Genomic DNA, 132,416 nt, shown 5'->3' with positions numbered 1-132,416 from the left:
GCCCTGGTGGTCTCTCTTCCAACTCTATGATTCTATGATTCTAAATGAAATAAAGACCTGTTTCCCTTATTAACAGTCCCCATCTCTTATATAGTCCATGTTTAAATCTTGACAGTCTCTCCCATGTGGGGCAGCACATTTGCATTTTATAAATGAAACCCAGGAACCATACCTGAATATAAGTAGGGTTGGAATCCCGCACTGAATGTGACATGAAGTTTATTTGAGGAATGTATAAAGGACAGTCAAGTATGCCCCTAACACAAATTGTATCTGCAACTCGTGAAGGGGGCTTGTAAGAGCATTGTAGCTAGGACTGGTAGGGCGGCCAGTTCTAGTTTGGGAAATATCTGGAAATTTGGGGAGTGGAGCAACACACCTTTGTGTCATGATATATAAAAAAGAGTAAAAGTTCATTAGAAGGTCATCTTCTAGGTTAGCAGAAGGTTTGCCCAAACCCAGAGGAAGGAGACAGTCAGTCTAGGGGCAAAAGTAGCAAAGATTAACCTTTAACATGATTGGTTAGTTCAACTGTAATTCTAGACCAATGAGAGGCTGTTGCGTGGGCGGGGAAAAGCATCCCTGATGTATGCAACGTATATCCCAGGGGTAGGGAACCTGCGGCTATTCAGATGTTCAGGAACTACAATTCCCATCAGCCCCTTTCAGCATGGCCAATTGGCTGCATGCTGAGAAAGAAGACTGATGTAATTCCTGGAAAAACATCTAATGTTCCTGGCTATATCCTGAGATAGAGACTGAGTTAAGTTCTGTGTGTGTTGAACTTTGTTCTTGTGAGAGTTCTGTATAGTTTTATAGTCTTGTATAGAATAGACTTGTGTAATCTTGCAACTGCTAAAATAAAACCTTCCTATGGAAAGAACATCTTGTGCGGAGAGTATTCTTTTCCAAGTGTGACAGAAGGTTGCAGTGAGTGCAAGAAGACCAAAGACCTTCTCATCTTACCAGAGTGACTCCACTTTAAACTCTCCTGATACTTTGGAGGTGGTTAGCCAATGCCTGCCTTTGCATCACGACCCTGGTGTTCCTTAGAGATCTCCCATCCAAAAGCTAACCAGGGCTGACCCTGCTTACCTTCTGAGATCTGACAAGATCAGACTAGCCTGGGTTAACCAGGTCAGAACAGTGGTGCAGATTTGATGTGTTTAAAAATGGGTTCTGATATAAATCCCCAGTGTAGACAGTTCAAAACGCCAACTTTCTCCAAGCGACCAGTAGAGGGCATTCATATCTTTTTCAAGACCATCAGCATCTACTTGGTGGAATTGTTTCTAGAACGACCAGCAAGGAAATGTATGCTGTGTAACCCAGTGATGGTGAACCTTTTTGAGACCCAAATTGCAACCCAAAACCCACTTATTTATCGCCAAGTGCCAACACGGCAATTTAACCTGAATACTGAGGTTTAAGTTCAGAAAAACTGGTTGGCTCCGAGGCGTGTGTTACTCAGGAGTAAGCTTGGTGGTAGTCGGTGGCTTTGCTTTGAAGCCACCGTGCAACTCTTTCAACGGGTGAATCACGACCCCAGGAGGGTTTACTCAGAAGCAAGCCCCATTGCCAGCAACCGAGCTTACTCCCAGGGAAAGGATCGCGCTTTAGTTCTTCACATGAAAATCAGTGGGGGTTTAACAGCACTTAACAGGGCTACCTACACTGCTTCCCCAAAATTAGGTCTTAGGTTTAATGCTAATAATCGAGCCCAGCGGCCCAGGCCAGCCTAGATGTGTGTGTGGGGGGGGGGGGCATTCTGTTTGCACGTGCCCACAGAGAGGGCTCTGAGTGCCACCTCTGGCACCCGTGCCAGAGGTTCACCACCACTGGTGTAACCCAAAAGCATGCACGGTTGTGCTGTCAAGTTGCAGCTGACTCATGGCGACCCCAAGGTTTTCAAGGGAAGTGTCAAGCAGAAATGGTTTGCCATTTTGTGTTCTCTGCATAGCAACCCTGGAATTCCTTGGAGGCCCCCCATTTAACCCTGCCAGCCCTTCTTAGCTTCTAAGGTTTGACTAAATGGGCTTCTCCTAGAACGTACAGACTAGGGCAAAAGCTCACACAACACATTTCAAAAACACCTGTGTTCAGCTGGGTCAACCTGACTTCAATATTATTTCTTACTGCACATTTGCCATGATTACACGGCTTGTTTGAGATACAAAACAGGGATTTCCAGTGCAGAAGTAATGCTTGGTTTAGTTCAAACGGATGTCTTAGCCTCCATCTTCTGTTGACTCAAGTCACATGATCCCGAGAAAGGGGCAAACATTTCCGATCAGGAAAATGGCACGGAGGGGAGGCCGAAGCCCCTCCACCCAGAGGTGGGATCCAACCAGTTCTCACCTCTTCTCTAGAAGTGGTTACTCATTTTTTCTGAGTGCCGAGAAGGGGTTACTAAAGCAATCTCCCTGCCCAATAGGAACTGGAGGTGTGTGTGTGCGGCGCCGCCACTGTTTGAATCCCACCACCATCAGAACCTGTTATTATTAAAATTTTTGGATCCCACCACTGCCTCCACCCCTCCGGCAGCTCCCATGAGCCTCTGCAAACAACAGCCACGTTAGCAGTGTGTCCTCCAAAGGTACGTGTGACATGTATTGTTTAGATATACCGTTTAAAAAAGACTCAACTCGCCTGCCCTTCCAAGGGAACGCTGCCCCTGGAATTTGTCACCACCTGGGGATGTGGGGAGCATGCAGCAATACAAATCTCCAAGAGGGACATAACCTTACTGTGAATTTTCGCTCTTGCTCTGCTACAGCTGTTTAATTTTTTAATTTTTGTTTCTGCATTGGGGAAACAGCTTTGACTAAAACAATGGGTTACCATTTCTCACAATACTAGAACCAGGGGGCATACATTGAAAATGCTGGGGGGAAGAATTAGGATTAATAAAAGGAAACATTTCTTCACGCAACGTGTGGTTGGTGTTTGGAATATGCTGCCACAAGAAGTGGTGATGGCCACTAACCTGGATAGCTTTAAAAAGGGCTTGGACAGATTTATGGAGGAGAAGTCGATCTATGGCTACCAATCTTGATCCTCCTTGATCTGAGATTGCAAATGCCTTAGCAGACCAGGTGCTCAGCAGCAGCAGCAGCAGCAGAAGGCCATTGCTTTCACCTCCTGCCTGTGAGCTCCCAAAGGCACCTGGTAGGCCACTGCAAGTAGCAGAGTGCTGGACTAGATGGACTCTGGTCTGATCCAGCAGGCTCGTTCTTATGTTCTTACCATTCTTCAATACATTGAATAAAGTTTGGTAGAGCCACTGAGAACCCAGATAAAGATTACGGCACACTTGATTGGCCATCTGAGCCCTCTGTGCTACTCCAAGGCTCCTGCATTACGGTTTAATTGCTGTTTAGAGGTTCGTAGAAGAGGAGTAATGGAACATTCTGAGCGAGATTCTTTTCGCTGTCTTGCAGCAGATGCAAACGGAGACTTCGGCCTTATTTATCAAGGAACGCTCGCCTGTCTGGCAAAGTCTCCAGAGAAAGATTAAAACTGTCAGCTTTCTGAAAAGCTGAGAAAGGATAAAATGTAGAAGAGGGTGCCATTTCTGGGAGCAGATAGGAAACCTTCCAGACACTCGATGAGAAAAAGCAGTGCATTTATGCATCCATTTATCTATACCTCTCCGTTCTATGCAGTGGGGATCCAAAGCAACTTACACTGTTCTCTCCTTCATTCTTATCCACACAGCAGCCCTGTGAGGTAGGCTAGGCTGAGAGTATGGCAGAGTGGGAATTTAAAATCAGGATCTTCCAGATCCTGATCTGACACTGCTAAATCACACCGGCTGTCGTGCAAAAAATGGCTGCAGCTCAGCTTAAAAAACCTTGTCAAGGACATTTTCTGTCCCTCTTTTCTTGATATTAAATTTTCATTTGTTTCCCATTTAAAGTGCAAAATCCATAGACAGTTCACCCAATTGGAGCGTTTGTTTTAGGGACCTGAAGTGACTCCTATTCAAAAGAAGAACTATCCCCCCTTTTTTCAAATGGCCTTACAAGGAGACTCAAATGGCCTTACAATCTCCTTTCCCTCCCACCCCGCACAACAAGCACCCTGTGGGGCTGAAAGAGCTCTGAAGAACTGTGACTAGCCCAAAGTCACCCAGCTGGCATGTGTTGGTGCACAAGCTAATTTGGTTCACCAGATAAGTCTCCACAGCTCAAGTAGCAGAGTGGGGGATCAAACCCGGTTCTCCAGATGAGAGTGCACCTGCTCTTAACCACTACACTATGCTGGCAGTAATTCTCAATATGGTACCTACCAATGGATTTCCCAACGGGGTGTGTGGAATGCTAGTAAAGCCTGATCTTGTCAGATCCCAGAAGCTAGGCAGGGTTAGTATTGGAATGGGAGGCCACTAAGGGAGACTTTCAGCAGAGGAAGGCCATGGTAGACCACCTCCACTTAATCGCTTTCCTTGAAATCCCCACCAGAGGGTGCTATAAGTCAGCCACCATGAGTTTCAGCAGACAAGAATCACTTTGGTGGACCAATGGTCTAATTTAGTATAAGGCAGGTTTGTACTGAACGCTGTATTTTAATGGGATTTTTTAGAATTTATGGCTAATTGAGCCTATTATTTATAATTTGTATTTTGGTTATGTGTTTTTTGTTTTTTTGTCATATTCCATGATGTGAACCACCCAGAGCCCTCTGGGGGAGGGGCGGTATATAAAACTGATGATAGATAGATAGATAGACAGACAGACAGACAGACAGACAGACAGACAGACAGACAGACAGACAGACAGACAGACAGACAGACAGACGGATGGATGGATGGATGGATGGATGGATGGATGGATGGATGGATGGATGGATGGATGGATGGATGGATGGATGGATGGATGGATGCTTGGATGGATGCTTGGATGGATGCTTGGATGGATGGATGGATGGATGGATGGATGGATGGATGGATGGATGGATGCTTGGATGGATGGATGGATGGATGGATGGATGGATGGATGGATGGATGGATGGATGGATGGATTTTAAACAATGAAACCAACCAGATCAGCAGAGCTTAGAAGAGCGCCTCAACACAGATTGTGGTGCATGTGGTGTAGCTAGCATAGGTTAAGAGCAGGTGGACTCTAAACTGGGAATCCGAGTTTGATTTCCCACTACCCCGCACGAGTGGCAGCCTCTTATCTGGTCAACCGGGTTTGTTTCCCTGCTCCTACACATGAAGCCTGTGCGCGACCTTGGGCCAATCACAGTTCTCTCTGAACACTCTCAGCCCCACTTGCTGGGAGGGGAAGGAAAGAAGTTGTAAGCCGCTTTGAGACTCGTGGTAGAAAGAAGTGGAGTATAAAACCAGCTCTTTTTCTATTCATCTTCTGTTCAATGCGTCTGGGTCTGAAATGCACACAGACAGCTGCATGGGCCTCGCTTGCTAGAGTAGGGAAGGGGGAGCGTTTCTTGAGTCCTCAAAGTGCCTCCTTTGCACTTTGCAGTCTGGGAAATTTCAGAGCATCTTAGCAATAACTGGACCGGTGGCTTTTGCAAGCGCACTTTGTGGTTTTCATGTCCTGGACGTCTGTTCGCTACAAGTCAACACGGAACCAGATTCTGTAAACATGTGCAGGGTTTGAGACCAAGGTGGCCCCTGAAGAGCTACTTTAGACTGCGAGCAGAAATAACAAGAGGGAAACGTGGGTCTTTTCAACATTCTTTATTTTTCTTTATGTACATAAAAAATCCTGGCTCGTGACTAACTGAAAACAATCATGTGAAAGCTCTCTGTTCCCCTTGCTGAAGGTCGTTTGCAAATTCTGAAATCGGAAACTGTGCAAAGGGATAACATCTCGGAGCAGATGCAGAAACTCCCATGAAAAAGGTCTAGTGGATAGAGTTGCCAGCCTCTAGGTGGGGTCCGGAGATCTCCCGGAATTACAACTGATCTCCAAACAGAGATTAGTTCCCCTGGAGAAAAACGGGTGCTTTAGAGGGTGAACTCTACAACATTCTACCATCTGAGGTTTCTCCCTTCCCCAAACCCCGACCTCCCTTGTGTCTATCCCCAGATCTCAAGGAATTTCATAGGCTGGAGCTGGCAACCCTTCAGGTGGGTTGGTTTTTCTTTGGCGTTCAAAGTCAATGGCCTACAGGGCTAACCAGAAAATGTTATTTGACTGACATTCAACGTTGTAGTAAAGACACTGCAAGATACATTTATCAGGACAGGTAGACTCCCGTGTTTAAAAAGGAAACAATACACGTAAATGTTGACGTCCTGGTTATTTCGTTTTTTAGAGCAGTCATCCAAAGAGGAAGGGAAGAGAAAAGGAGCAACTCTAAGTGGGTCTGCCCAGGAGTAAGACTAATTTTATTGAAAGGAACTTACTCCCAATTAAGCGCTCTCAGGACTGCAGCCAAAATCTCACGTCTCATGTCCCGGGAAGCCCGACTATGCACCTTTGCTAAAACCATCAGAGAGAAGGCATGAATTGTTATATTATCTATGTTTTTTTTTCCAAAGGCAATGCACAATCACACTGTACACCTTTCATATTTAACTGCAAAATGCTTGCACACGTTCCCTTTTCTCAGGTGCCACCTGAAACGTTTTGAATGTTCGGAAGGAAAGGTCTAAATTTAATATGGTGAGTCCTTGCCACGCAGCAGAAAAATTCAGACAATTAACTATCGGGCCACACTGAAATAGGACATTAGAGGTCCATGGCCAATTCAGAAGGCAGGCCCCCACACTCAAAGGTGCTTTGACTCACAGGAAGAAAACACAGGCACATCACGTTGGACACAAGCCAGCCATACCTCAGCACTTTTGATTTACCTGGGAGAGGTTTAGGTGTAGTACTGGCGTAGGAGGTTAAGAGCTCGTGTATCTAATCTGGAGGAACCGGGTTTGATTCCCAGCTCTGCCGCCTGAGCTGTGGAGGATTATCTGGGGAATTCAGATTAGCCTGTGCACTCCCACACATGCCAGCTGGGTGACAGCAGGCTGAGATTACAGCTCTACGAGACTCTCTGAAGCCCCACCTACCTCACAGGGTGTTTGTTGTGAGGGGGGAAGGGCAAGGAGATTGTAAGCCCCTTTGAGTCTCCTGCAGGAGAGAAAGGGGGGATATAAATCCAAACTCCTCCTCCTCCTCTTCCTAAATGGCTCTACTCAGACGCAAGTTGGGTTACCCCCTGCAAAGTATTCTTAGGTTTCTCCCTGGAAGTGATGTCATTCCATCATTGACGGTGCCTCCGTGTTCTCATTCCCCCAGACTCTTGCTGGTTTCCAGGTCATCTGCGTGGGGATATCTGCATCTTCCCAGCGCACCCACATTACTGCCATTTTCCCTGCCCCATGGATGCAATTTCTTCCCTTTTGTTGTAATCAGCAGTGGACGTATCATTACAGCAACACAATGTTACAGTGATCTATTCTATTTACAAGTTCCTCTGAATTCCCAGGTTGGTTTTCGTAATATATATATATATATATGATGCTCTCTTTTTCTTTTTTAATGGAGATATGCCTTTACTCTTATATCACCACAAGAAAAGGGGCTACAGTCTGGCTTTAAAAAAAATATAAAAGCTGGAAATGCAGAGGAACTAGAAAATAGATGGTTATACCATTATGTTGCTAAAAACCTTCTGTCAATTGCCAATTCAAAACAAAAAGCCCACTTGAGGGGAACTGTAAGGGACGCCTGGGGCGGGCAAAAGCAGGGGAAACTGCCATGGGGAAGCCCCATTGCTACTGTGCTGTATTGGCAGCTGCAGCAGCAATAGGGAAACCACACGAGCACAGTCATGTTTGGTGTAGTGGGCCAGGATCTGGGAGACGCAGGTTCCAATCCCTACTCTGCCACGAAAGCTCCCTAGATGACCTTGTCACATACTCTCAGGCAGAGGTGGGATCCAGCAGGTTCTCACAGGTTCCCAAGAGTAGGTTACTAATTATTTGTGTGTGCCGAGAGGGGGTGACTAATTGGTGATTTTGCCACATGATTTTTGCCTTAGTTACGCCCCTCCTCTCAGCAGTAGCACACAGAACTTGAAGCAGTCTAGCAGGAGGTGCACCGGCATGCGTGGCAGCCTGCGCCTGCGTGCATTCGTTTCCCGCCCAAGGACCAGCGCAGCGGCTGCGTCCTTGCCACAGCCCCGCCCAGGAATGCCCGGCCACGGCCCCATCGTGCCCCGCTCAGCCCCATTGGCGCTATGCCACAGTTTGAATCCATGGGAACCTGTTACTAAAATTTTTGGATCCCACCACTGCTCTCAGGCTATCCTACCTCATAGGATTGTTGTAAATGGAGGAGAGGAGGACAATGTAAGCCACTTTGGGTGTTCATTGGAGAGAAAAGTGGGATGTAAATGGAGTAAAAATGAATAGATAAATGTCGGTGTGGAAAACACTCTTTTCAAACCTTTTTGGGCTGCGTTTTGCCTGGTGGGTCATAAGTGGTAAAGACTCACTAGATGACCAAGAAAGGAGTAAATAGAGGGAGGCGGCAGATATTCATCTTTCCGCAGGCGGAGATTCACCTGGCAAGTATCAGTTAAAATTACACATGCGCACACAGGGGGGAAAAATTTCAAAATGCAATATGTGTTGTAGATTAATAAATACATAAATATATTGTTCATTTCATTTGTTGCGTGACAAAGGATATAAATGCATACAATACTCAAGCTGTGCGCAGCCAAAGGAAATCATAACCTTGTTGAACCAAACCAAGATAGTTTCCATCAAACCCTGTGTTTGGCTCAAGAAAGTGCTGAGTTTGGTTTTGTGTCGAGGTATATCGATTGTCAGAAACTCCCCTCTTTCTGGTTCTTTAATGTTGCCCTTTCTGGATATTGGTCCAAACACTTGAAAGTGTTGCATGTTTGAATGCTCCTCCGTCTGGATAATTCCTTGCCTGCAGAAAGCAAGCGTATCAGGAGACTGCACTCCGATGCCACACTTCTCTGTAGTTAAGTAAAAATGTGCCCCAACCCAAACCCTGTTTGTTCCAAGCACGTGTGTCCCCTACTTCTCTCCCATCTCATGACATAATCATAGTTAAAAACCCACTCGGGTTATTCTCAAGGTACTAAGGCTTTGTGGCTCAACCCAAGTTAACTTTCAAGGTTAGGATTCCAGTTCATAGGAGGAAAACCAACCCTGCTTACCTTGAAAGTTAACTGCAGATGCAGCCATGTAACCCATTGTCTGCATGAGTACAGGCAGAGAATGACGTAAGATTGCCACCAACAAATCCCAGGAAGTTTTGGGGCTAGTGCCTAGGGAGGGTAGAGTTTTAGCAGAAAGGATGGCATAAACTACATGACACTCTGGGAATCTCCCCAATCTCTATGGTAAACAACATTGAGACTTGGGAAATTTCTAGAGTGCCTGTAAATTACTTCCAGGTATAATATATATATGAGGTCACTTCCAGGTGATGCTCTAGGAATCACTCCAAACTCAACCGTCCTTACCATAATGATTGGTAGATTTTTTTTCCTCAAATCATTGAGGGTGGGGAATTGACAGCAGGGTTTTCAGTCAGCGAGCTAAGGAATGAAGCTTAGGCCCCTTCCGCACACGCAAAATAATGCGTTTTCAAACCACTTTCACAACTGTTTTCAAGTGGATTTTGCTATTCCGCACAGCTTCAAAGAGAACTGAAAGCAGTTTGAAAGTGCATTATTCTGCATGTGCGGAATGAGCCTTAGTCTCCTTCTTTGGATGTTTTTAAAGAGAGGCTGGAAGGCCGTCTGTCAGGAGTGCTTTGACTGTGTGTTCCTGCATGGCAGGGGGTTGGACTGGATGGCCCTTGGGGTCTCTTCCAACTCTATGATTCTATTATTCTATGCAAGTACATGAGCCGAACAAGAAGCCAGATTCGTGCACATTTTTACTGAACCCTGTTAAGTGTGTTTCAGAGGGCAGCCATGCTAGTTTGCCACCCAACAGCTAGATTCAAGTCCAATAAAGTTGACTTTCAAACGCATAGATTCCCAGAATCTTGTTGGACCTCTAAGGTGCTACTGAACTTGGAGCTGGTTAAGTGTGTCACTGGAATGCGGCCAGGGAGAAAGTTTCTGTACTGTGTCTCACAGAAAGATAAAAGTATGATCACTAGTGGTGCGGAGAAAACTTGTGCTTCCTCAGTAGAAAATACTCCCAAAGGACTATGAGCGGGCAGGCGAGCAAGCGGTGAGTTGTGGGGGAAGACAGGCAGAGAATGACGGTGTGGTGTTTGAGCCATGCGGAGAGGGAAAACAGGAAGACTGTTACAAGGCCTTTCAGGCCTGGCTTTGTGTTTGGAGGGGGGAAAATGGGGAGGCTCTTGCCAGGATTGGTGAGAGAGCTGTCCGGCCAGCCCAGCTTGCTGTTTGTGGGCCTGACAGACAGAGGGTACTATGATCCAATGGGAGCATCCCACAAGGAAGGAGATTCAAGAAGTGGCAGCGGATGAATTCCAAAATCTCCTATCTTTTGGTGAGACACAGTCAGCTTAACCTTCTCCCCAACAAGCTAATTTTACTTTATGTAAGGAGCATTTAATCATGTGGCCCTTTGTCTTCTTTCGTCAGATAGAACCGAGCTACATTTATTGTTTCAGATTTATGAAGCAAAATGCAACAGTCAAATATAACACAAGGCTGACAGCTAAACTTTTAGCCAAAGCCTAAGGCTGCTGGTGCTAGAAGCAACGGTCACAAGTGTTCAGTAGCATACATGTTTATGGTTTCTCTTCCCTTGCATATCTTCTTATCTTTCTCACAATATTTATGGTTCGTTTTTGTTACCAAAGGATTGAAATAGTCATTTTGGATGAACAAATACTGGTAGTAAAGGGCCCTTTCCGCACAAACCTTTAAAAACATATTGAGGCAGGAAATAAATTATTTCTTCCGTAGAGTTCTGCACTCTTGGATATCCCAAATGTTTTATTTGCCACATCAAAATGTTTTAAACGAATCCCCTTTTAAAACAATCCTGCGGTTGAAAAGTTTCGAAAACGTCTTCAGTTGCTGTGCAAACTATTGACTAGGGGCGTTTTCCCACCTACCTCGCCTCTGCTTTGCTGCGCGCTTCTCTCAGCGCGCGTCCTTCCATCAAAAGGTGCAGTTGCAAAGAGCGCCTGGAAAGACACGCGCTGAGGGGGCGCGACAGCAGCAGCGTCGGGGCGGCTGCGTTGTCGCCGCCCCTGTAGTGGGGAGGCGCGGGGGACCCCACGCTACTTGCGCGGAGCAAAAGTTAAGTGGGAAAACGCCCTAGGTTTCCCATGCTTCTTTGCTTCCCTGAACTTCCTTCTCGGTGCCATTTTCTGAGCTGACTCCATTCCCCTTCGTCTGTTTATCTGCAGCATTTCTGTTTATTTCTTAATTGGGGGGGCGGGCAATCATTGAAACATCAAGTATATGAGGAGTAGAGAATAATAGCATGAGGTTTTGAAGAACTGAAACATTGATTCAACACAGAACTGGGGAAAAAAGGGAAAATCAAATAATGGCAGCCTTGAATTGTTTCAAGGGGGTGTGTTTGGACATACATCATTGTAAAGGCAGGGGGACTGAAAACGTTTTAGAGACATTTTAGGCTTTTTAGGTTTCTAAACCTAAACCTAAACCTTTTTAGGTTTCTAAACCTAAACCTTAGGCTTTGTGCGGAAAGGGCCAGTGTCTGTCCTACAGAACCCATAGTCAAAAAGCAAGCAAGCTCACATCTTTTATGACAGGCGCTCTTTCTGCTCAAAATGTAGTATGTTTATCAGAAGAGTTCTGTCTAACTCCTAAGATCACATACTTCATTTTGAACAACAGTGATAACCAGAGTTGCCAGCCTCCAGGCGGGGCCTGGAGATCTCCCGGAATTACAGCTGTTCTCCCGAATACAGAGATCAGTTCCCCTGAAGGAAATGTTCCTTTGGAGGACAGAGTCTATGGCATTTTACTCCCCTGAGGTCCCTCCCATACCCCAAACCTTCTCCTCCCGAGACGTCACTCAATTTCCCAAGAATTTTCCAACCCGGAGTTGGCAGCTCGAGTGATAAAAGATATGGTCTCAGTTGCAAAGTCTTTGAAAAGTGAAGCAAGATCATTTTGTGCACGGCAAAAAACAAAAAAAGTCATGCAAATGAACAAACCGGTGCCAAAACGAAAATGCTTTATCTAGAAAAGCACAGACTATTTACACACTTTCCAGGAATGACTTTGTTTAAAAACTTCAGGCAGATTAAATAGACGTAAATAACAGTTCTTCGATATGTAAATCAGACTCAATCAACAAATTAATAAGGTGCTCGGAAACGTGAGTGAAAGTAGAGCCCGTGGCAAGATCAGTTTGCGCGGGTATTTATTTATTTGTGTTTCGTGGAACTTGCCTTTACTTCCCCAGGGCACGTCAAAGAAAACCAACCACAAGCAAGAAGAAATTTAGCTTGATCTTGGCCACTCCCTAGGAAGTGAAATGAGTGGATTTTCTAATAAAAAAGAGTCTATAACCATTTGCAGGACTGGTATCCGTCTACCCTGAAGTGGGGCAGGAGCCAGGGCCCAAGGGCTCTGCTGAGGGCCATTGCCGCTGAACTCCATGCCATCCGTCCGCACGACCTTCCCCATCTGTTTGCTTCAAGCGCTCTGCCACCCATGCTCCCAGCTGCTCGGCGTCATTGGGGAAAACATGTGGTACACAGTGCGGATGCTGCCGGCAGCCATGGCAAAAGCATTCCCAGCTGCATGCACCAGCCGGTGTTGTTGGGGAAAGAGGGTGCAGACCAGAGGTGGGATCCAGCAGGTTCTCACAGGTACCTGAGAGTAGGTTACTAATTATTTGTGTGTGCCGAGAGGGGGTTACTAATTGGTGATTTTGCCCCGTCATTTTTGCCTTAGTTACGCCCCTCCTTCGCTCCTCAGCAGTAGCGCGAAGAACTTGAGGCAGTCTAGCAGGAGGTGCACCTGTGTGCGTGGCAGCCTGCGCCTGTGTGCATTCGTTTCCCGCCCAAGGACCGGCGCAGCGGCTGCGTCCTTGCCACAGCCCCGCCCAGGAATGCCCCACCCCTGGAATGCCCAGCCACGCCCAGGTCGTGCCCCTCCCAGCCCCATTGGCGCTACACCACAGTTTGAATCCCACCATCATGGGAACCTGTTACTAAAATTTTTGGATCTCACCACTGGTGCAGACAACCGAACATGGGCACTTGAAGGCTTATGAGTGGGAGAAGATGGGGGGCAGACAGGTGTAAGGAGGAAAGGTATGAAGAGGCATCCCATAGTGGAAGGACAGGGCCCCTGGGTACTGTCTGCCCAGGGCCTCTCAAAAACTGGAACCAGTCCTACCCCTTGGAATCAAATCAGAAGCAAGACTGGGGAATTTTAAGAAGCTCCCAAGCAAGCAAAGTGGAGCAATCCCTGTGATTTGGGCTTGCAGTGATATCGGCTGTGGACTCACCTAATATCACCCCAGTTGACCAAGTTGAGCAGGCCCTGCAGAACTACCAGTCCTCAACTTGCTCCCAGCTGTCACAGGACTTTCAGGGTAGTGGCTAAGGTTGCCAATCTTCAGGTGGCGCCTGGAGGTCTCTCCAGACTACAGAAGTCACTTCATCTGGAGAAGGTGCTTTGGAAGGTGGACTCTGTAAGTAATCATACTCTACTGAGGTCCTTTCCCTTCCCAAACTCTACCTTCAGATGCGTAGCTGCAACGCGACAGTGGGGCGCCCCACCCCGGGCATGCGCCATTGGGGTCACTGGGGGGGGGGGTGGTGGAAAACTTTGCAAGTTGAAAATTAATTGAACGGACAATTTACGAAAGATGAACTAGATTTCAAATTCCACTCCAGAACTAAACTAAAAAAGCTGCTTTGGGGATTAAAATAGAACTAGGCAAGTTAACTTGTGGCATGGTTCTGAAAAAAAATTACCCAACATTTTGTATGCTCTCCCTGAAAATCAGATTCTGACATTTGAATTTCGGGGGTCAGACTTCTGTGAGATTAAAATATCAAAGTAGATCCAGTCATTATCGGGAGCTACCTGGTGGAACCATGTCACTCCGGTTCTAGACCACATTTCATCATGGTGTCTGAATGCAACCACTTTTACTAAGGTTCCTATCCCCCGCCCTTTGTGGCAGAAGACCTCCAGTTAATTCCATCCCTTGCTCACCTGATCATCAGGTGGAAACTGGCATCAAACTAGGGAGGGGAAGGGGACATCCCAAGGAGAAAAATTAAGAAAAAAAAATAAGGCATTGCCTGGTTACAGGAAATTCTGATCACAGAGTTCCCAACAATTCCTCGAGTTACCCTTATCACTTCTAGGTAGTTCTATGAATTGCCAAGAATTCGATGGTAAGAACTTCCTGTAAGCAGACAAGGTCTTTTTAAAAAAATTTAACGTTCCTCCTGGTCTCTCAGTGGTTGCCGGATACTCCTGGCAGTCCTAACTTTCTTCTTATGACATTTGTTGGAACTGGGATGTGTGTTTATAAATCCCCTGGTACCAATGAATTTTCAGCTTGCAAAGATTGGGGCAGAGAACTGATGAAGTATGAGGGTAATAGTCAAGTACTACGAGCTAGAGGTTTTCAGCTGGACTCACAGCTAAGATGGGCCTTTCTCAGTCTTTAATCTGCCCTACCTGAGGTGATACTACTGTCCTGCTTTTCAAGGGAGGTGGACGCAAGCGAGCGAAGCGAAGCGAAGCGAGCGAACCCGAATCCAATCAATCGAACGTAATCCAATCAATCAACTTAACTTAACTAACTAACGAACTAACGAAGCGAGCGAGCGAGCGAAGCGAGCGAGCGAGCAGTGACGAGCGAAGCGAGCAATCTGAAGCGGTAAACGAACGAACTGCTTTGGAAAATGTTTACGGATTTCACTAAAAAGAAGAGCGCCAGGTTATCTTAAAGGGGGATTCCTCAAACTCAATTTAACTCATTTCTGTCCGTGTAAAGATATTAGTCTACAGTGTGTCCTGTCAATGAAGATTAAAACGTGCCCCAGAAGGTACAAGGCAAGATTGTTAAGGCAGCAAAAACCCTGCTAAAATTTGATTCTAGTCTTTTGATTCCTTTTACTCCCTTGGGAGTAAAAAAAAGGGTTCTTGGTCTGTGCTCGCCCTTAACATAAAGGCATCACAATGTATCTGATATAAAGATGATGCATTTCCTGTGTGATCAAACCTTGATCGCTATGCGGCATTAGGTTAATGATGTGTCACCGGAACAGTTCCTAAGGAGCTGAGCCTTGAGGACCCCAGCTCCTCTACCACCTCTCTTTATGATACACCTCTGTCTGTACAATATCATTAGGGTGTTCCGCTATACAAGCACCATTTATATCTTTCAGCTTGTTGTCCGGCAGATCCTCTGGCTTCGTGCAAAGTTTTAACGCCCTGGAAATGAAGACGTCCAAGTCAAACTGAGGGTCACTCTCGCTGTTGACCTCCTTGGGTTCTTTGAGGAGGTGCTGAGGAGAAGACGGCAGGCTCCGTTCTTGAATCTCTGGGAGGGAGTCGGGGCGTTCGAGTCCGGTCTGGGTGCTCGTCACCCATTGCGCAATTTCCAGGAAAAGGTTGGACGGTTCCTCTTCCAGAGCTAATTCCGTTGCGGGTGCGATGGAGGCTCTTTTCCAATGGGACAAGTCCAAGATCAGCTTGGGCTCGGAGTAATGGTGGAGTTTATTGTCTCTCCACAGGAGTTTGTCTAAGTAGGAAGGAGACCCCACTTTGTAATCACACGATCGCCCATAATCCCCCTCGAACGCCCGGTCCATCGAGGAATGCGACTGCTCCAGGAACCTTTCCGAGCTGCTTTGGGAATATTTGCGCGGGTCCACTTGGGCTTCCTCGGCAATGGGTTCCGATCCTGCTCGGGGGTCTCGCTGCACCTCATCCCCATTCGGACACTTCTCGTGCCGCCATTCCAAATCCGAGGACAAGCTCACCTGATACCTACGTGCCCCAAATGTTAAGAGAAACAATGAAGAAAAAATGAAAAAAAAAATTCAGATCTTAAGTGACCTATTCCCACAACCAGATAGACCAGTGATTCCCAAAGTGGGCGCCACCGCCCCCTGGTGGGTGCCGCAGCGATCCAGGGGGGGGCGGTGATGGCCACAGGTGCATTTGGGGGGCGATGAATAACTGTAAGGGGGCGGTGAAAGCATAAAAGAAAGAAGAGAAGATTTAGAAAAACTGATTTCTGTATTCTGCTCGTAGCGCTTAATTTTTCTTTGAACAACGTAGTTCATAAATAGTTCATAAATAGCTTCATAATTTCAAAGTTCAATGTTTCTAATTTACACCTTTCTTTACTATATTTTACGAAAAAGGTAGAAACATTAATACATACATCTTTCTGTTTAATTGCTATTAAAAATTTTAAAAAATTAATTTCCAGGGGGCGCTAAGTAATATTTTTTTCTGGAAAGGGGGCGGTAGGCCAAATAAGTTTGGGAACCACTGAGATAGACCAAGGGTCTGCAACCTGTGGCTCTCCAGATGTTTATGGACTACAATTCCCATCAGCCCCTGCTCCCAAAATGGGGTGGAGCACTTATTCAATGACAACGGTAATTATTCTCTGAGACCTTGACTTAAAACAAGGTGGGAGGGAGAAGTAGACATCAGGGTAAACAGAGAGAGCAACTGATGGGATAATCCTCCAACATTCAAGGAGGCCTAAAGTTTTAATGATCTGAAAGGACAGAAGTGCTAAAGTTTAAAATCTGGTCAATATAATTCAGGGACAATAAAAAGAAAAAAAATAGTGTTGCACTTATCTGTAACTACTGTTCATCTACTGCAGGGGTCTGCAACCTGCAGCTCTCCAGATGTTTATAGGCTACAAATCCCAATTGGCCATGCTGGCAGAGGCTGATGGGAATTGTAGTCCATAAACATCTGGAGAGCCACAGGTTGCAGACCCATGAGATAGACAAATAATGACAACAGATCTGTGCAAGGTGAAGTTTATAGCCCCATTTTAATTTAGAGAGTTGGACTTCCTGATATCTTAAAGCTTTCTTATTTATTAAACACCTCTAATCCAACTATACGTGAAAACATAGCTAGTTTCTTGCAAGCAGCGATAGAGCTTTGTCATGGGGTCATGTAGGACTTTTTATGACAGTTCCCATATTTTTAAGTGATCCCAGGATGGATTTGACGGTTTCATTTCCTTTTTTCTCTTTTAATAATATTGTATTTTGGAGTTTTATCATTTAGCTTCAAACTATGTAACTATTTTTTTAAAATCTGTGTGCTGCTAATACTTATGTGATGCCAATAAAGGCTATGGATTGGGAACGCACAACAGATCTGGATCAAAACTACCAAGGCTGCCATTCCACAAGTGGAGCTCTACTTTAACAAGTTGATTTTTTCCCACTGCTCCCGAAGACATAATATAGATTATGCCATCAGGATAGAATTGCATCATTTTTCTTTCTTTCTTTATTTGTATATCACATTTATAAACCGCCCATCCCCGAAGGGCTCTGGGCGGTGTACACAATATTGCATACGATTGGCCAAAAACAATACACAGAATAAATAAATTAAAACAGGTTAAAACAATTTACAGAATCCATAAAACAAGCAGCATCAGTACAATCTATATAACAGTAAGATTATAAAAGTATGGCGCCCGGACCCAAGGCCAAATGGGGGGTAGCAGTGTAGGTTAGATGTTATATTGGGTATGCCAATGATGGAATGGCACGCACCACAGGGGTATCCCAGAGGGGGAATCCGCGGCCGGCCTCACCAAAAGCCCGGTGGAACAAAACCATTTTACAGGCCCTGCGGAATTCTCCAAGGTCCTGCAGGGCCCGCGCATCTGATGGAAGGGTGTTCCACCAGGTAGGGGCCAGGGCCGTAAAAGCCGTGGCCCGGGTAGAGGCCAGCCGCATCATGGAGGGGCCAGGGACCACCAGTAAATTGGCCTCTGCTGACCACATAACCTGCTTTATATGGTTTACTATTGAGCCTAATTCTGGCTTTGCAGCTCTTGGAGAAGGTCAGAGAGCTGTCATGACCACTTATTCGGTGTGCCCTTCATCTTCTGAGAACTGTTATAGAATTGCGAGCACACTGAGCTGTTATAACGCCCAAAAATGTGCCTGGGGTCCCCCCCCCCAATGAAACATGATGTTCTCGGAAATTAAAACTGTCACACATTTGACATTTTCTGCTCCTACTGAAGTGAGACCACATGCAGTAGATACAATACCTGTCCCAATTGGACATCTGACTTTGGCTGGCTTCCATTAGCAAAATATCATCGATCTCGTCCTCGATCCGGAAAGGGTGCTGGGACACAGGTTCATCCTCGGGACAGTAATACGGACTCATGTAAGGATGCTGGAGGCCCATCTCTGCAGTCAGCCGGTCCATGGGATTGAATGTCAATATCTTCTCCAGAAAATCAATGGCTGCGAGTGGCAGACAAATAATCGGGTCAGCGAGACATGAGCAAGAGCCGTCCGTGTTCCCAGAAGGAAGGACGACACGTTCAATGACATCAGACGTCTGCATCCAGACGACTTAACCTTTAAGCTCTATCTCTATTTAATTATGCAGTATAATAGTCCTCGATTGAACAGCACAAGTCCAATTACGTTTAATGGGAGAGGCATGCCTGATTTGGAATGACAGCAGGCGCGGTAGATGTTAGTTCTCTTCAAAATTAATACAAATAGAATGGGAGAGACAGGAAAGCAAAGACACGTGGGAGGGGCCATGACAAAATATTAGAGCATCTGTTTTGCAGGCAGAAGGTTCAGTTCCCAGTATCTCCAGTTAAAATGACCATGTAGAATATGACGAGAAAGACCTCTACCTGAGACTGCCAGTGAGTAAGAACATAAGAATGTAAGAAGGCCATTGCTTTCACATCCTGCAGGTGAGCTCCCAAAGGCACCTGAAGGCAATTGCTTTCACATCCTGCAGGTGAGCTCCCAAAGGCACCTGGTGGGCCACTGCGAGTAGCAGAACTGGACTAGATGGACTCTGGTCTGATCCAGCTGGCTTGTTCTTATGTTCTTATGTTCTCAAGAAAGAGCCTGCTGGATCAGACCAGAGTCCACCTAGTCCAGCACTCTGCTACTCACAGTGGCCTACCAGATACCTTTGGGAGCTCACATGCAGGATGTGAAAGCAATGGCCTTCTGCTGCTGCTGCTGCTTCCGAGCACCTGGTCTGCTAAGGCATTTGCAATCTCAGATCAGGAAATTGATCTCTTACTTGACAATACTTACCTGATGGACTGATGATTCGATTCAGTATAAGGTAACTTCCTGGAATGTTGATACAGAGGCCATCTTCTGGCCCTTCTCCTCCATTTCTCAAAGGTGAGGAATTGAAGGCAAAGGTGGGGGCTTGCCCATCATAGACAGGTAAATGGCAAGTGGGGCTACCACTGAAAAGGCCACCTCCCCAATCGCCACTGAAGAAGCCAACCCCAGGACCGTACCGGACACAAAACTCCCCATACCTTTGCTGTCAGGAAGCAGCTTCCGTAAAGGCTTTTTCACTTCCCAGGTGCTGTTGACAAACGTGGGCATCACTTTGAGCAGCTCCTCCTTGTCTTCTTCGCGGAAAACTGGAATGGTCTCCAAAATGAGCTGCATTTGTTCCAGCTCGTGGCTTCCTAAACAAGGGAAGGCAATACTGCTCACAGGGACCTCGACCTTGCAAGCCCTCATTCCCACATGCACGCTCATCCCTCGTTGACTGCACAATCATGGAAGGACCAGCAAAAGTTCAAACATCACCTAGAGAGATGTTCTAATATCGTTGAATGGAAGCGGTGCACCAGTCAGCAGCACACATGGAAGAAAGAGAGACTTGCAAAGAAGCAGAGGTTGTTACCATCAAGGTGACAATCTAAAACACCCTGATGTTCACCATGATGACTGCCACGTCAACATCTCATTTTTACATCAAAAGGAACTATTATAAATTGGACTTAATCTCAGGACACAACCGTATCACCTCAATCCCAAGTGTTTTTCAGTGGAATTGGTCTACTGTGCCCCTTTACAGATGTTGCAGATAATACTGTCACACGTGTCAGAAACCTACCAAACTCGCGGCCCTCCAGATGTTCATGAACTACAATTCCCATCAGCCCTTGCCAGTATAGCCAATGCTCATGTTGGGAAGGACTGATGGGAATTGTAGTTCATGAACATCTGGAGGGTCGCGAGTTTGACATCCCTGCAAGTCTAGATATGTGCTGTCGCCATTTTGTGAGAATAGAGAAATGCATCTTTTCTAGCTTCCATGTGTGAAAACACATGCTCTCAAAAATCTGTGTCCAGGCGCACCTCATGCTGGAAAAATATAGGCATTTCTCTGTTCACATAAAAAATGGCAGACACACATATCGGCAGATTCGAGAGTAGTATGCCGTCCCACAGCACGACGTAGAAGGGGCAAATTTGAAATGACTGCAAAGAGCGTCTCTCTATTTGCATATAAGTAGTATGCATGATCTTCCCTGCTGCAGTGGCGTAGGAGGTTAAGAGCTCGTGTCTCTAATCTGGAGGAACCGGGTTTGATTCCCAGCTCTGCCGCCTGAGCTGTGGAGGCCTATCTGGGGAATTCAGATTAGCCTGTGCACTGTGGAGGCTATCGCTGGGGGAGTCAGCTATGTGCACCTTTCTGGGCCTAGGTCACAGCTCTTCTGAGCTCTCTCAGTGACTATGCAGCTAGTCGACAGCTCTTCTGAGCTCTCTCAGCCCCACCTACCTCACAGGGTGTTTGTTGTGAGGAGGGAAGGGCAAGGAGATTGTAAGCCCCTTTGAGTCTCCTACAGGAGAGAAAGGGGGGATATAAATCCAAACACCTCCACCTCCACCTCCACCTCCACCTCCACCTCCTCCTCCTCCTCCTCCTCCTCCTCCTCCTCCTCCTCCTCCTCTTCTTCTTCTTCTTCTTCTTCTTCCCCATTCTGTTCTTACAGAAACTCTGTCGCATAGGTTGAGAGGCAGTGACCAGTCCAAGGTAACCTAGTAAGATTCATAGCAGATTCGAGATTTGAAACCCAGTTTCCCAGAATGTCAGATTATTCTGACCACAACATCACACTGATCCACCTCTGGAACCTGTTACACAAGGTTCCGAAAAAAAGACTGGACCCAGTCTCAAAAGGTTCAGAAAGGGGGAGAAATCTTCTGTGGTGGCATGTCTTTACCCAAAAATACAAATAAAAGTTTGCAGCAATTGCGTTGGCACTCAAAACTGGCTCAGGACTCAGAAATAGACTTTTTAATGGTTATCGGAATCAGAAAGAGGCTTTTTACTGGCTAACAGATACCTAAGGGACAAGGGTAGCGATGGAATTTCCATACACCTGCACGGATAGAAATGGGGCTTGCAAGACCGTTTCCCCACAGTGCCCGCCCCGATTCAGAACTGGTCTCGACTAGAAAGCGCATCTAAGTTTCCAGCATAAAATCATGTAATGTACAAATCATGCATCGGGCTGGTTTACTTATTTCCAAGGGCCACTGGCTAGAGATAGAGAGGTTAGATAGAGGGAGACTGTAACTACCACACCGGGGCTGTTTGTTGCTGGAATCTCATTAATGCTGCCTTAAATAATTAACAAACTCAGATCTGCTTTCGTGATTATTTTAGCAGCTAAAATTACCCGCTTCTAATAGCTACCCAGGAATTAGCTAGAAGTTTCCTGTCTTGGAGCAGGCTGACCTCTCCAAAACACTGAGGTGTAAAATCTAAAAAGCAACAAAGGTTTTGCAAGACTTGATTCTCAGAGGGCTTGGTATCCCTATTCAAAGACAACTTATTTTATTTTACTTTACCCTGCCTTCTGCGGACCAAAACTGGACACTGTGTGATGCCTGTGCAGTGACATTTACAGCCACAAACTGGATAAAACAATTCTGCAGGAAATAAAAATTAAGAACGGAGATGTGGCAGGTGATCGTGCGACCCTTAAGCACAACTGAACTCAAAATGGCGGCTACGGGAAGTAGACATGCTGAGAACTACTTGCAGACTATTGTTGAAGGCTTTCGTGGCCGGATTCAACTGATCGTTGTGGGGTTTCCAGGCTGTGTAGCTGTGGTCTGGTAGATCTTGTTCCTAACGTTTCGCCTGCATCTGCGGCTGCCATCATCAGAGGTGTGTCACAGAGAGAGCTCTACCAGACCAAGGCCACACAGCCCGGAAAACCCACAACAACCAGTGAGAGCAGCAGTGGCGTAGGAGGTTAAGACCTCGTGTATCTAATCTGGAGGAACCGGGTTTGATTCCCAGCTCTGCCGCCTGAGCTGTGGAGGCTGATCTGGGGAATTCAGATTAGCCGGTGCACTCCCACACACGCCAGCTGGGTGACCTTGAGCTAGTCACAGCTTCTCGGAGCTCTCTCAGCCCCACCTACCTCACAGGGTGTTTGTTGTGAGGGGGGAAGGGCAAGGAGATTGTAAGCCCCTTTGAGTCTCCTACAGGAGTGAAAGGGGGGATATAAATCCAAACTCTTCTTCTTCTTCTTCTTTTTCTGCTGTGGGGCAGAATTAATAGCTTACAGACATTAGGGGACAGGAGAAGGGGGGGCAATAGGACTGTCAGGGGAACTAAGTGGGAAATGTAGGAATTGTAACTGGGCAAGGTTGTGACCATTCCAATTTGCACCGAGGCCTTGTGGTAAACCGCAATTCCTAAAGAACCAGCAGGGCATACTGGAAAGAGTGTTAAATTAGGAGTTGGAGAAACCTGCGTTGAAAACCCTTCTTGGTAATGAGAGCAATAAGCAGGATAGGCCAGCTACTGCTGTTAGCATTACCTGCATTACTAGGTGGTTGTTGTAAGGATAAAAGGAAGCCCGTAAGGGCTCACTTGATTGACTGCTTCTCTGTACACGCTTCTTGCATGCAGAAAACTAGCAGGTCATAGAGATGGTTTGGTCAGAGTCCTTCTCCCTGACTTGCTTAGATTTGCCAACTTCAGGTGGGAAAACTGGAGTTTTTAGGGGTGGGACCTGGGGAGGGAAGGAACCTCAGCAGGGCATAATGCCATACGGGGTCTGCAACCTGCGGTTCTCCAGATGTTCATGGACTACAATTTCCATCAGCCCCTGTCAGCAATGCCAATTGGCCATGCTGGTGTAACCCCCATGCTCAGAATGGGTTGACCCAGAAAGGGGTGGAGACCCAAAGCAGGAGGAGGCTGCAGAGCTCATGTAGTTTGGAGGAGACAAGGCTACCAGACTCGGACCTTGATTTGTATAAGCCCTTAACACCTTGTTAAGGTAACTGCAATGTTGTTGGGAACTAGTGGGAAGGTAGTTGTTTATTTTTGCTATGTTGTAAATGTTGGAGTTTATTGTTTCAGGGTTTTTTGTGGTTGAAATGGGTGAGAGTTTTCCTGGAAACCTTCATCATGTTGAATCCTGTTCACCAAGCCCTTGGGAGCCTTCAGGAGCCAACCCACTTGCAGGAAGAAATGGACTTGGCAATATCAGTAAACTGTAAATATAAGGACTTGAAATGAAACCAGAACAGGACCTTGAAGTGTGATGTGAAATGTTGATGTTTAATGTTATATATTAAGAAAGTAAACCATTTTGTTTTTAAAATTTGTTGTTGCAAACTCATTCCAAGTTCTGCCCCACAGAACCCACAGATAGAGGTTACACTGGCAGAGGCTGATGGGATTTGTAGTCCATGAACATCTGGAGAGCCGCAGGTTGCAGACCCCACTAGTTGAAACTCTGGCAACTCCAGATCTGCTGGTTTCCTATGTGGCAGAAAGGTTTATGTTTTTGTGTTTTGGTGGGGTATGGAAGAGTCTTCTATCCATTCAAGTGGAAGGGATGTGTATTGTCGAAGGCTTTCATGGCCGGAATCACTGGGGTGCTGTGTGGTTTCCGGGCTGTATGGCCATGTCCTAGCAACATTCTCTCCTGACGTTTTGCCTGCATCTGTGGCTGGCATCTTCAGAGGATGCCAGCCACAGATGCAGGTGAAACGTCAGGAGAGAATGCTACTAGAACACGGCCATACAGCCCGGAAACCACACAGCACCCCTGGAAGGGATTTACCACCAAGCGTGAACTACATCTTGAGTTCAAATAAAGGAGAAAACATTCAGATCCCAAGAAGAAAGCCACGCCTCTATCCAATTGCTGTTCATGTGAACAGCTGGATTCGAACTCAGGAGCACCTTAAAGGCCCACAATAGTTTCAGGGGATGAGTTCTGGAGAGTCAAAGGTATCTGATGGAGGAAGCGTTAACTCTTGAAAGTTCACGCTCCAAAAATCATGTTGGTGTCTAAGGTGCTGCTGAACTCAAATTTAGCTATTCTCCCCCATCCATTTGATTAAAAACCCCATTCCTTTCAGAAGAACGCTCAATAATTTTCCAAGCCGGCCGTTGCTTTCAACATGCAAAGTCAACGTATCTCCTTCATCCTCCACCCCCTCCAGCATTCTTTCTCTTGTTCACAGCAAGGAGCCAGTGTTGCGTCCGAAGAATCACTTGACCGGGAAATAAAGTGCATTCTCTCCCCCCAGCCCCCAGATTCCCATAACTTACATGGGTGGAGAAACACATCCTCGGCATGACCAAAAAGCATCTCGGTATTTATCTTAAAACATTTGTTCTCAAGTGTCCTAGTTGGGGGTCGATGGGAGAGGTGTTGAAGAATGTGCGGACATGCTGGGTCTCACTCCCCAGGGCCCAAACAAACCTTCCCACCCAAAGTTGAATCAGCTGTGTGTTTTTCCTCCTCTTTTATTCCTTATCTTACTGAGTCTCACAACGACCCCTCCCCTCTCCCACAAACAGCATTAAGATGGCCCATGGCTCATGCTCATGACAGCCTAAGAGCAGGTGGATTCTAATCTGGAGAACCGGGTTTGATTCCCCACTCCTCAACCTTCGGAGCTCTCTCAGCCCCACCTATCTCACAAGCTGTCTGTTGTGGGGAGAGGAAGGGAAAGGAGCTTGTGAGCCACCTTGAGTCTCCTTAGAGGAGGGAAAGGTGGGGTATAATAAATCCAAACTCCTCCTCTTCTTCTTTACATGTAGAATGTCCCAATTTCAGTCTCTGGCAACTCCAGTTACAAGATTTCAGATAAAGGGTTTCTTCAGCTAAAATCACTGAAATGTAGATTGAGGGGTAGGTGCAGTGGTGGGATCCAAAAATTTTAGTAACAGGTTCCCATGGTGGTGAGATTCAAACTGTGGCGTAGCGCCAATGGGGCTGGGCGGGGCACAATGGGGGCGTAGCCAGGCATTCCGGGAGCATGGCATTCCTGGGCGGGGCTGTGGCAAGGACGCAGCCACTGCACCGGTCCTTGGGCGGGAAACGAATGCATGCAGGCGCAGACTGCCACACACGCCGGTGCACCTCCTGCTAGACTGCTTCAAGTTCTGCGTGCTACTGCTGAGCGGAGGGACGTAACTAAGGCAAAAATCACGTGGCAAAATCACCAATTACTAACCCCCTCTCGGCACACACAAATAATTAGTAACCTACTCTCGGGAACCTGTGAGAACCTGCTGGATTCCCACCTCTGGGTAGGTGGGACACAACAACACTCTCTCTCTCTCTCTCTCCCTCCCACTCCCCCTCTCCCCCTCTCTCTCTCTCTCTCTGGTCAACCTGGGTGTCTCCTTCCCTACAACCCAGGGGAGATAAATAAATTATAAATTCTATCACCAGTGATGTTATGTCATTTTACAGCAGCCAAACTCTTCTGCCTCAGGCATTATGATAAACCACAGTGTACACAAACCGCAGTTAATTGTAACAACTGAATGCAGTCGCTACAAACAGAGGCTTGGACAGTGGGAACCAAATCAAGATTTCAAGCTAGGGTTTGTTGGAGGCAGTTTGAACTACCGGTAATTGTGAAATATTGTTTCACAAATTACAATTTGTCAAGTAGTTTTGCCTCCCCCCTCTGTGGCTCCCTAGTAACCAATGGTTAGAATACAAGGAAGAGGTCCTCCCTCCTAAAAGGAGCAGAGGATGGAGGCAACAGACAAACCAGGGCTGATCCAGAACACCAGGATTTGTTGCTTACATCTGGGCTAACCAGAGTTTGTTGAACAAAGCACAGTTTAAGCCAGGAGATGCCACAGTTGCCACTTTTGTGATGCCCGCCAAATGTTTTTAGAAAGTGGGTAGGGCCAAGTGGGGCTTTTGCCCAGCACGGCACAGATTTTAAAAAATATTGCATTGTCAGGAGCTGCCACCACAACAGAGGGATCTTTATGATATGACTGAAGGTAAGCTGTGGCAGCCATTTTGTGGCTGGTTCTCTCTCCAGTGGCTGCCATTTTGAGGCAGCCATTTTGTAGCTGTGCTCACCACACAGTGTCGGATCCTAGTTTCATACATTAACAGCTCTTTTTGCAAAAGAGCTTCAGTTCTTGTTTCACACTTTGTAGTTTGCCAGATTTTGCTTTTTTTAATTTAAAGAAGGTTGTAATTTTGTAATTTGTTTTGAAAATGAGCTTTTAAGAAGCAGGGTCCTTTCATTAATGGTTTCAGTACTGATTAGGACATTGCTCAGGCAGGTGTCATGATGATGCATTTCATCTGTAAGGTGCAAAGAAGGTGCAGGTGGTATTATGGTACGGTTAGGGTTAGGGTTAGGTGTTGGAAGGGCATAATTTGCAAGCTTGCCTTGGGCTTCTTTTTCTGCAGCTATGCCCCTGGGGCTTTGCCATAACAAATATCTTAGTCTTAAAGATACCACAAGTCATTTTTTTGGCTGCAGCAAATTAACACAGCTACCCTCCTGGCATCTGTTCTCATTCTGCAAGTCTTTCAGAGACCGTGTTGCTGGTACCGCTGACGGTTCTGGGCTCCAATTCATTTCCTTGTCTTTCTTCCTCTTTATTGTAATTTTCCTGGGCTGCTAATTTCATCACCCATTGGCTTTAATGCCCTGCTTTTCACTGATTGCCTTCTGATGAAAACCGTGACTAACAAGCCTGATAAATAAAGCAAAGGGGAAACAGTTTCTTTGCACAGTCCATAATTAACTAATGGAACACACTGCTACAGTAATCCAGTAATGGCCGGTAATACAGTAAGATGCAGGCCTGGCTAGACTTTCGTGTTTTGCTTTTTCTTTTAAAGATTGGTCAGTGTTATGAAGGTTAGTCCCAATCAGGGCTATTAGCTAGGAATCGGAATCCACAGAGGTAGCATTCCTTTGGTGGTGGAAAGTGTCACAGGCGACTTATGGTGACCCTGTAGGATTTTCAAGGAAAGAGAGGATCAGAGGTTAGACCTCAGCAGGAATATTGTGTACAGTTCTTAGTTCTTATTTCAAACTTCTTGACAGTAAGGGCTGTTGGAAAGTGGAATGCCCCGCCTTGGAGAGTGGCGGAGTCTCCTTCTTTGGAGGTTTTTAAAGAGAGGCTGGGTGGCCATTTGTCAGGAGTGCTTTGAATGTGAGTTCCTGCATTGAAGGAGGTTGGACTTGATGGCCCTTGGGGGTCCCTTCCAACTCTATGATTCTAGGTGGTTTGCCACTGTGTATCTACCTGGACTTCCTTGGTGGTCTCCTATCCAAGTCCTAAGCAGGGCTGACCCTGCTTAGCTTTCAAGATCGGACAAGATCAAGCTAAGCTAGGCTACCCAGAAAGAAATGTCAAAGGATTTTGAGATGCCATTTCATTTTGTGCCAGGAGGGGCGCCACCTTCAGCTTTGGGCATGAGGGTGGCCTGCTCTGGGTTAGGAAATTAGAGATTTTGAATATTCACCTCTATGCTGGAAGTACGGTAAGGAGATAGGCTCATTTTTCCATACTTGGTGGTCGTGCCAAAAAATACAAAAATTTTGGAGAAAGATACGTAAGAAAACACAGCAAATATTGAAATGAAAATTTGAAATGTTACCAGAAGTTTATCTACTGGGGTTATATAATGATAAAAAACTATTTTGTCATTCAAAATTACTAACTTCTATAGCTTCAATGGCCCGCATTGAAATAGCCACATATTGGAAGACACCACAATTACCTTCTCCAGGACTGGTATGTCAAACTATGGACTTATACGGACCTAGATTTACTGACTGGGAAATTGCAACTCAAGGATACATATAAAGACTGGGCATTACTGAAGGAATTCTTTGGGACTTCTTTTCAAGTATACTAAAGGACTGGAACATGGTTGTATTTTCCGAACTTTTGTAAACTGACTCTTTTTTAAATCTTACCTGTTCTGTTAAAGGAGTGGAAACAATGCAATGAGTTAAATTAATATAAGAAATCAGGCTAGTATGTGACATTCGATTTTGATTTTTGAGATGTGTAATAACGATTGGTTGAAGTTCAAGCTGATTGATGTAGGTAGAGTTAACAGATTAAGACAATTCCCAAGTAGGGGAAAGTATTAAGTAAATCTTTCAACTGCTTTTTTAAAAAAATGCTATTATTCTTTCGTTTGTGTATGATATGGAAAATTTAATAAACATTATTTTTAAAAAAGGAAATTAGAGATTTTGGAAGAGGGCCCTGGGGAAGAAGGGGTTGGGAGGGGAGCTCAGCCTCTGTCGCCAACATCCAAGAGAGGCGTGGATTTCATTTCCCTTGGAGCAAATGGCTGCTCTGGAGAGTGAACTTTATGGTATTATACCCTGCTGAGGCCTTTTCCCCAACCCCTCCTTCTCCTGAATCCCCTCCCCCAAACCTCCAGGAATTTCCCAATCTGGAGTTGGTAACCCTCGGTTGGACACAATACTCCCCACACGCTCAACCCCGCCCCCCTTCCCCCAGCAGCTTGGCTTGGGAAAGAATTGATCCCCAGGCTGGAAAAAGTGACCGCTGCTCTCCCCAGCAAATCAAATCTTCTTGGGCAAAACCAATTTCAGAAGGTCGAGAGTTGGAATCCATTTTTAATGAAGCTTTTTTATTTATTTAGAGAAAGTCTCTGCTCAGCTGCTGACAAGGGTGTTAAAATCCCGCTGTCCTGCAAAACAAATAACGGGCCATCGTGAGAGAAGAGAAGAAAGGGAATAGGGTTGGGTCAGGTCCAAAAAGGAGGGATGTTTATTTGTTAAGCAGCATCAGGGAGTCTGCTCCGTTCCTGAATAAATATTTCTAATAGTTGGGGCGGGGCTCTGCCCACTTCGGCCAGCACGTGAGTGGCTCTCTCACATTTGCCGAAGATTTTTGTTTTAGGTTGTGGAAAACAAGCTGCACAGATAAGAGGGCCAGGAGCCGTTTCGTGGCTTTTTCTCCAAGGAGGATATCCACAAACATTTCTCCCCTGCTCCAGTCAAGCTGATCACATTCTGCATCCTGCCTCTCTTCTTTGCGCTGTTCCTCCCACCTTCTGACTGGGATATAAGGGCTCAGGGATCTCCATTCTGTCTTGTATCTGATGAAGGAAGTTTGGAGCTCCTGACCCTAAAAATGTCTGGCTGTCCTCCAGAGCCGTAGCGGGGGGGGAACTGAGCCTGGGGCACGCATGCGCCCTGTGCAACGCCCCCACCCACCCCAGAACACCCCCGGAACGCCCCTGCACCGGTGCGCACCCGGTGTGTCACGCCCAGAGGTGGGATCCAGCAGGTTCTCACAGGTTCCCAAGAGTAGGTTACTAATTATTTGTGTGTGCCGAGAGGGGGTTACTAATTGGTGATTTTGCCACGTGACTTTTGCTTTAGTTACGCCTCTCCTCTCAGCAGTAGCGTGCAGAACTTGAAGCAGTCTAGCAGGAGGTGCACCGGCGTGCGTGGCAGCCTGCGCCTGCATGCATTCATTTCCCGCCCAGGACTGGCGCAGCGGCTGCGTCCTTGCCACAGCCCCGCCCAGGAATGCCCCGCCCAAGGAATGCCTCCATTGTGCCCCGCCCAGCCCCATTGGCACTACGCCACCGTTTGAATCCCACCACTATGGGAACAGGTTACTAAAATTTTTGTATCCCACCACTGGTCACCCCCCCCCCCCCCCCGGTCCCTTTGTTGCTACGTCACTGTTGTCTTCAATCGGAACCAGAGTTTCTCCATCTCTGCTCCTGGCATGGTGGAACTCTCTGGCCCCTTCCGCACATGCAGAATAATGAACTCTCAATCCACTTTCAATCCACTTTGCAACTGTGCGGAATAGCAAAATCCACTTGCAAGTAATTGTGAAAGCGGATTGAAAGTGCATGATTCTGCATGTGCGGAAGGGGCCTCCGTTGGCTGAGTCCTGAGCCCTGTGGGATTTAGCCCAGTTCTGCAGGGTCACAAAATTGGGCTAGTCTGGGCCAGCCAGGTCAGGCAACCAACACAGAGAGGTAGTTTGCCATTGACTACCTCTGTGTAGCAACTCTTGTCTTTTCTGGTGGTTTCCCATCCAAGTACTAATGAGGGTCAACCCTGCTTAGCTTCCAAGATCTGATGAAGCTGGGCTATCCTGGACCACGAAGGTCAGGGGAGCCCCCTGGTTGTATAGCTGATTAAAAACATAAATATTTTCAATTGAATCAGACAGCACGACTAAACATTGGTGCTACCAGAAATGATTAGAATATTTGTTGTTTTGGACATTATCTAGGGATCTAAGAAAGCAAGAATTTTTATACCTTTAACTAGTGGGCCTGGCCTGTGAAGTGGAAAAGAAAGAAAAGGGGAAGCGAATGGTTCAAACATGTGTCATTGCACAATGCTTGCAAGGGCGGGGAGGGGCAAGGGACCCCTCGTTCCCCTCCCTCTCTCCCATTCCCTTGCATGGCACCCCAGCCCATCCCTCCCTAACGTTCCCCTTCCTCTGCTAGGGTGGGTGGGCCTGTCCCTTTCACTCCCTTCCCTTGCAGGCGAATTACCAAGCTGAAAACACACTGGGAGGCATGAGCTACGTTGTGTTCAAATTTCAGAGCGTTTGGTCCAGCAAACCCCTGGACCCTCCCTCACCTTCCCCTTCCTCCGCTAGGGTGGGTGGGCCAAGTCCAGATGGCGGGGCCCATGCCTTTCACTGCAGATAGCAGCGGTTTTCAAGGAAGTCATGGGTGTTTCCCTTGTATCAGAGGGTGTTGCTTTAACAGCCAGCAGATGGCGCTGTTGAGGAACAGAACGGTGGTTCCAACTGTCACAGGTGTGGCATGTACACAATAACTGGCACAGTTGTGACATGTACACAACAGGAGGTGTGGAAACAGTATGGAAACCTGGCCGCACGCAAATGCGACGTCGTGTGAAAATTTCAAAGCAATCGGTCCAGTAGTTTGGGAGATTACCTGTCAGCAGAAAAGCGCACTGATAGATTTTTATATATATAGATATAGAATGGTTGGCTCTCCCTGTGAAAAACGCAGAGCCAGGACTAGACAAAACTGAGTTTTAGGAAGAATGTTTTCCCCCCATTACCTTTCCATGTCTGAGATCATTACCAAAACCAGAGGGACCAGACACTTAAAAACATTAAAAATATTTGTATGCACGATATTCAGGGTTTCTAGTATTGCCTGCAGGCAGTGGCTTATCTGCCAGAGGGACATGGGGGGGTCAGTTGACTCTGGGCATCACCTATTAGATCATGTGGTGGGTGCCCGGCAGGCCCGCGGCAGGCTCCTGGCCTGGCCCCATCACCACTGGCTAAGGTAAGGAGGGCAGGGGGAGGGGGCGGGCGCCCTGAGCAGGTGCTGCCCCGGGCACCATTTTCCCCCGGTATGCCTCTGCCTGCAGGTATATTTAGATTGTGCACACGGACCCCCTGGACCAAACTTCACAAAACCTGGGTGGTATCAATAAGAGACTCTCCTGATGATACCTGCCAGGTTTGGTGAAGTTTGGTTCAGGGGGTCCAAAGTTATGGACCCTCAAAGTTGTAGCCCCCATCTTCCATTAGCTCCCATTGGAAACAATGGAGGATGGGGGCACCCCCTTTGGGAGTCCATAACTTTGGACCCCCTGAACCAAACCTCACCAAACCTGGGTAATATCATCAGGAGATTCCCCCAAACAATCCCTGAAAGTTTGGTGCTGATAGCCTAAACAGTGTGCCCTCTGCAGGCCAAAAACCGAAAAACACTAAAAATGTTTTAAAAACCCACAAACGGGTGGGCGGAGCTCCGGACATGAATGGGGGGTTTGAACCCGAGAATCCCCCCCTTACCTACATCCTTGTGCACACCCCCTTCTACTGTCATAAACAACTGCAAGCACAATAAAAAAAACCCTTCCACCATTGTTTAAATGTCCGTCATGGGGGAGAGGCTTACCAGCAAAGAGCATTTTTCCTGTTAGCATCTCTGCCAGAATGCACCCAGCTGCCCACATGTCAATGGCTTTGGTGTAGTTGTTAGGCGAGAGGAGCAAACGAGGAGATCGATACCATTTCGTCACCAAGCCTTCCGACAGGTAACCCTGAAAGAATAAAACAGATGTCTCAGTTATGCCCAGATCTGCATAAGGATCTATGGAAACGATAGACTGTTTTCACTGGTATATAGACAATGTTGCTGTATTAGTCTGCTGCTAAAGAATTAGCTCACTAGCTCAAATCACGATATGGAATACGGCTCCCGCCCCATCTCTGCTTCTGGTCTGCTGTCCTTGCAGAACTGCCCGTTCAAAACGCTGAAATGAGAATACAAAGTCAAGAGTTTCCTATTCTATACAACTCCTCTCCATCCAGTCTCCTCTCAGATTTCAAGGCTTCCTGCAATCTCCTTTCAGCTCCATTGAAGGGCTTCCCATGATGCCTGTAAGTTGCCACCTCCATGTTGGAGATTTTGGAGGCAGAGCCTGAGGTAGATGAAGTTTGGGGAAGGTGGATGAAGCCTGAGGTGGATGAAGTTTGGGAAAGGGAGAAACTTCAATGGGGCATAGAGTCCACCTTCTACAAAGGCCATTTTCTCCAGGAGAAATTATCTCAGGCCCTCTCCGCACACACAAGGCGACTCAGGTTCGACTCGTGTCCGCGGAAATCCGTTACCTGAGCTCGACTCCTCCGTTCTCCGCACAGCAGCTGACTCGTGTCTCCGGAGCCAAGTTCAGAGGGCGGGACCACTTCCCTGCGCTGCGTCCCGATTGGTTGCTGAGTTACCTGAGGTCAACTCTGCTGCTACTGGGTTTTTTTAAGGCGCACTTCTTGCCGCCGCCACGAGTCTCCCATTCTGCACATGGGCGAAATACTGCACTGTGATTGGCCAGCTGGCAGAGTCAAGGTGAGGGAGATTCCGCACTCCGCCGGCTTCGGCTTGAGTGCAACCCAAGTTCGCCAGTCGACTTGACTTCCCAGTCGAGCTTGAAAATTTAACGGCGAGAGGGGGGTGAGTCGAGTCAGATACGAGTCCGATGCTACTGCTGTGCGGAGTACCTGGGTCGGACCCAAGTTGATCTAAGGTCGAATCCTACAGTGCAGAAGGGCCCTCAGTTACCTGGAGCTCAATTCATTACAATTTGAGCCTCACCCAGAGGCCTAGGATATTGTAATGTATCAGCATCGTATTCATGTGGATATCATCATCATCATCACATTTTGTTTAATATAATAGCTACCAGTTCTTTAGCTGGTTGTTGTTGGCCTTTCATTACAACTCGAGCCTCTCTCAGAGGCTTAGGCAGTTGTAATGTATCGGCGTAGTATTCGTGCAGATCTCAGCAGAGCTACCTTCTGTATCTGAAAGATATTAATTTTGTCAATTTGAAGATATTTCAAGCGCAGCCCTAGTGTTTTTGGAATGGCGCCCAGGGTGCCGATTACCACTGGGACGACCTCAGCTGGTTTGTGCCATAGTCGGTGAATTTTGATTTTCAAATTGTGGTATCTAGTAACCTTCTCATGTTCTTTTTCAATGACCCTGCCGTCACCAGGAACCGATATGTCAACGTTGGTCACTTTCTTGTCCTCGATCACTGTGATGTCTGGTGTATTACCTGCCAACACTTTGTTGTTGTTGTTGTTATTTAACTTTGTTTAATCTGACAGTCACCAATTCTTTAGCCGGTTGTTGGGCTTTCATTACTAGGCTGACCAGCCGTCCCACTTTTGGTGGGACCGTCACGCCTTTAGACAATTTGTCCCGCGTCTCGCGGGTTCTTCAAATTGTCCCGATTTTTGGGAGGCTGCTGCACTGCCTTCTGGGGCGCAAGGCAGTGCGGCAGCCTCCCATGCGCCCGGCCGCAGGAGCGCATGGCCTTCTGGGGCTTGCCGTTTGCCGCTCTGTCACAGGGCGGCTGAACCGTAAGCCCCAGAAGTCTGCATGCCCTCTGGCGTCAGCTTCCCGGCCCTGATCACAAAGGTGACCATCTGGTCACCTTATTCAGTACCCACCCAGAGGCCTAGGAAGTTGTAAAGTATGGGCATAGTATTCGTGCTAATATGTCAGATTTAGAAGGGCAGCCTTTTGAATCTGACAGATACTGTTGTGTTGTTGTTGTTACTTTCAATTTATTTTGATGTCGTTCCTGTCAACTACTGCTAAAAGCTAACTTCTGTTCCTTGTTGTAAGTCTGCATCAGTCCAACAAGAAGCCTGATGTATAACTGGTTTAATGTCTAGGGTGGTCAGTTCTGGGATTGGGAAATACCTGGAGATTTTGGGGTGGAACCTGAGAAGAATGGGGTTTGGGGAGCCTGTTCCTTGCTCCAGCCCCAAGTCCCATCCCTGATCCTTAATTGGCCCAGTGGGTTTCTGGGCTAAATGGGGCCGCGGGTCTGGTGGATCGATCTGGTTCCTAACGTTTCGCCTGCATCTGTGGCTGGCATCTTCAGAGATGTATCACAGAGGGAAGTCTGTTACACACTGTAAGGAACAAGATCCACCCGACCACGGCCACACAGCCCGGAAAACCCACCAGAACCAGTTGAAATCCGGCCGTGAAAGCCTTCAACAATACACATTGTTCCTTAATTGTTTTCATCAAATCTACTTCAAGACAATAATCCCCTCATAATAGGCCAAGCGAATTGTGGGTGACACCCTGAGTTTAATCAATGCCCCAACTCAAAGCAAAAGGAAACAACTTGTTTGCCTCCCATCTGATAGAGATCCACAACTTACAAGCTTGGTTGCTCAGTACTTCTCACAGATTTTAAAAAAGAAAAAACGTAATGATTAAACCTTAAAAAAATTGAAGTGAAGATCTGTACGCATTATAACAGAATCACTAATCTTGCCTTTTTAAAACTTCAATTTTAATCACAGCTATTACCATTTCAACCCATAAATCTTTCTGACTACACGTATATTCTAATTCTATGCCAATGAAGGTATTTTGTACTAGTCATTGCCCTTGTTGAGTACTAGAAGACTAAGCCATCCCCAGAGCCTCAATTATAAAAAGTATTTTTAAAAGTTTGTAGGGTATAATATTTCTCTAGTTTCTAGATCTGAGGATAGGTTTTTGTCACAATTGCCTACTTCTTTGGGCCTCTTCCAGTTTCTCTTCCTCAGCAAAGCCTTAGAAAGTTGCTCCTGTCTCTAGTCTTTGTAAAGTTCTGATTCTTGCCTAACTGACAACTTTCCCTGCAGTTACAAAAACGGAATGTCGGACATTCAACAGCATTGTTTCCTGAGCTTTTAACACCATGTAACACTTCCAGGTTCAAAAACAGAGACCAGAAGAACGTAAGCGGGTAACTTCAAACAGTTTTTTAAGCCAGCGAGCAACTCTAACAGGTTCATGGCAGGGCTCTAACTACGAACTGTCTACTTTAAACAACAAGTGTCCTTAGGGAAGCCTTTCAAATTCAATTCTTATTTCTATTAATATAGAGGAATACATGGAAATTATAAGTTTTATCACAACACATGGGCATTCCGTGACATCACATCATCTCAGCCAATCAGCATTTGTGCCTCTGTTGCCACAAATGTAATACAAAACAGACCTAATATAATTATGCAGTATCTTTACAGAATGTTGTAGTATTCGAAGTGTTTCATGTGCGTGATCCTTACAACATCCTTGTCAGCCAGGCCAATACTATTACTTCTGTATTGTAGACCGCTGAATCTGCAGCAAACTGGCTTTAACAAAGCAGCTGAGGACGGTTGTTCCTCAACCTCTGCTTCCCTATTTCAGTTTTACCTCCCTCCATTCCTTTTTACCTCCTTCCTTCCTTTTTTCTTTACCTCTCCCACACAAGTGAGGAATGGAAGCTGGTTGCTTAGCAACCTCTCAAATGGCTGCCGAGATCTCACCACATACTCTTGTGAGATCTCAGTAGCGTTCTTGATAAGGTGTAGGAACTGCTCCTATGGTCTTGAGGGGCTTTAAGTCCCTCATTTTTTTAAAAAAAAAAGTAATCTGATCTTTTCTGTAAACCTGGATTTCCCTACAAGATTGTACTTAAACCTCCCTGTCTGTCCCTGGCCCTGTTATATGGCTTTTTCATTCACACACTAAAGCCACAATCATAATTAGATACATAGATGGGAGTAAGCAGACCTTGCAATATTATGAGCATGGACAATTTTGAGCTTTCAATGTTACAACCAGAACTTTGAATTATACCCAGAAGCAATCACTCTATTGCAATTTTTTTAAAGCCCTCGCAAAACAGTCTGGCAGTTTAACAGAGGAACAATGCAAATAAAATGGTGGCTGGTGGAGGAAAATGCACCAGAAACCACCATCTGGACCAACCCAGAACTGGCAACTCTACTATATGCCACACCTACAGAAACCTGATGGCTGCATCTATACTTTTTGGGGGGGGGAGTGGTTTTTGGGTTGCAGGGCAATGTACTTGATGACTTACCAGTTTCCAATCAGCTTTTGGGGTCAATTGGAGTCAATTACTGTAGCGAAGGGCTGGGCCTGAGGAGGCATGAGTTTAAATCTCCTCTCGGCCACAAAATCTCACGGGGTGATTTGGGGCCAGTCTTTCTCTTTCTCCCCTGAACCAAACTCACTTTCTCATGCCAGCTCGCAATATCCTGAAACCGCGATTGGGAAAATCGCAATGCAAAAGAGACAACAGTAATTCCAATCCTTAGCCTAATTAGGACCCCCAGCAGTAAGCGTGTCCGCCTGATAGGAAACTGAGGCCAAGACTTGTTGTCTTGTTTTTTTTCCCCCACTGGGTGCCCGAGTCCATCTGGATTTGACTCCGGGAGTAGTCCAGGCTGGCGGAGGACAGGAAGCATAACGCGGCAAGAAAATCCTGTAAAGATGTTGGGGTGCGGCATACATATAAAGCAGGGATCATGCCAGTGGTGGGATCCGGGTGTGCCTTAGTAACAGGTTCCTCAAAGTGGTAGATTCAAACTGTGGCGTGAAGCCTAATGGTTCGCAAGGGCCAGAACAGGAGGTGGCCGGGTATTCAAAGCGGGCATTCTATGGCTGCTGTGACAAGGACACAGCCGCTAAGTACCGGTCCTTGGGCGGAACGAATGCACGTGATAGTTAGGTTGCCGCTTTCAACGCCGGTGCAATCCTCCTGTTATCGCTTCCAGTTCTGCCGCTTACCGCTGAGAGTGAGGGGCGGAACAAGGCCAAAAAATCACGCGGCAAAAATCACCACCATTAAAATCCGTACAATACTACAAATAATCGGGAACCTGTGAGAACCTGCTGGATCCCACCTCTGGATCATGCCCAGCTAGGGTTGTCAGCATTCTGTGGGACAGTTGGACAGCAGAGACGTGGTTGTGGTATGGTATCGCTAATGTCAGCCATTATCACGCCTGTGCGGCCAACCTGGAATTTTGACAATGGTTTGAATAACCGCCCAAACTTCTATGAAATGAGCAATTCCCAAGAGCTGCCCATTAAGGCTTCCGGCAATAAGCAGTAGCTTGTGGAATTGCTGAAAACTTTATGGTAAAAACATAGAGTTACCATTGTCACTTCTGAGTTGTCCCCCAAAGTGGGGTACCAGCTTAGAGGCTTGCAGTGGTGGACGACAATAGTAATTGGCAGGAGACCTCCTATCATAGTGGGAGACCTGGCGATCCTATGCCAGCCAGCTCTATTCCAAAGTGTGCATGCATGGCTAAACATCAGCAGCAAACTCTATGCACATAAAAGAGATGTTGATGTTTGGCCTAACATGCAGGCGTTTCCTCCTATTCACATTCAGTGAACGTTGTTGTAAATGTCTGCACTGAAGTACTGGGAAATTTTAAATTACGTTCAGTGTTTAATTAAAAAACCCTGAACAGCTAAACAATTTTTTTCTTAACATTAAATGTGTAGCAAAAGAACTGCAGTTCAAAGCATGTTTACGGCAATCTCTCACATGATGTCTCACAGAATACCCCCAGATCTCTGTATCTCAAGTTTTACATGTTGGGGGTTTTTTTCCAGATTATGGGGGAACCACATGCCACTAACCCTCACAATGTGGAAGGGACAACAGTATAGCTGCGCATGACCTCATGGGTTACAAGGAAGTTATACTTAATGATGGCGGCACCGGATTTTCGTTCTTTTTTTAACCGGGACGCAGGGCGCTTATCATCGACAGAGCCGCGAGGAGCGCATCTACCTTTGGGGCTGCTTCCCTTAGTTTCCCCGCCCCATACCACAGGGAAAATCTGCATTGCAGGAGGCAGTGAGTTGGGCTGTATTCAGCCGTTTGGGGCGTCTCCGTTTCCTGCCCTGTGACAGGGTGGGAAACTGGGGAGCGCCCCAAAAGGCAGTGCGCTCCTGCGGCAGCATGCGCGGGAGGCTGCCGCACTGCCTTCTGGGGTGCTCCCCTGTCACAGGGCGGGAAACCAGGGAGCGCCCCAGAAGGCAGTGCAGCAGCCTTCCAAAAATCAGGAGATTAAAAAAAAAACCCGCGGGACACGGGACAAATTGCTTAAAAGCGGGACTGTCCCGCCAAAAGCGAGACGTCTGGTCACTATGACTTAATTACTCCTTTATAGTGAGACCTTTTAAATATAAACAACCAACCAACTGGGGATCTTCCTTTCCTGATATCCCTCTGCAGCCATATGCCACTGCTCTTGACGGTAACTCTGCATTACCAGTCAAGGCAGCTCTCTGTTCTAAAAGGCTGTTTTAATTTCTCGCTTCCCAAGATAAGCAAGTAATTGAGACTGATTAGCATGGAGGATCTTACAAGCCAGCTTGTTTACGGCTCCTGTCTTACTGCTAATGCAGCTGAAAGAACAGAATGCAAAAGACCCACAATGTATGGTCTCTGTGTGAGTTTTCAGACAGATTTCCCAATTAAGTCATTTCAACAGAGCTTCTCTCCTTTCCTGGGAGTTAACCCATGACAAGCAGACCTTTGTACCAGGAACCAGAAGTCCAGCTTGGAGCAGAGTATTTTGGGGGTGTCATGGATAAGCTTGCCATTTGCGAACCAACAATGGGCAATCCCCCACCATTAACCCCCCTGCTCTTGATGATTTGAGGATTTATAGATAGAATAGATATTTTGCATTCGCCTCCCCAAGAAAGGTTCACATTTCAGTTTAGAGAAAGTAACAAGTGTAGAACAAAAGCCAAGAAACGATGATTTAAAAAGCACGAAATAAAATAAAAAAAAAAAACAATCCAGCAAAGCAGTGGAATTGAACTACACTAGCACACCACACCACTATACTCTGTTGCACAGAAAATGGGGGCTAGGTGCCAATGATAACACTTCTAGATAGGTAGCAGTGAATTCCACCTGAGATGGACTGAGCATCTCTATCACGCCCCTTTGCCAGCATGGCCAGCAGGGGCTGATGGGAATTGTAGTCCATACCATCTGGAGTGCCAAAGGTTCACCACCATGGCTCTAGGAATTTCCCATAGTCTCCACAGTATTTACTATAGAACAATCCCAGGCAGTGGTGCGATTCTAATCCCTCAACCACTGGTTTTCCCTCCCCCGCCCCCACGTGCCCTTCCTGCTGCCATGCCCCCCTGCCACCCACTTATCTGAGTGCGCCTCCTAGTCTGGGAAGGGGAGGGTGGTCGGCTGTTGATCAGGCTGCGCTCTTCTGGGCTAGGCACCAGCAGGCCTCCCCCAAAGACTGCGCAGCCAGTTCAGAGATGCACGGCCCAATCTGTGGCTGGCCAGGGCCTCCGATCGGGTCGCACACTTCTGGGCTGACGGCGTGGCCCCATCGCTCCCTCTCCCAGGGGAGGGGGAACAAAGGGCTTAACAACCAGTTCGCCTGAACCGGGCCGAACCAGCTGAATCCCACCACTGTTCCTAGGGCCGTGATGGCGAACCTTTGGCACTTCAGATGTTCATGAACTACAATTCCCATCAGCCCCTTCCAGCATGGCCAATTGGCCAACTCTCCACTCGCCAACTGCACTGTCACCATCTTTCCTCTCTTTTGGCCATGCTGGAAGGGGCTGATGGGAATTGTAGTCCATAACATCTGGAGTGCCAAAGGTTCACCACCACTGTCCTAGGGCATAAACCAGAAGTAACATCACGTCCTCTTGTAACTCCCCCCACCCAAGGCAAAAATTTTAGTAACAGGTTCCCATGGTAGTGGGATTCAAACTGTGGCGTAGCGCCAATGGGACTGGGCGGGGTACGACGGGGGCGTGGCCGGGCATTCTGGGGGCGGGCCATTCCTGGGCGGGGCTGTGGCAAGGACGCAGCCGCTGCGCCGGTCCTTGGGCGGGAAACGAATGCATGCAGGCACAGGCTGCCACGCACGCCGGTGTACCTCCTGCTAGACTGCTTCAAGTTCTGCATGCTACTGCTGAGAAGAGGGGCGTAACTAAGGCAAAAACGATGTGGCAAAATCACCAATTAGTAACCCCCTCTCAGCATGCACAAATAATTAGTAACCTACTCTTGGGAACCTGTGAGAACCTGCTGGATCCCACCTCTGGATAGCACATTTATGAGCGTTTGCATTTCTGTGCCGAATGAGCGCAGCCAGATTTGGTATACGAAAGGATCAAGCGCATAGTCTCGGGGGAGGTTTGTTGCCCAATGGACAGCCAATTTCCCAGGGCTCACAAACAGCTGGCAGCCGCAATTGCTGGAGTGTGTGCAAGAATATTGCAGTCCCCTGGATAACTGTATGTGACAATTGCTATATGACCCAGCCTGTACCCTTGGGGGGAAAATGTGATGAACTTTCTCTTTCTTCTGTCTGTTCTTTCACAAAGTCTACTTTCAGCTCCTTGCAGATGAGAAAATTATACTGCTATACTGAGAACTATGCAGCACAAGAATAAAACTAGCACGCATACATCACCCTGCCCCAGATGATCTAGTTTTAGATCATAATTATTTGAGACATTTCATCCAGAATGAGCTGGAAAACTGTACCCAGATATGCAAAGCAGAACGAACCGGAGTCCTTCTTGGGTGTTTAGACCGTGAAAACTTCCAGATTCTGATTCTACAATTAGAACGGGAAAAAATTGGGCCACAGCAGCCGGATGTTGATGCACAGAAAGGCGATTAAATTATACAAATCTGCCCTATCTTTCTAAATTACCATATTCTGCCTAAACAAGTTGAGTCTGATGTCTTATCTGGGACTCCAAAGCGCACGTAACTGGAATGAACGAATGAATCTAGTGTGTTTTCATTCCACCCTGTGTCTGGAGCCTATTCCAGCAGTAGATTTGCCAGGTCCTTCAGGGATGGCAGCGGTGGGGTGGTGGTGGTTTAATTACAATATCCAGGTTGCGAAATTCCTGGAAATTTGGGAATGGAACTTAGGCGGATTCCGCACGGACCAAAAACAGCGGTGTCAAAATGGTGTGAAAACGGTGGAAACTCTTTTACGCTGTTTTAAACCATTTTACGCCGTTTTCACACCGCTGTTTTTGGCCCATGCGGAATCCGCCACAGGGAAGACAGGGGCCTCAATGGGGCGCCACAGAATCCACACACACAAGCCTCTATTGGCATACAAAACAGGACAATATTTTAAAGCAAAACAAGCTTAAGAAATACAGTTAAAATTACTAATTTCCAGTATAACATTTGCAACAGTTTCACAAAAGAGCACATCAGAGCTGTTCAGGGGATTGGGTATCTTATAACACTCTTGCCACTGAGAACATTGCAGTGGTGTAGGAGGTTAAGAGCTCGTGTATCTAATCTGGAGGAACCGGGTTTGATTCCCCGCTCTGCTGCCTGAGCTGTGGAGGTTTATCTGGGGAATTCAGATTAGCCTGTGCACTCCCACACAAGCCAGCTGGGTGACCTTGGGCTAGTCACAGCTTCTCGGAGCTGTCTCAGCCCCACCTACCTCACAGGGTGTTTGTTGTGAGGGGGGAAGGGAAAGGAGATTGTAAGCCCCTTTGAGTCTCCTGCAGGAGAGAATGGGGGGATATAAATCCAAACTCTTCCTCCTCCTCTTCCTCTTCTTCCTCTTCTTCTTCTTCTTGCATATCTTATTGTATTTAGGGCATACGAACAGAGAATGGTCAAGTGTTTCAACCGTAATCAGATCACAAGAACAAACTCGTTTAGAACGTTCCATATTCTTGAAGCCACAGATTCCACTCTTCAAAGCAGGTGTTTCCTTCAAGGGAACTGATCTCTGTGGTCTGGTGGCGAGACAGAAACGTAGCTCCAAGGGGGCGGAGGGGGGCGTAATGGACCGCGGTGTGCCCCCCTGTGGGGGTGTGGCAGGGCGTTCTGGGGTGAGATGGGGGCGGAGAACGCACCGGTGCACCAAGCACTTCCCCCCCTTGTTACGCCTCTGAGATGAGATTCCTACTTTTGTGCGTTGTGCAAAACTAGTCAAGACAAATTGAGACGGCCACATCAGCAAACTGTAAAGCTGAGTGCCATGAGTACAGGATATGCAGAACCAGAGGCACAAACTGAACAAGCTACAGATTACCGATTGTATTTAGACGCCTCCAATTATGAAGAAAGAGTCTGCATGGTACAGTGGTGGACTCTAACCTGGAGAACAGGATTCGATCCCTCACTCCTCCACATGAAGCCTGCTGGGTGACCTTGGGCGGTCAAAGTTCTCTCCAAATTCTCTCAGCCCACACGGAGGCAGGCTGCAGACTCAAAAGCAGCTCTCGGGAGAGAGACAGAATACCAATGTTTGCTGGTTAGGATCTATTTGTTCTGCAGAGATCAGCAATGCTGGTTATTTCAAGACTACATTACCTCAGAAGTTGTTGCTGGAATACTTAATAGCCTAGAAACACGGATGGGGGGAAGGGGAGTCTGAAAGCACAGGCTCTTTCCAAATAGCTTCTACTCTCCACTCAGCAATCCGTCAGTCACAGGACATAATTCGAAGACGTTTCTCGTTTGCTGTTTTACCCAAACGCGAAACCCACACGCCTTATGTCCATCCTAAATACTACATGTCCAATTAAAGGTTTGGTTAGCAAAGCACACAGGAGTGGATTAAGAAAACACACTATTCAACTTGAGGTAATTGAAGCATGTGTGGATCATTCAGGACAAATGGGAAGTACGTTTGGCTGGTGTGGGTTTTCGGGCTGTGTGGCTGTGGCGTGGTCGTTTTTGCTCCTCACGTTTTACCTGATCTATGGCTGGAATCTTCAGAGGCGTAGAAGCGGGCAAAACATTAGGAGCAAAAGCTACCAGACCACAGTCACCCAGCCCAGAAAACACACAACAGCCAGTTGAAAGCTTTCAACAATACAGTGAACCAGAGGTGGGATCCAGCAGGTTCTCACAGGTTCCCGAGAGTAGGTTACTAATTATTTGTGTGTGCCGAGAGGGGGTTACTAATTGGTGATTTTGCCACGTGATTTCTGCCTTAGTTACGCCCCTCCTCTCAGCAGTAGCGCGCAGAACTTGAAGCAGTCTAGCAGGAGGTGCACCGGCGTGCGTGGCAGCCTGCGCCTGCGTGCATTCGTTTCCCGCCCAAGGACCGGCGCAGCGGCTGCGTCCTTGTCACAGCCCCGCCCAGGAATGCCCCACCCCCGGAATGCCCGGCCACGCCCCCGTCGTGCCCCACCCAGCCCCATTGGCGCTACGCCTCAGTTTGAATCCCACCACCATGGGAACCTGTTACTAAAACTTTTGGATCCCACCACTGATTAGTTCCCCCACCCCCAGTTAATATGACTACAGAAAACAAATCAGCAAAGATTCCCTTGCAAATTGTCTGTTGCTTTGTTCCAGTGAAAATCACAAACTACACACACACTTTTGATACTGAACACATGGAGGGAGCACCCAGGCCCCAGTCAGGATTGCAGCCCTCTCTCTTTCCAAGAACAATTATCTTAATTAGGTGTCTGATTCCTGTAGCTTAGGCACACACGCAATGTGCCTTGGTGGGGAAGACTGTTATTAAAGCTGTTCATATTTCTTTTCTTTATTCCAGAGGTGAATTTGTGGCAGCAGACGCCTCCGTTGGAGCCAGGAACTGGTTCTGTCCTGAAGCAGAGTGAGAAGCGCCGTAAGAATAGGAACCAGTTTTCTCCAGCTGGGAATCTGAGCATAAATTACTGCTCCCAAAAGCATATGTGGATGTATACGTTTTACATTAGGGATTAGCAAATCCCCAGGTTATGGTTAGCTACCTCTAAGAGGGGCCTGGAATTCTTGCTAAATTACAATATCTCCCAAATACTGAAGGTCAACAGGTATATTTATATATCAGTGATGGCGAACCTTTTCGAGACCGAGTGCCCAAATTGCAACCAAGAGCCACTTGGTATTTATGCATGCAAAGTGCCAACACGGCAATTTAACCTGAATGCTGAGGTTTTCGTTTTAGAAAAAACGGTTGGCTCTGAGGTGCGTGTTACTCGGGAGTAAGCTTGGTGGTAGTTGGTGGTTTTGCTTTGAAGCAACCATGCAACTCTTCCAACGGGTCCCAATCCTACATGTCCCTAGGAGGTTGCATCAGAAGCAGGCCCCATTGCCAGCAACCGAGCTTACTCCCAGGTAAAGGATCGCGCTTTAGTTCTTTGCATGAAAATAAGTGGGGTTTAACAGTGCTTAATAGGGTTACCTACCCTGCTTCCCCAAAATTAGATCTTAGGTTTAATACTAATGATCAAGCCCAGTGGCCCAGGCCAGCCTAGATGGGGTGGGGGTGGGGGTTACCCTGTTTGTGTGTGCCCACAGAGAGGGCTCTGAGTGCCACCTCTGGCACCCGTGCCATAGGTTCGCCACCACTGTTATATATAATCCTGTTTGCAGAGTAACGAGCAGAAAGTACCGGTAGCTTTCTGCGCCACTTTAAAATAAGAATAGTTACTTGGTAAAGGCCAGCCTTTTTACTTCAGAAATCATTAACAAAAGAACTTATTTATACTGAGAGAGAGAGAGAGACTATGTACATAAACAAAGTTCTGCTTTGGCAACACTCTAACATACTGTAAAGCACCCAACACTGTAAATGCAGGTGTTACTATTACCTGCTAAAAAAAGTACGAAGTCGGTGATCAGAGCTGCTGCACATGCTGGATGCTAAGAAATTTTTTTTAAAAAATGGGTGGAGGAGATATGCCAGGGCGCGGTGAAAAAGCCCTAGACAGTACTTTGAACAGTGTTCCTCCAAGTGTAATTAGGTTACACTGTTCTAGAAAGAGGTCGCAGAAAAGGCAACACGGAGAAAGCAACAGCGCTCTGAATATATAAACGCCAACATTCAGATCCGTTTCCACATTTGAAGAAAAGAGGGTACGGCTCGGCGGAAGAGCATCTGATCTGTATCCAAAAGGTCCCCGGTTCAATCACATCAATTACTCATTACAGGCAGTGGTGGGATCCAAAAATTTTAGTAACAGGTTCCCATGGAGGCGTAGCGCCAATATGCATAAGAACGCGACAGGCGTGGCACAGGGCATTCCTGGGCGAGGGCTGTGGCAAGCGACGCAGCCGCCATGCTGCCAGAATCCTTAGGGCGAGAAATCGAATGGCACGCGAGCGCTTAGCCGCTGCGCATAGCATGCGCCAGTGCACCTCCTGCTAGACAGCTTCAAGTTCTGCGCGCTACTGCTGAGAGGAGGGGCGTCACTAAGGCAAAAATCACGTGGCAAAATCACCAATTAGTAACCCCCTCTCGGCGCACTAACAAATGACAAATAATGAGTAACCTACTCTCGGGAACTTGTGAGAACCTGCTGGATCCCACCTCTGCATACAGGTGTCAAACTTGTGGCCCTCTAGATGTTATTGACTACAGTTCCCATCATCCCCTGCCAGATGCATAGATCTAGTCCATAACATCTGGAGGGCCACAAGTTTGACATCTATACTGATTGGTTCTTTTAACTGGAGATGTCGAGGATCGAACCTGGAGCCTTTTGCATTCGAAGCAGAGACTCTACCCAAGCAACAGCCTCTCCGATCGTTGGTTTCAGTTGGTCCCGATAAAACACGCACCGTCCCTGTTACTTTTGGATTTCCTTCCCTAACAGGTCGATACTGCTGCGTGCAATTTGTTTTCAAGCAGCAACGTTGCTCGCGTCAACATTTCCCCCCAACAGAAAGGAGCGTTACACAACAGGATCTGAGCCAGCAACGAGGCAGGGAAGCGTGCCCGCCAGCGATGACGTCTCTCTCCTCAAATTAGCCGAGGCAAAAATGGAACACCCTCCTAGGAGCTCGATACATCTGGCCGTGGGAGGGATGGGGAAGGAGCTACAAATTGGGGAGTCCCCTGCCGTATGGCGAGCGTGATGCTCAGAACGGCAGGAGAGTCTTTTTCTCTCCTACTATTCCCAGAAAAGGACAAGCCAGCCCCCTTTCCATCATCTGGGGCAGAGAGACGTCAGCTTCTTGCTCATGCACAACTCAGGGGGGGGAGACAGATGGTCACCATGTCTGCCCACCCAAGACCATTTCTTACTTCTAGCCCCCACACCCGCAGTGGGTAGGGATGGCAGGTGTGTAAAAGGTTATTGCTGCTGACTGCTTTGTGGGAGTTTTCACCAGATTCGGCAGCGCTGAAGTCACAGAATATGTTCAAACGGCGCATTCCCCCGTCCCCCGGTTTCACGTGCACCCCACAAACCAAGTCCTCGTTTTTGCTTCTGAAATCACAGAGCACAAATGATGGATGTGGCCAACCATCGTGGGTGGAACGTATCGGCTTTCCACCCAGGTCACCGTTGCAAGTGGTCAGGCTAGAAGGGGGCCAAACCCACCACAATGCCTCAAAAGAGAATAACAGCCCTGCTGGATCAGACCGTTGGTTCATCAAGTCCCATATCCTGTCTCACGCAGCGGCCAACTAGTTCCTCTGGAGGTCCAACAAACAGGGCATAGAGGCTGAGACCTTCATTAAGAACATCAGAAGAGCCCTGATGGATCAGACCAGTGGTCCATCTAGTCCAGCATCCTGTCTCACACAGCGGTCCACCAGTTCCTCTGGAGATGCAATAACCGGGCATTGAGGCCAAGGCCTTTACAAGAACATCAGAGGAGTCCTGCTGGATCAGACCAGTGGTCCATCTAGTCCAGCATCCTGTCTCACACAGCGGTCCACCAGTTCCTCTGGAGATGCAATAACCGGGCATTGAGGCCAAGGCCTTCACAAGAACATCAGAGGAGCCCTGCTGGATCAGACCAGTGGTCCATCTAGTCCAGCATCCTGTCTCACAGAGCAGTCCACCAGTTCCTCTGGAGGTCCACCAGTGCCTCTGGAGGTCCAACAAACAGGGCATAGATGCTGAGCCCTTCATAAGGACATTATAAGAGCCCTGTGGGATCAGGCCAACCACTGGTCCATCTAGTCCAGCATCCTGTCTCACACGGTGGCCAACCAGTTCCTCTGGAGATGCAATAACTAGGAATTGAGGCCAAGGCCTTCACAAGAACATCAGAGGAGCCCTGCTGGATCAGACCAGTGGTCCATCTAGTCCAGCATCCTGTCTCACACAGCAACCAACCAGTTCCTCTGGAGAGTCAACAACAGACCTTAGAGGCTGAGGTCCAACATGAGATGAATTGACTCAACTAAGGAAGTTTGCAAGACTTGAGCAAAGCTGTCAAGAACAAGGCACTTTGGAGATCATTCATTTATAGGATAGCCATGTCAGATGCAGTTTGACAGCGCTTAACGCATAGGCACTTTCTCTTATCAGTAGCCATCACAAATCTATCACAAATGAACATAAGAACAAGCCTGCTGGATCAGACCAGAGTCCATCTAGTCCAGCACTCTGCTACTCACAGTGGCCCACCAGATGCCTTTGGGAGCTCACATGCAGGATGTGAAAGCAATGGCCTTCCGCTGCTGCTGCTCCCGAGCACCTGGTCTGCTAAGGCCTTTGCAACCTCAGATCAAGGAGGATCAAGATTGGGAGCCATAGATCTACTTCTCCATAAATCTGTCCAAGCAACTTTTTAAAGCTATCCAGGTTAGTGGCCATCACCCCCTCCTGTGGCAGCATATTCCAAACACCAATCACAAGTTGCATGAAGAAGTGTTTCCTTGTATTAGTCCTAATTCTTCCCCCCAGCATTTTCAATGTATGCCCCCTGGTTCTAGTATTGTGAGAAAGAGAGAAAAAATTACCTCTGTCAACATTTTCTACCCCATGCATAATTTTATAGACTTCAATCATATCCCCCCTCAGCCGTCTCCTCTTCAAACTAAAGAGTCCCAAACGCTGCAGCCTCTTCTCATAAGGAAGGTGCTCCAGTCCCTCAGTCATCCTCGTTGCCCTTCTCTGCACTTTTTCTATCTCTTCGATATCCTTTTTGAGATGTGGCGACCAGAACTGAACACAGTACTCCAGGCAGCAGGAGTAGGTCTGCCAACTCTGGCTTAGGAAATTCCTGAAGATTTGGGTTCAATTCGTTGGGAAGAAGCTCAGTAGAGATGCGATGCCAGAGAGTCCACCCTCCAGGGCACCCATTCTCAACCAGGGTTCCCTGGTACCCTGGGGTGCCGTGAGTATGTCCCAGGGGTACAGCGGCAACACTACCGTCCCCCCCCCCCCCCACTCATTTTTGTGGTGTCTCCCACCGGCGCCAGCAAGGACATGGAGCTGGCCCATGGGGCAGGGCCTGCCACAAGGTCAGCAGCCGCCACACCCCACCCCCCCCCCGTGCTACCCTTCACCCTGGGAGGGGAAGGTGGGGGGTGTGGCAAGCAGGGGCAATGGGAGGGGAAGGTGGAGGGTGTGACGGCAGAATTGCCTACTCGTAGGAGAATATGAAGAGTGAGTCAAAGCGGTACCCTGACACTTTCCCGAAAAAAGGTTGGGAAACACTGCTCTAGGGGAAGAAAAAGCAGCAGCGTTGTTTTTTGAAACCCTGCTTTTTCCTACCTTTAAGGCGTCTCAAAGGGGCTGACAATCACCTTCCCTTCCCCGCAACAAACACCTCGTGAGTAGGTGGGGCTGAGAGAGTTCTGAGAGAACTGTGACTGGCCCAAGGTCACCCAGCAAGCTTTATGTGGAGACACGGGGAATTAAACCCAGTTCACCAGATCAGATGGAGAAGGGGAAATCAAACCTGGTTTGCCAGATTAGAGTTCGCCACCCTTAACCGCTACGCCACAAAAGGAAGCCCTGCGACCTGCAGATTTGTTAGATCTCCGATAGATCTCATGGTGACCCACATGTGGGCTGGCAGTCCTAGGACAGGCAGCGGTGACAGGATGGGGGAGAGAGAAAATATCAAACATCACTTGACGTTCTGCCGAAGTCCACCCCATTAAACTGGCAGCAACTCCCTGACAATTCTGAGCTGCCGTCTTCCTCGCAGCCCTAATGGTTATTAATCCAATGGACGAGTACCTTGCCAAGAGCAGTAATTTCCCAACAGGAGTGGGCAGACATTTCCTATCATTATCTTGCACTCTTCGATGAGAAGATGATACGCTTTAAAGTCCATTAGAGTCTCTCTTCATGCTATAAAGCTGGGATGTTTAGCATTTTTGGGTTTTTTTGTTAAGAGAAAAAAATGGCTACTTCTCCCTGCCTGCTTCAGAAGATTATTCCAAAAAACAGCACAACTGTTTTCTGAATTGGGAGGCAGTTTCTCAGCCCCGCTGCCCTCTCGAACAGAAGAAGAGTTTGGAGAGGCAGTACAGTGTAGTGGTTAAGAGGAGGTACTGCCCAGGTGGACATATGGCAGTGATGGCGAACCTTTTTGAGACCGAGTGCCCAAATTGCAACCCAAACCCCACTTATTTATCGCAAAGTGCCAACCCGGCAATTTAACCTGAATGCTGAGGTTTTAGTTCAGAAAAAACCAGTTGGCTCCCTCTTCCTCCACCCCACCCGCTCGAGCAGGGGCCAGCCTGCTCTAGCCTCCAGCAAGTCCTGCGCACACTGCTCTGTGCCTCTCTAGCATCTCTCTGCCTCCTCCTAAGCCCCCCCGCCCTCCGGGCAGCATACAGAAAGTACCCAGGCCACACCAGCCAGAAGTCCCTCACCTGCCTTCATCATTGTCTGCACGATCGTGCTCAGTGACCCAAGCAAGCCTAGGTGTGTGTGTGTGGGGTAGGTTATTACAATGATTTTTCCACCCCTCACATGACGAAATCTGTGTGCGCATGCCCACCGAGAGCTCTGAAGTGCCACCCTCTGGCACCCGCGCCATAGCAAGTTCCCGCCATCACTGACATATGAGTCAGAAATCAAATGTCCCCAGAGCTGCGGCCATTTCTTAAGCTCGTAATGTGTGGGTCCAGAAGGAAAATCCTGCTGCTGATGGCAGGGATCATTGCTGTGTTCAGATTTGTGAGTTGGGGTAGGCTCTATAATGAGATGGTGACTTTAACATGACCTGGTGCAAAAAAAGTTGTTGGGGGGGGGGAGTGGCTGCCCTTATATGGGGGGGGGGGGAGGTGGCTGTCCTTCCCCCAGAAACTCAGATTTTGCACTGGGCTACATTTTCCCTAGATATGCCTCTGGGAGGTAGACTCTGATCTGGAGAACCGGGTTTGATTGCCCACTCCTCCGTATGAGCAGTGGACCCTTATCTGGTGAAGCAGATCTGTTTCCCCACTCCTACATTCCAGCTGGGTGACTTTGGGCCAGTCACAGTCTTTCGGAACTCTCTCAGCCCCACCTGCCTCACAAGGTGTCTGTTGTGGGGAAAGGAAGGGAAAGAAGCTTGTAAGCCACCTTGAATCTCCTTACAGGAGAGAAAGGTGGAGTATCAACACAAACTCTTCCTTCTCCTTCTCCTCTTCTTCTTTATACCCCCCTTCTCTTCTGTAAGAAGTTTCAAGGCAAGCAGTTTACAAACTTAAGTAGGGCAAGTCTTGGGCGATCAAGTTTTGAAAACTGCCCGTCCTTTGCTGCTGTGTTTGTGTACAGTGCCACCTTAGGAACTAACAAGAATTTCAGCGAAGAAGCTTTTGAGAGTCAGCGCTTCCTTCATCAGATACAAGTTGGGGTGGAGATCTCCCAGTCCTTATATCACGGTCAGAAGTTGGGAGGGGGGTTGGAAAAAAGGAATTCGGGATGCAGAGGTACCATGAACTTTGTAATTAGCTAGGAGCAAAATGGTTAGGGGAAGAAAATTAATGAAATACCGGTAAGTACCTTTTGTCCATGTTCAGCCCTGCAGGTCTATCATTCTTAATTTGTGACTGAACTCAAATTCAGCAATCTATCATTGCACTCTCCCTTTGAAGCTTCTCTGTTTGAGGATTGATGCTATTAGGTCACCAGTGAAATGACCTGGAAGATCAAAATGTTCTCCCGCTAATTTTTCAGTACATCCCGAGTCCTTTCTTCATGACACTCCTCCTAATTTCTGGATGGGATATAAGGACTCAGGGATCTCCATTCTGACTTATTTATTTATATTTAATAGACTGCCCGCCCCTGCAGGGCTCTGGGCGGTGTACAATTCACTTTAAAACAATATAAGTAAGACAATCCACAAATACTTGTCTCTGATCCCAAAAATGTTTTCAGCTTCTAAGGTTCCACCGAACTCAAATCTAGCTGTTCTATTGCAGACCAACATGGCTACCTCAAACTATCTTCCTTTGCAGACGCATCCCTGTCTAAGACCACTGGTTTTAGCTGGCTTAGATTGGAGCAACTTTGCCAGGGTTCACATTGGCCCTTTCTGCACAAACATTTTAAAATGTTTCTAACAGGAAATAAAACATTTCCTCTGTGGAGTTCCGTGTTGTCGTTTTCCCCCTTAAGTTTCAAAAAAGTTTTATTTCCAGCCTGGAAACGTTTTATCTGAAAACCCTTTTACAACAAGTCTTGTAAAGAGTTGTGTGTAAAAAGTTTTCAAAACATCATCCCTTGCTGTGTGGGCATATTTGAAATGTGTTATCTTTCCTGCTGCCTCTTTCATGCCTCTGTGGCATCCCCAAACTTTTCTCTCGGTGCCATTTTATCGCATCCCTGAGCTCACTATCCCCACTCGCCTCTTAATTTTTGTCAGGTCTTTCTTTTTAATTTTCGGTTAAACCTTTGGAGCATCAATTGCACACAGCAACAGAGAATCCATCACTGAATCTTGAAGGCATCGCTTCTACGAACAGCCGAAAAAGGAGAAAAAAACCTTCATGAAAAGTTTCAAGGGGGTGAGTGTGAACAAATGGAGAGGGGACTGAAAAAGTTTTGCAAACATTCTGCAAACACTTTAAGCTACTTGTGTGGAAAGGGCCACTGTTGCCTTGCACGTCTCTCAGCTGATAGTCTGATTTCTGTCTGAGACTCAGGAACCTCTGAAGAAACAACGCTTGCCTTGGCAGAGAAAACAATGAAGGAACAGAACTGACAGCACTCCTTAGTGGTCTATTAGGAGGAGTGCCAGACGTTGGACAACTATAGTGGCAAATCGGGGCCCCAAACCCCTGTCACACAGCAGTATCCATTTCAGAAGGGGAACATTAATTAGACCTCGCTGTAGGAAAAACAGATTTCTGAGCAGGCTGTTTAAAAAACCCCAAAGCAGATCTAGCTCCCACTGAAATTAATTAGCGCCATACACTGTTGTATCACTATAGCAAATGCCACAGCTTTTGTTCAGCTGTGGGAAACGTCAGGTAGCAGGAAAAGCATTTATTAGGAACGGAGGTTCAGCTTTGGTTGGTCGTTCGGAGTTGGAAATCCTTTAGCAGTTGGCGGGGATCACAGGAGGGCCTCCGTTGCTGTGTTTTCCACATCCCCTTTTCCACAGCCCTCACAATTGGCAACCCAAAGAAAGAAAATTCTGTGCTCCGCCTGATGGAGATTATGAAAACAATAACACCTAGCCCAGTGATGGCGAACCTTTTCGAGACTGAGTGCCCAAATTGCAACCCAAAACCCATTTATTTATTGCAAAGTGCTGGCAATTTAACCTGAATACTGAGGTTTTAGTTAAGAAAAAACAGTTGGCTCCGAGGCGCATTACTTGGAAGTAAGTTTGGTGGTAGTTGGTGGCTTTGCTTTGAAGCAGCCGTGCAACTCTTCCAACGGGTGAATCATGACCCTAGGAGGGTTTACTCAGAAGCAAGCCCCATTGCCAGCAACTGAGCTTACTCCCAGGTAAAGGATCACGCTTTAGTTCTTTGCATGAAAATCAGTGGGATTTAACAGTGTTTAACAGGGTTACCTACACTGCTTCCCCAAAACTAGGTCTCAGGTTTAAGGCTAATAATCGAGCCCAGCAGCCCAAGCCAGCTTGGATGTGGGAGGGGGGGCAACTCTGTTTGTGCATGCCCACAGAGAGGGCACTGAGTGCCACCTCTGGCACCCGTGCCATAGGTTCGCCACCACTGACCTAGCCTGATCGTATCACATTCCAGAAGCTAAGCAGTATCAGCCCTCGCTAGCATTTGGATAGACTTCCAACTAATACAAGGGCACGACATGGAGGGAAGCAAAGGCAAACCACATCTCAATGACTCTTGCCTTGAAAATCCATGGGGGTGCCGTAAATCAACTGTGACTCGACAGCACTTTCCACCATGCTAATGTAATACTCTTCCAAGTTTTGGACAGTTAGCAACGCTTCTGTCTGCTTTAACTAGGCTTCCCAGTCCCCACTTAAACTAATGCATCTCTGCACCAAACACACAAAGGAAAACACCTGTAAATCTTAACCTCACGCAATCTCTCAAATAACTATTTCTCTTTCTACTTTTATAGATAATAACCCAAGAAAACACAGCTAAGAAGACTGTATAAATGTTTTTTCAAGAAACAAAATGAACAGGATATTCCCTGTTTTTGTCTTATTAACAAAATATGTGCTTTGGAAGCCGCTTACAAACTCTGGGCTTCTACTGTAACAGCATCAACTACATGCATATATTCTCAAAGTATGTTCAGTATAATGTAGGGCGATATAAGCTCTGGATAGGTTATTGTCAGGCCTCCACAGAAGCCTTTACTATTTTCATTATTAAAGTATAAGTTCCCATAGCTGTCATGGGTTTAGTCCTCTGTATCGTCTCCAAAGGGAGGGAATTTTAGTTAGCCCCTGTCCCTTTAAGAAGTTTCCCAAGAGGCAGTCTTTCTGTTATCTCCCAGCAATCCCAGAGGTGGGATCCAGCAGGTTCTCACAGGTTCCCGAGAGTAGGTTACTAATTATTTGTGTGTGCCGAGAGGGGGTGACTAATTGGTGCTTTTGCCACGTGATTTTTGCCATAGTTACACCCCTCCTCTCAGCAGTAGCACGCAGAACTTGAAGCAGTCTAGCAGGAGGTGCACCGGCGTGCGTGGCAGCCTGCACCTGCGTGCATTCGTTTCCCGCCCAAGGACCGGCGCAGTGGCTGCGTCCTTGCCACAGCCCCGCCCAGGAATGCCCCGCCCCCAGAATGCCCAGCCACGCCCCCTTTGTGCCCCGCCCAGCCCCATCTACTGTCCAGTCAAGCAAGTACTTTATTTTAGTCAGACCCTGAGAGGAGTTAGGGTCTCCATTCGTCTCAATATTAAACCTTTTGTTTGAACTGTTGTGACTCTCCCTCTCTGTTCTGGCTGGGCACAAGGCACCAGAAACAGTTTTGCTTGGGGAACAGAACAGTTATTGTCGAAGGCTTTATTGTCGAACCACACAGCACCCAAGAACAGTTATTATTTCGGATCTCCTTCTTCAAGCCCAATTTTTGAAAATAATTAAAACATATTTAAAAAATAGACCTCTTTCTTTCACTACAATCTATATCTATAAACGCAAAATACCACTCACTGACTGACTCGTGCACAGAACTCAAAAACCACCGAACCTACAATGTTGAAATTTGGCACACCGGTTCATTATGTGGTTTAGGTGCTCACTAAGAAAGGATTTTTCAAAATATTCAGTTTTACTCAAGTTATTACACATTTACTGTTTTAACTGCTCATCTCTGGCCATCTGTGCGAACATTCTAAGGGCAAACCAGCCCCTCAGTCCACAGACATGCTGCACGAACATTCTAAGGGTGACAGTTAAACACCACCAGCTTCAACAAACAGGCTACAAAAAAGCATGCTGAATGTCACCCCGAAGTTAACAGACAGGCTGTGAAAAAGTACTCCTCCACCCACCCTCACGTTAACAACCTCACTACAGACAAACAAAATCTAAACAGATTACAAACCACACTATTACCTTGGACTACTAAACATTTGTCGGGTTTTGCATATGGACATCAGATTGATTACTGTGCAGACAAGTTTACTGTTCTCGGCCTCCGATCACCCTGTGCTTGGTGTCGTGCTCTGAAGTGGCGGGATGAGTCTCCAGGAATGTGCTGCAGTGGCGGTACAGTTCAGCTCCCTGCCCTTCAACCCCACCCTGAACCTCTTCACAGCCTTCTCACTCATCAGCATCCAATGGCAGAACACTTCCTTTCTGCATCCTGAAAATACAACGGCTGCTTCCACATGATGTCTTTTGGAGCCCACCAGGTGAAACAGAGCAATAACACATTGCATTAGAAAAAGACAACTACAGGAAGCTGCTGCAAAATATGCGAAAACAAACCCATCAGTCCACAGACAGGCTGTGAGGAAATATGCTGCATGTCACCCCAAAGTTCACAAACAGGCTGTAAAGAAGTATGTTGAATGTCACCCCGAAATTCATAGAGAGCCTGTGATGAAGTATGCGTAGCGAAGCACGGGTGCCCTGCTGGTACTATATAAACTAAACTCTCAAAAACACTCTATTTAACTATTCCAAAGTGCATAAATATACTACACCTCCAAAGGTCTCCCCTGGAGTAAACTGAATGATTTATCTGAAATAACAATAAGTAAATTAACTGCTGATCTCTGGTGATGAGCTGTAATTCCAGGGGATCCCTCAGTCCCACCGGGAGGCTGGAATCCCTAATGTAGAGAGACTTCCACTATGCCAGCTACTGAGACCCAAGATTTGGTGTTGCTGTAGCCATAACAGCATCTCATGATCTGGCTGCTGGTCCCCTTTTCAATAAAACGGGTTTGGAACCCAGTTTAAATTAAGTCCTAGAAGAAGAGTTTGGATTGATACCCTCCCCTCCTTACTCTCCTGTAAGGAGACTCAAGGAGGCTTACAAACTCCTTTTCCCTTCCTCTCCCCCTGTCACAAGACCAGGAATGTGGGGATCCACACCTGTCTTTTAAATCCTGGGTTTTTTCTTCCGTATACTCAAAAACCGCTGAGTTCTTCCAAAGATTTTATTGGGAAAAAAACAAGAAAATAAAAAATGTTTCTAATACACAGATTTCTCAGTTCAGCACTAGCATCGTTCCAAGCAGGTTTTGTTTTTGACCTCGGGTCAGGAGTTGCTTCTTCCTGCCCGGCTTGGATGAGAATCCTCCTTTGTTCTCCCCCTTGGTTCTCAGGTAAACTCTGTTTCCTGCCCCTCCTGTCAATCAACTCTTTGATCCACAACCCTTTGGCTACTAGCTTCCTCTGTGTAATCTATTCGAAAGGCTTTTGGCTTCCTATTCGGAGATCAAAGGTCCTTGTCAGGCTAGTGTGATTAGCCCAAGGTCACCCAGCAGGAATGTAAGAGTGGGGAAACAAATCTGGTCCACCACATTGGAGCCTGTATCTCGTGTGGAGGAGTAGGGAATCAAACCCAGTTCTCCAGATTAGAGTCCACCTGCTCTTAACCACTACACCATGCTGGCATCCTGGTTGTGGTTCAAGAGCCACAGAGTTTCTTTAAAGCAGTCCTAAAGAATTGCTATATCTTTTCTTCTGTCTCTTGCGCAGCGACACTGAGTTGGATGATAAAATCGTACTATTGCAATGGAGAAAAGGATACAGGGGCACAACTCGCTGGCACAGTTTATCTGCCAAGATCCTGCCAGGCAGAATTAAGCATGCCCATGGCCGAAGAACCCAGTCTTGGTGATGGCTGCATTTTTGCCCAAATATGGAACAAGCTTCAGTTACCATAAATAAAATCTCCACAGCAAACAGTCAACACGATTTTGAACCAAAGTGATGCCATTAGCATGATTTTGCAAAAAATAAAATCCCCACCCACTTGTTCATTTCAGCCCCATGTGACACAAGAGAAGACAAAGGGGGGGGGGACAAGGAAACCCAGAAGGTTGCATGCCTAAGAACACAAGAGGGCTTCTGTGCCTTTAAGAGCCACTGAGAAAGGAAAACAAAGCTAGATGTGGGCTTTTCCATATGCAGCAATTTTGATGGGAAAAATTCAGATCTGGGCAGAACAAAAAACAGTAGTCCACTTAGAGAGCCAGTGTGGTGTAGTGGTTAAGAGCGGGGGGAAATCTGAAGAACCGGGTTTGATTCCTCACTCCTCCACCTGAGTGGCAGAGGCTTAACTGGTGAACCAGATGCGTTTCCGCACTCCTGCATTCCTTCTGGGTGAACTTGGGCTAGTCACAGTTCTCCCAGAACTCTCTCAGCCCCACCTACCTCACAAGGTGTCTGTTGTGGGAAACGGAAGGGAAAGGAGCTTGTAAGTCACCCTGAGTCTCCTTACAGGAGAGAAAGGTGGGGTATAAATCCAAACTCCTCCTCCTCCTCCTTCTAGTCCAGTATCCTGTCTCACACAGAGGCAAACCAGTGACTACAATAAAAATTCTCTTCTCTTGAGCAATTCTTAAAAGGTCCACTGGGTCTCCGAGAAAATCTGTTTGGGCACTTGGAAAGGCATGTTGGGGAGTTGGAGAGATAAGGGCATAACAGTCCGCCCCGCAAAGTTGTTGTGAGCCTGAAAATAGGGTTGAACTCAGTGGTGGGATCCAAAAATTTTAATAACAGGTTCCGATGGTGGTGGGATTCAAACAGTGGCGCCGCCGCACACACGCACCTCCAGTCCCTATTGGGCAGGGAGGTTGCTTTAGTAACCCCTTCTCGGCACTCAGAAAAAATTAGTGATCACTTCTAGAGAAGTGGTGAGAACTGGTTGGATCCCACCTCTGGTTGAACTCCATTTCTGTTGCCCAGTGATCTTTAGAGGAAAGGTAAAAGGCCATTAGTGGCCCATGGGGTGAGGTCACATCACAACTCTTGTTAAGCAGACTTTGTTTACGGGGTGGTTGGCCAATGCCTTCCCCAGTCCACTACACTTTACCATCAGCAAGCTGGGTACTCATTTTAACCAGGATGGAAGGCTGAGCCAACCTTAAGCCAGCTACCGGAAACTGACTACTGTTGGAATCGAACTCAGGTCGTGAGCAGAGATTTTTGACTGTGGTACTGCTGCTTACAGGGACGTAGGTATAGATTTTTTATGGGGGGGGTTCAGGGCGGGGCCACACCCCCACCCACCCCTAGGGCATGGCCACGCCTCTCCAAGCCCCCTGAACCAAACTTCACAAAACCTGGGTGGTATCAGTAAGAGACTCTCCTGATGATACTTCCCAGTTTTGGTGAAGTTTGGTTCAGGGGGTCCAAAGTTATGGACCCTCAGAAGTGTAGCCCCCATCTTCTATTAGCTCCCATTGGAAACAATGGGGGATGGGGCAAATCCTTTGGGAGTCCATAACTTTGGACCCCCTGGACCAAACTTCACAAAACCTGGGTGGTAGCAGTAAGAGACTATCCTGATGATACCTCACAGGTTTGGTGAAGTTTGGTTCAGGGGGTCCAAAGTTATGGACCCTCAAATTTGTAGCCCTCATCTTCTATTAGCTCCCATTGGAAACAATGGAGGATGAGGGCACCCCTTTTGGGAGTCCATAACTTTGGACCCCCTGAACCAAACCTCACCAAACCTGGGTAGTATCATAAGGAGAGTCCCCCAAACAATCCCTGAAAGTTTGGTGCTGCTAGCCTAAACAATCCGCCCCCTGCAGGCCAAAACCCAAAAAACCCACTAAATATGTTTTAAAAACCCACAAACGGGTGGGCGGAGCTTCAGACATGAATAGGGGGGTTGAACCCGAGAACCCCCCCTCCTTACCTACATCCTTGGCTGCTTACCATTCTGTGCTATGAGGCTCTTTTCGGAGGAAAGTGGGGGACAGAGAGAAATGCTGCAATTGTCTCATCACAGTTTTGTAGGTTCCTTCACCCCTCAGCACAAAACCACCACCCAGTTTTCCTGATGCTTCACGTGCCTGAGCAAAGTTATCCCAGAAAAGCACACTGGCCCTTCATAAGCTCAGGGATCAGCATTGTTTTTCTTACTTACATAAGCACGCGTGCCTCAAAAGCCAGGAGGGACCCTCTCTTATTGTTCACGGGCAAAGGCGAAGCATGTTAGACAAAACATCCCAACTAGACCATTTTGTTGGAAACGGAAAAAAATTAGGAGGGTAATGTGAGGCCGGAACCCATGTCCGGCCTGCGCAGCTGTCTTGAGAAAAGATAGGTTAGAAACAAACTCCAAAAAAAGCATCAGACATCTGACATCAGAAACAAACAGAAAGTTTTACTGAACAGAATATAGATCGCTGACAGAAGGTGACCCCTCCCAAGGGAGAGGCACACTCTGGGTGCTCTCGAAAGAGAGACACACCCACCATATGAAAGACCTTAGTCTTTATAGATTACAAAGAATACATACGTCACACAATCATGCCTGTAAACGTATCCCATAAGATCTATACCCCTTTCACGTGCTATAAGCATGAACCTTAAAATCCCATTGGATAGTTTGTTCTTTCTGCTAAGTGTCTGATTCCTTCTGTTACACAAACGCTGCATGCTGTTTGCTCACGTCCCTCTGCCCATATGCAAACGGCTGCAATAAAACTAACTTCTGCCTTTTCTGGTTTCCAAGAATAACCTGTTTTCCTACTTTTCTAAGGTCGTTTCCCCACTTACCATGACCACCTTTGCTGCATGCTACTCTCAGTGCGCGTCATTTCTGGCGTGCTCCCGGGCTTCCCCACGACCCCGCGCTCTGTGCGGGGTCATCAAAAGGCATTGTTTTGAGGAGTGCCAGGAATGACGCGTGCTGAGGGGGCGCGAGAGCGGCAGCATCGGGGCGGCTGCGTTGTCGCCACCCCTGTAGCGGGGAGTGTCGTGGGACCCCACGCTACTTGTAGCGTGCAGCAGATGGTAAGTGGGGAAACGACCTAAGTTTGCTCCTAGAGAGAGATACCTCTCCAGGGTATGCAGATTTTACCTACATTCCCTAGAATCATAAAACTTCCCTTTTCCCAGTTTGAAATGATTTTACTTTAACAGATTATACAAACATTGATTCTAACAATTATACCATTCGATTCTAATACAATAGAATTATAGTAAAATGCAAGTACATATGAATCTCTGATTGTCATTTCTGTGTTCATTTAACATAGAAAAACACTTTTTCCATTTAACTAATCACATTCATTTCTATTCTAACCTCTGATCTCTGTTATGATTCTGCTTATTCATGTAGCTATCCTCTATAGCTGGTTCTGACAAAGTTTTAAAGTATATGTCTTCTGTCACGTCTTAACCTTTAGTGACAAGATCTTAAAGATATTTTTCTTTGCTTGCCTGCATAATCACTGACAAGCTTCTAACATGCAGTTTGACCATCTGCTAACATGCAGGCCTACTGGTCTCTATACAGAAACCCCATTTTGATTCTTAGAAATCTTTGGTTCATACAAACTTAATATTCCTTAGCATCAAATACAATTTGTAGACATTCTGGTCCATTCCCACAGTAATAAGCGGGGCAAAATTGCTGAGCATGCTTTGAATTCCTCCTCTGGTCCATCTGTTCTTTTTATCTGGGGAAATCACGCGTACAAACTGAGCCCACGCTTAGGGCTTTAGTGAGGCAGGGGAGTCAAAGTTTTCCATAACAGGACATTCTTTGGGCACAAATTCTTCATGCAGGAATTTTCCATCGCACAGGTAAGTCAGACTTGGACTCACCCCAACCGCTTCCAGGGCTAGGAATTCCTGTGCAAAAGGGGGAAGTGGTTGAATTGATAGCGGAGTCAGAAATGATTTATTCCATTTCTGATCTTGTTTTTAAATAAAGGTGAAATTATGTTTTATTGCTTTATAAGGTAGATAGGAACAAGTTGTATTAGGCAGAATGTAGGAATTACTGTTGTGTTTTGTATTTGTGTCTGCATGGAACCTCCTTTGCTCAAGGCAGGAAACCACCCCTGCTCCACCATGAATGGACGTTTGACAAAAGGGACCCCGGAAGAAGTGCCTCCATCTGCCTTAATCCCACCAGCAGGCAGATAAGGGCGCCGTCGTCGTTAGGTTTCGTTTCCTGACCCCAAGCACCCAAGGGACTCTTTTGTGTTTTTTTCCCGCATACTGTGCTCTGAGCCGTCCATCGCCTAAAAGCCCTGCTTCGGACCCAATGCGAGAATTCCAAGAAGGGACTGCCCGCTGGACTCTGATTGGTTCCTATGTATTTGTAGATGAATGATTGGTTCCCATGTATTTGTGAATGAATGGTTGTAGGTTGTCTTGTACCCTCCCGGATTTCCCGGGCGGGAGACTGTGTATAAAAGTTGCTGTAAAGCTGCTAGGCAACGCAGTTGCCGTGGTGTGGAGGTGCTGACATGTAGGTCAGCATCTCGATAAACTCATTGCTATTTTACGGGAAAAATCCAAACTTCACATACACGCTACAGGGGTCAGTGCTATCAGTCACAGACCAGGAAAGGGATTTAGGCATCTTAGTTGATAGTTCCATGGGAATGTCAACTCAATGCATGGCAGCTGCGAAAAAGGCAAACTCTATGCTGGGGATCATTAGAAAAGGAATTGAGAATAAAACTGCAAAGATTGTCATGCCCTTATATAAAGCAGTGGTGCGACCGCACTTGGAGTACTGTGTCCAGTTCCGGTCGCCCGCATCTCAAAAAGGATATTGGAGGAGATAGAAAAAGTGCAGAAGGGCAACAAGGATGATTGAGGGACTGGAGCACCTTCCCTATGAGGAGAGGCTGCAGCGTTTGGGACTCTTTAGTTTGGAGAGGAGGCGGCTGAGGGGGGATATGATTGAAGTCTACAAAATTATGCATGGGGTAGAAAATGTTGACAGAGAAATTTTTCTCTCTTTCTCACAATACTAGAACCAGGGGGCATTCATTGAAAATGCTGGGGGGAAGAATTAGGACTAATAAAAGGAAACACTTCTTCACGCAATGTGCAATTAGTGTTTAGAATATGCTGCCACAGGAGGTGGTGATGGCCGCTAACCTAGATAGCTTTAAAAGGGGCTTGGACAGATTTATGGAGGAGAAGTCGATTTATGGCTACCAATCTTGATCCTCCTTGATCTGAGATTGCAAATGCCTTAACAGACCAGGTGATCGGGAGCAACAGCCGCAGAAGGCCATTGCGTTCACATCCTACATGTGAGCTCCCAAAGGCACCTGGTGGGCCACTGTGAGTAGCAGAGAGCTGGACTAGATGGACTTTGGTCTGATCCAGCTGGCTTGTTCTTATGTTCTTATGTTCTTACTATACTTGCTGTGTTGGGTCCTGTTTCTGTTCCTCTGCGCTGCTGAGAGCTGGTTGATCTGGGAGAGTAAAAGTTACCCAAGCAGCGTGGTAACAGGACCCAACAGGACCCTTACGGAAGTGCAACGGAAGTACACGTGACAAGCCAATGCACACTAAAAGTGTCTCTCTGAATAAGCATGTCTATGAACAGGTTCCCGCAGCGGGCAATCCTCTCCATATTTACCCAGAAACAAATCCCACTGGATTCTATGGGACCTGCTATCAATAGTGTGCACGGGACTGCAGCCTTACAAAAGAGAAGGCTGAGAGGGTCCAAAGGCAGCAGTTGTGGGCACATTGTAAGGTTGCCAATGCCAGGAAGGGAAATTCCTGGATAAAATGAGGGTGGAGCCTAGGGAGGGAAGGGCGGAGCTTAGAGAAGGAAGGGTGGTGCCTCATCAGGGTATAATGCCATCTAGTTCATCATCCAAAACAGCCATTTTATCTAAATCAGGGGTCTGCAACCTGAGGCTCTCCAGATGTTCATGGACTACAAATCCCATCAGCCCCTGCCAGCATGATGGGAATTGTGGTCCATGAACGTCTGGAGAGCCGCAGGTTGTAGGCCCCTGATCTAAACGAACGATTTCTGTGTTCTGGAGATCTCCTGAAATTTCTGCAGACCTATTTGGCCACAAGGATTTATTTCTGAGCAAACACAGCTAGGCTTTGGCTACACCTCTTATATATATTAGCCGAAAAGAGTTATGTACACGCTTCAGCCTCTAACAGAAATCACTGGGATTTAAGAGAGAGCTGAACGACGGCTGGATCTACAGTTGCCAACTCCAAGTTGGGAAATCCCTGGAGATTTGGAAGTAGAAATTAGGGAGGGTGGGATTTGGGGAGGGGTCTCGTGTCATAGAGTCCACCCAGTGGTGGGATCCAAAAATTTTAGTAACAGGTTCCCATGGTGGTGGGATTCAAACAGTGGCGTAGTGCCAATGGGGCTGGGCGGGGCACGACGGGGGCGTGGCCAGGCATTCCGGGGCGGGGCATTAATAATTTCTCTGTTACTGTACAAAACTCTTACTGTAAAAAAAAAGTTCCTAATTTCCAGCTGGTATCTTTCTGTCCATTATTTAAACTCATTATAGCAAGTCCTATCGTCTACTGCCAACAGAAACAACGACTTCTCCTCTAATTGACTGCCTGTCAAATACTTAATACTTTCAAATACTTAATTTTCTTTCTAGAAATCAAAAGAAGGATACTTTCCTTAAACAAGGAGCTTTACCCTATTTCTAAAACATGTTTTTAAAACAGCCCAACAGGGAGAATTATCCCGTTTTCTACCTTCGCTAACCAGCCACATAGGAAACAACAGGACTTTATGATTTTTGGACCTAATGGAATTTCTAACGGAAAAGCAGACCCAATTAGTCACCCCCCCTCGGCACACAAATAATTAGTAACCCACTCTCGGGAACTGGTGAGAACCTGCTGGATCCCACCTCTGATGCCACCCCTCCAAAGCAAACATTTTTCCCAGGGGAATCAATCTCTGTGGTCTGGAAATCAGCTGCAGTTCTGGGAAATCTCCCGGCCCCAGCTGGATGAGTGACTTACAGCTCACCTGGAAAAAACAGCCACTCCGAAAGGTGGACTCTATGGTATTATACCCCATTGAAGTCCCTCCCCTCCCCAAACCCCACCCTCCCCAACTTTCCCCCCATATCCCCAGGTATTTCCCAACCCAGAGTTGGCAACCCTGACTGCCATTCAGTGGGGAACAGTGGGGCTTCCCCACACCATTACATCTAGAGATGCCAGACTCTGGGTGGGATTTGGGGATCCCATGGAATTACAGCTCACCTTCAGACTACAGGGATCAGTTTCCCTGAGATAATGGATGCTTTAGAGCATAGGTGTCAAACTTGCAGCCCTCCAGATGTTACGGACTACAGTTCCCATCATCCCCTGCCAGCATGATGGGAACTGTAGTCCATAAATCTGGAGGGCCGCGAGTTCGACATCTATGCTTTAGGGCGCTGCTTTTCACGTCCCCTCCATTCACCTCTCTTTCCAGCACTGCTCGGGAGGGCTGGAGGGACACGCCCACGCTGCCCTCCAACCCCTGGAGGTCAAAGGGAAGCATGGGTATATCCCTCCAGAACAGCTGCCATCCCCCCTCTGCCATCCCCGCAACCGCCATCCCCTCTCTGCCCCACGGAACAGGCTGCCTGCTCCGTTGGGAAGAAGAGGTTTCCCTGCCCGGTGCCGCTGCCTCCCGCACAGAGGTGGGATCCAGCAGGTTCTCACAGGTTCCCGAAAGTAGGTTACTAATTATTTGTGTGTGCCGAGAGGGGGTTACGAATTGGTGATTTTGCCATGTGATTTTTGCCTTAGTTATGCCCCTCCTCTCGGCAGTAGCGCGCAGAACTTGAAGCAGTCTAGCAGGAGGTGCACCGGCGTGCGTGGCAGCCTGCGCCTGCGTGCATTCGTTTCCCGCCCAAGGACCGGCGCAGCGGCTGCATCTTTGCCACAACCCCGCCCAGGAATGCCCCACCCCCGGAATGCCCGCCCACGCCCCCGTCGTGCCCCGCCCAGCCCCATTGGTGCTACGCCACACTTTGAATCCCACCACCATGGGAACCTGTTACTAAAATTTTTGGATCCCTCCACTGCTCCCGCAGCACGAGAGGTGGTGGCATCAGGCTGGCCGTGTCCGCCATCCCCTCTCTGCCCCACGGAGCAGGTGGCTACCTGCTCTATTGGGTAGAGGGGGTTTCCCTTCCCAGCGCCTCTGCCTCCCAGTGAGGGAAGGAAAGGTGAGTGGAGAGGTTGAACCAGAGACGGCTCAGTGCGGAGCCACCTCTCTGGCTCAGTAGATCTTCAGGGCCGTGGAAAACAGGTCCAAATGGCTCTTTGGGTGGTAAAGATTGCTAACCCCTGCTCTAGAGGGTGGACGCTGTGGCTTTGTACCCCACTGAGGACTCTGTGCTCCCCAGAGTCCATCCCCAAACTTCCAGACGTTTCCCAACCTGGATCTGGAACCTGGAACCCTAATTACTTCAGGTGCAACCAGGAAGTGACATCACATCAAGCAAATGTTGCAGTGTTGCCAGCAAAGCAATGACATCACTTCCGGGTCACGCTGGAAGTGATGCCACAATGATGCCCAACGAGCGTCCTCCTTCCTCACGGATTATGAGTCTCCCACTAGTTGCTACCGTGTTTCCCCGAATATAAGACAGTGTCTTATATTAATTTTTGCTCCCAAAGATGCACTATGTCTTATTTTCAGGGGATGTCTTATATTTCTGTGTTCTGTTCGTCAGGCATGCTTCCAAACAAAAACTTTGCTATGTCTTACTTTCGGGGGATGCCTTATATTTCGCACTTCAGCAAAACCTCTACTATGTCTTATTTTTAGGGGATGTCTTATATTCGGGGAAACAGGGTATTTAGAAGCCCTGGAGCTCAGACACACAGCTGGGCTTTCCGTTTGAAGTATGGGATATTTCTATTTTACTTTTCCACAGAAAAGCTCGTGGACAATATTGGCGGGATGGACAGCATAAAATTGCCGGAGAGCCAGAAACGGGTCTGAACATCGGATGCCTGTCAACGACTCGTATTGTCCTTCTGTATAACAAAAGGTCTGCAGAAGCTGAAGTATCCTGGGAAAAAAATGCTCTTCACTGTTTAGTTCCTACAGACTCCCCCTTTTTATGTGCTCCCACTTCCGCAAGGTTGCATTGGACACCCTCCAGTCTTATCGAGATTCATCTGTAATCCAGCCAACGCAGCCCTATTTCACAAGCAATGCTGAAAGATCCCTTTTCTTGCCTTCGAGTGGAGGCTGCCAGTGCTCAACCTCCACACACCTCCCGATCAATACAGCTCAACCGTTCTATTTACAGATATGGGCAGCTCAAAGCTCATTTTAGAACCAATGATGACATCTTGGCTGAAGCCTTTCTACCATAGCAATTTAAAGAACTCTCATCTTTTGAATTGGGCCAACGTTGGCACCTTGAAGCCAGATGACGCAGGGTTTCACCGCCACTCATTGTAGCAAGGCAGAAACCTGAACACAGCACAGTTAAAGGAACACACAGAGAACAGAACAAGTCACCATAACTGCTCTGTCCCTACCAGGATGATGCACTTAACACTGATTAAATTAACGGTGGCAACTGGAAGATGACTAGGTGCAGAGCTCACTCTGGTCGATTCCGCACTTGCGTTATCAACCTAAGTTCGAGCTGCGTTCGACCTAAGTGCCCCGCACAACCACTGGGATAGACGTGGTTTTGTACCAGCTTCGCCCCGTGTAACGGTCAAATTTCCGACTCCAGTTGGGAACTACTACTTTTTCAGAGAACCATGCTCTAACTCAGCTCGATTCCAGTAAAGTGCGGAATCTCTGGTGCCAGGAGTCCCCCATTCAGCCAATCACAGCTGAGTGTTTCGGGCATGCGTACAGCTGGCCAATCAAAAAACACCCCCTTCGTCCCTCCATTCCTGCGGCAGTGTTTTTAATAACGTGCGTGGGGATAGACGGAACATGGCCGTAGAACAGTAGCCAATCGGAACGGAGCGGCGAAGAGGCACAGGATGATTCCGTCCTCCGAGCTGGGATCAAGCTGGTTGCAGTGGGGAACAACAATGCCTTCAACCTAGGTCAGTACCCTTCTCAGGAAACTGGGTTGAACCTATTTTACTCATGTGCGGAATCGCCCCCTGACTTCCAAAAGCCGACACCAGAATAAATGTTGTCAATCTTTAAGACGCTACTGGACTACTGTGTATATTTGACAGGGGCCAGTGAAAGGTTTGTAGCTGGTTGGCGAAAAACAACCTTGACCTTTTCTGCATTCTCATGTTTTGCATGTTCAACTTCCTGTTTCTTCTGGCCGGGGTGGGCGGAGCTCAATTCTGAACATGTTTTGGACCCTCTAGCAGTCGATTCAACATCACGCAGCTTCAAATGAAGCGTATCTCCCTGCGGATTTAAACAGTTTCCCTCACTGTTCTATTTAAAGCTGTGTGGTATTGACTCCACCAACAGAGGGAACGAAAGCCATGTGGAACTGAAGCATATACTCATGTACCCCCAGGGGTGTATTATATCTACAGAAAATGGCACCTGGAGCAAGCTCTGAAATTACTCCCCACCCCTCCCAAAATGCGACAGGTCTTCCCACTGTTGGAAGACCAGCTCTCTGGTGGCCAGATCTACCCATTACTTTCAACAACAAGTAACCAGCTCTCTGGAGGATTGGTCTACCTGAGGTTAAGAAGAACTAGTTGACCTGGCTTCTGCAACAGTCAACCCTACCCGTTCCTGTTTAATGGTTGGTAGACCAGCCCTCCAAGTGGTGCCACTTTTTAAAGAGGCAGCCTGGGCATCCTTAGGCAAGTAGCATTTGGGATTCATCCCCCGGCTTGCCCCACCCTAAATACTCCAATGTGTACCCCTGAAGAAACAGGAAGTTAAACACAAGGAACTTGAGAGTGAGGAAAAAACCCTTGAGAAGAGAGGTCAAGCACATATACATTGCTTTTGTGGCGACCCTTTCCAAACTGTTACTTCCACCCTGTTCATATTGTGTATTTGGAGTGATACATGTTAAATCTCCAGAATTCCCTCTTCTCAAAGAAACTGGCATCCTCTGAGACTTCCTGAGACTTGGAGAATTATAACCAAATACATCCTTCAGGAACAAAGATATGTTTTTAATCGGAGCGAGGGTATGGTTTGAAGGCAATTGGTACACCCCATTCCTGAAGCTAAGCTCTACGATGCAAGGAAGATGGATTACAAATGGAACAATTAAATTATTTCGAAACAACAATGCAATCTTACAAAAGGAGGAAATTACTTGAGTTTTGAAATCTGGTGCAGCATTCTCCAAATCTTGGACGGGAACATGATCAAGTCATCCAGAACAACTGGTTGTGGTGGGTTTTCCGGGCTGTGTGGCCATAGTCTGGTGGATCTTGTTCCTAACGTTTCGCCTGCATCTGTGGCTGGCATCTTCAGAGGTGTTATACACTGGACACAGTGTATAATAGACTTCCCTCTGTGATACACCTCTGAAGATGCCATCCACAGATGCAGGCGAAACATTAGGAACAAGATCCACCAGACCACAGCCACACAGTCCGGAAAACCTGCCACAACCAGTTGAATCTGGCCGTGAAAGCCTTCAACAGTACATCCAGAACAAGTTTGGGGACTCACCTTGTGAGAGTAATGTTGGTCTACAACTCTCGCCAATCCAAAGTCTCCAACCTTTAGCACCAAGTCCTCCGTGTTGATAAAAATGTTAGCCGGTTTTAAGTCCCGGTGCAACACGTTTGCTGAGTGGATGTACTTCAAACCCCTGAGCAACTGGTACATGAAGAGCTTAGCGTGTTCCTCGGACAGAGGTCCCTGCTCCAAGAGTCGTGCCAAGTCGGTCTCCATGTACTCCTGGACAACATACACTGTATTAAACTTGAATAAGTCTCCTTGAAGGTCTGCCCCTTTAGGACCCAGCACCTCGTAGACCTTTACGATATTTTCATGGTCCAGCCGACGGATTATCTTGATCTCACGGAAAGCGTGCTTCATGCTCTGGGCGTCGTTAATGGCAATCTTCTTCACGGCCACTTTCCGACAGCTTCGGCTGTCAACCGCCGACAAGACAAGCCCATTGGCCCCGAAGCCCAGCGGTCTGAAGTTGATGAAGCGGCAACCGAGGTCATAACCATACATATTAGCAATGTAATCGCACTTCTCTGCCATGGTGGGGTCAACTCCTTTGCTCCGGCAGCAAAATTCCAGTAGATGAGGGGGGGGAAACACTCTAGATCACACCCTCTAGATCACAACCGTGGTTCGAAATAAAACAATTCATTATTACAAGTGGGAATCCACAAATTCTGCTTCTCAGCAGCCATGGTTACCAAAAAAAAAGCTTGCAAATATTCAGGGAAGAGATACTTTTAAAGAGAGAAATACAACAGGGATTAAAAAATACTTTCCAGAAAGGGGCTGCAAGCTGAAAATGGCGTCTCATTGCAGCGGAAGAGAGAGCAGGGCGAAAGGGGACGAAAGTTTACAGGCTGGTTCACTCAAGCAAATTTAGTAAAAGCTTCATTTGCAATACGCTAGTAAACCAAATGAGTTTTAAAGCTATGCTAAGTTCATCTACTTTCTGGGGAGGTGACCCAAGGAAACCTCAACATATAAGCTTTAGACCTTGACTTGTGTACTTTTTGATATCCGTACAGAAGTTTTCAGCCACAAGGTATTTGGAAGGCAACATTCCTCGGAAGCTTTCAGAGGCGGAAGCAGGCCACATTTTTTGAGTGCCAGACCAATATTCCCAAGAGCCTTGGGGGCAACTGTTACCATGCATGCTTTAAAGGTAACCTCAGTTTTGCATTTTGGCATCAGAAGCCAACGATGAAGGCAAAGATACTTTGCGGATGAGTTCCCGATCATCGTCGACCAGGTTCAGTGCCATCAATTTCAGTGCTCATCTTTCGTTCATCCTTCGTTGGCTGAAATGCCCATTCTTTGATCAATGACTCCATATTTGTTACTCCTCACTTGTTACAAGCTGTCCTCCTGCAAGAAAAAAGAAGAATTGTTTGATTGATGTAATTATGCAACAACTTTTGTTTAAACCCTTTCTTCCTGAAGGTGAACACACCTGAAGGAAAGACACATGGGTATTCATCCACAACAACTTTTTGAGAAGGCCATTTAGAGAGGGTTTTTAAAATGCTCTCTGAGGTTCAAAGCTCTCTGGTGCCCTAAAATTCCTAAAACTGGATTTAGGGCCAATTCGTATGTTCTGGAACGCTCCATCTCCCAGGCATGAAGGGACCCCAGTTTGCATTGTTTGCATTGTTTGTTTGTTTGTTTGATGATTGATTGATTGATTGATTGATTGATTGATTGATTGATTGATTGATTGATTGATTGATTGATTGATTGATTGATTGATTGATTTGGGAACCGCCCACCCCGAAGGGCTCTGGGCGGTGTACAGTAAATATAAATACAATAATACAAACACAGCAATACATAATACATTAAAATTCATAATTCAGATCTATAAGACATATAAAAACATAGCAGTATTCAATATAAAAATGGTGGTGCCCATCCAAAGGCCGCAAGGGGACAGGCCGTGCTGACAAGATGTTATACCAGATGTGCCAAAAGCGGTATGGCACTCAGCACGGGGGCATCCGGGGGACCACACCTAAGATTTCCAGGTACTTCTGGGCCACTGGCTGTGGATGGAGAGGCACTGTTCCCAAATTTCCAGGTATTGCCCAACCTGGATCTAGCAACCCTACCCTCTCCATCCACAGCCAGTGGATTAAGTGATTAAACAGAGGAAGTTTGCCGCGGCCTTCTTAGAATCATAGAGTTGGAAGAGATCCCAAGGGCCATCACGTCCAACCTCCTGCCACGCAGGAACACACAATCAAAGCACAGCACTCCCGACATATGTTCATCCAGTCTGCTTAAAAACCTTCAAAGAAGGAGGCTCCACCACACTCCGAGGCAGAGAATTCCACTGTCAAACAGCCCTGACAGTCGGGAAGTTCTTCCTAATGTTTAGATGGAATATCTTTTTCTTCTGCAAAAGTCTTCCTTGGTGGTCTCTCATCCAAGTACCAACCCTGCTTAGCTTCTAAGATCTCACAAGACTGGACTAAACTATACCATTCCACATCCCCAGAGAGCAGCTATCGCTACCTGCCAAGTACCCAGGTCCCCTCTCCATGGGCAGCAGTAAGGTTCAGAGAGACTTCAGGACAAGTGATCAGGCAGCTGTAGTGAGGAACAGCAACAGGAAACCCCATTTGGCAAACTGTGGCCCCTACTGGAGCAGCAGTGGCGTAGTGGTTAAGAGCAGGTATACTCTAATCTGGAGGAACTGGGTTTGATTCCCTGCTCTGCCACTTGAGCTGTGTAGGCTTATCTGGGGAATTCAGATTAGCCTGTGCACTCCCACACATGCCAGCTGGGTGACCTTGGGCTAGTCACAGTTCTTTGGAGCTCTCTCAGCCCCACCCACCTCACAGGGTGTTTGTTGTGAGGGGGGAAGGGAAAGGAGATTGTCAGCCCCTTTGAGTCTCCTACAGGAGAGAAAGGGGGGATATAAATCCAACTCTTCTTCTTCTACTGGCAGGTGGGCCTATAGTCAAAGCCCCCCACCCTGTCCTGCCTGAACAGCAGCCTCCAAGAAGGACAGCCCTCCCTGAATGGGATCAGAGGAATGGATTTGGAATCTCCATTCTTTTCCTCTATAGGCCCTTGGGAATAATATAAAGACACATTTTTTATAACAAAAGCATTATCTCGATGCACAAAAGTTAAAGAATGCTTAGTATGCCTGTACTTTATTCTAGCACGAATAGATTTAATAAAAATTGAACTATGTGAAAAATGCATTGAATACCACTCTAAAAAGCATTTTTGGAGCATAGCACTCTGCTTCTCGGGTTCTCTTTTCGGAGCTCCGTTCCAGATTTCTGAAGCCTCTGTCGCAAACCCCGTTTCCCTCTCCAGAGTGGCTGGAATCCAGTTGATTGAAATGGGGCACGAGCTCTCTCATAAATTTCACGTCCCATTAAACACCTGAAGCCTCCAGAGCCCGTTCAGATAAGATCGCTATCAATGCAACTGCGGGTTTTAATAACCCCTGGACAGGAACCTCAGACTGATACCACCTGTCTCCTCATCGCTCCTGCCCAAACCAGATTCATAGCCACCTGCTAGCAAGGAGCAGAAGCAGGTGAAACGGAAACACAGATGGTCTGGAACGGCTCTGAAGCAGGCCGGCTCTTTGTTGCCGCTCAGCTGGAACAAAAGCAGAATTGCAAGATCTGCGGGTCTGACTCCCTCCCCTGAAGTGTGTTCCCGAAGCTCCACAGCTGAGTCTTTCAATACCAGTTCTGTTCAAGGAAAGATAACAAAAACCTGCCTTTGCCCCCGCCCCCAGCCTAACAATCATCTTCCGTCTCTGCAAGGCCGACTGATCACAGGGCTATATTTAGCAGGTGATTCCCAAGCCGAATAGACAGAGACCAAAATCAGGGTAAAATGGGACAGCTATTTATTGGGGGAAATCAGGACAGCCATATAGACATTCTGGGCGTGTGGCTATTGTGGGTTTTCTGGGCTGTGTGGCTGCAGCTTGGTGGCTTTTGCTCCCAAAGTCCCGCCTGCGTCTATGACTGGCATCTTCAGAGGCGTATCATGCCGAGATGCTTTTCTCTCCATGGCCCATACTCTGGGCATGCTCCACAGTTGCTCTCAACCCTGATGCACGTACAAAGGGTTGGATCCAGCCAGAGGTGGGATCCAGCAGGTTCTCACCAGTTCCCGAGAGTGGGTTACTAATTATTTGTGTGTGCCAAGAGGGGGTTACTAATGGGGTCCGCTTTTCCACCTCCACGCCCTCGCCTCCCCGAGAGGCATACTGCCTTTGAACGTGAAGTTTCCATATAGCAATTGCGACTAATAATGTAACTCCCTGAACTGGGTTAATCCCTTTCAAGTACTGCAATTCATTGATTCTCAGCCTTTCGTACCTTTTATCTCACCAGTCACTATCAAAGAACCTGTGTGTTTCACCATTGCTGTGTTCAGATTTGTAAGTTGGGGCATTTTCTAGAATGTGATGATGATTTAGAAATGACCTGGTGCAAAAAAAAATTGGGGGGTCGTGGTGGGGTGGCTGCCCATGGGGGGGCATCCAACTCAGGTTTTGCCCAGGGCTCAGGTTTGCCTAGGTACGCCTCTGCCTCCTTTGCTGAGGGGGGGCTGGCAAGGGAACCTGTTACTAAAAATTTTGGATCCCACCACTGGATCCAGCCAACAAATCCACATAATTTCATCCTAAGCATCTCAGATTGCAAATGCCTTGGCAGACCAGGTGCTCAGGAGCAGCAGCCGCAGAAGGCCATTGCTTTCACATCCTGCAGGTGAGCTCCCAAAGGCACCTGGTGGGCCACTGCGAGTAGCAGAATGCTGGACTAGATGGACTCGGGTCTGATCCAGCAGGCTAGTTCTTATGTTCTTATGTTCTGATCCTATTCCTCTTCTTATTTATGGTTGCCAACTCCAAGTTGGAAAATACGTGCATTTGTCTTTTTGCTATATAGCAGTCTTTAATTCAGTGGCCCTAATTCCTTTTTTTTTTTTTTTTTTAGCTTTAGGTACTTCACTCTTGGAAGGACAACGCTAGAATTGATGGAGTTTTTGGATTGATCTGGCTGAACAATTCATACCTTCTGATGCTGTTGGTGAAGTTTAGGGAGAAGGGGAAGCTCAGCCGGGTATGATACCCCAGAGTCCACCTTCCAAATAAGTTATTTTCTCCAGGGGAATGACCTCTGTAGCGTGGAGGTTAGTTCAGTGGTGGGATCCAAAAATTTTAGTAACAGGTTCCCACGGTGGTGGGATTCGAACTGTGGCATAGCGCCAATGGGGTTGGGCGGGGCATGACGGGGGCGTGGCCGGGCATTCCAGGGGCAGGGCATTCCTGGGCGGGGCTAGTAGCGGGAGGCGCCCAGCCCTTCTTGCGCCGGTCCTTAGGAGGCGGGAAGCGAATGCACTTGCTGAAGGCGCGCAGGCTGCCACGCACGCCGGAGCACCTCCTGCTCGACTGCTTCAAGTTCTGCGCACTACTGCTGAGAGGAGGGGCGTAACTAAGGCAAAAAATCACGTGGCAAAATCACCCATTAGTAACCCCCTCTCGGCACACACAAATAATTAGTAACCTACTCTCGGGAACCTGTGAGAACCTGCTGGATCCCACCTCTGGGTTAGTTGTAATTTCGGGAGATCTCCAGGTCACACCAGGAGGTTGGCCACCTTATTCTTATTGCAGGCCCAATCCTGCATCCAGGCAAGTCCATGATCCCCCTCACAGCATAGTCTTACTCTTTTCTCCCGATTATAGGCGTCCTTGATCTAGCATGGATCAGACTGAGAAATGTGAATCATGCCCACCTACTACCTTCCCATCTCTGGGATTACAGATGAAAAGGGCAACTAAACAAGAAAGGTATCAGAGACTGCCGAAAGGGAGGGCGCTCTGCCTCTTTCACACGAACGCCAGAGGCAGATTTTCAGGCAAGTTATTTTCAGGCCAATTATCACCTTGCCGACTTCAAAAACAGGCCTCACGAGCCCCACAAACTCGGCGGTCCTTCCTGAACTCAGGCAAGGATCCCATCCCACAAGAATTCAGGTGCCATTTCTGTCTCTTTGGCAGTACCAGCCGCAGTATTAGATTTGCTGTGACATGCCAGATGGCTGCCAGTTGGCATCCTTCCTTCAACAAGTCATGGAGAAAGAACGCTGACCCTAGTTAAGAGAGCTCTTTGACAGGGGCTCCAAAAGGCACCTTGGTGCCAGTTTGACACTTTTTCTGGTGCCTGCCAAGTGTTTTTAGCAAGTGAGCAAGGTTAAGTGTTTGACAGTGGAACGCGCTACCTCGGAGTGTGGTGGAGTCTCCTTCTTTGGAGGTTTTTAAAGAGAGGCTGGATGGACATCTGTCAGGAGTGCTTTGATTATGTGTTCCTGCATTGCAGGGGGTTGGACTTGATGGCCCTTGGGGCAAGGACGTAGGTGGGGGGGTCTCGGGTTCAACCCCCCCATTGCATGTCTGAAGCTCCGCCCACCCGTTTGTGGGTTTTTTGTATTTTAAAGTGTGTTTTTGGTTTTTGGCCTGCAGGAGGCACAGTTTTTAGGCTAGTGGCACCAAAATTTCAGGATATCGTCAGGTGATACACCTGATGATAGAAGCCAAGTTTGGTGAAGGTTGGTTCAGGGGGTCCAAAGTTATGGACTCCCAAAGGGGGTGCCCCACCCCCCATTGTTTCCAATGGGAGCTAATAGAAGATGGAAGCTACACCTTTGAAGGTCCATAACTTTGGACCACTTGAAGGTCCATAACTTTGGACCCCTTGAATCAAACTTCACCAAACTTGTGTGGTATCATCAGGAGAGTCTCCTAAAGATACCCTGAAAGTTTGGTGCTGGTAGCTTAACAACTGTACCTCTGACAGCAGGCACCCCCCACATTTCCCCAGATTCTCTTTTTAAATCCACCTCCTTCGGCATGGCTTTAAAGGGAGAGGAGATGTAGGAATCCCCAGGTTAAACACTGAAAGTGATGCTGTTTCAGGGTGGGGGAGAATCCACCCCAAAAACAGCATCACTTTCAATGTTGTTTTAACTGGGGACCCCAGATTCTCCCTTTAAGATGGATTTAAAAGGAGAATCTGGGCTCCCTAATTTAAACACCATTGAAAGTGATGCTGTTTGGGAGTGAATTCCAGCAACACAGCAGCCACCCATGGGGGTGGTGTGTGTGTGCAAACCTCAGATTTTTGCATCGGGCTCCATTTTTCCTAGGTACCCCTCTGCCGGGAGGGGAGGAAGAAGGGACTGCCAGGTGCCAGTGGGTGGGTGGGCCGGGGGGCAGGGAAGTCTGCCATCCCTTGCCTCGGAGAGCTGCTTTTATAAGCACTGAGGCCGGGGGGGGCCTTCGGGAGGCTTGGCCACGCCCCCAGGGTGGGGGGGGCATGGCCTCGCCCCCAGAACCCCCCCCATAAAAAAATCTATACCAGGGGTAGGGAACCTTTAACACTCAAAGAGCCATTTGGACCCGTTTTCCACAGGAAAAGAAAACACTTGGAGCCGCAAATAATTTTTGACATTTAAAATAAAGATAACACTATATATATTGGGGGTTTTTTTTACCTTTTACTCCGCTCATTCTGAGAAGCGCATGGATGCGCCCGCCCTGCTGCCTACAGGGCGGGCAAGGATGAAGCCGGCGGCTCGGCTGAAGGATTTGCGCCCGCCCCGCTCCAACGGGGCGGGCGAGAGGGGAAGCCCACAGCGCAGCCCAGCCAACCGTGGGCAGTTGGTGCGCCCGCCCTGCTGCCTGCAGGGCGGGCAAGGAGGGGGCCAGCGGCTCAGCTCGTGGAGCCACAGTCCAAGGGCAGAAGAGCCGCATGCGCCTCTCGAGCCGCAGGTTCCCTGCCTCTGATCTATACCTATGTCACGCCTTGGGGTCTCTTCCAGCTGTATGATTTTATTATTCTATCCCCAACAATGGCTAGGGGAGACCTGGCAACTCTAACTGATCTTAATGGACCAAGACCTGGCTCAATATAAGGCATTTTCAAAGGTGTTCCTGCGCATCACACATCTTATCCGTTCACCCGCCAGCCACGCGTTCGCTGCACCGACTCTGGACCAAAACAAATGTCAGGTATTTCATGGAGGCGGCGTTCCATTACCGAGAAACGGATTCAATAATTCATCAGCCCTTCAGCGTGTCCTCATTTCCAGTCAGACTTACTGTTACGGGTGAGGTCTACAGTTACAGACATGGCTTCACCGCAAGCAGGTTCCACGGAGAAAGGTTTTGCGGCCTCGCAAATCCCTCAGACCTCCTTCGACACTGCCCTTCACCCAAACCTTTCGCTCTCCCTAATTAGAGGCCGCGACAGGCTTGTGTAATAGGTTTTGCATCATAAGCTGTCCGCTCTGAGCTCCTTACAGCTTTTAAAGAGGGCTTCCAAAACTAATACGCTGCTGGTGTAATGGGCCAGAGTTTCCACCGGATTCAAGGGCTGGCAGTAAATCACCCAAATGCGACACCCGCTCAACTTCACTGTTGGCCGCAAGCCAGCAGGCTCCTGCCGAAGCCTTACATCATGCGGATAAGCCATGCGGGTGCAGGTTTGCCAAGGAAACCAAGAGGAAAACGGAGACAGGATTTGCTAATGAAGTCATGGCTGATGGCATCGCAAGGCAGGATTTTAGGAAGAGACTCTGCTTGTGTGAGCGAAGCTGCAGAAAAGAGATCCTTGCAAAATTCAGCTGAAGAAGAAGAAGAAGAAGAAGAAGAAGAAGAAGAAGAAGAAGAAGAAGAAGAAGAAGAAGAAGAAGAAGAAGAAGAAGAAGAAGAAGAAGAAGAAGAAGAAGAAGAAGAAGAAGAAGAAGAAGAAGAAGAAGAAGAAGAAGAAGAAGAGGAGGAGGAGGAGGAGGAGGAGGAGGAGGAGGAGGAGGAGGAGGAGGAGGAGGAGGAGGAGGAGGAGTTTGAATTTATATCCCCCCTTTCTCTCCTGCAGGAGACTCAAAGGGGCTTACAATCTCCTTGCCCTTCCCCCCTCACAACAAACACCCTGTGAGGTAGGTGGGGCTGAGAGAGCTCCGAGAAGCTGTGACTAGCCGTGACAGGCGGCAGAGCTGGGAATCAAACCTGGTTCCTCCAGATTAGATACAAGAGCTCTTAACTCCTATGCCACTGCTGCTCCTTTTAAACTATTGTTTGCAAGGAACAGCCTGCGTGTAAAGAGATCTATGCTTTAAAAAAAAAACCCACACAGAATTCAAATTCTGCACAAAATTCAGCAACCAGCACAAATGAGTCCAAAGTGCATAGATTATGATGTTGCTGCCAACCACGGGGCGAGGCCACGCACATCCCTGAAAAAGCACTCAACTTTTGGAAAGATTTCAGAGATTTGCCTCCCACACAAATTATGGCATCAAGCATTACCTATATACTCCCAAGCGTATCTTCAAAGCCATCTCCACCTTTTTCCTTTTGCCAATGTAAGACTGCAGATTCAAATGCAACCTCCGGGATAGCAAAAAGAGACGGGCAGGTTGGTGTCATGATTAAGAGCGGTGGACTCTAGTCTGAGAGCCAGGTTTGATTCCCCACTCCTCCGCAAGAGCGGCAGACTCTTATCTGGTGAACTGACTTTGTTTCCCAATCCTCCACATGAATTCTGCTGGGTGATCCTGGCCTAGCCACAGTTCTCTCAGAATTCTCTCAGCCCCACCTACCTCACAAGGGGATGGGAAGAGCACAGAGTTTGTAAGCCACCTGAGTCTCCTTACAGGAGAGACTCAGGGGCAGAGGTGGGATCCAGCAGGTTCTCACCAGTTCCCGAGAGTGGGTTACTAATTATTTGTGTGTGCCGAGAGGGGGTTACTAATTGGGTCCACTTTCCATCTCCACGCCCTCGCCTCCCCGAGAGGCATCCTGCCTTTGAAAGTGAAGGTTCCATATAGCAATTGCGACTAATAATGTAACTCCCTGAACTGGATTAATCCCTTCCAGGTACTGCAACTCATTGATTCTCAGTTTTTCGTACCTTTTATCTCACCAGTCTCTACCAAAGAACCTGCGTGTTTCACCATTGCTGTGTTCAGATTTGTGAGTTGGGGCATTTTCTATAATTTGATGATGATTTAGAAATGACCTGGTACAAAAAAATTTTGGGGGGTCATGGTGGGGTGGCTGCCCATGGGGGGGGCATCCAACTCAGGTTTTGCCCAGGGCTCAGGTTTGCCTAGGTACGCCTCTGCCTCCTTTGCTGAGGGGGGGCTGGCGAGGGAACCTGTTACTAAAATTTTTGGATCCCACCACTGCTCAGGGGTATAAATCCAACTAGGTCTATGACAAGCTGCTAAGCTGTTTTCACAGACATATATATATATATCTTGAACCTATGCTGTTCTGGTTAGAATTCATACTTCCTGGGCAACTGGCACAGCCTGAACAGCTAGCCCGGTAGCCAAGGGCGGAGTGAGGGGAAACTGTGCCTGGGGAGCGCATTCATGCTGTGCCCCTGCTACACCCAAGCCCGCCCCTGCCACGCCCCGGAATGCCCCCCCCAGAATGCCCACGCCCAGCACGCGCCTGGGGCAAGATGCCCCACCCTTTCCCCTGGCAGCTACGCCACTGCTGGTAGCCCCTTAGAGACCAACAAGATTTTCAAGGTGTAAGCTTTTGAGAGTCAAAGTTCCCTTCAGCAGCAGCTTTGATTCCCAAAAGCTTCTGTCCCCCAAATCTAACTGGGCTTGAATCTAACTCTTCTTAGGAGCAGCAGTGGCGTAGGAGGTTAAGAGCTCGTGTATCTAATCTGGAGGAACCGGGTTTGATTCCCTGCTCCGCCACCTGAGCTGTGGAGGCTTATCTGGGGAATTCAGATTAGCCTGTACACTCCCACACACGCCAGCTGGGTGACCTTGGGCTAGTCACAGCTTCTCGGAGCTCTCTCAGCCCCACCTACCTCACAGGGTGTTTGTTGTGAGGGGGGAAGGGCAAGGAGATTGTCAGCCCCTTTGAGTCTCCTGCAGGAGAGAAAGGGAGGATATAAATCCAAACTCCTCCTCCTCCTCCTCCTCCTCTTCCTTCTTCTTCTTCTTCTTCTTCGCAACAAGGCTACCCTCTGAAACTGCACAGACCACGTCTTAATAGGCATGGGACGCCCCCAGAAACATCGAGCTTGCTCCCAAGACAGTGTCTAAAACCTCATGAAAGACAACAGGTTATTGCACCTGACTCGCAAACCTGTATGAGAAAATGGAAAACATCTTATCGCATTTACTTCACGAGCTAAGGCAATTATTGAAGACGTGCAAAGCGGCTGAAGCTAAGCAGGTCTGGCTTCGGAAGATGCCGAGACAGGGAACCGCTTGGGAATGAAAGGTCGGGCGTGCTTTGCTCCTTGGATAAAGAGCAGAGTATACGTACCACAAAAATAAAAATAGGTCTCCCGGGCAGAAGCGAAGCTTTCCTTAAAATGCATTTCTTGCCCGTCCCCTTTTATTCTATCGCTGCGTTCTGGCACAGTTGTGGGTCTGTGTACATCACACGCGCCCACACAGAAAGGGTGTCGATCAAATTAAATTGGTAAAGAGCAAAACGCAGACGTGATTGCAACAGCTTTGGTAGAAAACTGTCTTTTGTAGACTCAGTCGCATTCCCACAAACTGCTGTGCTCCCACAACATCTTCTCCATGATTCAAGCCCTGCAGCACCCGGCTAGGAATTATCCATTTTGTCATCACCTTCAAACCACTGGCTGCGCCAATTATGAACAAATAAATAAGGCACATAGTCTCTTGCTTGCTTTTCATTTGATCACAGAGTTGGGCTTACAGAACATGCTAAACCTTTGAGCAGTGGTGGGATCCAAAAATTTTAGTAACAGGTTCCAATGGTGGTGGGATTCAAGCTGTGGCGTAACGCCAATGGGGCTGGGCGGGGCACGACGGGGGCATGGCCGGGCATTCCAGGGGCAGGGCATTCCTGGGCGGGGCTGTGGCAAGGACGCACGCAGGCTGCCACGCACGCCGGTGCACCTCCTGCTAGACTGCTTCAAGTTCTGCGTGCTACTGCTGAGAAAAGGGGCGTAACTAAGGCAAAAATCACATGGCAAAATCACCAATTAGTAACCCCCTCTCGGCACACACAAATAGTTAGTAACCTACTCTCGGGAACCTGTGAGAACCAGCTGGATCCCACCTCTGCCTTTGAGTGGAAAACACAGCTTGAAGGGGAATATTCTGTTCGGAAGATCATTTCTAGCAAATGATAAAGATGCCTTTGTAGACCAAAAGTTGGTCAACTGTTGCATTGGGGCAACTCTATTCTGTGGCAGAATAAGTAGAGAAAAGAGGAAGCTCTGCCCCTTCTCCATTAGCCATGTTCATTTTGACAAGATGGCGGCAAAGAGGAGCAGAAAACCAGCCCCGCGTGGGATAAGCAAGAGGAGGTAGGACAATCTTCCCATCTTCCCTCCATAATTCTGTTCAGTACATATGAGAGAAATAAATAAATAAATAAATAAATAAATAAATATAAATAAATAAATAAAAACTTCCTCCCTACTCTTTGCAGGTATTTTTTTTAACACAATCTTATTCAAACGAAGGCTTCCCTACCACCCACACCCTGAAAAAAAATGTGTTTCTATGGCAACACAGTAGTGCTGTTGTTAAATATACTATAGCAGATGCAAAGTTTACAATCCCTATAGAATAAATGGAGCCATTTGCTATACCAGGTTGTATCTGCCCGTACCACGCTCTAAAATCTGGTACAGAGAAAGCCGCAGTCGAGTTTTTTTTCCGGAGCTCCCTCGGCGTCAGCTAGAGCAGAACAAATGCACATAATGAGGACAAAAATCAGTACTAGCCAGCCAGTATGCCAGCCAACACATCGATAATCTAGAGTTCACTGAGGTGATACTGGCAAACAGCCTTGCCGGGATTGATTGCCTTCAGGTACAGGAGGAAGACTTCAAGAAAATCTATTTATATTAGCTCCTCAAACAATCCTGTAGACTCTCTGTTATGTGTTACGTGCTATTATTTCGTTTCTTACTGATGGCAGCCCTACAAATTAATGACCTTCAAAACATCCTGTCACCAGTGGCGTAGTGCCAAGGGGGCGGGGCGGGGCAGGGCGCGACGCAACAGTGCGGGGGCGTTCTGGGGCGTGGCGGGAGCACAGGGCGCATGCGTGCCCCGGGCACAGTTCCCCCTTGCTCAGGCCCTGCCCAGTGGTGGGATCCACACATTTTAGTAACAGGTTCCCTCGCCAGCCCCTCCCCCCTCCGCAAAGGGGGCAGAGGTGTACCTAGGCAAACCTGAGCCCTGGGCAAAACCTGAGTTGGATGCCCCCCCATGGGCAGCCACCCCCCATGGGCAGCTCTGGGTATACCTGGGATTGGAAGTGCAACATGGGGAAGGGGAGGACTTCAGTGGGGTATAATCAGTGGTGGGATCCAAAAATTTTAATAACAGGTTCCGATGATGGTGGGATTCAAACAGTGGCGCAGCCGCACACACGCACCTCCAGTCCCTATTGGGCAGGGAGGTTGCTTTAGTAACCCCTTCTCGGCACTCAGAAAAAATTAGTAACCACTTCTAGAGAAGTGGTGAGAACTGGTTGGATCCCACCTCTGAGTGTAATGCCATCCGGCCCACCTTCCCAACTGGCCAATTTATCCAGGTCTCCTGGATCTCCTCTATTAGATCTCCTCTGTTGCCTGGAGATCAGTTGGAGTCCCACTTGTAATCCCCATGACTATCATAGGAAGAATTATTTTGGTGTTAGTCTCTAGCAACCCTTCCTAACACTTCAGGATCTTTTCTACTTCCTCCACGGCTGTCCTTCTCAGTCTCCTTCCAGTTTCTTGGTTGCAGTCTCCGCATGGATACAGGTGACAGCAGGAGTAGGCTGAAGATTATCTCTAGCCATACCTAAAATTGAAAACCTCCAGATGGTAGCTGGAGACCTCCTGGATTTACAATTGGTCTTGAGACAATGGAGAGGAGGAGGAGGAAGAAGAAGAAGAAGAAGAAGGAGGAGGAGGAGGAGGAGGAGGAGGAGGAGGAGGAGGAGGAGGAGGAGGAGGAGGAGATTTTTATTCCCCTTTTCTCTCCTGAAGGAGACTCAAAGGGGCTTGCAATCCCCTTTCCCTTCCCCCTCCCACAACAAACACCCTATGAGGTGGGTGGGGCTGAGAGACCTCAGAAGAACTGTGACTAGCCCAAAGTCACCCAGCTGGCATGCTAGGAGAGTACAGGCAAATCTGAATTCCCCAGATAAGCCTCCACAGCTCAGGCAGCAGAGCGGGGAATCAAACCCGGTTCCTCCAGATTAGAGTACACTTGCCCTTAACCACTACGCCACTGCTGCTCACTTTAGAGGCAATATATCCTCTTGAGGTCCCTCCCCAGACCCAGAGTTGGCAACACTACTGATGTAATAAGGTTTTGCCAGGAGGGAACATTCAGTGATGGGATTCCCTCCATTCCCAGAAGAACTGCCCCATGTGCCTCATTTGATTCTGTCCATCAATGAGTCACTTTGTTTCATTCAACCCAAAGCACAAAACACCTGTGCTAAGGGAAGTCCCGCCCAAATGGCCTCAAGTTAACAGCAGGTTCTCACAGGTTCCCAAGAATAGGTTACTAATTATGTGTGTGTGCCGAGAGGGGGTTACTAATTGGTGATTTGGCCACGTGATTTTTGCCTTAATTACACCCCTCCTCTCAGCAGTAGCGCGCAGAACTTGAAGCAGTCTAGCAGGAGGTGCACCAGCGTGCGTGGCAGCCTGCGCCTGCGTGCATTCGTTTCCCGCCCAAGGACCGGCGCAGCAGCTGTGTCCTTGCCACAGCCCCACCCCCAGAATGCCCCACCCCCGGAATGCCTGGCCACGCCCCTGTCGTGCCCAGCCCAGCCCCATCGGCGCTATGCCACAGCTTGAATCCCACCACCATGGGAACCTGTTACTAAAATTTTTGGATCCCACCACTGGTCAGGAAGTGGTAGCAGCCAGATGAATTGCTTCAACGCATCCAGTTACAAAACTAAGTCCCATGGAGATCTGTCTCTAATTAACGTGAAGGATTCCTCACCAGTCAACAGGAGCCAAACATGAACTGTTTGCTTGCAGTCAGAAAGAGGGGAGTTATGTTCACACTCTATTTACGGCAGACTTATCTGGGCCATAAAAATAGACCCTGTTGTATGAAAAGCAGAGTGGTCCAAGGGAGGGGGGAGTCTGGAACAGAGGTCTCTCGGGCCCCTCTTTAACAGCAAAATCAATCCAGTCAATTACAGCACGGATAGATGGTGATTTGTAGGCACAATTTTGCAAAATATCCCAGAGTAAATACTGACTTCCCTTTGAGACAGGCGTCTCCATTTGCCTCGACATTCGCGGTTTCTCGACATCCAGCGAAACAAGTCGATATCCCGTGGATTCAACGCACACGGAGCCATCCAAGCAGATCAAAAGGAGAAACCAATAATTTATTCTGTGGGCTAATACAGATACAAACAGTGCACCGGTTGATGCGTGAAGCTATTTCTGAATGGAAGCTGATCTCTGGGTCTCATAAAGGGGAGCTGTCCAGCCCCACGGCATAAAAGAGAGCGCCTGTAGCCTTCATCGCAAAGTTTTTGTTTGGCCCCTCTTCATTTCCTTAACATGCAGCAGATTTACAGACACAAACACAACCCAATCACTGAACTATGATATTCTTGCAGGTGGCTAACGTTACTGCACCCTTTGCTATTTCATCTTTTTATTCTGTTTGTATTCTACCCTATCTCCAAAGACCCCAGACGACTGTAGACAGCTAGCCCCTCCTCAGTTTTAAGCTTGTCAGCCTCTGGGTGACCCTAAGGAAAAAATAGGAGGAGCATAAATAAGTGCATATGTCCTAGATTAAGTTGTGCAAGTTTGGCATGTTTTAACAATCAATATTTATTCATCAAAGTAATTCATGTAATGAAAAAAAAAAAAGAGAGTAACATATTTTTACAGTCATGGTAGAATAAACATACATTTAAACATGAGTATAAATATGCTGGGTATTGTCTTTAAACACTATATCTTTCTGCTTGTTTTAAATACTATATCTTTCAGCTTGTTTTCTGGGACAGAAAGACAAAAGTATTTAAAGAGACAACGCCCAGCATATTTAGATTCATGTTTAGATGTATGTTTACCCTGATAAAACTGTAAACATGTGTTCCTGTGGTAAATTGTAATATATCACTTACTTCAATTAACCAAAATTGTTAAAACGTGCCAAACTTGCACAACTTCTAGGGCTGGGAGACCTCCTAGAACCGTGGTGGCGAATCTTTGGCACTCCAGATGTTATGGACTACAATGGCCAATTGTCCATGCTGGCAGGGGCTGATGGGAATTGTAGCCCATAACATCTGGAGTGCCAAAGGTTCGCCACCACTGCCCTAGAATTACAAGTGATCTCCAGATCCTGAGTATCCCTGGAGAAGATGGCTACTTCAGAGGGGAAATGTGATGGCATTTCTAGGGAAAATGTAGCCCGGTGCAAAATCTGAATTTTCCGCCCCCCCTTCTCACCACCACCAAACAACATTTTTTTGCACCAGGCGTTGAAGTCAGGGTATGGACTCAGGGGAAAGGACTTTCCCCCCACCCCCCGACTAAATGGCAGCAGCCTAGGGACCTTTGACCCCATATGTCCCCCTGGGCAGTATGCCCCTGGATGGCATTGCACTCTGCTGAGGTCTCTCCCCTCCCCTAAACCCAGCCCTGCCCAGGCTCCACCTCCAGATTTGGCAACCCTATCCATTTTATTCTCACAATAGCCTTGGGCTTGTAACCTCCTTCACACTGAGTGTACATTCCCTTTGGGCTGGATTCTCAGTTAGGCATATGTTTCCTGGTCTCCGGAAATCACTGCACTCTCAGATCTGAGAATGTCTGCGGTTTCCAAAAGCTCTTTAGAACATAAGAACAAGCCAGCTGGATCAGATCAGAGTCCATCTAGTCCAGCTCTCTGCTACTCGTAGTGGCTCACCAGGTGCCTTTGGGAGCTCACATGCAGGATGTGAAAGCAAGGGCCTTCTGCTGCTGCTGCTGCTCCCGAGCACCTGGTCTGTTAAGGTATATACAATCTCAGATCAAAGAGGATCAAGATTGGTAGCCATAAATCGACTTCTCCATAAATCTGTCCAAGCCCCTTTTAAAGCTATCCAGGTTAGTGGCCATCACCACCTCCTGTGGCAGCATATTCCAAACACCAATCACACGTTGCGTGAAGAAGTGTTTCCTTTTATTAGTCCTAATTCCTCCCCCCAGCATTTTCAATGGATGCCCCCTGGTTCTAGTATTGTGAGAAAGAGAGAAAAATGTGTCTCTGTCAACATTTTCTACCCCATGCATAATTTTATGGTCTTCAATCATATCCCCCCTCAGACGTCTCCTCTCCAAACTAAAGAATCCCAAACGCTGCAGCCTCTCCTCATAAGGAAGGTGCTCCAATCCTTCAATCATCCTCGTTGCCCTTCTCTGCATTTTTTCTATCTCTTCGATATCCTTTTTGAGATGTGGCGACTAGAACTGAACACAGGGTCTTAAAGTACGACTTTTCAGGAAAATGTGAAAGGGAAGAAGGGAATCCACATGCATTTCCGTTTCTTTGGGTTTTCTCACTCCTCCTGACTTCCCCCACCCACACAAGAGCAGTTCCTTCCTCACGGACTGAACAAGGGAGTGAGCCAAATGGTGGATCAGAACAGCTGTGGGTGCTTCGTTTGGGGTTTTTCCCATTTAAACAAGAAACTGTGGGAAAACCTCACAGTAAAGCACACAGCCCCAGGGAAACACTGCACGTATAAATGGATAGTGACTGGGGCAAGGTCACCCAGTGCGCTTCATGCCTGGCAGTGGATTCGAACCCAGATCTCTCCAGCTCTAGCAGTTACCTCACACTGGCTCATTTCATCCTGGCTCGAGGTCCCATCTTGTGCATATTTAATTGGCACCAGTGCGCCTTCACTGACAGAAAAATGCACTGTGGAAACTGCAAAAAAACGAAGGCCAGGATAAGGAATATGTCATCAGAGCTTAAATTTGAGTATCCAGAGCCAGGATTAAATCCAAGAACAAGTCTTCAAAACCCAAAGGTGTCTCTGAGAACACGTACTACACGTTTCCTTCATCCCCATGTATGTGCAACCAATCTCTATGTCTTGAAGATTTGGAAGCAAGGATTCCAGACCACAGAACGTGACTTCTTAAGTAGGCTGAAGTGCTAACATTGATTCAGGAATCCCTGCTTTCCCAGGCTAACTGGGGGGGAAATACCAGAGGTCTCTACACCCGGTGTTGTATATCTGGGTCAAGGGCAAAGCTTTTTGTGAATCATCGCCATACTTACTCATTTCCACCATACTTACTCAACAGACACACCTGTTCAGAAACCCTGCCCCGTCTGCTTGACGAATAAGATGGTAAATTTTTTTAAAGAATCCTAACATACAACAGAGCAGAATGGGGTGCAAACGTAGGGGCTTTCCCCACTACAGAAGGCAGCTAAGGTCGACTCGGCTCCCTTCAGTGGAAGGTGATTCCAGGCTGTCCCCACAGCAACTGAGTTGGCCCCCTGGAACCGAGCTAAGTGGGCTGGATCATCTTGGTGCCTGTTTTGCTCCTCGATCATGATTGGAGCTTGTGCTACGGCGGGAAACAGGAACGTTCTTTTTTTTTTTTACAGTTTTTACAGTTTACAGTTACATGCGCTTTCTGCCCGCCACGACTCTCCCATTCTGCGCATGCCACAAAAGCGGCTTGTGATTGGTTGAATGGATGAGGTGTCGTTTCGATGCTTCCCCACTTCGAAGCTTTGAAGTGGCATCGACCTTGTTCTGGCAGAAAAGTGTAGTTCATAACTGTCGCAGTTCTGGGGTGGTGGGCTGAGACAAAACAATGTTGAGCTCGGTGGCAGTGGGGATTCACTGAGGCGAACCTAGGTAGAAACCAGTACAACTCTGTCAGTGGGGAAAGCCCCATAGTGACTTCCAACAGTTCCACATGACATCACTCCGGGAATCAAAAGTGGAATCAGAGAGCCAGCTTTAGCAAGCAGCCCAGAACAATCCACCTACACCAGTAATGAGATCAGTGGGATTAACCTTCTGGGGGAAAGAGAGAGAAAGAGAGAGAGAGAGAGAGAGAAACATCACAAAAGACGAGCAGTTTTTCCTGTACTGCACCTCTGGTGTTACATGGGAAAAGAGAGAAAAAGGAGGGAACTCTTATCAGTTTCTGCTGCCTCCAAATAACCTCACCTGCTAAGGTGAGACAATTACAGGCACCCTTCACGGAGTGCAACAATCAAGCGAGTAAGTGTGGTGGACTGGCCCTTTATCTTACCAGAAAGGTTCTCATATGGGTTGGGTCACATAGGTCTGTTCTGCACAGCACACAAAAAGACGTCCGTGAGATGTGTTAAAAGGAGGCAACTGCCCTTTTCCACTCTACACACCCAAAATAAGACGTCCAGGGGATGTCTTAAAAAGGGGCAGTTTCTAGTGTGCTTTCCAGACCAATACATCAGAGGGGGAAAGAGGCTGTTTCCCGCCTGGCCGTTTTGCTGTCGGGTCAGTTTCACGCTCAGCTTGTGTAACCCCCATGCTCAGAATGGGTTGACCCAGAAAGGGGTGGAGACTCAGAGCAGCAGGAGGCTGCAGAGCTCATGTAGTTTGGAGGAGACAAGGCTACCAGACTCGGACCGTGGTTGTATAAGCCCTTAACACCTTGTTAAGGTAACTGCAATATTGTTGGGAACTACTGGGACGGTAGTTGTTTATTTTTGCTATGTTGTAAATGTTGGAGTTTATTGTTTCAGGGTTTCTTTTTGTGGTTGTAATGGGTGAGAGTTCTCCTGGAAACCTTCATCATGTTGAATCCTGTTCACCAAGCCCTTGGAGTCTTCAGGAGCCAACCCACTTGCAAGAAGAATTGGACTTGGCAATATCAGTAGACTGTAAATATAAGGACTTGAAAATGCAACCTGAACAGGACCTTGAAGTGTGATGTTAAATGTTGATGTTATATGTTAAGAAAGTAAACAATTTTATTTTTAAAAATTGTTGTTGCAAACTCATTCCAAGTTCTGCCCCATAGAACCCACAAGCTGAGGTTACACTTGCACCTGACATTTTGTGTGCAGCTGAAGGAATTATCCCTGCCACCATTAGCTGAAGGTTGCCCCAGGACGTTTGCTCTGCAGGCTCCGATCTGGGTGCCTTCTCAGCTCGTAAAGTACATAGTCGTACTCAGCTCTTCCTGCCAATTCCAGCAATATATAGTTTGTTTTAATTTTTAAAGTTTATTTTAGAGATATTATCTCTGAAGATACACTGACACACATAAGATAATGTTAGCCACTCGGAGGGCTCCCATGGAAAAGCATTGGGACCACAGAGGTCTACCACCCATTGAAGAAGAGAAGAGGAGGAGGTGTCTGGATTTATACCCCACCTTTCTCTCCTGTAAGGAGACTCAAGGTGGCTTACAAGCTCCTTTCCCTTCCTCTCCCCACAACAGACACCTTGTGAGGCAGGTGGAGCTGGGAGAGTCCCGAAAGAACTGTGACCAGCCCAAGGTCACCCAGCAGGAATGTAGGAGTGTGGAAACACATCTGGTTCACCAGACAAGCCTCAGCCACTCAGGTGGAGGAGTGGGGAATCAAACCCGGTTCTCCAGATTAGAATCCCCCTGCTCTTAACCACTACACCACGCTGTGCCCATATGCGTGTCGTCAAATACAGTGGGCGAAACTGACCAGAGAGCAAAACGGTCAGGTGGGAAAAATAAGACGCCCCCTAATCTCTACATCCCTCACAGACAGGCAGGAGACGTCTTGCAGGCAGCTTAGAGGGAAAAGGTGCACTTTGAAGCATTCTCCCAAAAGGATGCCTTGAGTTAAAATAAGGCACCCAGAGGACATCTTGGGAAGAAAGCTGTGCGGAGTGCCTTCCCAGGACACCTGTTTTAGCATCTCCAGGATGTCTTATTAAGGCTGTGCAAAATGGACCACAGTGTTGGCAGTCATGGCATTCTGGCATCTGCTTAGCTCTGACCCAGCCCATTATTAATTTCTTACGGATGCTAGCATTTATTATTTTATTTACTTATTTATTTCTGGGACTTACATCCTGCCCCATGCAGAGGACTCAGGGTGGCATACAAAATTAAAAACAACAATGAAAGCTTCACGTAAAACAACAATAAAAATACCATAAAGCAAACTTACAAAATATTGACACACCCACATACCCTCCCACACGCCACACCGGCAGTTTCCAGAGTGAGCGTCGAGGGGGTCAATAGAGGCATAAGAACATAAGAACATGCCAGCTGGATCAGACCAGAGTCCATCTAGTCCAGCATTCTGCTACTCGCAGTGGCCCACCAGGTGCCTTTGGGAGCTCACCTGCAGGATGTGAAAGCAATGGCCTTCTGCGGCTGTTGCTCCCGATCACCTGGTCTGTTAAGGCATTTGCAATCTGAGATCAAGGAGGATCAAGATTGGTAGCCATAGATCGACTTCTCCTCCACAAATCTGTCCAAGCCCTTTTTAAAGCTATCCAGGTTAGTGGCCATCACCACCGCCTGTGGCAGCCTATTCCAAACACCAATCACACGTTGCGTGAAGAAGTGTTTCCTTTGATTAGACCTAATTCTTCCCCCCAGCATTTTCAATGGATGCCCCCTGGTTCTAGTATTGTGAGAAATACCCTCCCACACGCCAGATCGGCAGTTTCCAGAGTGGGCATCGAGGGGGTCAATAGAGATCAAGATGAAGAGAAAGTCTTCATTAGATGCTGAAACCTACAAAGGGTTGGCAGGCACCTGGCGAATTTCCATGGGGAGGCTGTTCCATAGTCCTGAGGCCAGCCACAGAGAAAGGTCTCCCATGTACTCCCTCCCCCTGCACCTCAACGGGGGAATGAACCACCAGCAGAGCCCCCTCCCCACTTCACCTCAGTGCTCAGGCTCTGGGTAGTCATAGAATCATAGAGTTGGAAGAGACCAGAAGGGCCATCAAGTCCAACACACAATCAATGCACTCCCGGCATATGTTCATCCAGTCTCTGTTTAAAAACATCCAGAGGAGGAGAGTCCACCACTCTCTGAGGCAGTGAATTCCACCCTCAAACAGCCCTGACAGTCAGTCAGAAAGCTCTTCCTAATGTCTAGGTGGAATCTCTTTTCCTGCACCTTGAATCCATTATTTTTATTTTTTATTTATTTATTCGATTTGGTAAACCGCCCTACCCCCAAAGGGCTCAGGGCGGTGCACAACAAACAACAATACAATAAAACAAATCGAATAACCCCAGTTAAAATGCAAAGCCTTAAAGCTATAAAACTACGGCAGCAGTAATAGCCTTCAATAAATAATTTGATTAATAATAGAAGACATCTGGCACCCAACCCCAGTGATCAAACCCTGGGAAGGGAGGGGATTGGCAGATGATCCAATAGATAGCCAGTGTGCAGGACAATACGAGGGGCAGGACAACATTACTCTGTGTCCTAGGCTCATTCCGCACATGCAAAATAATGCACTTTCAAACTGCTTCCAGTGGTCTTTGAAGCTGTGCAGAATAGCAAAATCCACTTGCAAACAGTTGTGAAAGTGGTTTCAAAACGCACTATTTTGCGTGTGCGGAAGGGGCCCTAGTCTCTGAGGCAACAGAAAACAAGCTTGCTCCCTCTTCGACATGGCATCCCTTCAAATATTTAAACATGGCTATCATGTCCCCCCTTAACCTTTGCTTCTCCAGACTGAACACAGCGAAGCGACACCCTTGAGGACTAGCGGCTTGCGTCGCTATCGCCAATATATGAAGCTGCAACAGAGCGGGTTTTCTTCTTCACAGATAGAAAAGGATTCGTGGGCCCTTTTTTGTCTGGCTTTTTTGTGTATGTGATGTTCATTCCCTCCTTCTGAAAATGTTCAAAAATTACAGCACTTAGAGATTAATGAAAGAACTATGCATCTGCAACAAGAGGGCCCTGCTCCCTTTGAAGAGCTGAGAGATGATTAGCTTTCAAGTGGGTTTTTCTTGCTCCCCACTCCCTCTTGCTCATTAGAAACAGCTTTTGATAGCTTTCCTAATGAACCAGGAGACAGCAGAAGGGTGAGGATCCTTTATCAAGAGGAAGGCAAGGCCTCATCCCAGAATATCTTCAATACACAGAATACGTGGAGGGAAAGAGCAAAAACTTTTTAAGAGCAACGGAGCCCTTTTGGAATTATTTGCTCCTCGGGTGCATCGAGGTATCTCTTCCTGCCGGAAGAGGAGTGCCGAAAAACTATTCCAGAATTTTTTCGGTATGATTCCATTTCAGCCAAGTCAAAGCCGACTCATATGTACCTTTTAACTGCAGACAACGGCTCTTGTTCAAAACATGCTCTCTTTGGCGGTCTTATCATTTGCATTTGCCTATTTATTTATTCGTATTTGCAAAATTTGCACCCTGCCTTTCTGCCCTCATCAAAGCCACCGAAGTGACTAACAAATGAAAGAAGCATATAACGAGAGCACGTCTTAACAAACCGTTAAAACCAAACGAAGAAACACACCATTAAAACAATTAAAACCAAGGTCACACAGACCAAAAAACATAAACACTACAATTAAAACACAGGGCCTCAGAGCAGAGGTGGGATCCAGCAGGTTCTCACCAGTTCCCGAGAGTAGGTTACTAATTATTTGTGTGTGCCGAGAGGGGGTTACTAATTGGGTCTGCTTTTCCATTAGAAATTCCATTAGGTCCAAAAATCATAATGTCCTGTTGTTTCCTATGTGGCTGGTTCGCGAAGGTAGAAAACAGGATAATTCTCCCTGTTGGGCTGTTTTAAAAACATGTTTTAGAAATATGGTAAAGTTCCTTGTTTAAGGAAAGTATTCTTCTTTTGATTTCTAGAAAGAAAATTAAGTATTTGAAAGTATCAAGTATTTGACAGGCGGTCAATTAGAGGAGAAGTCGTTGTTTCTGTTGGCAGTAGACGATAGGACTTGCTATAATGAGTTTAAATTATGGACAGAAAGATACCAGCTGGAAATTAGGAACTTTTCTTTACAGTAAGAGTTTTTTACAGTAACAGAGAAATTATTAATGCCCCGCCCCCGTCATGCCTGGCCATGCCCCCGTCATGCCCCGCCCAGCCCTGTTGGCGCCACGCCACTGTTTGAATCCCACCACCATGGGAACTTGTTACTAAAATTTTTGGATCCCACCACTGCCTCAGAGAGGGATCACTGAGGGAATGCCTGATAAAACAAGAGTTTTTATCCACTGGCTGGAGATGGAAACAGAAAAGAAAGGGGAGAGAGAGAGAGAGAGAGAGAGAGAGAGAGAGAGAGAGAGAGAGAGAGAGAAAGAGAGATCCAGAATTTTGGTTGTTTTTCCAGGTTGTCATCCACCTAACCTCAGAAGGTGAGGACACAACACAGGGCTTTGAAGATCCTGGTAGTGGGTGGGTACTTTCATAAGGCAGTAGGAGGCTTTCTTACAATGCACGCATTAGAAACATATCACTACATTTAGAAATGCCTGTCAGCCTCCTATTTATGTTAAAATATTCTGGATTCATTATTTCTGGATGACAGTGTGATTCGCTTAAAAATAGGAGGCTGAGAAACTTAACGGCAAAGATTTTCTCTTCCGCTGAGCCAAAGCAAACTGATACACGAAAAGAGGGATAGAAACTGCTTTTACTCACGAGTATCCCATGTGGCAGCTATGGGGAGAGCGAGAAAGGGGGGCGAAGGCTCTCAAGAAACACATAACAAGAGCATGTCTTAATGAACCATTAAAACCGAACAAAAACACACCATTAAAACGATTAAAACCAAGACCACACAGACAGAAAAGTATAAACACTACAATTAAAACACAGGTCCTCCCCCCCCTCCCCCAGCCTTCCCTTCAGGGTGAGTGGGTGGCCCTCAACCAGACGATGGGCCCTTTCCCCCTCGTCAACCCTCTCCCCAGGTTGGGTGGACCTCAACCAGATAACAGGCCCCTCCCCCTCCTGCCCAGGTGGGTGGGCCACAACCAGAGATGGGCCTTCTCCCTATCTCTCCCCCCAGGGGGGTGAGGGGTGGGCCACAACCAGATGATGGGCTCCCTCCCTATCCTTCCCCCCCCAGGGGTGGGCCATGAGCAGGTGACGCCCCCTTCCCCTCTCCTCTTCCCTGCCCTTCCCCCCAGGGTGAGTGGACCTCTATCAGATATCTTCGGGACTGAAAAATATTCAGTCACCCACTCTGGCCTCTCCTGTAGATTCTTTATACCCCCAACTGCCCCCAGTCAAAAAAAGGGGAGTGGGCAGAAGTTTTAAATTAAAGATTAGTAACATGTACACTATCTGCTCCCAAAGTCTCTTATTTTGAAATCTGCTAGCCTCTAGGCCAGTGATTTTCAAACAGGGTTCCGTGGTACCCTGGGGTACCGTGAGCATGTCCCAGGGGTACCGTGGCAATGGTACCTCCCCTCACTTTTGTGGTGACTCCTGCCAGCGCCAGCAAGGACATGGAGCTGGCTCGGGGCAGGGCCTGCCACAAGGTCAGCAGCCACTTCTTCCCCCCCCCAGTTCTTCCCTTCACCCTGGGAGGGGAAGATGGGGGGTGGTGCAAGCAGGGGCACTGGGAGGGGAAGGTGGGGGAGATGTTAGGGGTACCGTGAGATATGAAGAGTGAGGTCAAGGGTTCCGTGACATCGAAAAGGTTGGTAAACACTGCTCTAGGCTATATCTGCGCGTGAAGCAGAGACCCCTGCTTCTTAGATTTTTGGCTTGACAGGCAAGACACAGGTGGAGATGAACGACCAAGGCTTGTTTATCGGAAAATAACATATTTAATAAGGTAAATATGACATGTGGAGAACTTAAATATGTGAAGTAAAAACTACTCTCAACCAAAGTAGATAAATCCCTAAAGCAGATTTAATTCCTCTTTCTTTTCATAGGATAACTCCGCAGATTCAAGGCAGCTGTTTCCCCACAAAGCTACATGTAATGAGAACTGCACAAATATATTATAACGTATTATTCTTAATTTATAAATATGTTGCCAGACAACAGTCTATGCATACCGTTTAACCATTCATTTTCAAAATCACCTTTTTTTCCCCAGAGGTAACACAACTTATACATCTCCTTTTTTTTTTTACAGAGATAACAACTTCTATCTCTCCTTTTTAAATGACAAAGCGTTGTAGGGCTGGAAAAACCCCAGGTTGGGTCATACCTGGCCTCACTGTTAACAATTTCCCAATACAATTTCTTTATGCAGCAATTGCTGCTATTATACGTTTCTTCAGGAACCTCTCCATTGTATGTGCACGCAGTGGTGGGATCCAAAAATTTTAGTAACAGGTTCCCATGGTGGTGGGATTCAAACAGTGGCGTAGCGCCAATGGGACTGGGCGGGGCACGACGGGGCGTGGCTGTGGCATTCCGGGGCGGGCGGGGCTGTGGCAAGGACGCAGCCACTGCGCTGGTCCCTGGGCGGGAAACGTATGCACGCAGGCACAGGCTGCCACGCACGCCGGTGCACCTCTTGCTAGACTGCTTCAAGTTCTGCGCGCTACTGCTGAGAGGAGGGGCGTAACTAAGGCAAAAATCACGTGGCAAAATCACCAATTAGTAACCCCCTCTCGGCACACACAAATAATTAGTAACCAACTCTCAGGAACCTGTGAGAACCTGCTGGATCCCACCTCTGTGTGCACGGGAATGCTTGTCTCTTACATCCTATGCTAATTCGTAAAAGAGAAGGTTAAGAGGTGACATGATAGCCATGTTTAGATATTTGAAGGGATGTCATGTTGGTGAGGGAGCAAGCTTGTTTTCTGCTGCTCCAGAGACTAGGACCAGGAGGAATGGGTTCGAGGTGAAGGAAAAGAGATTTCACCTAAACATCAGGAAAAACTTCCTGACATTAAGGGCTGTTTGACAGTGGAATGCACTACCTTTAAGTGTGGTAGAGTCTCCTTCTTTGGGGGTTTTTTAAGAGAGGCTCAGTGGCCATCTGTCAGGAGTGCTTTGATTGTGTATTCCTGAATTGCAGGGAGTTGGACTTGATGGCCCTTGGGGTCTCTTCCAACTCTATGATTCTATAAGGCATCTTTTCATAGGATCTACTCAAACCAGTTAGGAGTTCTGGGCCCATAACACAATGCTTGCTTGTTACATTAATACAAGGTTTCTTCCCTAGCCCTAACTAAAAGTCAAATAAAAGCCTGGATAATATGGCACTCTCATCCAGTGCCACAATTACCCTCTCCAAAGAAAAATTAAGTTTTCCTCACACTTCCAAAGTTGATGCTGGCCCAGCCCCTCCCATCCAGGGGAGTGCCATACGATCTCATAGGCCACAGGTGTCAAACTCACGGCCCTCCGGATGTTATGGACTACAGTTCCCATCACCCCCTGCCAGCATGAGCAATTGGTCATGCTGGCAGGGGATGATGGGAACTGTAGTCCATAACATCTGGAGGGCTGCGAGTTTGACACCTATGTCATAGGCTGTCCATCCCAAGTATGAGGTCTAAGTTGATTGGTTCAGAGTCCTGGAGGAGAGGCAGAACTCTTAAGGATAGTTGTCACACCCCACCATAAACACATTTTAAAAATTCAGGCACAAATTCAGGCACAAAAAACCCCATGTATCCTCCATTATCATACTTAAGAGGAAAGAAATAAAAATTGCCCAATCTGATGTTCTGAAATGAACCTACTAAAAAGGAACAGGTGGATGAGGCCAAAGCTGAAAGCCCGGGCCTTTCCACAGCACAAAATTATTTTAGCTTTTTCCCAGAATCCACGATTCAGTTCATTCAAGCCGAGCCTTTTATTTTTAATTGGATTGGATTGAGGAGATGGCTAATGGACTGCACTCTCTTTCATCTCTGCTGACCTGAGCTAGATTCAGTAATGAAGCACCGATATTAACTCTGGGGAGCTTTAACTGCACCGGACGAAGATTTGAGAGTTGCCATCTTTCAGAGGAACGCTTCCCTGTACTACCTGCCCCCCCGGACCCCATCAAACAGCGTTCGAAGCATCAACACTCCAGTACGACTCAAGAGAGTTGGGAGATTATTCCAGAGATATTGGCATGGGCGGAAGGGCAGCCAGATACAAACAAGAGCCAAGGTCATAAGATGATAAGCTATTTTCTCCAGGTGAACTGATGTCTGTCACCAGAGATCAGTTGTCCTAGTGGGAAATTTCCAGTCACCACCTGAAGGTTGGCAACGTTTCTTCAGAACCCTCTCCACTGTATGTGCCCAAGAACGCTCGTATCCAGCGTGGTGTGGTGGTTAAGAGCAGGTGGATTCCAATCTGGAGAACCAGGTTTGATTCCCCACTCCTCCCCCTGAGTGGCAGAGGCTTATCTGGTGAACCAGATGTGTTTCCTCACGCCTACAATCCTGTTGGGTGACCTTGGGCTAGTCACAGTTCCCTCAGGACTCTCTCAGCCTCACCTACCTCACAAGCAGAGGTGGGATCCAGCAGGTTCTCACAGGTTCCCGAGAGTAGGTTACTAATTATTTGTGTGTGCCGAGAGGGGGTTACTAATTGGTGATTTTGCCACATGATTTTTGCCTTAGTTATGCCCCTCCTCCGCTCCTCAGCAGTAGCGTGCAGAACTTGAAGCAGTCTAGCAGGAGGTGCGCCGGCGTGCGTGGCAGCCTGCGACTGCGTGCATTCATTTCCTGCCCAAGGACCGGCACAGTGGCTGCGTCCTTGACACATCCCTGCCCAGGAATGCCCCACCCCCTGAATGCCCGGCCATGCCCCCGTTGTGCCCCGCCCAGCCCCATTGGCGCTATGCCACAGCTTGAATCCCACCACCATGGGAACCTGTTACTAAAATTTTTGGATCCCACCACTGCTCACAAGGTGTCTGTTGTGGGGAGAGGAAGGGAAAGGAGCTTGTAAGCTACCTTGAGTCTCCTTACAGGAGAAAGGTGGGATATAAATCCAAACTCTTCTTCTTTAGATAAGAGAATTAGCTGGAGACAGAGAGCAGGAGGAGGAAACTGGAATCAATAACCTATGTATACCCGGATAGGCCTGAGTGCTCAAATGAGGAGATAGTTGTGTAATCAAAATATGGTTTCATGAAAGAATAAAAATGTAAAAAGAAATATATTTCAAGCAATAAACATATGCGCACAACGCATTCAAGAGCTAGCTAAAAGGAAGTGGAGGAAGTCGGATAGGGTTTCAGGGACGGGTCTTGAAGGGACGTTCGTGGAAACCAGCACTGAAGAGGGAAACAACCAATTTCCAGAAGAACAAATGGATCCAGAATACGCACACTGTGCATGGCCAAAGGACCCATATTTAAATGGGTCCTGAGGCGGCATGAGGTAAGCTGGCTGGAAAGCCAGAAACAAAGAGCTGATTGCTTTTTAAAGGTTCCAAGAAAAAGATAGATAGGAGAGGCTGCATGAGTCGTCAGGACCCAAGACAGTGTCAGCTCACTCTCGAATGACACCAATGCTGGCATGGCACCCAGCTCTGCCTGTTGACAGGGGGGAGCAGTCGCCGTCTTTGCGGCTTTCCAGCATCTGCGCTCACAAATGCCTGTTTGCTGGCGATCAAGGTCCCCTCCATGAGCCTGCCAGCTTCTACCCGGGCCAGAGCCTTTACAGCTCTGGCCCCGCCTGGTGGAACGCTCTCCCTTCAGCTGCGCGGGCCCTGCGGGATCTCAACGAGTTCCGCAGGGCCTGCAAGACTGAGCTGTTCCGCCAGGCCTTTGGGGAGGCTGGCCACTGATGCCTCCCCCCCCCCCGTTAACATCTGTGGATCCTGCCGTCCCTCGCCTCTTTTAGGGGATTAGTTAGTAGGTCGCCTCTTGTTGTATTATTTATTGTATTTGATACTAAAACGCTGATTTTAATGGGGTTTTAATGATTCAAAGACTATAGAGCCATTTTATTATGATTTATTTAATGATTTGAGATTTATTGATTTTATTTTGTGCTCTATTCGTATATTCATGTTCACCGCCCTGAGCCCTTCGGGAGAGGGCGGTATATAAATAGAATAAATAAAAATGAATGAATGAATGAATGAATGAATGAATGAATGAATGAATGAATGAATGAATGAATGAATGAATGAATGAATGAATGCAGATAAAGTAAATAGCAGTCTGCTTGGAGTTTTGCTTAAGTCAGGGTGAAACAATGGAGGTTAGCTGGCCCCATTGTCTAGCCAGGTACTCCTTAGGACCAGGGGGGAAATTCAGTGGCCAGCTGCCTTCCGGTTTAGGCTAGATCAGGGGTAGGGAACCTGCGGCTCTCCAGATGTTCAGGAACTACAATTCCCATCAGCCCCTGCCAGCATGGCCAATTGGCCATGCTGACTGGGGCTGATGGGAATTGTAGTTCCTGAACATCTGGAGAGCCGCAGGTCACCTCCCCCCCCCCCCTTCTCCCCACCCCCCCCCCCCCCCCCCCCCCGCCCCCCCCCCCCCCCCCCCCCCCCCCCCCCCCCCCCCCCCCCCCCCCACAGGGGGGGGGGGGGGGCAACCAGTGATGGGATCCAAAAATTTTAGTAACAGGTTCCCATGGTGGTGGGATTCCCCCCCACCCCCCCCCCCCCCCACCCCCCCCCCCCCCCACCCCCCCCCCCCCCCACCCCCCCCCCCCCCCACCCCCCCCCCCCCCCACCCCCCCCCCCCCCCACCCCCCCCCCCCCCCACCCCCCCCCCCCCCCACCCCCCCCCCCCCCCACCCCCCCCCCCCCCCACCCCCCCCCCCCCCCACCCCCCCCCCCCCCCACCCCCCCCCCCCCCCACCCCCCCCCCCCCCCACCCCCCCCCCCCCCCACCCCCCCCCCCCCCCACCCCCCCCCCCCCCCACCCCCCCCCCCCCCCACCCCCCCCCCCCCCCACCCCCCCCCCCCCCCACCCCCCCCCCCCCCCACCCCCCCCCCCCCCCACCCCCCCCCCCCCCCACCCCCCCCCCCCCCCACCCCCCCCCCCCCCCACCCCCCCCCCCCCCCACCCCCCCCCCCCCCCACCCCCCCCCCCCCCCACCCCCCCCCCCCCCCACCCCCCCCCCCCCCCACCCCCCCCCCCCCCCACCCCCCCCCCCCCCCACCCCCCCCCCCCCCCACCCCCCCCCCCCCCCACCCCCCCCCCCCCCCACCCCCCCCCCCCCCCACCCCCCCCCCCCCCCACCCCCCCCCCCCCCCACCCCCCCCCCCCCCCACCCCCCCCCCCCCCCACCCCCCCCCCCCCCCACCCCCCCCCCCCCCCACCCCCCCCCCCCCCCACCCCCCCCCCCCCCCACCCCCCCCCCCCCCCACCCCCCCCCCCCCCCACCCCCCCCCCCCCCCACCCCCCCCCCCCCCCACCCCCCCCCCCCCCCACCCCCCCCCCCCCCCACCCCCCCCCCCCCCCACCCCCCCCCCCCCCCACCCCCCCCCCCCCCCACCCCCCCCCCCCCCCACCCCCCCCCCCCCCCACCCCCCCCCCCCCCCACCCCCCCCCCCCCCCACCCCCCCCCCCCCCCACCCCCCCCCCCCCCCACCCCCCCCCCCCCCCACCCCCCCCCCCCCCCACCCCCCCCCCCCCCCACCCCCCCCCCCCCCCACCCCCCCCCCCCCCCACCCCCCCCCCCCCCCACCCCCCCCCCCCCCCACCCCCCCCCCCCCCCACCCCCCCCCCCCCCCACCCCCCCCCCCCCCCACCCCCCCCCCCCCCCACCCCCCCCCCCCCCCACCCCCCCCCCCCCCCACCCCCCCCCCCCCCCACCCCCCCCCCCCCCCACCCCCCCCCCCCCCCACCCCCCCCCCCCCCCACCCCCCCCCCCCCCCACCCCCCCCCCCCCCCACCCCCCCCCCCCCCCACCCCCCCCCCCCCCCACCCCCCCCCCCCCCCACCCCCCCCCCCCCCCACCCCCCCCCCCCCCCACCCCCCCCCCCCCCCACCCCCCCCCCCCCCCACCCCCCCCCCCCCCCACCCCCCCCCCCCCCCACCCCCCCCCCCCCCCACCCCCCCCCCCCCCCACCCCCCCCCCCCCCCACCCCCCCCCCCCCCCACCCCCCCCCCCCCCCACCCCCCCCCCCCCCCACCCCCCCCCCCCCCCACCCCCCCCCCCCCCCACCCCCCCCCCCCCCCACCCCCCCCCCCCCCCACCCCCCCCCCCCCCCACCCCCCCCCCCCCCCACCCCCCCCCCCCCCCACCCCCCCCCCCCCCCACCCCCCCCCCCCCCCACCCCCCCCCCCCCCCACCCCCCCCCCCCCCCACCCCCCCCCCCCCCCACCCCCCCCCCCCCCCACCCCCCCCCCCCCCCACCCCCCCCCCCCCCCACCCCCCCCCCCCCCCACCCCCCCCCCCCCCCACCCCCCCCCCCCCCCACCCCCCCCCCCCCCCACCCCCCCCCCCCCCCACCCCCCCCCCCCCCCACCCCCCCCCCCCCCCACCCCCCCCCCCCCCCACCCCCCCCCCCCCCCACCCCCCCCCCCCCCCACCCCCCCCCCCCCCCACCCCCCCCCCCCCCCACCCCCCCCCCCCCCCACCCCCCCCCCCCCCCACCCCCCCCCCCCCCCACCCCCCCCCCCCCCCACCCCCCCCCCCCCCCACCCCCCCCCCCCCCCACCCCCCCCCCCCCCCACCCCCCCCCCCCCCCACCCCCCCCCCCCCCCACCCCCCCCCCCCCCCACCCCCCCCCCCCCCCACCCCCCCCCCCCCCCACCCCCCCCCCCCCCCACCCCCCCCCCCCCCCACCCCCCCCCCCCCCCACCCCCCCCCCCCCCCACCCCCCCCCCCCCCCACCCCCCCCCCCCCCCACCCCCCCCCCCCCCCACCCCCCCCCCCCCCCACCCCCCCCCCCCCCCACCCCCCCCCCCCCCCACCCCCCCCCCCCCCCACCCCCCCCCCCCCCCACCCCCCCCCCCCCCCACCCCCCCCCCCCCCCACCCCCCCCCCCCCCCACCCCCCCCCCCCCCCACCCCCCCCCCCCCCCACCCCCCCCCCCCCCCACCCCCCCCCCCCCCCACCCCCCCCCCCCCCCACCCCCCCCCCCCCCCACCCCCCCCCCCCCCCACCCCCCCCCCCCCCCACCCCCCCCCCCCCCCACCCCCCCCCCCCCCCACCCCCCCCCCCCCCCACCCCCCCCCCCCCCCACCCCCCCCCCCCCCCACCCCCCCCCCCCCCCACCCCCCCCCCCCCCCACCCCCCCCCCCCCCCACCCCCCCCCCCCCCCACCCCCCCCCCCCCCCACCCCCCCCCCCCCCCACCCCCCCCCCCCCCCACCCCCCCCCCCCCCCACCCCCCCCCCCCCCCACCCCCCCCCCCCCCCACCCCCCCCCCCCCCCACCCCCCCCCCCCCCCACCCCCCCCCCCCCCCACCCCCCCCCCCCCCCACCCCCCCCCCCCCCCACCCCCCCCCCCCCCCACCCCCCCCCCCCCCCACCCCCCCCCCCCCCCACCCCCCCCCCCCCCCACCCCCCCCCCCCCCCACCCCCCCCCCCCCCCACCCCCCCCCCCCCCCACCCCCCCCCCCCCCCACCCCCCCCCCCCCCCACCCCCCCCCCCCCCCACCCCCCCCCCCCCCCACCCCCCCCCCCCCCCACCCCCCCCCCCCCCCACCCCCCCCCCCCCCCACCCCCCCCCCCCCCCACCCCCCCCCCCCCCCACCCCCCCCCCCCCCCACCCCCCCCCCCCCCCACCCCCCCCCCCCCCCACCCCCCCCCCCCCCCACCCCCCCCCCCCCCCACCCCCCCCCCCCCCCACCCCCCCCCCCCCCCACCCCCCCCCCCCCCCACCCCCCCCCCCCCCCACCCCCCCCCCCCCCCACCCCCCCCCCCCCCCACCCCCCCCCCCCCCCACCCCCCCCCCCCCCCACCCCCCCCCCCCCCCACCCCCCCCCCCCCCCACCCCCCCCCCCCCCCACCCCCCCCCCCCCCCACCCCCCCCCCCCCCCACCCCCCCCCCCCCCCACCCCCCCCCCCCCCCACCCCCCCCCCCCCCCACCCCCCCCCCCCCCCACCCCCCCCCCCCCCCACCCCCCCCCCCCCCCACCCCCCCCCCCCCCCACCCCCCCCCCCCCCCACCCCCCCCCCCCCCCACCCCCCCCCCCCCCCACCCCCCCCCCCCCCCACCCCCCCCCCCCCCCACCCCCCCCCCCCCCCACCCCCCCCCCCCCCCACCCCCCCCCCCCCCCACCCCCCCCCCCCCCCACCCCCCCCCCCCCCCACCCCCCCCCCCCCCCACCCCCCCCCCCCCCCACCCCCCCCCCCCCCCACCCCCCCCCCCCCCCACCCCCCCCCCCCCCCACCCCCCCCCCCCCCCACCCCCCCCCCCCCCCACCCCCCCCCCCCCCCACCCCCCCCCCCCCCCACCCCCCCCCCCCCCCACCCCCCCCCCCCCCCACCCCCCCCCCCCCCCACCCCCCCCCCCCCCCACCCCCCCCCCCCCCCACCCCCCCCCCCCCCCACCCCCCCCCCCCCCCACCCCCCCCCCCCCCCACCCCCCCCCCCCCCCACCCCCCCCCCCCCCCACCCCCCCCCCCCCCCACCCCCCCCCCCCCCCACCCCCCCCCCCCCCCACCCCCCCCCCCCCCCACCCCCCCCCCCCCCCACCCCCCCCCCCCCCCACCCCCCCCCCCCCCCACCCCCCCCCCCCCCCACCCCCCCCCCCCCCCACCCCCCCCCCCCCCCACCCCCCCCCCCCCCCACCCCCCCCCCCCCCCACCCCCCCCCCCCCCCACCCCCCCCCCCCCCCACCCCCCCCCCCCCCCACCCCCCCCCCCCCCCACCCCCCCCCCCCCCCACCCCCCCCCCCCCCCACCCCCCCCCCCCCCCACCCCCCCCCCCCCCCACCCCCCCCCCCCCCCACCCCCCCCCCCCCCCACCCCCCCCCCCCCCCACCCCCCCCCCCCCCCACCCCCCCCCCCCCCCACCCCCCCCCCCCCCCACCCCCCCCCCCCCCCACCCCCCCCCCCCCCCACCCCCCCCCCCCCCCACCCCCCCCCCCCCCCACCCCCCCCCCCCCCCACCCCCCCCCCCCCCCACCCCCCCCCCCCCCCACCCCCCCCCCCCCCCACCCCCCCCCCCCCCCACCCCCCCCCCCCCCCACCCCCCCCCCCCCCCACCCCCCCCCCCCCCCACCCCCCCCCCCCCCCACCCCCCCCCCCCCCCACCCCCCCCCCCCCCCACCCCCCCCCCCCCCCACCCCCCCCCCCCCCCACCCCCCCCCCCCCCCACCCCCCCCCCCCCCCACCCCCCCCCCCCCCCACCCCCCCCCCCCCCCACCCCCCCCCCCCCCCACCCCCCCCCCCCCCCACCCCCCCCCCCCCCCACCCCCCCCCCCCCCCACCCCCCCCCCCCCCCACCCCCCCCCCCCCCCACCCCCCCCCCCCCCCACCCCCCCCCCCCCCCACCCCCCCCCCCCCCCACCCCCCCCCCCCCCCACCCCCCCCCCCCCCCACCCCCCCCCCCCCCCACCCCCCCCCCCCCCCACCCCCCCCCCCCCCCACCCCCCCCCCCCCCCACCCCCCCCCCCCCCCACCCCCCCCCCCCCCCACCCCCCCCCCCCCCCACCCCCCCCCCCCCCCACCCCCCCCCCCCCCCACCCCCCCCCCCCCCCACCCCCCCCCCCCCCCACCCCCCCCCCCCCCCACCCCCCCCCCCCCCCACCCCCCCCCCCCCCCACCCCCCCCCCCCCCCACCCCCCCCCCCCCCCACCCCCCCCCCCCCCCACCCCCCCCCCCCCCCACCCCCCCCCCCCCCCACCCCCCCCCCCCCCCACCCCCCCCCCCCCCCACCCCCCCCCCCCCCCACCCCCCCCCCCCCCCACCCCCCCCCCCCCCCACCCCCCCCCCCCCCCACCCCCCCCCCCCCCCACCCCCCCCCCCCCCCACCCCCCCCCCCCCCCACCCCCCCCCCCCCCCACCCCCCCCCCCCCCCACCCCCCCCCCCCCCCACCCCCCCCCCCCCCCACCCCCCCCCCCCCCCACCCCCCCCCCCCCCCACCCCCCCCCCCCCCCACCCCCCCCCCCCCCCACCCCCCCCCCCCCCCACCCCCCCCCCCCCCCACCCCCCCCCCCCCCCACCCCCCCCCCCCCCCACCCCCCCCCCCCCCCACCCCCCCCCCCCCCCACCCCCCCCCCCCCCCACCCCCCCCCCCCCCCACCCCCCCCCCCCCCCACCCCCCCCCCCCCCCACCCCCCCCCCCCCCCACCCCCCCCCCCCCCCACCCCCCCCCCCCCCCACCCCCCCCCCCCCCCACCCCCCCCCCCCCCCACCCCCCCCCCCCCCCACCCCCCCCCCCCCCCACCCCCCCCCCCCCCCACCCCCCCCCCCCCCCACCCCCCCCCCCCCCCACCCCCCCCCCCCCCCACCCCCCCCCCCCCCCACCCCCCCCCCCCCCCACCCCCCCCCCCCCCCACCCCCCCCCCCCCCCACCCCCCCCCCCCCCCACCCCCCCCCCCCCCCACCCCCCCCCCCCCCCACCCCCCCCCCCCCCCACCCCCCCCCCCCCCCACCCCCCCCCCCCCCCACCCCCCCCCCCCCCCACCCCCCCCCCCCCCCACCCCCCCCCCCCCCCACCCCCCCCCCCCCCCACCCCCCCCCCCCCCCACCCCCCCCCCCCCCCACCCCCCCCCCCCCCCACCCCCCCCCCCCCCCACCCCCCCCCCCCCCCACCCCCCCCCCCCCCCACCCCCCCCCCCCCCCACCCCCCCCCCCCCCCACCCCCCCCCCCCCCCACCCCCCCCCCCCCCCACCCCCCCCCCCCCCCACCCCCCCCCCCCCCCACCCCCCCCCCCCCCCACCCCCCCCCCCCCCCACCCCCCCCCCCCCCCACCCCCCCCCCCCCCCACCCCCCCCCCCCCCCACCCCCCCCCCCCCCCACCCCCCCCCCCCCCCACCCCCCCCCCCCCCCACCCCCCCCCCCCCCCACCCCCCCCCCCCCCCACCCCCCCCCCCCCCCACCCCCCCCCCCCCCCACCCCCCCCCCCCCCCACCCCCCCCCCCCCCCACCCCCCCCCCCCCCCACCCCCCCCCCCCCCCACCCCCCCCCCCCCCCACCCCCCCCCCCCCCCACCCCCCCCCCCCCCCACCCCCCCCCCCCCCCACCCCCCCCCCCCCCCACCCCCCCCCCCCCCCACCCCCCCCCCCCCCCACCCCCCCCCCCCCCCACCCCCCCCCCCCCCCACCCCCCCCCCCCCCCACCCCCCCCCCCCCCCACCCCCCCCCCCCCCCACCCCCCCCCCCCCCCACCCCCCCCCCCCCCCACCCCCCCCCCCCCCCACCCCCCCCCCCCCCCACCCCCCCCCCCCCCCACCCCCCCCCCCCCCCACCCCCCCCCCCCCCCACCCCCCCCCCCCCCCACCCCCCCCCCCCCCCACCCCCCCCCCCCCCCACCCCCCCCCCCCCCCACCCCCCCCCCCCCCCACCCCCCCCCCCCCCCACCCCCCCCCCCCCCCACCCCCCCCCCCCCCCACCCCCCCCCCCCCCCACCCCCCCCCCCCCCCACCCCCCCCCCCCCCCACCCCCCCCCCCCCCCACCCCCCCCCCCCCCCACCCCCCCCCCCCCCCACCCCCCCCCCCCCCCACCCCCCCCCCCCCCCACCCCCCCCCCCCCCCACCCCCCCCCCCCCCCACCCCCCCCCCCCCCCACCCCCCCCCCCCCCCACCCCCCCCCCCCCCCACCCCCCCCCCCCCCCACCCCCCCCCCCCCCCACCCCCCCCCCCCCCCACCCCCCCCCCCCCCCACCCCCCCCCCCCCCCACCCCCCCCCCCCCCCACCCCCCCCCCCCCCCACCCCCCCCCCCCCCCACCCCCCCCCCCCCCCACCCCCCCCCCCCCCCACCCCCCCCCCCCCCCACCCCCCCCCCCCCCCACCCCCCCCCCCCCCCACCCCCCCCCCCCCCCACCCCCCCCCCCCCCCACCCCCCCCCCCCCCCACCCCCCCCCCCCCCCACCCCCCCCCCCCCCCACCCCCCCCCCCCCCCACCCCCCCCCCCCCCCACCCCCCCCCCCCCCCACCCCCCCCCCCCCCCACCCCCCCCCCCCCCCACCCCCCCCCCCCCCCACCCCCCCCCCCCCCCACCCCCCCCCCCCCCCACCCCCCCCCCCCCCCACCCCCCCCCCCCCCCACCCCCCCCCCCCCCCACCCCCCCCCCCCCCCACCCCCCCCCCCCCCCACCCCCCCCCCCCCCCACCCCCCCCCCCCCCCACCCCCCCCCCCCCCCACCCCCCCCCCCCCCCACCCCCCCCCCCCCCCACCCCCCCCCCCCCCCACCCCCCCCCCCCCCCACCCCCCCCCCCCCCCACCCCCCCCCCCCCCCACCCCCCCCCCCCCCCACCCCCCCCCCCCCCCACCCCCCCCCCCCCCCACCCCCCCCCCCCCCCACCCCCCCCCCCCCCCACCCCCCCCCCCCCCCACCCCCCCCCCCCCCCACCCCCCCCCCCCCCCACCCCCCCCCCCCCCCACCCCCCCCCCCCCCCACCCCCCCCCCCCCCCACCCCCCCCCCCCCCCACCCCCCCCCCCCCCCACCCCCCCCCCCCCCCACCCCCCCCCCCCCCCACCCCCCCCCCCCCCCACCCCCCCCCCCCCCCACCCCCCCCCCCCCCCACCCCCCCCCCCCCCCACCCCCCCCCCCCCCCACCCCCCCCCCCCCCCACCCCCCCCCCCCCCCACCCCCCCCCCCCCCCACCCCCCCCCCCCCCCACCCCCCCCCCCCCCCACCCCCCCCCCCCCCCACCCCCCCCCCCCCCCACCCCCCCCCCCCCCCACCCCCCCCCCCCCCCACCCCCCCCCCCCCCCACCCCCCCCCCCCCCCACCCCCCCCCCCCCCCACCCCCCCCCCCCCCCACCCCCCCCCCCCCCCACCCCCCCCCCCCCCCACCCCCCCCCCCCCCCACCCCCCCCCCCCCCCACCCCCCCCCCCCCCCACCCCCCCCCCCCCCCACCCCCCCCCCCCCCCACCCCCCCCCCCCCCCACCCCCCCCCCCCCCCACCCCCCCCCCCCCCCACCCCCCCCCCCCCCCACCCCCCCCCCCCCCCACCCCCCCCCCCCCCCACCCCCCCCCCCCCCCACCCCCCCCCCCCCCCACCCCCCCCCCCCCCCACCCCCCCCCCCCCCCACCCCCCCCCCCCCCCACCCCCCCCCCCCCCCACCCCCCCCCCCCCCCACCCCCCCCCCCCCCCACCCCCCCCCCCCCCCACCCCCCCCCCCCCCCACCCCCCCCCCCCCCCACCCCCCCCCCCCCCCACCCCCCCCCCCCCCCACCCCCCCCCCCCCCCACCCCCCCCCCCCCCCACCCCCCCCCCCCCCCACCCCCCCCCCCCCCCACCCCCCCCCCCCCCCACCCCCCCCCCCCCCCACCCCCCCCCCCCCCCACCCCCCCCCCCCCCCACCCCCCCCCCCCCCCACCCCCCCCCCCCCCCACCCCCCCCCCCCCCCACCCCCCCCCCCCCCCACCCCCCCCCCCCCCCACCCCCCCCCCCCCCCACCCCCCCCCCCCCCCACCCCCCCCCCCCCCCACCCCCCCCCCCCCCCACCCCCCCCCCCCCCCACCCCCCCCCCCCCCCACCCCCCCCCCCCCCCACCCCCCCCCCCCCCCACCCCCCCCCCCCCCCACCCCCCCCCCCCCCCACCCCCCCCCCCCCCCACCCCCCCCCCCCCCCACCCCCCCCCCCCCCCACCCCCCCCCCCCCCCACCCCCCCCCCCCCCCACCCCCCCCCCCCCCCACCCCCCCCCCCCCCCACCCCCCCCCCCCCCCACCCCCCCCCCCCCCCACCCCCCCCCCCCCCCACCCCCCCCCCCCCCCACCCCCCCCCCCCCCCACCCCCCCCCCCCCCCACCCCCCCCCCCCCCCACCCCCCCCCCCCCCCACCCCCCCCCCCCCCCACCCCCCCCCCCCCCCACCCCCCCCCCCCCCCACCCCCCCCCCCCCCCACCCCCCCCCCCCCCCACCCCCCCCCCCCCCCACCCCCCCCCCCCCCCACCCCCCCCCCCCCCCACCCCCCCCCCCCCCCACCCCCCCCCCCCCCCACCCCCCCCCCCCCCCACCCCCCCCCCCCCCCACCCCCCCCCCCCCCCACCCCCCCCCCCCCCCACCCCCCCCCCCCCCCACCCCCCCCCCCCCCCACCCCCCCCCCCCCCCACCCCCCCCCCCCCCCACCCCCCCCCCCCCCCACCCCCCCCCCCCCCCACCCCCCCCCCCCCCCACCCCCCCCCCCCCCCACCCCCCCCCCCCCCCACCCCCCCCCCCCCCCACCCCCCCCCCCCCCCACCCCCCCCCCCCCCCACCCCCCCCCCCCCCCACCCCCCCCCCCCCCCACCCCCCCCCCCCCCCACCCCCCCCCCCCCCCACCCCCCCCCCCCCCCACCCCCCCCCCCCCCCACCCCCCCCCCCCCCCACCCCCCCCCCCCCCCACCCCCCCCCCCCCCCACCCCCCCCCCCCCCCACCCCCCCCCCCCCCCACCCCCCCCCCCCCCCACCCCCCCCCCCCCCCACCCCCCCCCCCCCCCACCCCCCCCCCCCCCCACCCCCCCCCCCCCCCACCCCCCCCCCCCCCCACCCCCCCCCCCCCCCACCCCCCCCCCCCCCCACCCCCCCCCCCCCCCACCCCCCCCCCCCCCCACCCCCCCCCCCCCCCACCCCCCCCCCCCCCCACCCCCCCCCCCCCCCACCCCCCCCCCCCCCCACCCCCCCCCCCCCCCACCCCCCCCCCCCCCCACCCCCCCCCCCCCCCACCCCCCCCCCCCCCCACCCCCCCCCCCCCCCACCCCCCCCCCCCCCCACCCCCCCCCCCCCCCACCCCCCCCCCCCCCCACCCCCCCCCCCCCCCACCCCCCCCCCCCCCCACCCCCCCCCCCCCCCACCCCCCCCCCCCCCCACCCCCCCCCCCCCCCACCCCCCCCCCCCCCCACCCCCCCCCCCCCCCACCCCCCCCCCCCCCCACCCCCCCCCCCCCCCACCCCCCCCCCCCCCCACCCCCCCCCCCCCCCACCCCCCCCCCCCCCCACCCCCCCCCCCCCCCACCCCCCCCCCCCCCCACCCCCCCCCCCCCCCACCCCCCCCCCCCCCCACCCCCCCCCCCCCCCACCCCCCCCCCCCCCCACCCCCCCCCCCCCCCACCCCCCCCCCCCCCCACCCCCCCCCCCCCCCACCCCCCCCCCCCCCCACCCCCCCCCCCCCCCACCCCCCCCCCCCCCCACCCCCCCCCCCCCCCACCCCCCCCCCCCCCCACCCCCCCCCCCCCCCACCCCCCCCCCCCCCCACCCCCCCCCCCCCCCACCCCCCCCCCCCCCCACCCCCCCCCCCCCCCACCCCCCCCCCCCCCCACCCCCCCCCCCCCCCACCCCCCCCCCCCCCCACCCCCCCCCCCCCCCACCCCCCCCCCCCCCCACCCCCCCCCCCCCCCACCCCCCCCCCCCCCCACCCCCCCCCCCCCCCACCCCCCCCCCCCCCCACCCCCCCCCCCCCCCACCCCCCCCCCCCCCCACCCCCCCCCCCCCCCACCCCCCCCCCCCCCCACCCCCCCCCCCCCCCACCCCCCCCCCCCCCCACCCCCCCCCCCCCCCACCCCCCCCCCCCCCCACCCCCCCCCCCCCCCACCCCCCCCCCCCCCCACCCCCCCCCCCCCCCACCCCCCCCCCCCCCCACCCCCCCCCCCCCCCACCCCCCCCCCCCCCCACCCCCCCCCCCCCCCACCCCCCCCCCCCCCCACCCCCCCCCCCCCCCACCCCCCCCCCCCCCCACCCCCCCCCCCCCCCACCCCCCCCCCCCCCCACCCCCCCCCCCCCCCACCCCCCCCCCCCCCCACCCCCCCCCCCCCCCACCCCCCCCCCCCCCCACCCCCCCCCCCCCCCACCCCCCCCCCCCCCCACCCCCCCCCCCCCCCACCCCCCCCCCCCCCCACCCCCCCCCCCCCCCACCCCCCCCCCCCCCCACCCCCCCCCCCCCCCACCCCCCCCCCCCCCCACCCCCCCCCCCCCCCACCCCCCCCCCCCCCCACCCCCCCCCCCCCCCACCCCCCCCCCCCCCCACCCCCCCCCCCCCCCACCCCCCCCCCCCCCCACCCCCCCCCCCCCCCACCCCCCCCCCCCCCCACCCCCCCCCCCCCCCACCCCCCCCCCCCCCCACCCCCCCCCCCCCCCACCCCCCCCCCCCCCCACCCCCCCCCCCCCCCACCCCCCCCCCCCCCCACCCCCCCCCCCCCCCACCCCCCCCCCCCCCCACCCCCCCCCCCCCCCACCCCCCCCCCCCCCCACCCCCCCCCCCCCCCACCCCCCCCCCCCCCCACCCCCCCCCCCCCCCACCCCCCCCCCCCCCCACCCCCCCCCCCCCCCACCCCCCCCCCCCCCCACCCCCCCCCCCCCCCACCCCCCCCCCCCCCCACCCCCCCCCCCCCCCACCCCCCCCCCCCCCCACCCCCCCCCCCCCCCACCCCCCCCCCCCCCCACCCCCCCCCCCCCCCACCCCCCCCCCCCCCCACCCCCCCCCCCCCCCACCCCCCCCCCCCCCCACCCCCCCCCCCCCCCACCCCCCCCCCCCCCCACCCCCCCCCCCCCCCACCCCCCCCCCCCCCCACCCCCCCCCCCCCCCACCCCCCCCCCCCCCCACCCCCCCCCCCCCCCACCCCCCCCCCCCCCCACCCCCCCCCCCCCCCACCCCCCCCCCCCCCCACCCCCCCCCCCCCCCACCCCCCCCCCCCCCCACCCCCCCCCCCCCCCACCCCCCCCCCCCCCCACCCCCCCCCCCCCCCACCCCCCCCCCCCCCCACCCCCCCCCCCCCCCACCCCCCCCCCCCCCCACCCCCCCCCCCCCCCACCCCCCCCCCCCCCCACCCCCCCCCCCCCCCACCCCCCCCCCCCCCCACCCCCCCCCCCCCCCACCCCCCCCCCCCCCCACCCCCCCCCCCCCCCACCCCCCCCCCCCCCCACCCCCCCCCCCCCCCACCCCCCCCCCCCCCCACCCCCCCCCCCCCCCACCCCCCCCCCCCCCCACCCCCCCCCCCCCCCACCCCCCCCCCCCCCCACCCCCCCCCCCCCCCACCCCCCCCCCCCCCCACCCCCCCCCCCCCCCACCCCCCCCCCCCCCCACCCCCCCCCCCCCCCACCCCCCCCCCCCCCCACCCCCCCCCCCCCCCACCCCCCCCCCCCCCCACCCCCCCCCCCCCCCACCCCCCCCCCCCCCCACCCCCCCCCCCCCCCACCCCCCCCCCCCCCCACCCCCCCCCCCCCCCACCCCCCCCCCCCCCCACCCCCCCCCCCCCCCACCCCCCCCCCCCCCCACCCCCCCCCCCCCCCACCCCCCCCCCCCCCCACCCCCCCCCCCCCCCACCCCCCCCCCCCCCCACCCCCCCCCCCCCCCACCCCCCCCCCCCCCCACCCCCCCCCCCCCCCACCCCCCCCCCCCCCCACCCCCCCCCCCCCCCACCCCCCCCCCCCCCCACCCCCCCCCCCCCCCACCCCCCCCCCCCCCCACCCCCCCCCCCCCCCACCCCCCCCCCCCCCCACCCCCCCCCCCCCCCACCCCCCCCCCCCCCCACCCCCCCCCCCCCCCACCCCCCCCCCCCCCCACCCCCCCCCCCCCCCACCCCCCCCCCCCCCCACCCCCCCCCCCCCCCACCCCCCCCCCCCCCCACCCCCCCCCCCCCCCACCCCCCCCCCCCCCCACCCCCCCCCCCCCCCACCCCCCCCCCCCCCCACCCCCCCCCCCCCCCACCCCCCCCCCCCCCCACCCCCCCCCCCCCCCACCCCCCCCCCCCCCCACCCCCCCCCCCCCCCACCCCCCCCCCCCCCCACCCCCCCCCCCCCCCACCCCCCCCCCCCCCCACCCCCCCCCCCCCCCACCCCCCCCCCCCCCCACCCCCCCCCCCCCCCACCCCCCCCCCCCCCCACCCCCCCCCCCCCCCACCCCCCCCCCCCCCCACCCCCCCCCCCCCCCACCCCCCCCCCCCCCCACCCCCCCCCCCCCCCACCCCCCCCCCCCCCCACCCCCCCCCCCCCCCACCCCCCCCCCCCCCCACCCCCCCCCCCCCCCACCCCCCCCCCCCCCCACCCCCCCCCCCCCCCACCCCCCCCCCCCCCCACCCCCCCCCCCCCCCACCCCCCCCCCCCCCCACCCCCCCCCCCCCCCACCCCCCCCCCCCCCCACCCCCCCCCCCCCCCACCCCCCCCCCCCCCCACCCCCCCCCCCCCCCACCCCCCCCCCCCCCCACCCCCCCCCCCCCCCACCCCCCCCCCCCCCCACCCCCCCCCCCCCCCACCCCCCCCCCCCCCCACCCCCCCCCCCCCCCACCCCCCCCCCCCCCCACCCCCCCCCCCCCCCACCCCCCCCCCCCCCCACCCCCCCCCCCCCCCACCCCCCCCCCCCCCCACCCCCCCCCCCCCCCACCCCCCCCCCCCCCCACCCCCCCCCCCCCCCACCCCCCCCCCCCCCCACCCCCCCCCCCCCCCACCCCCCCCCCCCCCCACCCCCCCCCCCCCCCACCCCCCCCCCCCCCCACCCCCCCCCCCCCCCACCCCCCCCCCCCCCCACCCCCCCCCCCCCCCACCCCCCCCCCCCCCCACCCCCCCCCCCCCCCACCCCCCCCCCCCCCCACCCCCCCCCCCCCCCACCCCCCCCCCCCCCCACCCCCCCCCCCCCCCACCCCCCCCCCCCCCCACCCCCCCCCCCCCCCACCCCCCCCCCCCCCCACCCCCCCCCCCCCCCACCCCCCCCCCCCCCCACCCCCCCCCCCCCCCACCCCCCCCCCCCCCCACCCCCCCCCCCCCCCACCCCCCCCCCCCCCCACCCCCCCCCCCCCCCACCCCCCCCCCCCCCCACCCCCCCCCCCCCCCACCCCCCCCCCCCCCCACCCCCCCCCCCCCCCACCCCCCCCCCCCCCCACCCCCCCCCCCCCCCACCCCCCCCCCCCCCCACCCCCCCCCCCCCCCACCCCCCCCCCCCCCCACCCCCCCCCCCCCCCACCCCCCCCCCCCCCCACCCCCCCCCCCCCCCACCCCCCCCCCCCCCCACCCCCCCCCCCCCCCACCCCCCCCCCCCCCCACCCCCCCCCCCCCCCACCCCCCCCCCCCCCCACCCCCCCCCCCCCCCACCCCCCCCCCCCCCCACCCCCCCCCCCCCCCACCCCCCCCCCCCCCCACCCCCCCCCCCCCCCACCCCCCCCCCCCCCCACCCCCCCCCCCCCCCACCCCCCCCCCCCCCCACCCCCCCCCCCCCCCACCCCCCCCCCCCCCCACCCCCCCCCCCCCCCACCCCCCCCCCCCCCCACCCCCCCCCCCCCCCACCCCCCCCCCCCCCCACCCCCCCCCCCCCCCACCCCCCCCCCCCCCCACCCCCCCCCCCCCCCACCCCCCCCCCCCCCCACCCCCCCCCCCCCCCACCCCCCCCCCCCCCCACCCCCCCCCCCCCCCACCCCCCCCCCCCCCCACCCCCCCCCCCCCCCACCCCCCCCCCCCCCCACCCCCCCCCCCCCCCACCCCCCCCCCCCCCCACCCCCCCCCCCCCCCACCCCCCCCCCCCCCCACCCCCCCCCCCCCCCACCCCCCCCCCCCCCCACCCCCCCCCCCCCCCACCCCCCCCCCCCCCCACCCCCCCCCCCCCCCACAGTCAGGAGAAAATGCTACTAGAACACGGCCATACAGCCCGGAAACCACACAACACCCCAAAGATTCCTTGATTTGGAGGAAGGTTACAAACTTAGTAGCCAGGTGCTGAAGATAAAGGATGTTATCTTGGCAATCCTTTTAACAGCCCTGGTATCACCATCCCCTTATAATATGAAGCATTAGAGAACTGTTATGGTTGCTAGCCACCCTGGAGAAGTGACCGGTCCCCTTAACAAAGGCTTAGTGGGTATAATTAGTCAGCTAAAGTTTTCTGTAGCCAGGAGCAGAAAACATGTTATGGTCTCCTCTTAAAGGAACAGGAGTATTTTCCCCCCTGGCCGGACCAGGTGGCCACCGAAAGCACAGTGACCCTACACCAACTTTACAGGCTGAGGGGAGGTTTAAAACAGCCATTTCCCAGTTCACAACTTCACCACGGTGAGTTACGTACCATCAAAATGCTTCCAACTTATGGCAACCCTATGAATCAACGACCTTTTATCATTAACAGCATTGCTCAGATCTCCAAACTGAGGACCGTGGGTCGATCCTTCTCCAGTTGGGTCTTCCTCTTTTCCTGCCACCTTCCATTTTTCCTAGCATTATTGTCTTTTCCACTGAGTCTTCTCACAACGTGATCAAAATACAACAGCCTTAGCTTGGTCATTTTCACTTCTAGGGAGAATTCGGGCTTGATTTGACCAAGGACCTGCTGATTTACTTGACCTCGAAGCAATGCTATCTCTCTGGTCCTAATCAGCCTTCTCCAGCTCACTAATCTTTCATTAAATTTTGTGCACGTCTGATAAATTCACAACCACCCTACTTCTGGTGTTCCCAAGGAATCATCCCAGAGCAGTGATGGCGAACATTTTTGAGACCGAGTGCCCAAACTGCAACCCAAAACCCACTTATTTATCGCAAAGTGCCAACACGGCAATTTAACCTGAATACTGAGGTTTTCGTTTAGAAAAAATGGTTGGCTCCAAGGTGCGTGTTACTCAGGAGTAAGCTTGGGGAAGCAATCGTGCAATGCTTCGAATGGGTGAATCACCACCCTAGGAGGGTTTACTCAGAAGCAAGCTCCATTGCCAGCAACTGGGCTTACTCCCAGGTAAAAGATTGTGCCCAGGCCAGCCTAGATGTGTGTGTGTGTGCGTGGGGTGTGTGTGATTTTCCGCCCCCCCCCCCACCTGATGAACTCTGTGCGCGTGTGCCCACAGAGAGGACTCTGAGTGCCACCTCTGGCACCCGTACCATAGGTTCACCAACACTGTCCTAGAGTCTAATGCTATTGTTATCTATGGGAAAGAGATCCAGGGAAAGAAGCCGGCATAGGAGAAGTGAGTCTGTCTGGCTCCTTCAATGTTTCCAGCATGCATCTGACAGGCGCCCTGCCACCCGCTGCCAGCTGATCCAGCAGCGCAGCTCTGCCAAGCGGGCACTGGTGCCAGAAACGGACAAAGCCACCGTCTCCCCCCCAGAGAGCCCCTCTGCTCATCCACAGGGCGTGACAGAATTGACAATAGAGCTCTGGCGGTCTCCTAACCGGGAGCAAAGAGGAGAACGCAGCCCCACTGCCAGGATGGGCGGGGGCACCCCTACTGCCAGGAAAGTAACTCCAAAGCTCCAGTCTTTTGCACGGCCATCCTGACCAAAGTAGCTCCTTTCAAAGCCCCCAGGAGGGCTCTGAAGGAGGCGACTCTGCTCAGGAAGACCCCCAGAGCCATCTTCAGAGCAAGCGTACCCCCAAATCCCCCCCAACTCCACTGCTGGAATACTAGCTTCTCCTCCCCCCCCTCCCCACAACCAAAAGCCTCTCCTCATTCATCCTTTAGTACCATCCAAGCTTCTCCCAACTCCCCCCCCCCCCCAACACTGTCCTCAAAGAACCTCAGGTATTGCAGCCAACATCACAGCAGCATTTCCCCCCCCCTCCCCTGACAATTGAGCCCAGGGACCCCAAAGCCACCCTGCCCAATTGGTCCATGGCATTATGACAACAGGCACCTCCTTTGAGGCTGCGAACAGAAGAGATGCTGGCAGAGAAAAGACAAGCCACCGAATCTCTCTCTAGCTAGCTCTTTGTTGTGCTTCCAGACGGAGGGACGCGGGGGGGGGGGGGTCGCCTTTCCCATTGTGCGTGCCTTTCCCCCACCGCCACCAGGGCAGCAGACCTCCACCCAGAAAGAGAGCCAGCTCCCAACTCGCCGAGAAAGAGCATCCTTGCGGAGAGCAGGGAAGAAAGGGGGAGAATGGGTACTCACCCAGAGAAGCGCCCATCCGGCTAATGACTCGGAGAAGGCGCGCCAGCCGCCTCTCTTGCACCCAAGCCTCGCCTGCGATGCAGTGCACATTTGGACGTGCAAAGCGAGATGCGCCTCTTCTCCTCCCCCCCCCCCTTTGCAAACACTCTGAGTACTGATAAGCAAGAAGAGTCTCCCTCCCACCCCAGTCGGCGCCTCCCAGCGCCCTGCCCACCTGCATGACGTCATGGAAGGAGCTGTCAATCAGCGGGACAGCCACCTGCTGTTAGGCCAAGCGGGTTGCAAGAGCAGCTGTATTGGGGAGGGAGGGAGGGGGGTGAAAGAAAGGCATCTGGTTGAAGTGTGCAATTAAACGGGGGGGGGGGATTATATGCTCTGGAGAGGTGGCAGCGCCTGCTGGTCTTATGGCTATCTGGCTGTGTTTGGATTTCTGCAGGTACAGAGAGCAAGGATAGAATCCAGGTGTAGGGTCTCTTTCCTTCACCCTAGGAAAGTCTTCTCTTAAGGGACGGCGGGCAGGTAATGAGAACCGAAGGCCGAAAGCTGCTAAGGATTGCTTTGCCTTTTGCTAGAGCATCGGTGGCAGAGCATCGTGCTAGCTAGAAGGTCCCGGGTTCAATCCTAGGTGTCTCCACTTAAAAAGATCAGGTAGGATGGTTAGATTTAGGTCTGGTTGCGTGGTGCGCGTGTGTAAAGTGCCCTCAAATTGCAGCCGACTCATGATGATCTTCGTGAGGGTTCAAGGCAAGAGACGAACAGAGAAAGCTGCTAAGGATTTCTTTGCCTGTTGCTAGAGCATCGGTGGTAGAACATCATGCTAGCTAGAAGGTCCTGGGTTCAATCCTAGGTGTCTCCACTTAAAAAGATCAGATAGGATGGTTAGATTTAGGTCGTGCGCATGTGTAAAGTGCCCTCAAATTGCAGCCAACTCATGATGATTTTCGTGAGGCTTCAAGGCAAGAGACTAACAGAGGTGGTTTGCTTTCCTCAGCATAGTGACCCTCAACTTCCTTGGTGGTCTCCCATCCAAATGCTAACCAGGCCTGACCCTGCTTAGCTTCCCAGATCTGGCAAGATCAGACTAGCTACAGTCTTCGAGATTAGGGCTAGTATGGCCGTAGAGACCAACAGGTTTTTCAGGTATACGCTTTTGTGTCTGACTAACTGTGAGTCTGGAAAGCTGAGACCCCTGAAAATCCTGTTTAGATTTTGAGGGGGTTGTTCCAGAGCCTCTTGTGATTTCATTCCACAACTTGGTTCTAAGTTGGATGAGCCCCACACAACCTGTCAACAGTCAACCATGTGCTTCATCTTGGTGCTTCAAGCATTCAAGTAAGATGTCTTGGACTCAGACCATTGAATGCCTTGAAGACAGGTAGAGACAAACAGAGGGTTCTTGAACTGATGTCAATATCTTCAGTGTAATAAGTGAAGGACCAGTTTGATGTAGTCATGGGAGTTTGTAAATCCTGGATTTGGATGAGAAGAGGCTCTAAATTGTTCCTAAATTTCCATGCAAATTTATTTATTTATTTATTTATTTATTCTATTTTTATACCGCCCGATCCCCAAAGGGCTCCGGGCGGTGAACAGCACAATTCAAACATCAAGCAGGAGCAGGTCATACACAAAATACAAATACATAGGCTCCGTCCCATAATCATCAATAAAACAACCTAAAAACTCATATAAAACAGCGGATAACAGTTAATACATAAATAAACAAGAGGCGTCCAGAAACCCCAATTTAAAACCTACACCCAAAAGGCGGGCACCTCAATATGAGGGGACCCTGATGTAACAGCACGAAGGCAAAGAGCAGTGAGGGGGCACCATATCAGCGGCTGGACACTCCGAAGGCCCGGTGGAACAACACAGTCTTACAGGCCCTGCGGAACTCACCGAGGTCCCGCAGGGCCTGGACAGCTGGAGGGAGGGTGTTCCACGGAGCTGACAACCCCCCCCCACCCAAGAATCCCCCCCACCCAAGAATCCCCCCCACCCAAGAATCCCCCTACCTACTTGCATGGCATGGTGGCCTTCTATTAGAGCAGGGGTAGGGAACCTTTAACACTCAAAGAGCCATTTGGACCTGTTTTCCATGGGAAAAGAAAACACTTGGAGCCGCAAATAATTTTTGACATTTAAAATAAAGATAACACTATATATATTGGGGTTTTTTTTACCTTTTACTCCACTCATTCTGAGAAGCGCAATTTTCATTTAACCTGGTTTCTGGCTGCTAAAACTGGTTAGCAGCGTTTTGGGGGCAAGTTCTGTGGGAACTCCCCCTCCCAGAATGCTTTTAGAAAGGGCCTCAACCCATTTTACTTGGCCCGTGCAGAATCATCCAAACAGAGTTGGTTTGTTGTTGCCTGCCTCTCTGTAGCAACCCTGGTCTTGCTCGGTAGTCTCCCATCCAAGTAGTAAGCAGGGCTGACCCCACTTAGTTTTCCTGATGTTATGAGATCAGGCCAGCCTCGGCCATCCAGGTTGGGGCAACTAAAGAAAAGAAAATGTGCAGGAAATTTATCACGAGACCTCCAAAAACCGCTAAGTAAGATTTCAGCGGCAGTCTTGAGGCTGAATCTCATTGCTCTCCGGAGTGTAAGCAGCAAATAAATAATGCAAACCAGAACAAGCGGAAGATAAAATGTGTAAATATTCCTTTTGGGACCCAAAGCAGCTCGCCTGTGAGGCAGGCTAGACACAGTATGTGCAAATGGCCCAGCGGGTTTCCACAACTGAGCAAGGATTGGCACCTGAGTCTCCCAGAACCTAGTTGACGTTCTGACCATTACGCCACACTGCCTCTGCAGAACAGAAACATGATCTTATCAACTGCATGACAGTTATAAAATTTGTGTTCGTTTTTTTATAATTTTGAGTACATGCCTATGCTGCCCTTCTGGGTACATTCCTTCTCACGCTTACATGAAAGTAACTGAACTCTATGGAATGTAATTCTGAGTAAATATGTATGGGACATGCAAGACAGAATTATTCAGAAGGGCATTTTTATAAAGATAATAGGGCTATATTCCATCCTTTATACCTCTGTATTCCATCTTTGGAGCCCACACTTGTTGTGTAGCCGCCCTGATGAGCTGTGATGTGGAAATTGAAATGTTTTTAGAGTTAAGGTTGGAGTGTTTGTTTTGGTATGGTTTTAGCTGAGACTTAAATTTAAATTGTGCTTTTATTGACTTGTACACCACTCAGAGCCCTTCGGGGATGGGGCGGTATATCAAAAACCAACCAACAAATAAATAAATAAATATACAACAAAATCAATTTTGTAAAGGGAATGGAATTTTGAATATACCGCTGTGTATAATATGCATCATCTGTATGTATTATCTGTATCTCACTGGTTTTTTTATTTACTTAAGCAATACTATTTCCTGCACTGCTTAATGTATCAAATCTAATACTTCATGCTTTTTCAAGACTATTGTAATCCTAGTCCTATTACATTGCTTATTAGATGTCTCAGCCATTCAATTGAATTGATTTAATGCGGTGCAGTCTGCCTTCAGTGAGAAAGACAGACAATACATTCTAGGGTTCTAACCTTCTGCCCTGTTTTGAATGTGTGTGCATTCCGATTGCTATGAATTGGGGCCATCACAATGGTATGGCATGACGTAAAATGTAAAGGGAGGGAGGTCTCAGTAGAAGTACTGCTGTCAATTCCAAGTTGGGAAAATCTTGGAGATTTCAGGATAGAGACCGAAGAATGTAGGGCTGTAATGCAGTGACGATCACCCACCAAAGCAGTCATTTTCTCTACGGAACCCGATCTCTGTCATTTGATCTCTGCCTCTCCAAGGAATCAGATTTCCGACGTCTGGAGATAAATTGTAATTCCTGGAGATCTCCCTAGATATGATTCCCACTATCTGTAGGAAAAAAAATGTCTTGTTCCTTTAGAGACTCAATGGGAGGTTATGTTATTTACTTCCCCACCATGAAAAGGTCCAGCTGTCCGTTTTCTAGACATTACACTTCTGTTAGAAGGACAGGGCATTTTCTCCAGATCTCTCGGCTACTCTGTGTGTGAACCACACTAACTTTAACAGAGGTTACTTCTTAAGCAGCAGTAAGCACAAGTATGTGTTCCCCAGTCTTCCAAGTAATGAGAAATTCCAGGCAGGGCATGTCCTTTGATTAAGGTCTTACACAGACATCCATAAAATGCAAATTGCTGGCTTTTCCAACCATTAAAAATCATGTGTTTTCTCCCGTAAAATCCTAATACCAATTGAGCGTGCAGTTTGCATTTTATGAGGATCTTGAATCTGGCTGATAGGGCTGGATACATAGCAGTTTGGTAATATTGGGCTTATTAACAAATATATTACTCTAGCACAGGTGTCAAACTCATGGCCCTCCAGATGTTATGGACTACAGTTCCCATCATCCCCTGCCATAACATCTGGAGGGCCGCGAGTTTGACACCTATGCAAGGCAAAGAGTATCCAGATTCAAGGCAGCAAATCCACTGCCCCATATCTAGAGTTGCCATCCCTGGGTTGGGAAATACCCAGATATGTTGGGGGTGGAGCCTGGAGGAAGGGAGGGACTTCAGCCAGGTATAATGCCAAAGTCATAGAATCAGAGCTGGAAGAGACCCCAAGGGCCATCAAGTCCAACCCCCTGTAATGCAGGAACACACAATCAAAGCCCTCCACTCTCCAAAGCAGACATTTTGTCCAGGAGAACTGATCTTGGCCATCTGGAGATCAATTGCAATAGCAGGGGACCTCCAGGTGCCACCCACGGTGCCCCCCTTGCAGCACCCCCCCCTCACCTCCCTTCCCACACTTAACTTAGTTCCTTTCCTTTTCCTAGAACTTTTTCAGGCTGAAAAAAAAAGGCCTGTTCACAGTACAGGCTAAAAACGGCCTGAGGAACTACAGTTCCCAGGAGACCTTGGGGCTCACAAGGTCTCCTGGGAAGTATAGTTCCCATCAGGCCGTTTTTAAGCCTGAACTGTCAATAGGCCTTTTTTTCAGCTTGAAAAAGTTCTAGGAAAAGGAAAGGAACTAAGGTAAGTGGAGGAAGGAAAAAGGGGCACCATGGGGGGGGGGGCATGGGGGAAAATATAGACTGCTCACCGGGCACAGTTTGGCCCAGCTATGCCTCTGTTTTATTGTTTAATTTTTTGCCAAGAAAAACCACAAAATATTGACCCACACATCACAGCTGATTTATAGGGTTTTCAGTGTAAGAAAAAAAAACAGAGGTGGTTTGCTGTTGCCTGCCTGTGAAGCAACCCCTGGATTTTCTTGGTGGTCTCCCATCCAAACATTAACCAGAACAGGCCCTGCTTAGCTTACAAGATCTAATGAGAATGGGCTAGACTGAGCAATCCGGATCAGGTAGCCCTCTGACATAGTGTAGTGGTTAAGAGCAGGTGGATTCTAATCTGGAGAACCGAGTTTGATTCCCCACTCCACCTAAGAAGTGGTGGAGGCTTATCTAGTGAACCAGGAGTGTTTCCATACTCCTACATTCCTGCTGGGTGACTTTGGGCTAGTCCCAGTTCCCTCTGAACTCTCTCAGCCCCACCTGCCTCACAAGGTGTCTGTTGTGGGGAGAGGAAGGGAAAGGAGCTCGTAAGCCACCTTGAGTCTCCTTACAGGAGGGAAAGGTGGAGTATCAATCCAAACTCCTCTTCTTCTCTTCTAGACCAGGCCTTTTTTCTGGAGAGTTTGCAACCTTGGAGGGATGAAACGCCATATCAGTGATGACAGTCCCTCTCCCTTTACATGGGTTGCTTGATTCAGTAGTGGAAGCAGAAGATATCCTTGCCTGTTCTAGAACGGGTATAATTTCCCTACGGTCCCAATTAGGCAGCCTGGCTTTGTGCAAGCCATAATGAATATTTGAGAAGGTGGTGGGTGGAAGGAAGAGGAAGATGGCAGTAATAATGAGACAGTGCATTCCTGCATCTGTATCATGACCTCAGAGAATGCCTGAGGGTTTGGGAAGGGGAGGGTTTGGGAAGGGGAGGGACTTGAGTGGGGCACAGTGCCTTAGGCCCCTTCTGCACATGCAGAATAATGCGCATTCAGTCCACTTCCACAATTGTTTGAAAGCGGGTTTTGCTATTCCGCACAGAAAAATCCAGCTTCAAAGTGGATTGAAAGTGCATTATCCTGCATGCACGGAAGGTGCTTTTGGGTTCACTTTTCAAAGTCACCATTTTCTCCAAGTGAATTGATCTCTGTCACCTGGAAATCAGTTGTAATAGGAGCAGGTCTCCAGCCACTACCTGGAGGTTCCACCATCATTTCAAGTAGAAATGGGGCCAATGCAACAAAGGGAGGGTCAAAACAGCCCCTTTGCACTCCACAGCTCACAGTAACACAATACTGTAAAACTCAACATGAACTGCACAATTACTTTTATTCATGCCCTGTGGATTGCAAGAATGAATTCTTTATATTATTATTGTTGTTGTTGTTGTTATTGTTATTATTTGTAGATTTCACAGCTGCCAGATCTTTAGCTGGTTGTTGGCCTTCATTACAATTCGAGCCTCATCCAGAGGCCTAGGAAGTTGTAATGTATCGGCGTAGTATTCATGCGGATCCCAGCAGGGCTGCCTTCTGAATTTGACAGATGTTAATTTTGTCCCAGTGTGCTGATTACCACTATGCATTATTGTTGTTGTTGTTGTTGTTGTTGTAGATTTCACAGCTGCCAGATCTTTAGCTGGTTGTTGGCCTTCATTACAATTCAAGCCTCACCCAGAAGCCTAGGAAGTTGTTGTTGTTGTTGTTGTTGTTGTTGTTATTTGTAGATTTCACAGCTGCCAGATCTTTAGCTGGTTCATGGCCTTCATTACAATTCGAGCCTCACCCAGAGTCCTAGGAAGTTGTAATGTATCGGTGTAGTATTCGTGCGGATCCCAGCAGGGCTGCCTTCTGAATTTGACAGGTGTTAATTTTGTCCCAGCTTGCCGATTACCACATTATTATTATTATTATTATTATTATTATTATTATTATTATTATTATTATTATTATTATTATTATTATTATTATTATTATTATTATTATTATTATTATTATTATTATTATTATACAAAACAGTTACACACAGCAAGCAAGATCAATATGCTGGATTTTGTAGGTTACATCCACATCAGTCGGACACTTCCCAAGCATCTAGGACTGTGTGATGTATCTGGAATAATGCGTGCAGAGCCGAAAAGTAGGGTGGCTCTTCTTGCAGCTGACATATGGTGATTTTGTCGGCGCCAATGGTGTTTTTAAGTGCCGTCGCTCAAGATCTTTGTAGGCACTGCACCCAGTGTGCCGAATCACCACTGTAGGGACCACTTTTACTGGTTTGTGCCAGCTTCAGTCTTTGTAGTTCAATCCTTTTTAAATCCTCGTATTGTCGTGTAAGTTTTTCCAGTTGCTTCTCCTCATCAATCCTGCTGTCACCAGGAATTGCCTGTAACATCAACTATCCACACTTTCTTTTTTTCCACAATCGTGAGGTCAGGAGTATTGTGCTCCAAAATCCTTTGTCAGTCTGAATTCTGGAAGTCCCAGAGTAGTTTTACGCGTGTTCATTTTCAGTGACCTTTTCTTAGGTTTGTAGGATTCCACCGAAGTTCTTTGTCACAGGCAGATGGTAGGTTGTGGCACAAGTTCCAGTGCGAATCATCTGAGCAATAGTATTATGCCTCTGCTTGTAGTCCGCTCATGCGCCGATTCTTCTTGCAGCAGCTAAGTATGTGATCTATTGTTTCGATCTGCTTCCCTTTGCAGAAGTCTGCACTTGGGATCTGTAGTTGACTTTTCAATTCTGGCTTTAATAGGCGCTTTGTTCCAATTCGCTTGTTCTTGGGCTGCAAGAATCAAGCTCTCAGTCTCCTTTTTTCAAAAGTTCCATTTGTGAGCCACTTCAAATCCAGGTTTTTTTTCCTTCATGCATCCAATTTTGGTTATCCTCAATTTTTCTAGGAACTGTCCATGGAGAGCCTTCTTTTGCCAGTTTTCTCTTCTGCTTCAGTGCGAGTGTATTTTACGGGTATTCACTCTTTGTCTTTTTGCACTTTGAGCAGTTTTCTGCCTGTTGACATCTCCCATCAATGTTGGTTCTTCACTGTTTTTTTCACATAATCTGCCAGTGCATGTTTCTCTTCTTCCAACCGCGCTTTGTTTCACTTTGCGCAGAAGCCCTCTCTACCTCCTGGAGATTTTACTACTGGGTAAGGTAAAGTCTGTCCAACATCACTACTGCCGGTGTAAGGAGTAGTGGATTGTCATCAGTTTTCTTGTTTTTTCTGTCCAGATCGTATCCCAGCTCTGCTTAAGCGTCCAGTTCACAATTCCAGCAGTGTATCTGATTGACGGTATGGCTCCAGGTGTTGATAAGCCTGTGATCGTGATTCCAGCCGCCGCTTAATTTGCTCCTTCAAAATTTTTCTTGACCCTTTGGAGCATATTCTCTGCTGACCACATTTTTCACATGTCCATGCTTGATGTTGTTGTCCAGCTGTAGTATTCCCAGGTATTTATAGGATTCAGGTTGGATTGCACTTAATGGTTTTTTTCCATTAGGCATCTCTATGCCCTTACTGTCAGTAATTTTCCCTTTCTTCAATGCCACTGTGGCGCATTTGTCCAAGCCAAACTCCATAAGCATTCAATGTCATTTGCTGAAGATTCTGACTGTGTTATGGTCAGTGACTGAATTTCAGTTTCCTGATTTTCCATAAAAGCTTTTAAGGATCTATCCATGTACAGCAATGAGTGGGAGATTTTTTGGTGAATTTCTTTTGCAGCTTCTGATAGCCCAAGGTTTGTTTTTTGGCAGAATTGTTGACAGTGGGATCATTGGCAATGATGAACAACAATGGTGACAGTGAGTCACCCTGGAAAATTCCTCTCTTCTGATGTTGATAGCGTCTCCGTAGCTTTGAAGTTGCCTTACACGAACAACTCAGTTTTCCAGTGTTTCATTGCATTTTGAGTAAAACCTTGCTTAATATTTTCACGTAAACCCCAATGACATCCAGACATTTGGATGATCCAACTGTGTGGCAGTGTGAGTCTAATGCTTTTTTGTAACTCAATCCCACGCTTGTATACAAGTTTGTTTTGCGGCTTTTGCAGTTCTCCTCTCCAGTATCATTTTATCAATCAGAAGCTGATCTTTGGTGCCCCTACTTCTTCTTTTATTACCTTTTTGTTCTACTGGCAAGATGTTATTTGCCTCCAAGTAATCTTGGATTTGATCAGCAATTATGCCTGTCAGCAGTTTGAACATTGTAGGCAAACACGTTATTGGCCTGTAGTTTCCTGGTATTGTCCCTTTTGCTGAATCTTTCTGTATCAAATATGTTTTCCCAGTTACTATCCATTCACTGATGTTTCCAGTTTGCAGCATTTCATTGAATTGTTCGGCCATTTTTGAGTGCAGGCTGGTCAGATATTTGAGCCTACTTTGGCTCAATTATTATTATTATTATTATTATTATTATTATTATTATTATTATTATTATTATTGTTGTTGTTGTTGTTGTTGTTGTTGTTGTTGTTATTATTGTTATTGTTATTGTTATTATTGTTATTGTTATTGTTACTATTACTATTACTATTACTATTACTATTACTATTATTGGCTATTATTATTGGCTATTATTATTGACTATTATAATTGTCTAATTAAAGCTGTTATTGGGTGGCCTAAATGTGGTGGATGCTCTGTCTGAAAACTAACAACTGAATGTAAAGAAGTACATGACTTTGTGGGTTTTGTATGGAAATTGACCCTGTTTACTAATTGCAGTTCTTGTAATGTCATGTACATCATAACGTGCAAATGTGGGGAAAGATATGTAGGGCAAAAGTTATGCAAGCTCCGAACACATGTCTTGGAACATATCTCAAGAATCGGGAATAGGGTGATGGAAGACCCCAGAGTTCAGCATTTTGTGACTTGCAGCCACAAACTGGACTCCTTCAAGGTTACAATTCTGACTTCTATGAACATCAAAGAATCTGTTGGAGACATCAAGTGAACACGACTCCGGATGGAATCCAGACTCATATTTCAATTGGACTCAGTTTTCCCCAGAGGACTCAACCAGAATATTGATTTTTTTCTGTTTTCTGTATCCAGTTCTTGGTTTTTAACAGCTGTTTCTAATTATTTAATTGAATTCTGGACCAAATGGGTTAAATTGCGTGGGACTGCGTAGGTGAACGCTTTCCCTTGAGGACAGAGGCACAGCAGAGAATAGAGCTGTTAAAAAGCCAGTCTCTGGTAACTTGATTATGGACCTGATTGCTAACCTATTCAATATTTAATTTATATATTTAGTTACTCGTATATACTGTTGTTTTTCTTAGAAAAGCGGGAATCATGCTATTTGGTGTGTTCCTTAACATTCTTGTGTTTGCAGCCTGTAACAGGAGCATATATGTAACCTGTTAGCTACTGAAGTGTGTTTGTTTTTTATTTATATTGTAAAGAAATATAATTTTAATTTAATGCACTAATGTGTTTTTGTACAGATAATCAGACCTTGGGAAGTTGTTCAACAAAGTCTTACCTCTTCCAATGGGAGACAGTCCATTTCAATAGCCCGAAATCAAAGCTCTAATTGCCATGACTCACTTTAGGGTGCTTTGTACAGCTGCAGTGTGCCTTTTTTGGGGCCAAATTATACTTTGTGGGTTTTTTTTCTTCTTCACAGCTACGATGCTTGGTATACTGTTCTTCAATTTGATTTATGAAAGATGGAGAATATTATATATCCTGCATATTTTGTTGAAATTGATTGACGAACTACATATGAGTGTAATTCATAGTACTTTGGCACTTTAAGCCAAATTGGTGCACCTTGTTTATGATTTTCCTAATGCTGACGCACCTACACACACACACACACACACACACACACACACACACACACACACACACACACACACACAGTGGTTGTTTACCACCTGAAGGTTGACAATCCTACACATTACACAAACAGAGAGAGAGAGAGAGAGAGAGAGAGAGAGAGAGAGAGAGAGAGAGAGAGGTAGATCTCAGGCAAAAGAAGAATAATAATTTGGATTTATACCCCACTTTTCTCAACCGTAAGAAGTCTCAAAGTGGCTTACAAGCCTCTTCCTTTCCGCTCCCCACAACAGACGCCTTGCAAGGTAGGCGAGGCTGACAGAGGTTTGACAGATCTGTGCCTGGCCTTTGAAGATGCCAGCCATAGATGCAGGCAAAACATTAGAAGCAGAAAGTACCAGACCACAGCCACATAAAATCCACAGCAGCTAGCTGATTCCAGCTGGGAAAGCCTTTGACAATAGTCTGTATTGTCTGCTCAGACCAATTTAGGCAATTGGTCTCCAAAATCTCAGTTTTGAGGCCTTTCACATCAGCTTTTAAACATGCTGTATCATTCCCAGTTACTGACAATAGCCAGGCCTCCGCACTTTAGACCAACTAAAAATTTTGGACTAGTTTCCAAGTCAGGCCTGCATGAAGCACGTGGCAATAATCCCACTTAGATGTGATAAGAACACGGGTCACTGTGGCCATATCATGCTTTTCATGGAACTCTTGTAGCCGGCTTCTGCCAAAGCCGATGAAAGAGGCTATGTGCCACGGAGGAGACCTGAGCTTATATGGAACCCTATTAAGAACCAGGAAACACTGTGTCAATTACAGTCTGTTGCCTATCAAGGCAGAGAGACAACCTTATATGTGTTTGCTTCCATCCTAAATGGGCAGTTTTGGGGAGGGCAAAGCCTAAGAAGCTAGTTTATCTTCATTTAGCAAAAGGCTCTAAGGACAGCCACAGGAAAAACACATATTCATTCTTGTCTTTCTTCCCCTCCACCTTTCTCCCCAGCCTTTTCCCTTTTCATTATTAATAACACACAAGTCTTCTCCTTGCTGCAGCTTTGGCTGTTCCTTCTTACCTTGCGCGTTCCATTTCACGAGCAAATTATTCCGGCGTGCATTTCAAAAATTGGACCTGCAGTAAGTAAAGGAGGGAGGAATTGTGGCAGGACTTGAAAAGTGAGATGCAGTTTTGCTGTTTGTGTTTTTGCGTGCTTGTTTTAATTGGTGAGGTAATAAGCGAGGGAAGCAATTACTCAAGACCTTGTCCCCAGAACTTCGTAAGAGCTGCAAGATGCTGTCTCCTCTTTGGCATAAATAAACTTAAATTTAAACACACACACACACACACACACACACACACACACGTCAAGGCAGCAGGAAAAGGTTATTTTTCAGGGGGGGGAATTTAGTCAGGGAAAGGTTATTTTTCTATCTAGCGTGCTTTCCTGTCCATTTTTTTTCCTAAAAGAAACTTAAACCTAGTGATGAAAGAGAGTGGTGGAAAATCAGGCAGGATGAAAAGTTTCAAGGAGGCTATTGCTTATTAAAATATTTCCTGCCTCTCTATCCTTGGGATTTATGAGGTAGATAATAAATCCGAAAATCACAATCACTTACCCCCTCGCAAGCAAAAAAAAAAAGAGAGGATGGTTTCAAATAAAAGCAGTGGCTCCTACTGTGATATAAGGTTTACAGCAGGGATCCCCATCTTGGGTTCTGTGGGCACCGTGGCACCCTTGGAGACCCCGGCTAGTGCCCACAGGGAAGTGGGCAGGGTCATGTAGTGCTTTTGCTCAGTCGGGCTTCTGAACGAACACACAGATTTTGTAAAATTACTCCAGCATCAGCTGCCACCACAGCACAAGGATCATTATTGTGCGACCAAAACTAAACTGTGTGTATGCAAGAAAATATTTTTAAATACAATACAATACAGCAACCTTTATTAGGCAAATTAAAATAGGCTCCAGAGCGTTACAGACATTCCTGAAGTACAAATCAAAAGTAAATTCAAAACACAGACAAAGAAACTGTATCTAGCATTGGACGTTACTTAGAAAGTTCTGTCACTTGTAAAAGAAATGTTGCTACTTTTTCCAAGAGCACGGCCTCTGTATTAGTTTTTAAATACCTTAAAACAGCTCCTGCTTGCAAAGTTGAACATTTACTATGAGAGTTATGCATGACCTCTCTCCCTGACATTTTCATGTGGCCGCCATTTTGTGGTTGTGCCACCAGCCTTCGTCAGGATTCCAAAGGTGCCCAAATAGGGTCAGTCACGTTTCTCAGCAAACCAACCTCACAGAATGTTGTGGGTTTTCCGGGTTGTTTGGCCGTGTTCAGTGGTGGGATTCAGCAGGTTCGCACCGCTTCGGCAGAACCGGTTGTTAAAATGGTGCTTGTAAACAACCAGTTGTTAAATTATTTGAATCTCACCACTGGCTGTGTTCCAGTAGTATTTTCTCCTGACGTTTTGCCTGCATCTGTGGCTGACGTGACTTGGGACAAATCTGGCACAGCATGGACTGGAGCTCATTTGAAAACATAATCCATGTTGGCAGGGGTTGCCAATCTCCAGGCGGCGGCAGGAGATCTCCTGCAATTATAACTGGTTTCCAGGCAACAGAGACCAGTTCTTCTGGAGAAAATAGCCGCTTTGAAAGGTGGATTCTGTGAGGTTTCTCCCCTCCTCAAACCCTGCCCTTCTCAGGCTCCACGTTAATTAATTAATTGATTGATTGATTGATTGATTAATTAATTAAATTTGTAGGCCGCCTCATCCCCGAAGGGCTCGAGGCGGCTCCCAACATGGCTGTTCCCAACAGCAAATAGTACAACATAAAATTAAGCCATTAAAACTCAGCAGCAGTTAATAAATAAATTAAAACAACCAGATTATGTAAACACATATATACACAGGCGCCCGATCTAAGGCCGAAGAAAGAAAGGAAGAAGAAGAAAGGAAGGGGAGGAGATAGGCAGGGCCCAAGGTGGAATTAGGGCCCGACCAGATGGTCCAGGCTCGTAGTTTTGATTTAATTTAATGGGGGGCAGTGGAACCGCGGCCAATCCCTCCCAAAGCCCGGTGGAATAGCTCTGTCTTACAGGCTCTGCGGAACTTTCCAAAATTTCCAAACCTAGAGATGGCAACTCCACGGGCAGCAAAGAAGCAATACCCCCCCCCCCACACACACACACACTATTGGATCCATACAACGCAGACATGAAGAACTCTTCCAGGCAGTTAGGAGCCTCTTGGGTTCTGGCCAATTTTATTTTATAAGGTTTTATTTTATAATGGAAAAGTTTAGATGTAGCCAGGATTTCAGAGACCTTGTAATAAAATTAGGGGACTCTCCTAGTAACTGAAAAGACACTAATGCAAATCTTCACATGGGGGGTGGGGGGGTATATGCAATTATTATTCCTCCCTGCCTCGAGGCTTCTCTTATTTGCCACCAGTTTCTTGTCTGGCTCTGCTCCTTTGTGTTGTGGCAGAGAAATATTAAATAGTTGATTTATCTTGCTGCCTGGAGGTAAAAGCTGGGATTTTTTTTTTTTACCTCATTGATAGGAATGAGCGAGATATTTGTTAAGGCTTGGGGACAGAGCCATTTGAAAAACTGACAATGAGGGATGTCCAAATCCCCTGCAAGAATGCCATTTCTGTGACAGAAAACCTGATCTAAAATAAACAAAACATTGCTCATTGTTATCAATTAGAAACTCGGTTTCCCTCAGAATCCCTCAGACTAAAAAAAAACACCTTAAAATTTCTGTTGCTTTTCACTTCGTCTAAAATCCAGGGCCAACTTAATGAACACACTGGAGAATTTGTGAGTCTTTTTCAAACCTTTGGCCACCCCTCAAAACTCCTTCAATGCTTTGTGCCTATCGATGTATCTAAGTGCCACTTACAATAGCGTTCCCCACCTCATTTTCCTCACAGCAACACTGCGAGGCGGGTCAGGCTGAAAGAGAGTGGCCAGCCTAAGCTCCCCACAGTGGGAATTTAAACTCAGTTCGCCCAGATCCTAGATCAATATTCTGTCCATGATACCACCACATTGGCTGTGCCTGGGTTTGACCTCCTCCAAATTCATCCTTAATTTAACTTTTGGCCAAATTCTTCAGCTGCCGTTGGTTTAATTTGCAATGGGTTTGGTAACCCAGGTTCAAAACCCAACTTGCACCTTGGAATCTTCCTGGGTAACCCTGGGTAACCCTTGGCCTGGCCCAGGGTTACCCAGGAAGATTCCAAGGTGCGAGCTGGGTTTTGAACCTGGGTTACCTAATCCCATTGGAACCTGGGTTACCTAATCCCATTGGAACCTGGGTTACCTAATCCCATTGGAACCTGGGTTACCTAATCCCATTGGAACCTGGGTTACCTAATCCCATTGGAACCTGGGTTACCTAATCCCATTGGAACCTGGGTTACCTAATCCCATTGGAACCTGGGTTACCTAATCCCATTGGAACCTGGGTTACCTAATCCCATTGGAACCTGGGTTACTTAATCCTGGCCTCAACCCTGGTTAGTATTTGAATGGGAGACCTCCGAGAATACCGGGGCAAGCAATGGCAAACCACCTCAGAACGTTTCTTGCCTTAAAAACCCTATCATCGGTCGCCATAAGTCAGCTGTGTTTTGATAGCAAAAAAAAGGCTGCCTCATTTGGGCTGGGGATTTGGAGTCTGAGGATGGCGTACTTGGGAAGGGGAGAGACCTCAGCAGGGTATAATGCCATAGAGTCCACTCTCCAAAGCCGCCATTTACTCCAGGGCAGGGGCGGAGCGCTCATGGGGACATATGAGGTCACATGTCCTCGGGCGCATTGCAGCTGGTCACGTGGGGGGGGGCAGAAGATTCCTCCCCTCGGCCCTGCCCCACCAGACT

The 132,416-nt window shown here is 52.4% G+C and overlaps 1 protein-coding gene across 1 annotated transcript; it reads right to left on the bottom strand.

The window, feature by feature from the left end:
* Window positions 1-14,844: 14,844 nt before the first annotated feature.
* MAPK4 (mitogen-activated protein kinase 4) lies at window positions 14,845-116,799 on the bottom strand. Its single transcript, XM_048502528.1, has 6 exons — window positions 116,633-116,799; window positions 68,797-70,170; window positions 32,192-32,336; window positions 19,490-19,645; window positions 18,227-18,428; window positions 14,845-15,945 (listed from the first exon to the last, which is right to left on the bottom strand). The coding sequence occupies exons 2-6, from the start codon at window positions 69,340-69,342 to the stop codon at window positions 15,258-15,260; spliced, it is 1,737 nt and encodes a 578-aa protein (XP_048358485.1). The 5' UTR covers window positions 69,343-70,170; window positions 116,633-116,799; the 3' UTR covers window positions 14,845-15,257.
* Between the last annotated feature and the right edge of the window lie 15,617 nt (window positions 116,800-132,416).

This window comes from Sphaerodactylus townsendi, linkage group LG07 (assembly GCF_021028975.2).
Source record: "Sphaerodactylus townsendi isolate TG3544 linkage group LG07, MPM_Stown_v2.3, whole genome shotgun sequence".
NCBI lineage: Eukaryota > Metazoa > Chordata > Lepidosauria > Squamata > Sphaerodactylidae > Sphaerodactylus > Sphaerodactylus townsendi.
The sequence above is the reverse complement of the archived record's forward strand: the minus strand, read 5'-3'. Positions and strand labels throughout refer to the sequence as shown.

Bases quoted from the DNA above. Each gene is read 5' to 3' on its own strand.
- MAPK4 (XM_048502528.1), bottom strand. From the start codon at position 69,342: ATGGCAGAGAAGTGCGATTACATTGCTAATATGTATGGTTATGACCTC. The intron at 32,337-68,796 runs GTGAGTCCCCAA...TTATTCTTTCAG, and splicing joins ACCAACATTACTCTCACAAG to GGTTACCTGTCGGAAGGCTT. The intron at 19,646-32,191 runs GTAAGCCTCTCC...TCCCTTGTTTAG, and splicing joins AGGAAAAATGCTCTTTGCTG to GAAGCCACGAGCTGGAACAA.